This window comes from Corylus avellana, chromosome 9 (genome assembly GCF_965113065.1).
Source record: "Corylus avellana chromosome 9, dhCorAvel1.hap1.2, whole genome shotgun sequence".
Taxonomy (NCBI): Eukaryota; Viridiplantae; Streptophyta; class Magnoliopsida; order Fagales; family Betulaceae; genus Corylus; species Corylus avellana.
This window is the reverse complement of record NC_142498.1, coordinates 20,681,819-20,807,210: the sequence shown is the minus strand read 5'-3', so window position 1 is coordinate 20,807,210 and position 125,392 is coordinate 20,681,819. Positions and strand designations below refer to the sequence as shown.

Below are 125,392 nucleotides of genomic sequence, written 5' to 3'. Positions count from 1 at the left end.
TGGTTAAATTGTAAAAAATTAAAAATTTGAAAAGGTGTATTGTCAAAATTAAAATTTTGAAGGTCGAATTAAAAAAGGTCCAAAACTTTGAGGGATAAAATGTAATTTTTCCTAAAAAAAAATTGCCAAACAAGTCTTTATATTATGAAACCTCAGTAGTTGAATGATTAGGTAATGATTCCGGAACAATGTAAAATCAGAAGCTATTGAGGTGTCTATTAATGTAACATAAACTTTTCATGCTTAACCTAATCGGGCACCCACTAATACTATATACTTGTACCCTTTCGCTTTGTTTGCACCTGTAAATTGTAATCCCTCCCGTGCCATCAATCACTCCCTCTCTCGATTTGTTATTCTCACATATGACAAAACCTTATCATGTGTGACCGTCGGTGTCCCAAGCTTCCCCAATTCCTATGGTCGTATGTCAATGCGTCGGTGCCATGTGACATGTCTTCCACCCCTTTTTTTAACCCCTTCTTCTTGGATGAATGACATTTTGTTTTTTTGTTTTTTTTTTGCAAATATTTATGAATTATAAGTTTACTTGATTTAACACAACTAATCATAAGAGTACTCTAAATTAAGTTAATTGTCAAAAACAATAATGACTGAATCTAGTTTTGATAGTATGCCTTAATATAATAGTGGTGGAGAATTTACGAGCAAAGACAAACGCAACTATCTATTTCATATTTTTCATTTTCGTCAGTAAGGTAGGTTTACTATAAAACTTAACTGTCAGAAAGTCGTCAAGAACGAAAAATCCGACAAAAATACTATTCCATGGAATTTTTTTTTTTTTTTTTTTTTTTTGTTGGTAAATTGAAATGAATTGATCTCAATATCATGCCTCTTCTTTGTATTTGTTGATGCCACAAATCTGCGATAGTGTTTAATATGAGTTTGCTCTTATCATAAATAGTTTTGAAGTTTTTAATGATGTTTGCTTCTATATATATTTTTAAATCCGTAAAATTTAATTTAGACCATAAAATGAAGATAAGCAGGTTGGTTTTTTCTTTTTATTATTTGTTTCAGTTCCATCTTAGTGTATAATTGAAGTTCCATCAATCAATAATATTATGACTTATGAGTATCTGTTAACAAATCAAATCACGTCCCCAAGAAGTAGCTCAATCGGCTGGGACCACGCTTAATGAAGCGGAGATCACTAGTTCGAATCCCCCTCCTCTTCCTTGTGTGAACATGTAAAAAAACAAAAACAAAACAAAAACAACATCAAATCACATGCCGACAAATATCCACAAATTGTAAAAGAGGCAAAAATGAAACATTTTTCTAAATTAATTTATCCTCAGCATTATCGTTTACAATTGTTCAAAATGCACTCAAGCTGGCCGACAGCAAGCCATTGCTCGATTACTGTGGGGACTTCGACCGCAGTCCACTACTTGTAGAGCAAACTTCGGGTCTTTTGTGTACTTAAATCCTGTGTCCTAATTGCCAAAAAGAGTCTCTTACTACATCTTTTTCTATTGCTTCCTTAATTCTCACTCTTTTGCTTTCATTCAACATGGTACCTATGTCAGTCCACCTTGCTCCTAAATTATCTCAAACATTTGTCAAAAAGTGTTTGTAGAAATTTTTTTTGTACCTAGGACTAGCACCTTTTATTCCAGCTGTCATGACAACTCATACAAAAAAATGGTAAATCTAAAAATAACTTCACGAGTAAATATCACCCTTTGAGCTTTTAAATTTGAATTTTAGCTTCTTAAATTTGTCGAGGATTTGAAATTAATCATTTTGTCAAATAAAACAACATTTGTTAGTGTCACCTAAGCATTTTTGTTGTATTTAAGAAAATAATTAAAAATATACATATAATTTTAAAAAAAATGCTATAGTGCAGTAGTGAGTAGAGCCACCACAACTACAAATAGAACATATAATCTCTTGCTACTTAAAACTTTTATGGACTAAAAATAAATTTTTTATTGCACTATAACATATCTCTATATTTTAATTTGAAGCGACGTGATAATAACGAAACTCGCTTTTACTGGACGTGAAACACAAAAAGGACTAATTTGTTGGGAGGGAAGTAAGGTACCAAAAACTCCATTTTCACTAACCAATAGAATTCAAGTCGGTGGCACTGAACTTCTTTATTTTTTTTTTCTCCTGGTGTGTAGAAAAAGCAAGAAAGTGGCTTAGAGGCTTCTGCGAATCTTCGTTTTGGTGGTCCTATTGTGCTATTTTATTTTACCTACTCTTGTTTTGACGCATTATAATTAAAGGTGTAAATTAAAAATAGCCCGAGATATCGCCATATCGGGCCAAAACGGCTCGTCAAAAAATAAATAATTGTCGTTGAGTAACCGAAATAATTGTTACCGACCAAAATTGGAGGCATTCAATAGTGGAATTAATTTGCTCCTCAACAATATCATGTGACTTTGTGTAGATTTTTATAAATCTATAATATATAAAAATTATAAAATAAAATACTTTTTGTGAAATAATATTTAACAAAAAGAGATATAATTAAAGTATACAACCTTAAAAATCTATATCTAACGTTTACAGTATATATTTTGATTATATTGACTTTTTAATTATAACATACATAATAATGAGTTCGTATAAAAATATATTATATTATACTACTACAACTGAAGTAAAATTCTAATTGATAAAGGGCTATAATTTGGGCAATACTAAGAGGGAATGGCTATGTATCCATAATTCATTTGTTTTAGGTAACTAGACCTTATACTTTAAGTTGTTTCGAACAGATAAACTTCGCAATTCTCTCTTTATAAGCTGCCTTGAACCGCTAATTATAGAAGATTTTTATTCAATTTTAATACTTTTAACAGTGATTTAATTTAATTTTTTTTTTAAAAAAAAAAAAAAAAAAAAAAAATAGAAAAGGAAAAGCTTTCCTCTTACTCTTATCATTTTTTTCACAAATGCTATGACCCATTTGAATATTTGATAGAAAAGCAATAAGACATCCTTTTTTATGGGACCCATAAGGTAGGTGGAACCTCTGTGGCAATGGTGTTGCCAGTATTAATCAAGGCAAGTGTCAAGCTATCCTAAACTCAATTATTTTATGATTTAAATTTTATTTTGTTTATTTAATAATGTATATTTTATCTTGTTATTTAAACATTTAGATGAAGTAATAATATATTTATCTTGTGATAATAAGTATATTATTAAAGTTTAAACACGTTAATAAAAAATTTTGAAATTCAATTAATGACAATTATATGGGATCCTTACCTCCAAATGGCTTTTACATATTTGTTTATGTATAATTTTTTTTTTTATATATATATTTTTTTCTCTTTTCTTAATCATTAGTTTGTATAAATTTAACATTGAGTAAGTTGTCGGCAAGGGGACACCGTTCATGCGCCGTTCGTTTCTCCCTATTTTCAAAGTACACTAGTACATCACCCGTTATTAATTAGGTCCGCTAGATCTCCGTTCCGTTTACGTCGGTGCCAGCCGTGCAGTTGTCCCGAGATGGAGCAGTCAACCGCATCACTTCTCACGTGTAGCTATCATCACCATTGGAACGCCAATTGGACCACGTGGAACGGTCCAGCTCTGTTTTTGGACTAGGATACCCTACTAATTATTATTATTATTATTATTTTTTATTGCTTTCAACAGGATCAAGATCCACGGCATTGCTTAAAAAATTGATGGTGAGCCTACTGGATATGATAATGACTGTATAGGATATGATATCATAAGCAAAGAATATAACAATCTCCAATGGGCATGTGTCCCCCTCCATTTCTTTTCTATTTTCTCTTCTTCTTTTTCCTTTATTTTCTCACGCTTTTTTTTTTTCTTCTTGTTTAAACAAAAATGATTCAATACAGTAAAAGTGTATATCCATGTGCAATGATTCACAAAAAAATAATAGTCACATTTACACCATCAGTCAAGTTATAATTAAAGTTTCATATTATTATTTATAAAGTTCAGTCTCACTTAATAAAAAAGTAAGAAAAATGCTATACATCACAAATTTTCTTTTCAAAAATTGGTTCCCAAATAATATATCATCATCTTATGAAATTTATTATTTTAAAAAATGTATTACTAACTCATGAGATGAGATGGTGAAACATAATTTGAGAATCAACTTTTGAAGCTACTCCTTGGGATGGTCCCCAATGAGTAGCTCAATCGGCTGTGAACCACCTTTCATAAAGCGGAAATCACTAGTTCGAATCTCTCATCCCCCTTCTCTTGTGTAGACATGTCAAAAAAATTAAAAAAATTAAAATGTTTAGCATTTCTCAAAAAGTAATGTAAGATTTAGCATCTATAAATTATATTTATAATTTAATCATGGGTAATTTATTTTTTTAATGCGAAACTAACTTTTTAAGATATAAGTAATAGAGAAGTGTGTGGATATTTGCTTGAAAAAAAAAAAAAAATCTCATTTTATAGGTTGAGCTATATTTTGAATAGCTTGTATAATTTATGAGCAGTCACCTTTGAAAGTGATAAATTTTAATGTAATTATTTGTTTTAAGATTTGGCTTATGTACTGTGAATAAAATAATTACAACACATTATGATAGTTTTTTCAACAATTCATATTTAATTCTAAGTTTTTCTTGAAAAAGATAGACTGAAATTAGATATGGATCATTAAAAATTGTGTTGTAGTGTTTTTTTTTTTTTTTTTTGACCACACCTAAATAGCCAAAGCTTAAAACAAATAATTACATTAAAATTTAGCTTGAAATAATTGGTTAATTGAACTGGACATTTTACATTCTATTCTTGATGTAGGGTCAGTGAGAGAACCCTTCGTCTCTCAATTACTTGCATTTCACTTTTCACATAATTCACTATCTTACAATAATTGCAGCACCCCAAGTGGCAATAATTTGTCTTTGGGGATTAACCAAATATATATATATATTCCAATAAATATTGAATGGTGGAGTAGATATATATTTAGTACATGAAAGATGAAAATAAATAAATAAAAATAATAATAATAATAATAAAAAATAAAAATAAAAATAAAAAAAAAAAAAAAAAGAAGAAGAAGAAGATAATTATTGATCGGACAATCTTTTCTTTCTTTGCCTTTTATTACTTTGAAAAAGAAAGAAGGCAAAAAAAGGCAGAAAGAGTATCAGATGATGTATTAGTGTTGGATTATGTCCCACTCCACTAAAAAACACAAATTATAATATGGAATTTACCCCATTAACCTTCCAAAATGTTCAATCTCCCATCCATAGGCCATTGTTAATTCTTTAAGCTTTGGAAAATATGCTACCTCTTTCCGTATATTCTTTCCTACTTTGGACACACAGGATCTAGTTCTGGCCAAAATAAAATTAGAAAAAAAAATAAAATAAAAGACAGACCAGGATCTAAGTTAAAAATATTATAAGCTTAGCAAAGTTTTATTTCATATTGAGTTGAGAGAATTTTATTTGCAAAAGTATATTTTGGGCAGCCGGGCTGGTTGACGCATAACGACTACGAGCCATCTACAAGATAAGAAAATGACTATCAAAATAGTGTCGGCCAGGGTTTAATGATTTATAGAAGGAATATATAATCGAGAGAGTTTTTAAGGAGAAAGAGACTCTTATTTCATTTGGGGACGATGATCCTCTTTTATATTAAACTCATTGTTTAACTATTACCCCGTGGATTTGTGATTATGGAGGCTCTTAGGCTTTTTAACATTTCTAATGAGTATGCCTTTATATTAATTGGGTCCGGAGCTTATTTATGATATTTTCACTTAAAACTAATTGTCCAAAATGTATGTCATTGTCACATACATTTTTAACCAAATTTTGCATATATTTTTAAAACTATATATGAAAACCATATTTATTTTAGACAAGTGTTAATTTAATAAACTGAATTAATTATTATTTTTTTTTTTACAAAAATGAATATTCTTCCCACACACCAGGATTGAGGCCCAAGAAAAAAATGGACTCGTGAAATGTACATGGGCGGACAGGTAAGAACTTCAGCACTTCAAAGTCGGGCATTCCTGGCCCATTTAGCTACGCACTCGGGAGTTTTCGTATGTTCAAATTCGGGTTTGCAATACTTAGTATTAACGAAAAAAAAAGGGGACATGAATGAAAATTACTCAGAAAAAAAATAGAAGAAAAAGATTGAACATACTCTTGAGCAATCAATTTCCTTTTCTTTTTTATGGAATATTCTTTTTTGCCCGTTATTTCGTTAAGGGGAGAGAGTTCATGGATTAACGGATTTGATTCAGTAACCCTCACTCTGTTAGACACACATTCTTATACTTCTGAGAATAAAATAATATTAGTAATTCAGGTGACAGTGGTTAAAATACAGTAGACACAACCTATTTTTATTGCTTGTGTGCTCGTCCTTCTTCGTTAGGCTGGGTTCGGCCAACTTATAAGACTTTTATCGAGAATAGACCTACTTGGGTTGGCTAAAATGTTGGAAAGGCCTACTTCTTAGGGGCTTATTATTTGGTACACCAAGAAAAACGAGTTCTTTTGAATTCGACTAAAGTTCCTCAAAGTGACAAATCTTGCTTAGACTTTGAATAAACATATTAAAATTTTCCAAATTTGATTGCACATGGCAAGCTGAAGGGTTTTCTAAAACCCTGTAAATGCTTTAAGAAGTAACAAGTTACTATGGTGGTACATAGGATTTCTAAACAAATGAGTCCAGTTTACCCATTGGACTAATAATTAGTCAATAATATAAAGTCATATGTGGAGATAATTTAGGCCAAATAAGAATGTGAAAGTTTACTTATTGGCAAGATGAAAAATCTTTTGGTTATGAGGCACTAGAGATTGTGATATCAATTTTGTTTTAGACCCTCTATATCTTTTGGTGTCGCCTTTGTGTTTTTTTGGATATGTTAAGGTTATCGGAAATAATAGTGGCTATAGTTAATTAGTTGTCTTATAATTTTGCGCAAGTAATCATGGAAATGCTATAGTTATACATGTTATGGTGCTTGTTTAAGGTCGACCGACATGACACATCAAGTGTCACTTAAGTTCGGTAATCTAAGTGTTTAAGGTAAACTAGTAAGCTATTTTTTATATTAAGTTCAAAATTAATAAAATAAGTTGATGATTATATATATTTCTTGAAAATTTCTAAAAGGTTCACCTAAAATTAATTTATGGGATACGATAAAGTGACAAAAAAAAAAAAGAAAAAGGAAAATTTTAAATTATTATTCGAGTAAAGGTAATAGAAATGATTTTTTTTTTAAAAAAAATTTCTGTGGAATTTATGGCTAAAAATAATTAGATTAACGATCATTAAATAATTAACCACAAAGATAAAGATGTAACAATTTCAAGTCGTTCAGCCCACTAAACGACAAGCAAAAGTTGTAAGCTGTAACTGGATTTCGGATAACGCCCAAAGCACCAGTGGCGGGACCCTGAAAACTGCTGAGTGCTGAGCATGGCACTCAATTTCCAGCCCCATTTTCTTCGTCTTCGATCTCTCTCTGTACGTTACCCTCCAAAAAGAAATTTCGAACAGAAAAGAAAGAGAGAAATTGTTCAATAATTTCAACAATTCGTTGGGTTGAGCAATGGAGAACCTAATCATACCCTGCAACTCTAGCCGTCCCATGCCAATCCCATCCAAGCTAAGAAACCAATCCAAGTTCTCACCCAGACCCACTATCTCCTTCACCGAAACAACACACTCAAAGCTCACGGACGCTTACGTGAATTACCTCCGCAAAAGTGGGCGCCTCAGCGAGGCAGTAGCCGCTCTTGAGTCCATTGCTCAACGCGGGTCCAAGATAGAGCCCAAGACCTATCTTAATCTGTTAGAGTCTTGCATTGATGCGAATTCTGTTCAACTGGGTCGGAAGCTTCATGGATGTATTGATTTGGTTAAGGAGGAAAACCCGTTTGTGGAGACTAAGATTGTGAGCATGTACGCGAAATGCGGGTGTTTGGAAGATGCACGTAAGGTGTTTGGTGAAATGCGTGAGAGAAACTTGTACACTTGGTCCGCGATGATTGGTGCATGCTCGAGAGAGCAGAGGTGGAGGGAGGTTGTGGACCTTTTTTATTTTATGATGGAAGATGGGGTTTTGCCTGATAATTTTTTGTTCCCAAAGATCTTGCAGGCGTGTGCAAATTGTGGGAATTTTGAGGCCGGGAAGTTGATACATTCATTGGTGGTTCGACTTGGGATGAGCTGTTCTAGTCGTGTTAACAATTCAATTTTGGCTGTGTATGCAAAGAGTGGGAAAATGAGTTTGGCAAGGAGCTTTTTCGAGAACATGGATGAGAGGGATAGGGTGACTTGGAATGCAATGATATCTGGGTATTGCCAGAAGGGTGAGAACGAGGAAGCTCATAGATTGTTTGATGCAATGCGTGAAGAAGGGGTTGAAGCGGGTTTGGTGACTTGGAACATATTGATTGCAAGCTATAACCAGTTAGGCCAATGTGATGTTGCGATGGAATTGATGAAGAAGATGGAGAGTTTTGGAATAACTCCTGATGTCTTTACTTGGACTTCTATGATTTCAGGGTTTGCTCAAAACAACAGGAGAAGTCAGGCATTGGATTTCCTTAAGGATATGCTTAGGGAAGGGGTTGAACCAAATGGGGTCACAATTGCAAGTGCAGTTTCAGCATGTGCTTCTTTGAAATCACTAGAGAAGGGGATGGAAATCCATTCTTTTGCTGTTAAGATGGGTTTCATCAATGATGTATTAGTTGGGAATTCACTCGTTGACATGTATTCCAAGTGTGGAAAATTAGAAGCAGCTTGGCAAGTCTTTGATATGATCTTAGAGAAAGATGTATACACTTGGAACTCAATGATCGGAGGCTATTGCCAAGATGGCTACTATGGTAAAGCCCATCTTCTCTTTATGCAAATGCAGGAATCTGGTGTGCAACCTAATGTAATCACGTGGAATGTAATGATCTCGGGATATATACAGAATGGAGATGAGGATCAAGCTATGGATCTTTTCCAGAGAATGGAAAACGATGGTAACATTAAGCGGAATACGGCTTCATGGAACTCTCTTATTGCTGGTTACCTGCAAATTGGGCAAAAAAACAAGGCATTAGGAATATTTAGACAAATGCAGTCTTCCCGTGTTTTTCCTAATTCAGTTACAATGTTGAGTGTCTTACCTGCTTGTGCAAATTTAGTTTCAGCGAAGAAGGTAAAAGAGATCCATGGTTGTGTAGTCCGTAGAAGCTTAGAGACTGAACTTTCTATTGCAAATTCTCTTATTGACACTTATGCCAAGTCGGGGAATATAGTATATTCAAGAACCATATTTGATGGAATTTCGTCCAAAGATGTTATCACTTGGAACTCATTGATTGGTGCTTATGTTTTACATGGTTATGTAGATGCTGCACTTGATCTCTTTGATCAGATGAAGCAGTTTGGATTCAGACCAAATAGAGGTACGTTTGCAAACATTATATTTGCTTACAGTCTTGCTGGAATGGTGGACGAGGGGGAGAAAGCTTTTTCTAGCATCACTGAAGAGTATCGAATAATACGAACTTTAGAACATTATTCAGCTATGGTAGATCTATATGGCCGTGCAGGTAGGCTTGCAGATGCAATAGAGTTTATTGAAGATATGCCCATTGACCCTGACTCCTCTACTTGGTCTGCTCTACTAACTGCCTGTAGGATTCATGGTAATATTGGCTTGGCAGTCCGTGCGGGGGAAAGTTTGCTCAACTTAGAACCAGGGAATTTTTTGATTCACCAGTTAATTTTTCAGGCATATGCTTTATGTGGAAAGTTAGAGGATGCTTCAAAAATGAGAAAGCTTGAAAAGGAGAATGCATCAAGAAAATCTGTAGGGCAATGCTGGATTGAAGTTAAAAACACAGTCCATACATTTCTTACAGGTGATCAGTCCTCGGATGTGGAATATTCTTGGATACAAAGAATAAAGAGAAAGGTCAAGGGACCTGATACTCAATATGGGCTTTGCATCGAGGAGGAAGAGAGAGAAGAGATAAGTGGAGTTCATAGTGAAAAACTCGCATTGGCTTTTGCCCTTATAGGCTCTCCTGCGCCTAAAGTTATAAGGATGGTAAAAAACCTGAGAATGTGTGATGATTGCCATAGGACAGCCAAATATATCTCTATGATGCATGGATGTGAAATATATTTGAACGACTCCAAGTGCCTCCACTATTTTAAGAATGGGCATTGTTCTTGTAAGGATTATTGGTAGGGTAGGAATAAAAAAAATGTGGAATTTGGTCATACTTTTCAAAAATCACAAAGGCTTGCTGGAGGGTTCAAGATGGCTTCAAGCTGCCAAGGATCTTGTTATGGCATGTAAGTGAAAAAATGTACTTAAATTTGAATTCCCTGGCTACTTACATTTCTTTTGACTTGTATCAAACAACTTTACTTGAATCTTCAGATGTTATTTCCGTCTGCATTTCATGAAACTATAGCTGATTAGTAGGCTGGTATGCTGGGCAGCATAGAGATTCCAATGTGTTCACAATTCTGGCAGTTTCTCACAAGGAGATTTGTGCCTATGTCGGTCAAGTCCATTTGTTGACACAGCATCTGTTACTGATTGTAATGGATTTCACAATGATAGAGAGATTATGTAATATCCTTTCAAGAAGTTCTTGTTTCATGAATGGCCAGTTCTCTCTCTCTAAGTCATTATCTACATGGTATGGATTCTTTTTACTAGTCACACGACAGGAATTGTTTGATGCCCTTTAGGAACAAAGTATATCGTGTGGACATGAGTCTTCTTTCATCTTCAGTCACTGTGCATTATGCCAGTTAAGTTCTCCTTTCTCAATTAATTGTTACTTGATTCTACTTCTATCTTAATACTCATTTATTCTGTAGCTTGAAATCATAAAGCATTTGGTCAACCAACCACTTTAACTATATTTTCTTGTCCTTTCTCACAAAACTTTCTGCCATTTTGCAGGTCCATATCATTTGATAAGGAAGCTTTTTTGAAAAAAAATTGTGTTCTCTTACATTTGATATTCTTTAAGTGGGAAGTCTGATAAGGACAGCTTGGTGGTTGAACTGAGTAATTAGCCACATATTGTCCCGCATAGCAGAGCTTCTTATGGAACAGGTATATAATTTGAGAAGTAATTCTTCTTACCCTGTTCTGCAGTAATTTGTGATGATACTCACTTTGTTATCGTCTGAAGGTCAAATTAATTAATTAATTTTTATTATCCCCAGTGTATCTTGACTCACTTCACTGGCTATATAGATCAAGAAATTGCCTAGGGCCTATGGGGTCAAAAAGTGCATCATTTCACACCACAAAGAAGGGCTGGTGGGATATGAACAGGGGAAAAATCCTTCTCATCAGGCAAATACTGTGGCGTGGTTGTCTGATTTGCTTGAAGATAAGGTTTTATAGAGCCGTGGCCCCTTGTTGTAGAAGTAAGTTTTGTGAATTCCTTGGCTTGGTAATATCTAGAGGTTCTTAATACATAATTGGGCGAGCATGCAACAATCAATTCAACATTATGATGAACTCGAGCCAAATCTAAATTTGTTCAAACATGTAGACAAGTCTTCTTTTAGTTATTTTATTGTGAGGTTTAGAGGTGTGATATATTCTGGAAACTATTGTTTCAAGTACCCAAATTTTGGCTGGGACTGAATTTGTATTAATTACCCATTATGCAATTGCTGAAGTTTTTGTAACAATTCGTGCTCATTCAAGTTTTCTAGTTGTCTTTTTCTTAATGATGTCAGATATGAATGAACAAGTTTATCAATCCCTTTTTTGGGCATCCATTGGGTCTCCGCTATGGATTTGGCTTACCTCTGGTGATTAAATAACTAGAGATTTTTTGTACTTCAAATAAACAGTTAAGGTTGCAAGATTGGGGCAGAACTCAAACAATGGTAAATACTAAAATTCGTGTTGCAAAAAAATAAAAGTAAAAACAAAACTTGCATCAACGATCAACATAATGTGTGATTTTTTTTTTTTTTTTAAAAAAGTAATAATAAAATCATGTTGTTCACAAAAAAGAAATTAATATTATAAATGAGACTTGACATTTGCTTTCACCTAATTATCTATCTACACCCATTATGAAGGAACCAACGGAAAAAATACTTTAAGAGGTCTTAGAGGTATGATTAGCTATGTTTGCCAAGAGCCGGGCTGGCATTGTAGCTGGAACGGCACTGTTCCAACTACAGTGCCAACTGACAAGTGGCAGCAAAAATTGAGTTTTTCATATTAATTTTTTTTTTAAAGCAAAATATTAAAAAAAAAAAAAAAAAAAAAAAGAGGAGAAAGATGGGGTGGTTCCAGCCACCCCTGGCCTATTTGGGGGTGGTCGAACCACCCCCATGGCCAAGGGGGTAGTTCGGCCACCCCCTTGGCCAAAAAAAAAAAAAAAAGAGGACCGGGTGCATTTCGGGGTGGCCGAACCACCCCCAAGGGGCTGGGGTGGTTTCGGCCACCCCACACCAGCCGTATGGGGTGGCCGAAACTACCCAGCCCCTTGGGGGTGGTCCGGCCACCCCCAAATGCACCCGATCCCTTTTTTTTTTTTTGGCCAAGGGGGTGGCGGCCACCCCCTTGGCCATGGGGGTGGTTGAACCACCCCCATTTTGGCCAAGGGGTGGCTGGAACCACCCCATCTTTCTCCTCCTTTTTTCTTCTTCTTTTTTTTTTTTTTTTTTTTTTTTTTTAATATTTTGCTTTAAAAAAAAAAAAAAAAATTTTAATATTACAAAGTCAATTTTTGGCACCGTACATGTCAGATGACACTGTAGCTGGAACAGTGCCGGCTCTGGCTAGGGGCAAACATAGCTATTGTTTTATCAAATCACTTCCTATAAAAGGTTTAAATTTTGTTAATTCACTTCCCGAGGGTTCAAGTGTTATCAAATAGATCTTTTTGTTTATTTTTTGTTAAATTTTTAATAGAGTTGTCACATCATACTTGATCAGAACATACGTGTCCTCTCTAATAATAATAATAAAAAAAAAAATGAAGAAATCAAATTATAAATATAAATATATATACAAAAAAAGGAGGGAAAAAGAAAAGAAAGATTGAAATAGATTTTTTGTTTTTTGGCTCAGAAATAGAATTAACATTAATAAAGTTGAAAAGCTCTATTTAATGGGCGGGAATCCTATCTGGAATATGAACGGACAAGTTCTTGGAACGATGGTCGTTGCTTGAACTTGGCGCATCCTAGGAAGGCTGGAAGCAGCGAGATTCAGCTTTCAAGTGCGCAAAACCATGTGTAAATCAATGGGGCATGATTTGACGTCTGATTTGCCCACCATTTTCACACACGCGTTCCAATTATTGGAAGTCGGAGAATAAAGGGGTTTCCTGCTTGCTAGCTGGCCCCTTTCTTGAATTCCTGTGTCCTATAATATAATTGACTAATTCTACGATGAAAACACAAACAAGAATGAGAATATGCACAATGCTCTTCCACCAAAAGACGATGCTCCTTTTTCTTCTGGGGGGATTAAATGGGGGCATCTGGTTCTCTGCTATTCAATGTTTTCCCTCCGTAGTGGAGCCAATATTTTATACACCTCCACAGTCCACACGCAAACGCCATCCTTTTGGCTCTCATAAATTCCTCCCCCCATTTTGCTTACATCTCAGAGTGCGCAACGCTCTCACATCGCTTGCTCTCTCAATCTGAAAAATGGTATGTAATGATGGTTTTACATATGATATATATATATTACTCTGTTTTGAGTTGAGGAAAGTTGGGTAATCGGTTGGAATTTGATGTTGTTGCCGCAGAATTCGGAGGTGTCCGCGAAGAAACCCATATCAGTTGGGCCGTGGGGATCTCAGCAAGGGTTGAATTGGGACGATGGAGTTTACTCAACAGTGAGGCAATTGGTAATAACTCACGGAGCCGGCATCGACTCCATCCAGATTGAGTACGATAAGAAAGGGACCTCCATTTGGTCAGACAGGCATGGTGGAAATGGAGGCCACAAAACAGACAAGGTTAATCATACTATTACTGCCCTTGTTTTAATCACTTTTAGTAATTAACCAAAATATTAATTTGACATTACAGGAATTACTACTGTATAAACAATGAGACATTAAAAATATCTGAAACTATTAGGTTCATTTGGAAAAACCTTTAGATGGTATTTTTTACTTGTTTGTTGTGATGTGAAATAAAGGTGAAAGTAGTTTTAAGTGTTTTGTGTTTTGAATTGTTTGTTAATGCTTTTGCTTATTAACTAAAAAGCCAAAAACTACCCTAAAAAATATTGTCAAACAAGGTTTTCATAAGTATTTACGCCTTGCAGGTCAAGCTTGATTACCCGGATGAGTTCCTGACTTCAATACATGGACACTATGGTACCTTAAACGAATGGGGGCCTGTCTTTGTTCGATCACTGACTTTTGAGAGCAACATGAGAACATATGGACCATTTGGTATCGAAAAAGGAACATATTTCTCATTCCCAATGACTGGGGGCAAGATTGTTGGGTTCCATGGTAAGTGCGGCTGGTATCTTGATGCAATTGGTGCTTATTTGAAGCCGATTGAGAAAGAGTATCCATCCAAAGCTTTGTCTCAACAGTCGCAAAAGTATGTTGCTAATGGGACTGAGAAGGTTGGCTTCTCTGTAATACAAGGGACTATAGGTGAAAGCTTCGATATAGTTCTTGCTGTAAGACAAAAGGATGATTTCGGCAACCCCCTACAGAATAAAGTTTCTAGGGAAATTTCTAGTCTGGAAACCAGTGATTTGGGAACTAAAGGAAAGGTGGACCATCTTAATTAGTTTTCTTTTTTGTTGAAGTTTTTAAGTGACTCACATGGATTAAGCACAATCTTAGCCATGTGTATATAAGCTATTGAGAACTCTCCCCTTTTAAGCCGGTTTTTAAGGCGAGGTCTACAACGGACTTGTAAAGGGAGGGTGCCCAAAAGCTTGTATACACATAGTTAAGATTACGTTTAAACTATGTGGGACACTTATATGTTGCACACAAGAAGAGGTTTAGACTACTAATTAAGGTTCATTTCAGATGCCAAGTATTGAGAAGGTTCCCTCAAAAGTTGATGGCGTGGTAACATTTGGGCCATGGGGTGGAAATGGTGGGACTGTGTTTGATGATGGCATGTATACAGGCATTAGACAGATTAATTTGTCTCGCAATATTGTTGGAATTGTATGGATAAGAGTTTTGTATGATTGCGATGGGGATGACATATGGGGAAGCAAACATGGGGGCACTGGAGGATATAAGAATGAAAAGGTGAATCAAGCTCTTTAATTTCATATAGAATTTAAATTATATCTTTGGTACCTATTATCAAAATTTCTTATGTGCATTTTCTGCAGATAGTGTTTGATTATCCATCTGAAATCTTGACTCATATAGTAGGCTCCTATGGCCCTATAATGTACATGGGGCCTAGTGTTATCAAGTCACTCACTTTCTACACCAATAAAGGGAAGTATGGGCCATATGGAGAAGAACAAGGATCCAGCTTCACCACCAAATTGAAGGCAGGAAGGATTGCTGGAATCCATGGGAGGAAGGGTTTATTCATAGATGCTCTAGGGGTACATGTTATAGAAGGGACAGTAATGCCTCTGCCTCTGGCTGTGGATTATTCTCCTTCCAATGCAAGCATGCCTTACGAACCCCCGATTTCTGAGGTAGATAATTCGCAGTGGTCAAACAAACTTGTATTAACAAAGAAAGGACCAATTGAAGAGGTAATCTATGACCATTTCCTGCATGCCAATATGCCTCTAACAAGGAAAAACATTATATGGAGGGTTTTATTTACCAAAGGATTGCTTACTTTTTTCCAGGTTGCTTTTGGTGTGATAAAAGAACCAGCCCCATGTGGACCAGGTCCATGGGGAGGGGATGGAGGGAGACCATGGGATGATGGAGTTTTTTCTGGGATCAAACAGATTTATGTGACAAGAGTTGCAGAAGCCATTTGCTCCATTCAGCTTGAGTATGACCGAAATGGACAAGCTGTTTGGTCCATCAAGCATGGGGGTAATGGAGGAACTGCCACACATCGGGTACTCTTAATAAGCCATTTCCTTGTTTCAGAGTGTCCGTTGATTATGGACAAAATTTTCCTTCAAATTTTATCTAATCTAATCTTTTAAACTGACATGTGATCAAAATAACGTGCATTCTGCAGGTAAAACTGGAGTACCCGCATGAAGTACTGATCTGCATATCTGGGTATTATGGTCCAATCACCAGTGATCAGCGGCCTAAAGTTATACGGTCACTGACATTTTATACCAGTCGAGGCAAGTATGGTCCGTTTGGTGAGGAAATAGGAACATTTTTCACATCAACCACGACAGAAGGCAAGGTGGTCGGCTTCCATGGGAGGAGTAGCTGCTACTTGGATGCCATTGGTGTCCATATGCAACACTGGCTTGGAAGTCAACGGCCTTCAAAGCCATCTATCTTTAAAAGGTTCACTTGATCAAAAGCTTTCCATCAAACAAATATGACAATGATTTTATTGACATTCATGCGCTATAAATCCATGTTCAAGTTGGTCGATGTTTTAAACCAAAATAAAATGATTTACCATCATTCATAAACCATAGAATAATTATATGTACCCCAAGGTCAATAAATTATGTATCGACCCTAATGATGTCTGCTTGATTGAGACCGTTTCAGTTTTTCATAATTTTTTATTTAAGGTGGTCAGTTTATATATAAAACTTAGGACAAGGTTTTCTTCCAAACTAGATATGAGAATAATTTACACCCGACTCTAAGACATGAGATAATCCTCTTCTCTCTCAAACCCTAATCTAGATATGAGCATATATAATTTGATCTTATATATCTATGATACAAAAAATGGTTTTAGCAATCAAGTCTACTGAGTATTATGGCTTCTCTTGGGCTCCTAGAATGATCCAGCAAGATTTCGACCCGCCATCCATGAAACAACTGCAATTACTGGGCTCCAAGGGTTTTCTTAGTATGGGTCTTCCATGTGGACCTATTGGTTAGCTAAACAAGTAGAGAGAGAGAGAGAGATTGTTTCTTATTGGACCATGATCGGGCTTGGCACCCTATGTGTAACATTCCAATCCTCAATCCTATACTGAGAAGATGATTAGCCACGTAAAGTGAGTAAATTATAAAGGAGCTTATAGGTGTTAAGTTTCACATTAGTTCCTTATTAAATAAGACTAGGCTTTATAAGTAATTTTAGCAAGCTCTAATTGCAATTTAACTAGTCATTTTTTAGTGATAATAACACATGTATTTTTTTTTTATTTGCACAAGGAGAGGGAAAGGAAAATGGAGATTCAAACTAGTAATCTTCGTTTCATGGGGCGTAGTTCGTAGCCGATTGAGCTACTTCTTGGGGATAACACAGATGTAACTTGCACTTTATTCTTTTACAAATTTATGTGACATTTATTATGCTAGCCACTAAATAATTTAATTTAATTTTGATTGATGCGACAGTGCACATGATCACTTATATCATTTTACAAGAGAATTATAATGAAAGTTGTACTCGAAGCATTTTCCAATCATTTAGGCTATGTTTGGCAAAGGAGTGGACTTAGGAAGTGGAGTGAAACTGTAGCAGGTTTGATTGATGTGAGAGAAAAAAGTAAGAATGTTTTGTATAAAAAAGTGAAAAATTTTGTTTTGTAGTGATTTTTTTTATTATTATTTGAATAGTAATAAAAAATGATTGATATGATGTAAAAAGTAAGAATGTTAGGGTTGATTTTGAGAAATTTTTTTTGAAATTTTTGGTCCAGTCCCGCCCACTCCTTTGCCAAAAGAAGAAGTAAAGTCAAAAAAAATTGTCTCTTTCCCTTTTTTGTTTCGAATTATTTCATTTTTTTTCCCTTGGAAAATAGATAAAAAAGAGTGGGGGTGGTTGACCCCATAGCCAATCGAAACAAGATAGGGTGATCTGCTTTAGCTTGTAGCCTTTTACTTTTTTCTACTTAGATGAACCAAAACAAAGACAATTAGAGGTATAATAAGAGACTTAGGGATTCATTTTTAGGCCCCTATTGGTGTAGGCTAGATATTTAAAAACACAGAGCCCAACACAACACTCCATAATCTTGTAGTTCTTGCTTAATTTCTTGCATCACACATCAATCGACGTAATCTTGTTTAGATTATCATAAACAAATCAAAAGGTAATTAATTTGTTTATTATTATTTTTTTATAAAAAAAAAAAAAAAAAAAAAAACACACACACACACACACACATTTTTTGTTATTTGTCCTTTCCCCCATTTTCCCTAAATGGAGTTTTTTTTTTTTTTTCCTAGTAGGGTACAGTAATTAGTGTAAGTGAGAGTACAGTAAAAAAAAATGAAGCTTTTTATCGAAAACAAATATCATTTGGTAATGTTTCTGATAAATATTTTAACAAAAAAAGAAGAAGGTATAATTCTGATAAAAGATGCTTCTATTAGTATCAATTTTTTGGAGCTTTCGTTCCATAAGTAGTAGTTGATAGCAAAGGTCGGTACCGCGGGCTCTATGAAATCGATTGGATTATGTAGAGATTCCTTCGACACAATATAGGGCATCCAAAGGATCTTAGAGACCCACCATAACACGAAAATCATAATCTTTTAGAAAATGAATTTCTATTCGAAGATTGAAAAATCGAATGGATAGGTTAGGACCGGCTCAATACATTTTGGGGCGAGAAATGTTAGGTGTTCTTCTAGTGTTCTCCTGGTGTTTTCCCAATTGTGATGTCACTTTTAAAATTACTAATAGATTAAAAGTCAATAATGATAATCTCAAATTTAAGGATAATTTTAAAATACACATCACAATTGGGAGGACATTAAGAGAACATTAGAAGAATACCTAACATTTCCCTTTTGGGACTGAAGGCGAAATATTTAAGTGAGACATTTTTCTTAAATTTAAATATTAATTAAATAATATTTAATTGAATATTATATTTTTATTTAAAAATTATTATTCTCGTCTTTTGGAATGCAAAATTACTTATTAAGGTTTTATATTCAAGTTTTTCTAATACTTAAAAAAAAAAAAAAAAAAAAAATCACTGATGAGATATGAAATGATTTTAAGGACTTAAACAATTAGTTGTTGGAAAATAATAAAATTTTAAGAAAAAAAAATTCAAATTTGAATAAGACTTGAATCCAAAAATAGAGAGAGAAAATATGAACTTGTAAATATGAGTTTGTAATTGAATAAAATATTTAAAGACTTTTCATCTTCGTAACATTTAATTTTTTTTTTTTTAAGGGTCATTTAATTTTTTTAAGTTGAAATCCTATCATAAATTCATATTTTATGGACAGAAGCAACCTATGTCTCACATCAGAAAGAGAAGAGGAAGAAAAACTAGTATCTCAAATAATGACTATCCAATTGCCAGTTGAGACTTGGGATCATAATTTATTATTAATTTAAATTGTGATGGGACTCTTTGGCTGCTCATCACAAGGCCCAAAATATCTTTAGTTCCTCATGATAATTTTATTTAAGAATGACTTTGATGTTAATATATTATTTGATTTCCTCATTTAATGTTATCAATTATTATAATATGATAGAATGGGGAATGCTAGGTATTTTCCTAGTGTCCTCCTACTCTTGTGTGGATATTATTTTCTAAAAAAGTAAAAAATAAACTTCCCTTATTTCACTTACTTTGTTTTTAGAAAATTATATGCACCTAAGACAAGAATAATACTAAAAGAGTATCTAACATTTCCCTGTTGAAAATTTTAAAAGAATTTCCAACATTCCATTCTTGAGCCTAGGGCCGGCTGGAGCCCTAGGTGGCCACCTAATCCCGCCTAAGGCTTCAGCCGGCCCTAGGTTCACGTTACCCTGTCAATTTGAGATCCAATTCGAGATTTTCCTTGAGAGATGTCAGGAAAGAATTAAAATGTGATAATATCTATTCATACAAACACAGAAGAAAATACAGAAGAAAACTCTCTATTGATTCAAACGTTGTACCTGTGGGATAGGGATAGAACAAGAGGAAAAAGCCAAAAATTTCACATAGTGCTTGTGACCTAAAAATGAAGCTGATTTATTTTGTACCATTTGCTCAGTGTGTCAGATTATCTATCCAAGATCAAACCTATGGGAGTATGGGACTTGAGGAAAAAAAAAAGAAAAAAAAAGAAGAGGAAATTGAAAATAATAAGTAAATAAATCGGCTATAGATTCAGATGCCTATTATTATTATTATTATTATTCATTTTCTTTTCAGGTCAAGTACTGTAAAGCCTAATGGTATATATATAAAAAATTAAAAAATTAAAAATTAGAATTTAAGTTTATAAAAAATAATAAATTTAAATAATTTAAGTAATACTTTATTAATCATTATTTCAGAAAGTGAACTTTTATTTTATTTTATTTTATTTGAAGAGGGTTTGGAAATTGCGAAATCATATATAACGACATATAATTTGGTAGACCCAAAAGAAATAAATGGAGTAGGTGTAAGATTGTGTTGTCATAAATTGTATGCCGGAGAGATGATGGCATGGAGACATGACATGGCACATCATTTGCATGTGATAGATTATCTCATGTCATAGATTCTGTACGTGGCCCTACTACCCCATTTGCACATTTACACCACGAATCACATTTTATTTGGACTTTCCATTTACTCTTTCCATGGCCACGTTATAAACATGTACGTCAACAAGTGGCCTTATAATTTGTTTAAGGGAATCGTTCAAGGTTCAAACCCAATGCCAATAATTATTTGATCAGTAAACAAAATGAAATAACTATAATGGATATTTTTTTTATAATTTAGTCTATTAGATTTATATTTGGGCTTTGATAGGTTGAAAATCACATAGGATTTCAATTTAATAGATTCGATTTAAAGAATTTTCTCTAATCCAATTATTATTATTATTTAGGAAAAAATTTATTTTACCCACTGAAGTTTCAGGAATTTTTCAATTCGAACCCCAATGTTAAAAAATTGGCAATGTCCCCCCTCCTAATGTTTCAAAAATTTTCAATTCAGACCATCCGTTACTAATTTTCGTCTAATTGGACGGAAATCATCCCATGTGCGTCTCACGTGGGATTTTGATGCCTTCTATTTCAATTTTGCCCTCATTAAAACCTATAAAATTACGTAATTACCCGCATTAAAATTTATGAAATTAAAGGTAATTACGTAATTTCAAAAGTTTTAATGATGGCAAAATTGGAATAGAGGGCATCAAAATCCCACGTGAGACGCACGTGGGATGATTTCCGTCCAATTAGACGGAAATTAGTAACGGAGGGTCTGAATTAAAATTTTTTGAAACATTAGGTGGTACATTGCCAATTTTTAAACATTAGAGTTTGAATTGAAAAATTCTTGAAACTTCGGTGGTAAAGTGAATTTAACCCTATTATTAATTTTTTTTTAAAAAAATATAAATAAATTGTTGAACAACAAATAAATGGTAAAGGATTCAATTTCAGATTCCATATAATGAGATAATCTTGTCTTTCAAGTTCCTTAATTAACATTAACAAACCACTCAATAGATTAAGATCCAAATTTAGAATTGCTCGCTTGGAAAACCATGCACGCACGCATCATCTTGTTGATATGATCATCTCATAAATAAATTAAAGGCATCTTAATTTAATTACATGGCTGGAAGTCTTTGATTCCCATCTCCAGATCATCGTCGCCTTCTGGCGCCAACATAGAAATTTAGGTTGGAATGGAACACACACTAATTAAGGTGGGGTTTGGTCTTGTCAGGCGAGAAGATATATCACGTCAGACAAAACTAATCGAAAGGAACAATCAGCTTATATATTTGTTTCCATCCCAGAATTTCTTCATTTTGTGTCCTCTACGGCTCTTCATCTTACCAAAAATAGTAAGTAGGTTACAGTTGGCCGGATACGACTTTGGCAGTTGGCACCCATTGGAGATGAAGTTAGGCAGCTCTTTTTCTCTCTATTCTCACCAATATTTTAGAGTAGCTCTATATCTTGTGTCAATTTGATTCTCAGACTCTGAAGGAGTACTGGCTACTCATCATTTGGCATTTGGGTACCACTATCTAAGGGATTATATCATGGGTTTTTTTTCTTTCCTTCTTTCTTTGTCTTGTCAAAAATTGATGATGCAGACTTTCGATGGATACTTATTTATAAATAAGAAAAGACCACTAAAATGTCGCCAGCCTGGGAGCGAAGGGTGCCTTAGATGGTTAAGTCCGATAGTATTTTTAGAGAGAAGTTCAATAAAGAATATTGTGATCAGTTATGAATGACTTATTTGTTTTTGGGAATTTGACCTTTTTTATGCAATGGCTACATTGTTAATTAGATGTCTATGTCAACCAAAAAAAAAAAAAAAAAAGCAATGGAGACAAAAGAATTTGGAGTATTTCGTCGTTAGACGTCTTTGTCCACTATTAAAATTTGCTTTAAGGACTACATTGTACTCTTACGTGGTAATTGGAGATAATACAAATTTATACAAGTATGAAAGGATTTGATTGGAATCAAATTAATTAACCTAAATAGTAAATATTCTAATAAAGAAAATAAATCAAAAACTAATATTGTATAAAATCCTATCTTCTTACAACCAATAATGATAATTATAATGCTTATGACAACAATTGGGATATGAGCTGTTAAAATTATGAAAAGCAAAGGAAGCACCTTTTATTTTTAATCACATTCTATGGGCTATCTCCTTTTTCTAAAGCCTATCGATCCCTTAAGCCATGTATTAATTATGAGGGTCTCTAGTAGATTTATGATTTAGCATTACCATAGAACTAGAGAAAAGAGGAATCAAATCTGTGGAATAATTTGTGTCTATGTAAAAAGAGGATGATTCTCCCTCATATTCTAACAAGAAAGTGTTTGTGTTTGCCTTTGAACCAGCTTTGTGTAACAAAGTAACACTTGTTTAGGTAATTAATGTATAATAAGAGATTAAGAAAATGATAGCCAAATTTCTCCCACCACGGCCCCTTTCCCTTTTCTTCTCTTTTCCATATATCCCTTGACTATAGTAAATTTTTTATTTTTTTAATGAAAAATCTATATTTTAAAAAAAATCATAAATTTTTGAAAAATTACTATCCTAAACCCGAAGAATGGTTCCGCCCCGATCGTTTACATCAGAGGTCATTCATTAAACCCCCACTCCACACCACAAAAAGTTAAGAGAAAAAATGTGGTGCTAATCCGGCCTTAGCACATCACATGCTGCTGCTCCAATCACTCATATGGGTTTCTATTAATTGCTATCAAATAATTGAATTATGCTGTCACTTATGTTGTTATATCTGCATCAAAGGAAACAAGTGGAATGAAATTAATGTAGATATATATATATATATATAACATATCATATTATTAACGATTTTTGTTAGAATTGCATGCAATTCAAGCCGTTGATGGTTTGTTCCCTGCTTCATCTAGCCGTTTCAAGAGCCTGTTCCGCACCCTTCTTGAAATTTTTAGATCTGTTTTTTTCAAAATTAGATCTATCAATTTCAAGAAGCCTGTTGCCTTCAAGCACCCCCCTACAACGCTCCTGGGCTCCTCTGATGTCTGCTGCCGCCATACTCATCTCCTTCCGGCCACCCCTCGTCGGAATTGTATGTCTCTTTCAAGAGACATGCACTTGTCCTCTGTTTAGGTGTTATTGCTGCTTTATGCGGTCGATTTATTGGCTTAATGCCCAAGTTATAGATGCCCGGATACCTTATGGTTCTTTGGGACCATTTATGTGTCAATTACCTGTTCGGTTGTTCTAGTTTCATATTTAACACTGTCTTCTTTGTTTGGGTTTGTTGTTGAGGTGCCCAAATCTTTTTTCTTTGTTCTTTTTGTAATATTTTTTGTCTTGGAATGAAGTGAAGTATTTAGCAAAAAAAAAAAAAAAAAAAAGCAAATCATAGATTATATTGCATAGATTTTTATTTATTTAAAAAAATTATGTGTGTCCTTAGAACTTATTACCTGGGTGGATGGATTGCGGAATTGGTCAGTCATACATGATAAAAAGCTTGATAAATTATTGGTCACTTGTTGGAATTTGGAAACCCATAATATTACAAGTATAAAGTACTATATTCTCGGACCAACCCCCAAGTTTAATCTTATTGAATTGGATACGGATTAAAAATTAAAAATTAAAAAATAAATGTAGATTTGGATTTTCAAAGCCTATGTTGTGTAGACAATAGATACATATTAAAGCAGTTAAGATTTGGATACGTCATACTCCTACCTAAAAGCATGTTGGGGACACTAATTGGACTCTTGTCATTCTAATCAGCTACTAATTATTACTCATATACAATAATATTCATTAAATATTATTAGTTGGATGGTAATAAGTATATATATTCATTAAATAATGGGTGTGATAGCCCTTGGATCAGCTCTTGTTGAAAAAAATAATAATAATTCAATGGCTATTAAACCTAGCTACGCTAGCATAATGAATAATTAAAAAAAAAAGGAATAAAAGTGTGGTGCATAGCATTATTCATACTAATTGATAAAATAAGTCAATCTCTTAAAGAGTGTCGTCGGGGTATTAAAATTTTTTTACAGCAAATTTTCTTATAAATTAACGTAACAATCCATAATTTGTGAAATGATTAAGCAAAAACTTTGGCTTGTTAATTTAATTAGTTGGTGGTTACACACTTATTCATTTCACTAATCGTGAACTGTCATATCAGTTTATAAAAAATTGTAATAAAAGCAGCAGTACCCTAGTACTTTCCTGGCTAAGACACCAACTTCTTGACGAAATGATCACATATAGATAAATGCAAGTTAAAGTAAGCATCACAATTTAAAATAGGAAAAAAGACCATAAGTCCTTGAAGTATCCTTTTTTTTTTTCTTTTTTTCTTTTTGGTGAAATCACTCTCTCTAAGGTTTCAATATATATCAAATCGATTGCTCTTTTTGTTAATTTTTTAATGTCTATACCACATAATACCCAATTAAATCTCACCTCGTGGCACATGACACTTATTCATTTCACTAATCGTGAACTATCATATCAGTTTATAAAAAATTGTAATAAAAGCAGCAGCATCTAAGTACTTTCCTGGCTAAGACACCAACTTCTTGACGAATTGATCACATACAGAAAAATGCAAGTTAAAGTAAGCATCACAATTTAAAATAGGAAAAAAGACCATAAGTCCTCAAAGTATCCTTTTTTTTCTTTTTGGTGAAATCACTCCCTCTAAGGTTTCAATATATATCAAATAGATTGCTCTCTCTGATAGAGTTTTGTTAATTTTTTAACGTCTATACCACATAATACCCAATTAAATCTCACCTCGTGGCATAAGAGTACAATCAACATGTCAACTCAGCATCTGAACACGCTATCTTGCCATGTAAGTAAGTCCACATGGCATGATCGGTCATCATCAATGTTCAACTAAGTTTAAGCTATAAATTGACATTGTGATTAATGACATTACTATACAAAGTAAATTAAGTTTCCATTTTGGATATAAACTAATTAGAATAACGTCATTGAGAGTGTTTTTACTTGAATTTAACAAAGATGATCATCTCACATAGCTTTCTGCTTGAAATAATAGAGTAAATTATTATGTATTGTCTAATCTTCTAGATACCAAAAATTTCAAAATGACCAAAATTGAAATGGCTCTTATTCTTAATAGTGTTATGATGTGGGATAAATGTGAAAAACAAAAATTTTAACAAACGAACCGTGACTAAGGTGAGATGGGTTGAGGTGGGTATTTGAGCCCTATTTATTCCGATAGGGATTTTTGAACAAGTGGGGTCTAAATACCCTTTCACATGAACTGACCATAGTATATGGTACACGCAATGGGGATCCAAAGAGAATTGAGGCCGAGAGTGCAACCTAATTGGTGAAAAAAGACACGACCAAAAATCTTTTTGATGGTAAACACTTTTTAGGGTAAATTTTATTTTATTTTTTCAAAACAATAAAAGTATTAACAAATAAATCAAAATATATAATATTCACAAAATTTTCAAAATTACTTTTACTTTTATCTTATATTAAAATAAAAAGGAAAGCAAAAAAAATACTGTCTAAAATTATTTTTTAAGCGTTCTCTTATAATTCCTTCCACGTGGATTGTGTGCAAAAATCCTTGGGGGTTTGATATCAATTTATTTTTTGGTCCTTCATTCACATATATATTTCGTGGGGGTGAGAGTATTTAGTTAATTAATCCTATGTAAAACACCCTTCGTTTTTCAAAATATAAAATCCCAATAAAATGCCTTCGATCAGGCTCTAACTCGCATTCAGGTCGCACCTAGCTGAATCCACATGTATAATTTGAAGTTGTTATCGATGTGGACAAACCATCGTCATCACTAACCATCCATTTGAATTATTTGTCCCAAAGTTTATTAAGAGACTCAAAGGACTCAACGTGAAACATGCACCCTTTATATATATACAAATGCTAAAAGTGAGATTTTTATTTCAAAATTATCTTATAATGTTGATGTGACAGTTTCGGTGCTACTCCCTTTTTTTTTAAAAAAAAAAAAAAAAAATTAAGGATAATTGAAGTGCGCGCACATCTTATGTAGACTCGTTTATATTTATAATTTCAAGCTATTTTTTATTTAAATTATTTGCATTAAAAAGGTAGCACAAACATGTGAAGCATATAATAACTTTGTTTGATAATAGTTTTTCTTCTCCATTTTGTTTTCTTTTTTTCAAAACAAAAAGAAATTAACAATCAAATTAACCAAAACACTCAAAAACCACTTTTATCATTATGTCACATAATTAAAATATTTTTCAAACAAAAAGTCAAAAATACTATTTAAAAATCATTAACAAATGAATCCGTATTTGAAGAAAATTACTAAATTAGGCATTGTTACAAGTAATTAAATATTATTTATAAAACAAAGTTAATTATGAGTGTTTTGTGTTTTGTTCTTACTTTTATTATTATTATTATTTTTTTTTTGACTAAAAAGTAAAGAGCTATCTTAAAAAATATTTTGTAAGGTAACCTTTGCTTTTTAACCCATTTAATATAAGGCTCAAATCAATGGCGCCATTGATGATTATATATATATAATGCAACAGAGAAAGACTTGTCACAGTAAGTCGATCTTTATATAATGCAACAGAGAAAGACTTATCACAGTAAGTCGATCTTTATATAATGCAACAGAAAAAGACTTGTCATAGTAAGTCGATCTTTATATAATGCAACAGAGAAAGACTTGTCACAGTAAGTCGATCTTTCTCGTCACCTTCGTCAAGGTATAAAAAGCTGATATTTATATATAACCAACCGAATCTCATTGAAAACATTGGTCTGAAATCTGAATGAAGAACCGTACAAGGATAATTGGTCGCGGTTTCATACCTTATAACTGTGACAAAACATACGATCTAGAAATAAATAGTAATAAAACTGTTCACACAAGCCTTTTGTTTCCTCCAAATTAAATAACCCCCTATTCACACGGCCAGTTATGAAAATAGAATCATTTCACATTTAAAAATATCTTATACATATCATTAAATTTAATATGAACCATACAGAAAAATCCGGCAATCATGATCCAACTTCTTTCACCTATTAATTGCAGAGTAAACTGCACGCAATTCTTCTCCCCATGTTGACCCCACGTGTTTCTTTGCTACAATATTTTGGCATTCAAAACGAGCGCGGCATAATGAAGGGAGAGGGAATAGAAGGGAAATGTCTAATCCATTAAGTGTTTGGTCTCTAAGAAAATATAGATTGAAGAGGGAGGAAAAGTTGTAGTGGATCCCACGATAATTATTAAGTATTTGACACACTTCTCTCTTCTCCTCCAATTATTTCTGTTTAATTTCGCAAAAAACAAAATGCTAAGACCCCATGATAAAGAAAGATCCTTTTTATTTAGGGATTGAGATTCTTTAGAATTTTTTTCTAAATTTGAGATTCTCAAAGTCACAAATTTCAATTGTTTATCTCATTTAAACGTCTAAAATAAGTTATATTTAAGAATTTAATAAGAAAATATGACTTATTAAATTTGTTGAAGATAGCTTTCTCAGCCAATTAATTGTTACCGCCCACTCCTAAGCGGGTAGTCGGCCACTCATGAGGGAGACAACGAATAAAAATGGATTTTTAAGACCTTTTTTTTAAGTGAGCTTAAAAAAATTAGTTGAAATTTGCTTTAATTAAAGTTTAGGAGTTTTAGTCATTATTGTGTTGTTCCCAATGGAATGAATAAGAATTGTTATTCCATTATAATTTATAGTATTCCAAGTAATACATATTCCTGTTCCAACAATATTCCTTTTGCACCAAAGATAACCTAAGTAACGAACTTTAACATTTGTTTAGCAGTCTCGGCTAAGGGGGTGTTTGTTAAACCTCCAAACACTGTTCATTTTCTATGGCACTGTTCATGGATAAAAAGAATTAAAAAAATAAATAATGATTGGTATGGAAAAATCAAAAAGTGGTATTGGAAAGTAAAAAATTTTGTTTTGTAGTGATGTTTTTATTTGAATAGTAATAAAAAGTAAATGATGTGATATAAAAAGTAAATGATTTGATATAAAAGTAAAAATGTTTTTTTTGAAAAAAATGAAATGAATAGTGTGGTGGAGAATAAACAGTGCCAAGGGGTTTAACAAACAAGGCCAAGACTTCTTATTTTTCTTCTTGGGTAATTAATTCTCAACTTAGAATTTTAGTCACTCCATGGAAATGAGAAAACAAATTGTAATTAGGATAAAAATTAGATTATGGAAGCTGTATTATTTCGGGGATTTGGCTCTGGTGCAATTTAGTAAAGTTTTAATTGGATTTGATATATATATATATATATATATATATATATTGCAATCTAAACGGTCGACTTCTTCCTGAAACTGATAACCCTTTGTAAGCAGCTTCACTCCTTTTAAAAGAAGGTTCTCTGCTTTTGAGGTCAGATCACATCTTGCCCAATTACAATAAAGATCACGTATCCTCCTCTTACCTCATATAGGGTAAAAAGTTAAAATAATATTCCAAAAACTTTCATAAAGCTTCTTTCCCTGTCTTTTTTGTTTTTGTTTTTTTTACATGGTGCTGAGGTAAAAATCTACAACAGCACAAAAGTTGGCGCCGAGCACCACTTGCCAACTGGCATCAGTTAGCCAAAACAAAAAAAAAAACTAATTATAAAATGAGTCTACTCTCAAACAAAGCCACTTACTTTGTTCTTTTAATCATTGTTTTGGCACTTAACTACCCCTGCTGCAATCTAAGCCTTAGATATTGTGAATTTCTTGGACTTCAAAATTGATGGGCTCTAGCATTATTCAGTGATTATGACCGTATCATTTATTTATTAATTATATATATATAAATATAAAATTTAGAAAATTGTCATACAACTTTAATCATAATGACATGGCATTATCGGATTCTAGTTGTTGTTTTTTTAATATCATTAAATTAGATAAATAACATTAATTATATAAATAGGTATAAAAAGCTGAATTCGCATTTGGTTGTGTTGAATGTTGATGATGTGGATCTGGTAACTGGTAATGGGAAGAAAGAGATGAGAGAGAGAGAGAATCTTTATTGGTTGCATAAGCTCAACATCGTCCAGAGTCCGCACCCACGTGAACGTTCCCTCGCTCATGTCCCCACAGAGATCCTCCGTATCCATCGTGGGCCCCCACACAGCCCCTCCCGCCCCAGTATCACCCCTTGCCCTTCCGGTATCTGGGTCCCCCATCTCTCATCCCCTGCACGTGTCTCCTCATGCTTCGCACGTGAATGCCACGTGTCCCTCCCTCTGTCCTATAAATTGAGAACCTGTATCTTATATCCTAGACACAAAAGCAAAGAGAGGGAGACACTCTCTCACACGCACACAGAGTCAGTCGGACTCTTAGCTCTGTTTTCTAAAAGAAAAGGAAAAAACTTTTTACATATATACTGAGGGAAGAGCTAGAAAGAAGGAACAAAGAGTCCTCGTTGCCTTCATCTTTTGTTTTGCTCATGCAATCTTCTGACTGCTAAAACGAATAAGGGAGCAGAGAATCTTGTGCAACGTAGAAAATCTTTTAAAGTGCAAGCGGGCTTACGTTAGCCCTTCCTCCCACCCAATAACTCTGCCACAAGATTTTCTTCCCTCCTTCCCAGGCGACTGTACCGCCTCCTTCTTCCCTCCGCCGGTGTGCGCACTTTCCTTATCCTACACCACTTTCATTTCCTATATATATATATATATATATCGCTTTCGCTGGCTGGGGGTGCGGGGTGTGTGAAAGAGAAAAAGATACGAAAAGAACAAACAAAAGCAACATAGAAATGGCTACGAAGCTACTTTTAACGTTTGCTATATATCGATTAATTGTCACCGTTGGATTGACCGTGGAGCCAACGGAGCTTATCCGGCTCGGGGTCGACGGTCAGCTCAGCGTTGACCCATCTGATAGGGAGAAGGCGTCGCTTGACTTTGGCATGATGAGCCGAGTCGAGCCGCTGGCAGTTTTCCACCCGGCCTCGGCGGAGGACATATCGAGGCTCGTCAAGGCGGCTTACGGGTCGGCTCGCGGGTTCACAGTCTCGGCGAGAGGGCACGGGCATTCCATAAACGGGCAGGCTCAGACGAACAAAGGGGTGGTGGTTGAGATGAGCGGCTCGAGGGGGAGGCGGCTCGGCTTCGGGAAGCCGGCTCTGCCTCGTGTTTTCGAGGAAGAAGGATATGTGGACGTGTGGGGTGGGGAGCTGTGGATAGATGTGCTGAGGTCTACGCTGGAGCATGGGCTTGCACCAAAATCATGGACGGATTACTTGTATTTGTCAGTTGGTGGAACCCTATCAAATGCTGGAATTAGCGGCCAAGCTTTCAATCATGGACCTCAGATTAGCAATGTCTATCAGCTTGACGTTGTTACAGGTCTTGTTACTTTTCTTGCATGTCATTTCTGGATTTCTATTTTTATTTTTTTTTATTAAAAATCCTTTTTATTTTGGCTCATAAATGGGTTTTCTTGAACGTTCAACCATCTTAATATATTCTTTAATTATCAAAGTTGGTTTGTTAATAATAATAAGGTCGTATTCAGCATCATCGACAGTACTGTATAATTACTTTTCTCTTTTAAAATCTACCCCCGGGTATATATATATATTTGCATTATTACTCTTTCTGCTCCAAATTAATGAACATTTTCATTTTTTAAATGGTATAATATCTTTTATATATAAATATATATGCCTGATCTTTTATGGATAAGAGTATTCTGACATTATTATTTATTTTGTGATGATGGATATATAGGGAAGGGTGAGGCATTAACATGTTCAGAAGAACAAAACTCAGAGCTGTTCCATGCCGTTCTTGGGGGTCTTGGGCAATTTGGAATCATCACTAGGGCTAGAATTCCTCTTGAGCCAGCTCCCCAGAGAGTATGTCTCTTTCTCTCTCTCTCTCTCTCTCGACGCACACGTACAGCACACACATGTCAACAATACATATGCATGATGGCTTTTTTAGTTGGTTCCAGGGTGGGGGCAACAATTTTCCTAGAATTTAGTTCATGACAAAACCTAAAAAGTAAAGCATCATGACCTAAGAATTTTGAGGTTGGGTCCATCAGAGCTTTTTAACCCATTCAAACGGCTGTTCCAAAGCTGGCAATGTTGTTGACGTGTCTTTTTGGTTCTCTAACGTGGACTCTCTCTCTCTCTCTCTCTTTTTGGTCTCTTTTTGTTTTTTGTTTTTATTAATTAATTACTGTTTTTAATTTTTATTTACACAGGTGAGGTGGATCAGAGCACTCTACTCCAACTTTTCTGTTTTCACCAAAGACCAAGAATTCCTGATCTCTCTGCATGGGCACCCAGCAAGCCAGAAATTCGACTATGTCGAGGGTTTTGTTATTGTGGATGACGGGCTCATTAACAACTGGAGGTCCTCCTTCTTCTCCCCTCGTAATCCTGTTAAAATCACCTCTTTCAATGCAAACGGTGGCGTTTTATATTGCCTGGAAGTCACCAAGAATTATGATGAATCAAGCGCCAATAGCATCGATCAGGTAGAGACATATATATATATATAACAACAACAATAATAATAATAATAAATTGATGACTGCTGCACAATAACAGTAACTGCCAAAAAAAAAAAAAAAAAAAAAAAAAAAAATGTATTTTGTTTTGTGTTTTGGTTGCTTGTTAATATTTTTATTTCCACAAGACATCATAAATTTGAACACATGAAGCCAATGTCCTTTGTCGTTTAATATATAGTTGTTTGCCTTGTTCAAACTTCAAAGTAAGTGGCTCTAGGGTCGTTGGTGGGTGGTTTTATTAGGCGGCCTTTGTTCCAGTCTACCCAAAGCTATGACTGTCTTATATATTAACATGACATTTCCAAAAAGTTTTAGTGATTGACGTAACTCTAAGTTGAAATAAATGAGTATGATTTCTTAGGGTTTGAAAGTAATTATTTAATTAATCCTTTTTCGATCAGAAAGGAAAAGAAAAAGAGAGTTTAGGTAAACATTAACATATATATGGTCTTGCTATATATTTATCCAACAAACCTAGAAAAACTGTTCAATTAGGATGACTGTTGTGATGTCATGTTAAAGCATCAGATTCAAAATAGCATGAATTATTATAGAGGTTGAGGGAGCACCAAACATGTCATTAGAGATAATTGGGTGTTAAAATCCAATCTTCCTTGGAGTTGCTCTCAAGCACACTAAATTAAATCATCTAATTATTAATTTAACATTTTATTCTCAGAATAAGTTGGAACATTCCACCATTATCAGTGTCCTTGTTGTATTATTATATATATAGTACTATCAGCTAGCTAGCAGAGAACAATTTTGGCTGCATATTTATTGAAAGACTAATCAGTACTCTTCAGTGGTGCCCCACTAATCCTCTTAGATTATATTATTAGGATTTGAAAGTGAATACTTTATATTAATATAATGCTCTTATAGAATGTAAATAAAACATAAAACATCCACAAGAAAACATGGAAGATCTTCTGTAATCTATCATCCCATCTGATCCTAAGATTGAACACAACTTTTTATCATATATTGACTTTTAAAATTACTAAGTTTATGCCGCCCACTCACCAAATTATTCCCTTCTAATTAATCTATCTTCCTATTTTTTAATTAACAACTGATAATTGGAATCGAACTTATCCTGACAAAAGCAACTCCATCTTTGTTTTTAGCTTTTTATAGTTAAAAAAAATAATGAGTAAATTTTTAGTTAATTAATTAAAATATATTTGCGCAGGAAATAGAGGCTCTGTTGGAAAAATTAGACTTCATGCCCACATCAGTCTTCACAACTGATCTGCCCTACGTGGATTTCTTGGACCGGGTCCACAAGAACGAGGTGAAGCTCCGGTCCAAGGGTTTGTGGGACGTGCCGCACCCATGGCTGAACCTTTTCGTGCCCCGGTCAAGGATTGCTGACTTCGATAAGGGCGTGTTCAAGGGCATTTTGGGAAACAAGACAAGCGGGCCCATTCTCATCTACCCTATGAACAAAGACAAGTAAGTTCCCAGATGCACATGATCATATTCATAGCTTCTGTCCTTTTCCTTATAAAAAGAACTGCATGCATGCAACATCGTTAAAACCCACCCATGACCTCCTCTAATTGCAGCTCACCCTCTTAATTACCGTTTGTTATAGCTTATAAGCGTTTGACACCGATAGGGATTTTGCGATTCGTAGCACCAACTCAACTCGCCCTATTATGCAAGCTGTGAACCTTCAATAATTGAGGGAAGGCATAATAGGTGGAGACTATATATTCAAGTGAAAATGCAATAAATGATTTTTAACAAGAATGAATTCGTCTCTTATACAAGATGTGAACATCCAATAATATTCCTTCTTGAAACATGCATTAATTCCTTACCAACAAAGTAATGAAGCATTTATTATAGTGGGGCTTTCTTTGTTTGGTCTTATACTGATCAGTGCTTTAATTTGGGAGCTTGCTTTATAGAGACATGGTTTCAACTGGGATATTTTAATAATCAGTTATTTTAAAAATTAAAGTTAATTAAAAGGAATAAATTAAATTATTTACGGTGAACAGCAGTAACATGCTTTTGGCTGAAATGGCATTTAACGTGATATTTCACGTCGACTGATGTTTTGGTGTAAACTATTATTTGACAACTGAAAAGAAAAAAAGTGAAAAAGCGAAATCATATGGACCCCTGGATATAATGCTCCTATGATTAGATCACGACATGTGGCATATTTAGCAAATGCTAAAAATGGACCACATGCACGTAGCTAACACAACTGGATGAGTATTATATGTTCGCCAGCTAGGATTGACAAACGAACCCAACAAAAATGAACGGTAATGATCATCAAGTGGGAAGATTCTCGTGTCAGGGAGATCTTCTCCATGGGACCCACTGATAGGATGGTATTCGTGTCCTGTTACAAACTAGTTCCAGAAACATTGCCGTTAGTACAGGTAACGACCCATCACCACCGCCACCCCCCCCCCCCCCCCCCTCTCAGTGGGGGCTGGGTCCCATTCATTTTCGCCCCAAAACCATAAAATCCCAAACTACTACCATTTTGCACACATGTTTTTCTTTTCTTTTCTTTTTTCTGTTTTTTCTTTTTTTTTTTTGGAAAAAAAAATTTATTTCGCTCATTGTTCTGTGTCTTTGGGTGGTGTGATTCTGTGCAGGTGGGACCATAGGACCTCGGTGGTGACGCCGGATGAGGACGTGTTTTACCTTGTGGCGTTTCTTAGGTCGGCCTTGGATACTGCAGATGACACCCAGACGTTGGAGTACCTGACGCATCAGAACCGCCAGATCCTGCGCTTCTGTGATGATGCAGGGATCCGGCTGAAACAGTACCTGCCCCACCACACCACGCAGGAGGAGTGGGCGGACCACTTTGGAGATAAGTGGGCCCAGTTTTATCACAGGAAGATGGAGTATGATCCCCGGAGCATTTTGGCTACAGGCCAGCGTATCTTTAAGCCCTCCTTCACTACTACACTCGCTTCCTGCTGATCATTCATCAACAACTACACTAAATTCTAGTTATTTTAATCACCTAGGAATATTTTTGTACATATTTTATAATAGCCAAAAGGCCCAGAAATGTAAAAACAAGAAATTTTGTTTAAACAACTAGTAGATCGAATTATGGGCAGAATTTTTCCTCCAAACCTGATGAGAGCGAGGATTCCTTCAACTCAAGCCTGTGTACAATTCTTATAAAAAACAATTCTCGCCTTGAATAATTAGGGTGATTTAGGATGGGGTTTTTTGTCGACGTGGTGCAGGTCAAGTTGTTTGGGGGCGATTGGTATTGGACGGTGGAGATACGAGTGGGAAGGTGGGGTCCATGATTATCTTGTGCCCATGCCATGTTGTTGTTTGCAGTGCCCATGGATCCCAACCGCCCGTCTGGACTGCCTCTGGATGTTGTCGGCAGCTTCTTCACGCACAGCTTGTTCCGGTTCCATCAATGTGGATCGACGATGTCGTTGTTGTACTTTTACCTCTGTAGCCTTAAAATATTATTATATTGTGTTAAAATTCTGTAGTTCATAAGAAAAAATTTTGTTGCTTTCTTGTATGTATGTACTTCTCCGACTTTTGCAGTTTAACGAAGTTTGTTGTAGTAACGTCTATCACAAAACCCAGCTACTCGGAGCTCGATTGAGAATAATTTTTAGTAGCAGCAGCTCATTCAAAATTTTTAACTAAGTCATACAGGATCAATATAATTAGTACGACGACATTACCCAATCCCAGAGCAAACCCTCTCAGATTTGCTAGGCAAATACTACAAAGTTAAATTAGGTTAAAAGCAACATATTAAATTAAAACGTCACATTCATTTTTTAAATTACATGTTTTATTAAAAATGCACGTACAAATCTACATGCTCTACTAAAAATAAGTAATGATATTCTTCACCTATCGATAACCATTAAAAATACATGTAAAAATCACGTACATTTTACACATCAATTTTAATAGATCGAACTTTTTGAAAACTTTGTCCCAACGGTAAACTTGACCGACGGCATCTTTGGAACTCAACTTTTTTACTTTTTCTATGAAAAGCTTTGTGCCATTCTGTCTAACCTAACCTTTGTCCCTTACAAGCTTTATCACATTGCTCTCTTACCTCTTTAGCTATCTCCGCCACAAATAGATATATAGAAAAAAAAAAATGAAAAAAAGATTTAAAACAAAGAGCTTTGGCATTGGATCTTACTCGGTTTCATTTGGCAAGGCAATTAGTCAATTCTTCCTGTGTATCGCTACATTGAATCCGACCTGCTTTCGGGCCCTAGGATAGATACATCGTTGGCACAATAAGTAGATAATAAGCCAATTCTGTGAGTAAACATCCGTTACAATCACAGTACAACAATCATTCACAAGTCGTGGACCAAGTTTTTGTTTTTCTCTCTTTTGGCTTAAAGTAAAGGAACAAGATGTTGCAGATAGGAGTATCTTCTTAGGATGTCTCAGCTTTGCTGGTAACTAAGATTACCTGTGTCCAGGTTTCTAGCCATGACAACTAACACGACAAAAGATTTTATTCACTTTAAGCGTCATGTCACTGCAAGAAGATAAAAGGTTGCACATCCATTTGCTCCACCATTGGTCCAGTGGCACCCATTGCAGCATAAAATAGACTAACAACAGAGAAAGGGGACATCATTGTCATCCAAAATGCAAGCCAACGAAAATTATCTACTCACAGATTTCAAAATTGACCAAGCACAGATTTCCCTGCTCAAGTAAACATTGATGTAAGTCAAGGTGGGCAATAGCAATATGTACTAAGATGTGGACAGCAAACTTTGGATGAAAAAATCAATAGATACAATGAGAACTTTGCTCGTTAGTCTAGCAGTAAATATGTAGTGTCACTCACAGTGTTGTTTGCATTAATTTGAATCATCCTCTGCTCCAAGTTGCTTCCCAAATTTCTTCAATGCAAGTGAATATATCACTTTCCTACTGACTGATGTTCCGCCGGCCACCAACTTGACAGCCTAAATGCACATTAAAATTGTCATAACCAATAATTCATCTCACATCAAGGTTCATCATAGAGGAAAAGCAGATTCATCTCACATCAAGGTTCATCACAGAGGAAAAGCAGAAAAGATTATTTCTAAACAAAAGGCAGTAAAAAAAGGAAGTCATGATGAGACTTCACATGATGCAGTTCATTCCATTCCATGCTGAAACTTTGCTTCCAGTATTTCAGTTTGAAACATATTTCCATTAATTGGAGTTGTTCATTAATTTGGTGGAGATGTTTTGTTCTATGCATATGTGTGCGTCTGTTGTAGAAATTTCTAATTATTTTACAGGAAATGGAAAGTGCATGCTAAGTTAATAACCAGATAGCAACATACCCAGCATTGACTGTGGAAATGTATTATATACTGCAAAAGTATGTCCACGCGCATGTTTGTGCTGAAAAAATTGATGCCAAACATCTTTATAGGTTATGTAAAGAGCATAGTAACCAAATTTATGGTTTTTATTTCTGAAAAAACGTGTTGCTATTACCTCACCATGGTTGAATTGCACAAGCATCAAATTTTAAGTTGTCTTAGCTATCATGAATTCCTTCATTTCCACTTCCAAAAAATTTCTATGAAGCCTCAGAAACAAATAACATGTATTAAAAAAACTTAAACTTTGTAAACTCTGTGAGAGGAAGTCATTACTGTAGAAAGACTATGCCCACTGGAGATCAAATTTCTCAATTCATCCTCAAGCTGACACTCTGATGGAGTTTCAACCGTAGATTTTGTCTTCCCTTCAATTAGTAGTGTAATTTCTCCCTTTGGTTGGTGAGTCAAGTACACTTCTTTTGCTTCCCCCAATGTACCCCGCCAAAACTGATGAGGCATCACTATCTTTGTTAGTAAATCAAGAATAATGACAGCCCACAAAGTATTTATGTCAAATAAATTAATACTGAATCTAAAATAAGCACAAATCATATTTTCCAAAATACATCAGCATTGACATCTAAAATTTGCAGAAGACACCTCTGTAATATTGTAGTTACACAAGAAAACAAAAAAAATAATGTTCATGCAGATGGAAATGAGTACATTGTGTTCATTGTTACCAAACTAATCTAGCTGACTCCCCTCAAATTGCAGAAAACAATGCCTACCGGAGTTCCACACCCCCCACCCCGCGTGCTTTTTTTAAGTTCATCTAGTTGAAATCCAATTTAAGTACCCAGTTACAAATCCAGCAAGTGAAGGTACAGGTCTTGAAGATACAAAGGCTGCATGAACCAAAAGCAGTGAAACCACAAAATCTGCATCTAAATACAAATTCCCAATCACTCCATACCTTTCACATACCGATCAAGATACTGACTTTTTTTTTTGGAACAAAAACATGTCATTCAATCAACTTACAAGTTATGTATAATGGTAGACCAACAAGCACATAGAAGCATTCCAAGCTATAATTTCATTTAAAAAGAAAAATTAACAAAGTAGTCTCAAATGGGAAATAAACATTTTTCACTGATTGTAAATCAGCATTGAAGATGGTATGTCCTTCCAGTGCTAAAGAAAGCTTAATGATGATGCAGGAGTCCTCCAATAAGCCTACCAAGGCCAGGCAGGCCCACAGTTCATAGGCCGCTCAATAATTATCAAGGATCTAACCAAAGTTGTCAATTTATGTCTGCACTGCTGTCGTTTGTTTCCAAGTCAGCTTATAAACTATAGTGAATTCCCTACAGTCAATATGGAAGCTTATGGGACTAGCATGTGACTTTTGATGAATTTCGATACAGCTACCAATAATAGGATGGGCCTTGCATAATTAGTTTTTAGGAAAATATTAGGGGTTTTAACTCTTTTACTAATAGAGGTTTACTGAACTAATGTGTAGCTCATTCATTGGTACTCGTTACATTTCTCTTAATTAATTGTTTTGTTTTTCTCCAATGAATAAGTTACACATCAGTTTAGTAAGCCACTGTTAATAAAAGAGTTAGTACTCCTACCATTTCTCTTGTTTTTAAAGAGCTTTGTAAGCAGTCTTTTTGCCAAGAATTTTAGATCTGGATTATTTCTTAGATCTCACGAAACTAGAAACATGAGTTTCAACTTCAATATTTTTGCTACCTCTTGTTGCGTTTGTTGTTAGATCTTTCTCTTAACCCCTATCATTTTGTCTGATGGCTATCAAGGTACTTTTTTTTTTGGTTGCTGTATACATTAGACAATGATAGTACTGAAACATCTTTTTTTTTTTTTTGATAAGTAAAAATGATAGTACTGAAACAATGATAGTACTGAAACATCTTTAACTTCCTTAGTTGAAGTACCAAGAATGTGGTTCTCACCAAGTATTTTTTAGGTGCTACTTTTCATCATTTTAATAAAGATCAGACAAATGGGGCTTGAAGAGTAACCCCCCAAAAATAGAAGTGCCTTGAAGGCCACAGAAATCTGTCCATACTGCCCCATATACCCAATGAAACCAACTGAGACTTCATTCATAGTAAAGAAGGAATTTTTTTTTTTTGGGTAAGTTACACACACACTTGGTGGGACTTGAACCCACGACCTCACCCTACACCTTGTTACAAAGGGAGGAAGTACTTGATTCATAGTACCCAATGAAACCGATTGAGACTTCATTCATAGTACTTTATAAAGAAAGATTTTTTTTATTGGTAAGTTACACACGCACTCGGTGGGACTCAAACCCACGATCTCATCCTCCAACTTGTTACAAAGGGAGGAAGTACCATTTGAGCTAAAGCTCATTGGTAAAGAAAAATATAACAAATCAACAAATATGTTGCTGTCACAAACACTGTTAGGGAGAGAAACACCAAGGGAATTAAACAAGTGTAAATTAATATACATATTAAGACACCGCTTCTAGCCCAAAAGCCTAAGCTAATGGGCTTGAGTCCATTTAGGTATATTAAATACTATTTCTCTTTATATTTTCTCAATGTGGGATACAAACCTCACAAGTGTATACACGACAAAACTCCTTCTCACTTGTGAGTCTCTTCCACATTGACCCAACTCCACCTCGCACAAGAGTGTCACACATACTCCAAGATAAATGACACTCTTTTTATCAGAGTCAAACCAAACGCGTCAAACTAAGACACTCTTATCAACAGCAGTGAAAGCTAACCATGAGCTCTAATATTAATTGTTAGGGAGAAAAGCACCGCAGGAATCAAGCAAGGGTAAGTTAATATACATGTTTGGACACCACTCTAACCTAAAAGCCTAAGCAAATGGGCTTGAATCCACTTAGGTATATTAACTACTATTTTTCTTTATACTTTCTCAATGTGGGACACAAACCTCAAAAATGTATACACAACAAACACTGTTGTGTCGCTTTGGCCTAATATAATTATTTTCATCACATATTTAGCAAGAAAATATTATAGCTCAATTAAGAAAGTTGGTCTCCAGACAGCATTACAATCCAAATTCTCATACACCCGATGAAGAAATAAAAACAAGATGTAAATTGTGACCAACATATAGAACCTACCTCTTCATGCATTTTTGTCATCTCCCGAGCTATGACACATCGTCTGCAATACAATTGTGTATGAACTGTCAAAGCCAATTCTCACTAATCACTTTTCTACTAATGCAAGTTCATTTTTTGTGATTTATCATTATTGCATGAACTGAATCATAATTAGAACTTCAATGGACTGAAAGCTTGTATAACCAGGTTTGTGATCTATCATTAAGAGGTGGGGGGTGGGGGGGAAGAAAAATGAGCACATATTGCCAAATAAGAAAGATAAGCAAGCAGTTCATATATTCCCTGCATGGCGACCACTATAATAGATGGAGCATTTTCAATTCTATGTAAATAGGAGATGCATAAGACATAGGTAGATGAAGGATTTACCTCGAGTCACCGAAATGTAAAAAAGTTTCTTCAAGAAATTGGTTAAGCTTGTGTGGAGGAACATAGAATATTTGAGTTGTCATCTCATTTGCAGAAACCATCAGCCTTTCTCTTCTCGATCCGGCATGTTTAGGAAGAAATCCAACTGCAGCAGTATATATGGTATAAGGTTTAAAAAATCCCACTACTGCTTTGGACACCACATCCTCCAACAAGCATGTCAGCCCCCAGTATTGGTAAGAAAATTACCAAATGTAAATTCATCAGTAGCCAAACCGGAGGCCGAAAGAGCAGTTACCAGAGCTGAAGGCCCAGGGATGGGAATAACAGGAATATTTTCGTCCACACATAACTTTGCCTGCAACAAGATTTCACGTGTGCATTTCAATCTTCAAAATAAATGAAAAATGAAAACTCAAGTGCAAACTTCCAACAATAACGTGAGTATATTTTGAAACCTTACAGTATCTAGAATATAAATGAATTCACCAGGTAATTCCAAGTAACATTGAAAATGTTGAAGCGAAACAACCATATTTATAATTATTATATACTTTTTTTTTTCCAAGAAAATAACATCAAGTTCAAATACAAAGTTGAGCCCAAACAAATAAACACACATGCAGAAATACCAAAAAAAAAAACTCATAACTAAAACAATTAAGCAGATTCACTCAAACCAAAATTGTGATTCGCATTCTAGCACTGACAACTTGAGAATCTAGGGCACTGTTTCAGAATCTAAAAGATGCCCACGAAAGGTAAAACCGCCAATCTGATATTATGCTTCGCTTTCTCTGCAAGCCATCTGATGTCTAGCAGCTCAATCATATAGCAAAAATAGGACAAACTCATCCACAACCTCAACCAAGTAAGATCCCGTTCAGCCCTGTTTGAAAAGCCAGCCCAATTCTTACCTAGCTGGCCTACTTAGCAAGTGAAAGAAGAAATCAATAACAAAAATAAGATATCCATTTTTATGAAATAATGGCATAGTATATAAGATATGACAATTAACCTTCAGAATCAGAGTCCTCAGCCCTATCCATATCTATATCCATGTACCATATTCAGAATAGCACTGAAGTACTTCCGCATCGTTCTACTGCATTTTAATTTGACTCGACTTAAGCTGAGAAATGAGCATCTACTTTCAATAGAAACCATATGAATATACATTTTACCACAATAAGCGCTAGCACGCACGTAACTGAATAAGATTGGCATTATAACTTATCATTCAGAGTAGAGTACATGAACAAATAGCAAAAGAAAAACACACATAATTGATAGGAAATGTTAAATTTAATCATTTAATCAATGTTCTAACACTCTCCCAGTGTTGGACCAAACAAAACGTGAAATATTTTAATTAATACTGGGTATAAACTGAAGAGTCAAGCCTTGAGCTCAAGATCACGACTCTGATATGATATTAAATAATCAGTTATACCAAAAGCTTAAAGTGAAAAGAAAATAATGAATTTGATCATTTAACTACTATATTATCACTCACCAATTCCATGCCAGGATCACTTATGCCCGGTGTACCGGCATCGGTTATCAACGCCACGATCTCACCCTGCTTTAGCCTCTTTAACACAGCCTGTTCTCTTTGAGATTCATTGAATTTGTGATAGCTCAGCTGAAATTAGATTTCAATTCTAAGGAGTACAATCAGATTCACAAGAAGATAAGGCGACGTTACAAAGAAACGTACAAAGCTTGTAAGAGACTCACAAGCGGAGTTTCGATATTGTAATGGTGAAGCAACTTCCCCGAATGCCTCGTGTCTTCTGAGAGTATCACAGCCGCTGATCTCAGCACGCGGAGAGCGCTGCATTGGCGAATCAGACACATAAAGATTTTGAAATTGATAGTTGAAACGGTTTTAGTGATTTTCTCGAGTGAAGCAAGTACCGTAAGGTGATATCTTCGAGATTTCCAATTGGAGTTCCTACAATATATAAACCAGGCTTAAGCAGGCCCTGCAACGAGATTAAGAAAATCGCTTACAAGCGGAAATGTCTAAAACGAAAAGAAAATGGTTAGGGCTTACGCGTTTTGATGATTCTTCGGGGACTGATGAGGAATCGCTGGAACAGAATGCAACGACGCCAATATTGTTATAGAAAAGAGAGAGGGGCCGTTGGAGAGATGTGAACGCCGGTCGAATGCGGAGGAGACTAGGGCCTGGTCGAGAGCGCCATGAATATAAAGCTGTAGTGAAAGAAAGCGCCATCGAAGGAAGCCGTAGAGTTAACATCTGGTTCTTTGCACTGCCGTCTTACCAATCTACCCGAATCCCCTTATACATAAGGCGCTAATTTGAATCAACGTTTATCATTGGGTTTGCGCTCCGCTTTCGTTACAGAAAATATTTATAGTGATGCTATAAAACATTTTTTTTATTCCCAATCAATCTTTTAATTATTATTTTTTTAACAAAAGCTGGTCTAATAATTATTTATTTATTTATTATTATTATTTTTAACATAGCTGGTCTAATAATTAGTTGTACAAGATAATTGTAAAATTAAAATTTAATTTATAACATTTCATTGTAATTACCTCGAGGAAAGAGAAAAGGTGTTGAAAATTTTTCTTCTTTTTTAATTTTTGTTCACAAATACAAGGGAGAAACAACCTAACACAACAAAGATGAGAAGAAACAAAAAGAAAACAATGGAGAGGGTTTAAGGTCACTGATATATATAATTACAAGAGAATGAAGAAAATGAAAATATTGTTGCCACTAAGTACTTCTCACAGGATCGGAATCCCTAGGAATTGGAAATTCGGGTTCGGACAAGGAATAAGAAAGGGGCCTTAAGGTCCGAAGGTGCTCAGACAGATTGAGCAGTGGGATACAAGGCCCACCTGCCCGCCCATCTTAGGACCCAGAGCCCCCTCTCATTTACCCATCCAAATTCCTCGAGCTCGAGCAAGATTCCAAGAAATCCCAATCTTTTCTCACAAGGCGAAGACATTATTTGCCCATATACTATTTTACTATTGTATTTAAGCACTTTGTTACCAAAGGCCACCCACTTAAATACCATTAAGCTGTATGCAATACATCATACACAACTGTGAAAAATGTTAAGGGTTGTCGGTGCTTTCAGGGGAACACGACTTTCCACCATCCCTGATCAATTCCCCAAACCCTCGTTTTTATACGTAGGTATTAGATTATCCAATACCATTACACTTTATCATCATGGAACCACCATCTTGTCTCCTTGGGAGATCTACCATTCCTACAGTTCTTCACATAACGATCATTGTCCGCTGGTCGTTGCTGCACAATAACAAAATGTATGATGGTGAGAAAGAGGTAAAAGAGGAGGGAGGGGGTTTCCACAATGTGAACCAAACCTTAACAGTTGAACTTGATAACATGGATAGAATGCTGATACAGATGGAACTGACGGTCATGGCTGGAGACCATGAATCATACAAGATATCTGCAAATACAGAACATGATTCTGAACGTCAGCTTGTAGTGCAATTGGCTGCATATACTTGGTTGAAGAAAACAAATGAAAAACAAAAACAAAGTAGTTTTTACCAACTTTCTTTTACATCAACCAAGGACTAAGGTAACCCTTTTTTGTGTTTTTTATTTTCACAACCTTCACGTTAATAACCAATATTTTTGAGCAGTAAATATAATGCAGTTATCAATCAAGAAGAAATCTATAAAACCCGGTGCAGTCACCTGGGCAGCTTCCTACCAAGACTACTATGTACCAAACTTTGGAAGTATTCCATTGGGTTGGCAAGAACACCATATTCTAGAGGGAAAAGTAAACCAATCAACTCACTTAGCCACGTGATAACAACAAAAAGGTGCGCACGCGCACAAGCACACGTAATTAACTCGTTATTTTCTTCTCTCTTTTTTTCTCCTTAATTTTTCCACAACCAAATTGAAGGTGAAGTCCATAGACACAGCAAAAACAATTATGGACTAAGCAAGCTCAGTTTCTTCATTTTGTCAATGATGAGGTATGAGAAATCACATCATTTGAAGAATAGAGACAAGATTGAAAGACACGAATGGACAAGCAGGATTCATTTCATGGATTTGTTTTAAATGTATGTGCCCCTATATGCGTGTGTAACTAAATTGTCATATATCAACATTTTTTTTTTTTTTTGATAAGTATCATATATCAACATTTATATATATGAATACATGTTTAGCCGTGTAAGATATATGTAATATGTGCAATCTAGTTTTGGTGGCTAGCCTAGCATAATTGGTCCGCCAAATCTCACACGTACTTCGTTTAGCAATAAGGAAGAACTCAAGTCAATAAATTTTCACAGCTTAGCATGACATGTCAGATGATAAAGCATGAAAGGTCTAAAATGCTGTTGGATATCAAAGTCTTGAAGTAAAACTCCAAAAGCCCACAGCCACAATTCCAAGTTTAATATGCCTATGTGGTCCAGAGTCTCCAGGCCTGATAGAGAACATCTTGAGAATTCCCCACTACTGCCTACCAGCCAACTCCTCAGATTTTTAGGTGTACACGTGTTCTGCATTTCCCACCTCATGCCTTCAGACAAAGTAGGGTCCATAATATTTGCCTCATAAACTTGACAAAAAAATAAGAATTTTTTGTTGTTGAAATTCACACACATTATCTGTGGTCCTAAGTATCTATTTTTAATTATTTCTCAACCAACATTGTGTTATGTGTGACTAACCGTTGGAGAGAGAAAGAGAGAAGAAAAGTTGGTGTTTGACCATTATGACTTGGTACACCGACACTAGAGCAACTCCGGGTGCAGGCCAGTAACATCATCTTGCATCACTTCTCCAATACTTTTCTAGGATAAAAATATCAAGTGGACAATTTCTTCGATATCTTATTCTTTCGTCGGGTGGAAAGATTGGCTGATATTTCTGTCAAAATTATATACCTACTAAATGTATAAAATACATAAATATGCCTAGCATTAAGTAGTACTAAGATTTTTGTTAGCAAATTCTGTGTCAAAATTTGTTGTGTTGCAAGTTTAAGTCTAGTGGTTGAGTTTGTTCAAAGTTGAGGTTTCAAAACTGGGTTTAACTTGAAGATCACAAGCTGTCGGTCGGAACTCTGATTGCTAGCCGTTTGAACGAGATCTTGGACACCTCAGAATTCCAGATTCGAGAGCTCCAGTAGCAGTCCTGATTGCAGTACATTCAAAAAAAGGTTCTTCAGACGCAAAAATTCAAGCTACCCGAGAAGCTTAATTGAAATGGTGATCGCACAGCGTTCGGACAGGAATTGACAACAAATAGCTACGAGAGTCTCGATAGCAAGGACGATCGTGGAACGTTCAAACGCAATCTTTTCTCAAGGTTTCACAGAGACTTTCGTTAGCAAGACTGATCGCAGATGGTTCAAAAGCCAGTGGTTTCAAGCTTTGTTCGAGAAACTCGGTGGCAATGCCGGCCGCACCATGTTCAAACGCCACTAGCTAAGAAAACATGAAACCCTACCTCACATCCGAACATGTCACTAACCCATTCAAATGTCACTGCCTCATATTGAATTTTTGCTAAACCGACTTGTAATTAAAGTATGTGTTTTCTCTCATTCTATATAAGCCTCATATACCATAACTTCCATACAACCTGAGAGGCATCGTATCATTGTTATGAGAGAAGTTTATCATTGTTCTTAAGCCTAAACAGATCCAAAACTTATCTTCGTTTCATCCTTGCCATTAACCCACAGAAAAGCCTAGAGTCACCAGATTCTGGGTTCACGGACGAGGTTTATTCGAGTAGAAGAAAGCTAGAGGTCCTAGAGCTATTGCAGTGAGAGGTGAATGTGTCGATTATTGGTGTTGCAAGATTGGATCTTCATAGTTACAAAGGTTTTGTAAGTAATAACAATTTGTAGCACAAGTCTTCTATGGTAGATGCCTTTGGGGTTGGTTGGCCCCAAGAATGATTTTTACTTTTGAAGAATTATTCATAAGGTTTCCACTTCTTCATCAAAATCTGTATGTTAATTGTTTTATTCACTATGGAAATTGATTTGACAGTTGGCTTGGTAATTGAGTGTTTAACAACTTGGGGTCTAAATCTGGAATTTCAATTTTTATCTTCAAATCAGTTGTCACAGCTACTAGATTGCAATAATCAGAGGAGGTTGCAGTTTTTCATTAAATATTGAACCTATGCTAAGCTAGAACATTAAAAAAATAGTGACGAAGAAGCAGAAATCAATGCCAAAAAGTGGAAAGCAATAGTTGAACCAACTTCAAATTACTAAAAAACAAGACATAGTGAACAATTTCATGGAAAAAAAAAAAGAAAAAAGAATATTCCATTGAGAATAACCAAGTCAAATTCCTCTAACGTCAAATTCCTCTAACATTATATTCCTATCCAAATATATATTGCAAGCACCATGTGCAAAGTACACAAAGAAGGCCACTGCCCAATGTATTTATTTCTATTACCAGCATAAATCCACATTCTACAGAGATAAGTATCCCCAATTTTCCAAAGACAGGCAGCCTCACACAAATTTTCTAGAATAAAAGACAAAAACCCAAATAATGTGGATCAGAGCATGAGGAAATACATCAAATATAATGACACGGCAAATAACATCACGTCATATAGTACAGTGATTACAAAGAATTGAACGTCAAACTCAAATAGCACGTAAGAATCACAAGGTCTATGAATATATGTTAATTTAATAGACTGGATAGAAGGGATTTCCTCCATCACAGGTTGGAGGAGAACTTTGTCCCTACTTTATAGGGAAATACCCAACAATAGCTCACAGCTAAGCTTAAGATTATTATTGGTTCTGTTCAGCTAGTCATAACTCAACAGAGGGGAAAAACAAAAAAAAATGAAGAAAGAAAAACACACAATGGTGTACCTAAACAGATATGGCCGTTGCTATAAATGTGCGGGTGCAGAGGAGCTGGGGGCAGAAAAATCACCTGGCAAACCAACACAAGGACATCAGAATCAAGACCAATATGAGAACAATTCAAACAGAAAAAATTTCATCGAGTTTTCATTTACAAAGACCCACTCCACTGAGCCTAATACAGTTAAAAGTATAAATTGTAAATTTCCTATATTTTTCCGCGACCAAACAAAGGGAAAGAGAAGGAAAGAAACAAATTGGGGTCCATTATTTACCTGTGGTGCCTCCATAGGGTAATGCTCAGGAAAATCAACCTGAAGCTGGTAGGTTTCATTTGCGTACAGAGTCCCTGGAGCTCCGTTGACTTCGATCACCCATCTTTTATAGAAAAGCACAAAACAAATCAGTAATTGTAACTTTTTAAAAAAAATATAAACTAAACTAAAATCATATTGTCAAAAAGTGAAAAGAGTGAATCAGAGCGAGGATTGAGTGTAGAACCTCTGAAGATTATCAGTAACTTTGTGTTTAAATCCTGCAGGAGGATTAACCTGCCACTCCACTAGCTCTTTCTGGAGCCGATTGCAGGCGATCTTGCTTAGAGCCTAAGCGAGTGCGGTAGGTAATTTTACGAGTAAATGGAAAATTACGCAAAGATTGACCAAATTAGGGTATATATAAACACAAACCGCTACACCTACATATATTACATATACATATATATAAAAATAAAAAATAAAAATTCTAAGCACATATATAATTACTTATATAAACACAGACACAGAGAGAGAGAGAGAGAGAGAGAGACCTTGCGTGAAGGGGAAGAAGAGCTGGTCATGGCTTCCAAGACAGACAGAGAGAAACAGAGAAAAGAGAGTGGAAGTGAGAATTGGGGTAAATGAAATGTCTACTGCGTGAGAACATTTTAGTCAAAGGAAGAAATAAAATTGAAAAAGAAAGGCCATGGAAATCGGACGATCTAGACTCGTTTACTTTTCTTTCAATTTCTCGTATCGCTTGTGGGCCCCACTAACGAACAATTCAGAACCTTGCTGAATTTTGCAACGCGGTAGTCACGCAATAGATAAATGCTACAGTGCAATAATATTCTCATATTTTGCCATCAGAAGCTGATGTGGCAAGCATCTTCCAATATTTTATTATTAAAAAAATTTTAATTTTTAAATCCAAATTAAAACAACAAAAAACTTTAAAAAAAAAGTTGCAAAGGGTAGCCACTCATCTTAGTTCCGATTAGGGGTGGCTTCGCCCTTGGGGAACCACCCCCAAGGGCCATGGGGATGGCTTTGACCGCCCATTGGGGGTGGCTTCGAGGGCCACGCGGGTGGTTCGGCCACCCCCAAGGGCTAAATTTAAAAAAAAAAAAAAAAATGGCCATTGGGGGTGGGCCGCCTAGACCGCCAACCAGAACTGGTGTGGCCGGCCACCCCCTATGGGTGGCTGGCCACCCATTGCAACTTTTTTTTAAAGTTTTTTTTGGTATTTTATTGTTTTAATTTTGATTTAAAAACTAATAATAAAATATTAGAAGATGCTTGTCACATTGGCTTCTAATGGGCTAATTATGGGAATGTTATTGTTGTAGAATTTTCCCACACAATATATTTGGATTCAGATCCCCTCCAATGGGAGGGAAAATTGGAGAAACTCTAATTATTAATCTTGGCCGTCCAACTTTCATCAAACAGCCCACACCATGTCACGTGTCCCACTCAATTTTAAATAATAAAATATTAATTATCTTTTAAAAATAAAATAGGAATTAAAACAATAAAAAATTAAAATAATTTTTTTAAAACTATGTGGTAGTCAGCCATCCTATTTTTGCCACCTTGGGCCTTGTAGCCACCCCAAGGGCCGGTTGTGGGTGGCTTCATGGCCCTAGGGTGTGGCCGAACCACCTCCTAGGCCACCCCCAAAGACCAAATAGGAGTGGCTTCCTCGGACCCCAGGGGGTACTTGGCGCCATAAGGGTGGCCGACTAGGGCCCCAGAGGGTGACCGGCCACCCCAAGGTGGCAAAAATGAGGTGGCCGGCCATCCCATAGTTTTAACAAAATTATTTTTGTTTTTATTTTTTTTTAAAGATAATTAATATTTTATTATTTAAAATTAAGTGGGGCACTTGACATGATGTGGGCTATTAAATAAAAGTTGGACAACAAGATTAATAATTAAAGTTTCTCAAATTTTCCCTCCCATTGGAGGGGATCCTGATCCCATATTTTTCGCCAACAGCTTTTTCACTTCATTGATGAACACCAAACCAAGGCCCATCCGTGCAGAAGTGTAATTCTTTTGTAGTCATAATTTAATGTTTAAACAAATGTTTAATGTTTGAAGAATAATTGTTATGATGTAAATCTCATTCTTTATGGTTATGAAATTATATATATATATATAGGAACGGTGTTTAAAAATATTTTTAAAGTTTTTAAGGAACGATCTCCCCATTGTAAACTGAAATGTTGAACATTCAAGAAAAGTAGCATGTATGATGTAGCAAGTTCTATGTATAAGTTTCTCATTTATATTTGTAAAATATGTTGTTTTCTGCCTTTTATTTTATGATCATAAATTAAAGACTTTAATAGTCATATTCAAAATATAAAAACTGTTTTTATTTTATATCACATATTTAAAATTAAAAAATAAAAAATACTCCTAAAACACATTAAGTTGTCACTCAAAATCAGATAAAAGATTTCAATCCCTCTCCTCTCTTGATTTGATTTCTTCCTTAAATTAGAACTGTCAACTTATGAATTCAACACAAAATTAAAGAGTTCAAGTTTATGAGTTTAATTTATTTGATTAAATTAATCAAATTATAGTTAATCCAATTTGTTTGGGTCACAGTAAGTGGGCTTTTTACTGATTTCAGATCCAGTGATTACGTCCCCAGGCGTTTTTGGAAATTTGGGTTTGGATTAGAAAACATCTTTCCAGACAAGGCCAGCATCAAACTTTTCGTCGTAATTGGGATTGTGGGTTTGATTTTTTTTTTTTATTATTTCTAGGTAAGATGGCAAATCAGCATCCAATTCTGTTTTAAAAAAATTAATCAATTTTGGAGTGTGTCGGCTCAGATGTAGCTGAAAAGTCACATGAAATATGTCAAATAATTGTTTATATATATATATATATATTTTCCTCTCCGCAATATCAAGAGAAATTGATAAAGAAATAAATGATACTAAGGAACTAAATAGGAATAGGAGATAATGGTTTATAAAGATTGGATCTGGATCCCCTCCAAATCGGAGATTCTCCAATTATTCATCTTGGCCCCAACTTTCATCCAACAATCTACACCATGCTATGTGTTCTACTCAATTTTAAATATGAAAATATTAATCAACTTTTTTTTAAAAAAATAAATAATAAAATAATAAAAAATTAAAATAAACTAATAAAAACTATGGGGTGGCCAGACCACCCCATTTTTGCCATAGGGGGTGGTTGGACCGCCCCCTAGGGCCAAACCCATAAAATGAGGGGGTGGCCGGACCACCCCCAAGAGCCAATTGGGGGTGGCTAGACCACCTTGTGGCCACGGGGGTGGCCCAAGGGCCAGTTGGGGGTGGCCGAAGCCACCCCCATGGCTCAGGTGGGGTGGCCGGCCACTCCCTATGGCAAAAATGGGGTGGTCTTTATTAGTTTGTTTTAATTTTAATTTTCTTTTTAAAAATTAATTAATATTTTATTATTTAAAATTGAGTAGGACATGTGGAGTAATGTGGGCTGTTGGATGAAAGTTTGATAGCCAAGATGAATAATTGGATAATCTCTAATTTCCCTCCAATTGGAGGAGATTCTAATCCTAAGATACCTTATCTAAATAATTATTGATCGAATAATAATTGTTTGTATACTTTTGTTTTTATAAGCAAGAAAGATATGTGGAGAGAGATCACTGTAGCTATTCTGCATGTTAAAAAGCCACACAAGAGAGACATAGACCAAAAAAAAAAAAAAAATTGCAGGAGCTTTATCAAGTCCGAACAAGTTATAGCTTAACCCAATTGTCTCAATACATCAATAAAACTCAATGCATTGAATACTAATAAAATTTGTAATTCTCATTTTGATAATCGAACTTTCACCTTATCTTATCTTGTAACTTCGTCTTGAAAGTGGGCAGGACTTTAATGCACCATTCATGAATTATTTGATGTGAATCTAAAGATTCAGATTACTCTCCTACTTTTGATACATAGTCGCAACTTGCAGTAGAATATGAACCAATAATTCGTTTCTTTTCTTCTTTTTGTGCTTGGACAGAATGAGGAACTTATCCAGCTAAGTTTTTTAAATTTAATTTATTTTGATAATGGAGCAATCCCAATTATCCTATGACACTGTGTCACTAATCATTCACTAATTAGGCTTATCAAATAATAAAAAGAAAAGAAAAAAAAAAAAATCCAACTACTACTACTGAATATTGGACAAGATACTTATAAATGTTTTTTTTTCCTAGGCATTACAAGGCGACAAAGGAAGAGGATTAGAAAAATAAAGGAGAATACAAAAAGAGAGGGGGGGGGGGGCAGGGCATCCCAACAAATATGATAATACAAACATTTTCGTGCAAGAAAAGGCTAAAAACAATGTAGAAAAAAGTAGCTGTTAGAAAAACGATGCTTGTTGAGGCAGAGGAGCACCATCGCAATTGTCCAGCGAGAGAGGCGCTCGGCAAAAAGGCAATATTGAGTCCTTGACTATAGAGATCCAAAACCAAAAGAGACAGTGAAGTGTAGTCAATGATTTAGTACATAACATAAAAATTAGGGCTCGTTTAATTTGCGAAATGCGTATTTTATTAAGAAAGGAAATAATTATTCATATTCTCTAGTTTGGTAGCAACACATATATCATAATTGGAATTAAACAAAAATTACTAAAAAGCCCATTTGATTTATAATTTTTCAAAATCTCGCCAAGGCCCTCTAGGGGTGGCGCGGCTACCCCCCAGTGCATCAATGGGTGGCCATCCACCAAATGTTTAACCAAAATTTTTTTTTTATTAAAAAAAAAAAAAATTGAAAAACCTTATCCTTCTCATAAAGAATAGATATTCTTCTAAAAAAAAAAAAAAGAGAGGAATAACTATTATTGTGTAGAAGAGATTAATCATTCTCATGAGAATAACTATTTTCAAGAATAGACTCTTACCAAATAAAAGAACGACTATTCCATAAGAATAGTTATTTCATTATAGTGGTCTATTTCACAAATCAAACAGGCTCTTAATGTTTGTGTGTATAATGCATGCGCTAGGGTGGCGCATGGGTTGCACACAAGGTTGATGCAGCGGAGGTAGGTGAAGATAATTGAATGGCACCGACTGGAGGAGGGGGCATTTTTGTAATAAATGTAGCTTCCAAAATGTAGACAAAAAATAATAAAAGAAAATAATGACGAAAAAGGAAAATAGAAGAGGCAATTTCTTCCCTCCTTCCCATTGGCCATTTGCACCCAAAAAACATAAGTCCTTAGCTAAAGAGTACAAAATATCCACAAGAAAGAAGAGCCATCAATTTCGGAGATTTTCTTGTTGGCCCGTAAGTACAAGTGGATGCGACCAATCAATTTTTTTTTTTCCTATTGCATTCAATTATTTTCATTGATTTTTACTTATAATATTATTAAAAAAAAAAATTAATCAAATTAGAATAAAGACGGAAAATTTCTTCTAAACTGGTATGGAGGAAATATCCTCTAATCCATACAAAATAGTATCAAGTGTCTATGAACATTTAAAATGCATATTAAATTCAGTCTAAATTAATAAATTGCTATTAATGAGATTAAAAATTTAATGTGTCTTTTAAATGTTTATAGACACTTAATACTATTTTACATGAGTTGAAGAATATTTCTTCTATACTAGTTTGGAGAAAATTTTTATATTTCAAATAATTTAGAAAGTGATTAGAGAGAGAGATGTAATATGGGGATTGGGGTGACATACATTTTATTTTGGCCTCATAAATAGAATGTTTCAGAAAATAAATATTTTTTCTAAATAATGCCAAAATCTTTAATAAGTAAATTAATAAAAATTAATAACAAAAGAGAAGCGAATATTTATTTAGGTATAATTCCCAACAGACCTAACTTTAGAACTTAGAAGCCAAGAAGCTTACACGTCTACCCATTGCTTTGTCACTTTCACCAACTGCGGGTGTACAGCTAACACACTCACATATATTATAAGGCATAAAAGCCTTCGTTCATTGAACACAATAACAACAAAATTTAAAATATATATTTTTTAAAATATAAATTTCAAAACTATAGTATATAAAGAATAAATTTTTTCTCTAAATTAAGTTAAAAAAAAAATTTTCAAAGCAGTCTATTAAATTAATATATATTCTTAAATTATTAGTTTAATAAATCAAGTGAATATATTTTAAGTAACTTTTTATATTAATTACTTAAAAAAATTAACTTAAAATTTGATATAATAATTATTATAAAATAAATGAAATCAATAAGTGTAAATAGTAGCGTAAGTTTTATATAAAAGAGAATGAAACATATTGAGATGCTTGTTAGTCGTTGGAAGGAATAAAATACTAATTATGCGTTAAAAGGAGGGTTAAGGGAGGGTTATAGGTCCACCAACTGGTGGTTAGGGCTTGAACCCTCCGAAGCAAACAACCACCACGAACAGTTGGAACTTTGTAGCGTGTGTTTGCCGTCCCAGAGTTTGTCACACGTGAGAAACGAAACTCAGAAGGGTTGACACAGAAACATGATATGGTAGTTGGTGCAAGAATTATATAGTTGTTTAACATATAATATGCATTTTATTGAGTTGGTGCCGTTGTTCCAATGATAAGGAGGTCGGTCTTTGTTTGGAATATATCTCTTGGGACTGGCATTTGTCTCCGTTTGGGGAAGATTGCCACAACCCACTTGCGCTATAATTTTGTTTTTCAAACACCCCCCAAGTTTTTTGCTTCCCACTAGAGGCTCATCATTCCTATGCCTTTCTGGTACTTTTTTTTTTTTTTTTTGTCAATGCTTCTTTTAGTTACCTTTTCTCTGTTTTTAATGATTATGCACTGTTGTTTGTGGTAAAATTTGATGCATGAGCTACATGAGTACGCTGATGATGATGATGAGTAAGGATTTGTTGGGGAAGAAGTTGTGGGAGTTTTTTTGTCAGAACTGTGCTTCTGGGTAATTTGAATTTGGGGTTCTTTTGACTGGACTTTTGGTTTTGTTTTGTGGGCTTTCACAAGATTTATGTTTTTCTTTTTTGTTCAAGGTTGTCTGCATGTATGGTCTTGGAATTTGGCTGTAGTTACTCTGTGCTTATGCTTGATTCTTAATGATATTTATAATTCTGGGTTCACCAGAAGAAAGATTGAAAAGGTGAATGATTTTGCTTTGGAATCTTTTTTTGTAGATGGGCTATGTTGCTTCTGGGTAATTTTTGTTATCTGGTAGTTCTGGTTTCTGTGTACGTGGGGTGTGGATTATTATTATTAAAGTTGTAATTGTGTTGTGTTTTTGATTGCTTGATTGTTTTTCTTTTTTCAATGGGTCACACAAACAACATGAGGCCCGAGAAGATAATTGAGGGTGGTGGGGGGTTTGATGTTGATGATGATCGCATGTACAAAGAACTACAATTGAAGTTCCTTATGAACTCACAATTTTAAGCGCCTAGATTTATCTTAGATTCTCTCTGACATTGCATGAGGCTATTACGGTGTTTATCCCCTCTTGAAGCCTGCAGCGTTTTTGCAGACTATGTAATTAGTTTCTTTGAATAGGAATCCATCTCAGGATAGGATTTTGTATTTTTTTTTTCCTGAGGGGCCTTTTCTTTTTCCTGTTGGGATCTGTTAGCTACTCAAGTGGGCATCATCATTTTTCTCTGTTATCATTTAATTTTGAAGAGCACTGATGGTGTTTTGTCATTCATCTCTAGATACTCAGCTGAAAGCCAAGACAGAGAGGAAGCAAAATATGGCTACCTATTTCCCAAGTCTAACCAATCAAAGAGATGCCTTACTGACTCCATATATAGGGGACCAGAAATTTACTTCATATTCTGAGGCACCTCTCCATCCTGGCAACGTAATGATGTATCTGAACCAAGCTTCTTCAGGGTCCTACTCAGATATCTTGTCTGGGAGTTCTCTATCTCCTCAGAACTGTTATGGATCTGCTGGAGGCAGAAATGAGATGATGTTCATTCCACCTACAAGTGACAGGGTAAGTATGCAATCCATTGATGGACAGTTTAATGCTGTAACAGGTGAACCCCTTGGAAACTCTGTTAATGGGGATTCCCAGATGATCCCAAGGACACAGCTGGGAGTTCCAGATGGTGAACATAATAATATTCAGTGTCAGGGATTATCTCTTAGCCTTGGCACACAGATACCATCTTCGGTGTCTGTAGCTTCATTTGGAAGCCGGTATCCAAACGCATGTCCATCTTCATTCTTGAATACTAGCCTTCCGCTCTCGAGGAATGGGGCAATATCTTGTAAAGGTGATGAGAGCAACCAAGGTAAGGAGTTGAGAACTGCAGAGTGCTTGCTATCTGGTTTTTCTGGAGGCAACCATGACAACACCAGAACAGAGACATTTTGCAATCCTCATTCCACAGTGAGCCCTAAAGATATGCTTTCTGATCGATATCCATACGAACAATCAAGTTTTACAAACACGATCTTAGACTCAAAGTACCTCAAGGCAGCACAACAATTGCTTGACGAACTGGTTAATGTCTGGAGGGCTTTGAAGCAGCGTGGATCTATCAAACATCAAAACACCCAGGGGATTGGTTTAGATGGCTCTAAAGAGACAGATGGGAGGTCTAATTCTCAATCTGTGCATAAGTCTTCAGACCCTGGTAACTCAACTACTAACTCCTCTTGTGAGCTATCACCCGCAGAACTACAGGATCTGCAGAATAAGAAGACAAGACTTTTGTCCATGTTGGATGAGGTAAATCTACTACCTTCATAGCTTTGCTAGCTACATATTTTTTGTTTCTTTCTTTTTAATTTGTATATATAATTTCGATTGCCAGTCTACTTTTCCCTGTGAAGATCCTTTGGAGTTTGGACCATGACATATTTTTCCCTCTCATCTACTATATACCCACACTACTATTTGAGGGTTTAGCAAATTGCCATACTTCATCAATTTTTTTTTTATTCTAAAAAGTTACAAATGTCTTTTGTGTTGATGCCTTTATACAGATGCTGAAGAGCACAGCCATGTTCAGATACTTTTGCGCACACATTCATTGGGATTTATTTGCAGTGATTAGTAATAAAAGTTTGTTAGCTTTCTCTGGAATAGGTTCAATAAACAAAATGAGGCAGAAGGAAATATTTCTTGCTTAGTTGCATTATAGATGGATGATCTTGAAGAATGCATTGACAAACACCTTTGTCAAAGCGAAAGCATTATAGTATATAGTTGTATAGTTGTATTATTGTTGATATTACCACAATTTTTTACTTTTCAAAAAAATAAGTATTGTTGATAAGGTTAAAAAGAAGATCCAGTGCTGAAAGAAGTGTTGCATTTTGAAGAGAGGCAAGTGAATATAATTTAAAACACATTTGCTATCTCTTCCACATTTTTTTTTTTTTTTTCCATTTTTTGGTGGATACATTAGTTGGTAGTGTGTAGATGTGAGACAAATTCAAATAGAGTTGAAATTGGAAGCAGTTTGTGATCAGGGTTGGATTGGGAGGGAGGATGCACTTATCAGTTGACAGTGTAGAATACATGTTTTCTAGCAGGAAGCTCTGTAAGTTCAAGATAAAGAATGAGAGTTTGTAGCAAAAGGTTCTGAAGCGGATGTATGGTGCTTTAAGCTGTGGCTGGTGCTCAGATTTGTGCTGGGCTGTGGAAGGGATTATGAGGGTTTAGGAGGATTTTAGGTCGCTGTAGTAATTAGTGGGAATGGCTTCTCTTTTGTTTTATGTTTCTACCTCTTTTTGGCTTTTATATACATATACTTTTGTGGATATGGATTTGCTCAATCTCTCGTTACGATGGCATTATTTATTTATTCCTTTACTTTATACTTATCACAGAGTTTTCCCTGGGCTGCACTACACTTATTTTTAACTATCACTAATAGTTGTGCTCTTGTTGTAGGTGGATAGAAGATACAAACAATATTATGATCAGATGCAAATTGTGGTGTCGTCTTTTGACATGGTAGCTGGGTATGGGGCAGCTGAGCCATATACTGCTCTTGCACTCCAAACAATTTCCCGCCACTTCCGATGTTTGCGTGATGCAATCACTGGCCAGATTCAAGCGGCCCAGAAAAGCCTCGGGGAGCAAGATACGTTACCGCTTGGTCAAGGAGGAGTGATACCTCGTCTCCGCTATGTAGACCAGCAACTCAGACAACAAAGGACTCTTCAGCAGTTTGGGGTGATGCGACATGCTTGGAGGCCTCAAAGGGGGCTTCCTGAGAGCTCTGTTTCAATTCTCCGTGCTTGGCTATTTGAACACTTCCTTCATCCGTATGTCCCTCAACACCTATTTTCCCCAATTCACGCCTGTACTTGCCAATCTATCTGAGAGCTTGTGATTTACTAATTTTCCTTGTTTCACCAGTTACCCAAAGGATTCAGAGAAAATTCTGCTTGCAAGGCAAACAGGCTTGACCAGAAACCAGGTAAAATGATAATCTTGTTGTCAATAGTGGGTTATGATTGCATATTCTAAAAATGGCTTCTTAATATGCATTGGTGGATCTGGGATCCAAAACATTCAGCATGTTGAACATCTGAATACTGATCCTCCCCACTGTTCATGTAGTGACCTATTGAATTGTGGATTTCCTCTAGTCTATAAATTCCCCTCATCAATGAATGTCTTGGTTTACCTCAAAGTAATATTCCTGAAGCCCATACAGACCCTTCTTTGGGTCATGTGGCTTGAATGCTTGATCATTGATTTTATGCTCTGATCAGGTTGCAAACTGGTTTATTAATGCACGGGTGCGTCTTTGGAAGCCCATGGTTGAGGAGATGTACAAAGAAGAGTTTTGTGAATCAGAGATCAACCCCAAATCTTCACCAGAAAATGCACCGCGAGCACCAAGAGGTAATTTCCGGGCATTTGAGGATAGGGGGGAAGAGTTGCAAGAGTCAAAGTCTGTTCATATCCCTACTGTAGAGATAAATAGGCAAACAGCAACGATAGGGTTTGAAAGTAGTGCTCACGGAGAACTACAGGGTGATCAAAGGCCTAACATGGATAACCATAGCCTCTATTCAGATGAGATTATCCCACCCCACCAGAGTGGTGGTGGGAGTCTTATGGCTGGGGCTGCCACATATGATATGTCAGAGTTGGGTAGCTTTGTAGACGGTAGCCGGGTGTCGCTTGCACTGAAGTTGCGGCATTGTGAAAGTGATGGATTTCCCATGTCCGGTGACACCAATTCAAGAGGTAATAATGCGGTAACTTCATCTGCAGAGCCTGACTCGCTGGATTTTCAGTGCGTGGATCTGGGGAAGCAACATCACAGGTTCGACAATTCCCACATGTTACATGATTTTGTTGTCTGAAACAAGGCTGTTTCTAGCTTTGTTGCTGAAAATCAATATTGTCAGGATAAGGATATCGAAAATCAGAAACCAAAAACAGAAATAGAAATAGAATGCCCTGTGCTCTTTCTTTGGCTTTGTTCATCCTACTTGCTTATTGTTTGAAGAGACAAAAACCTATAGCAGTAAAAATATACGTGTAGATATGGGTATATGATACCCACCTTGTAATATAACAAAAGATTGTTGGAGCTGTAGGCATGTTTGTATAGATGAGATGCAGAGATATATTCATGCATTTTGTTGAATAAGGAATCTTGTACAAGTATTCCAGAGTGTGACATTGACGTATCATTTCTATGGAATAAATGTTATATAAGAATTGATCAGTTTATTTTCCTGCCGATTGGGATGTACATGATCGAGTTGGAAATCTGTTTCTTTCCTAAATTTGTACTCACATTTCTGTATAGCATCCCTCTATTTTGATAATTTTCAATATTAAACCAATAGATCCCAAGTGGATGTGCTATTTTGCTGATAATGATTTCTAACAATTTTGATGTCCCAGTTGCTAGCAATTTGAGCATTAAATGTGAGAAAGTTCCTATGGAGCCCACTTGATTGAGTAGGTTTTGGGCAGTTCGGACAAGTGGGCTCCAATTGTCGAAATTGCTAACAATCTGTATAGCAAACTGCTTAGGATCCGGATTTTATTTTGTTTGCATCAAATTATGTTTTGTTGGGTAGTATTGGACTTCTCCCAACTCCAAAAGCTAACTCACATTCCCTCACTCCTATAAATTGATTACCAGCTCATTCTACAACCAATGTGGAATAACCTCAACAAGCTCCCCTTCACACATTAGGCCTGGGTCGGAGCAGAAACAACATATTTCTCTCGTGGACTGTTGGGGGCTGAGACTTGTTGGTTGAACATAAGCTCTGATACCAGTGTTGGGTGGTTTTGAACCTCTCTCAACTCTAAAAGTTAACTCAAGAGGAAATGTTTTTTCTTACTCTTATAAACTGACTACCAGCCATTTTCACAACATCTCAATATCAAAGTGTTCTTGGTTATAAATAGGGGTGTAAACGAGCCGAGCTTGAGCGAGCTTCTCTTGTTCAAGCTTGGCTCGTTTAAATTTTACTCGAGCTCAAGGGCGAGCCAAAAAAATCGAGCTCGAGCTAATAATAAGTCGAGCCGAGCCAGCTCGCGAGCTGGCTCTTATATTTAATGTTTTTGTTTTTTAAAAAAATTTTAACTTCAAGTACTCTTAAACGGCTTAAGAAGTTAATTTGCATATGAGTATTTGCTTAGCCTGACTAGTCGAGTATGGAGCCTGAGTCAATACAACAAGGCATTTGGTTTCAAAGAGAGAGGATATGCATCCTTTTATAGATAAGCAAACTTGGAGATTGATGTTTTCTTAACAATGTGGGACAAGTTAACAGGTTGCATTCAGACTGCATTGGGACAACGCCCCTACAAAAAAATATTTTTTTTAATGTCTCTCTCTCAATCCCCCTCACTAGTCACAACGGATCTTCCACCTGAACTCTTATTTCCCACTCTCTCACTCTCACTCACCAGACATGTAGTGATAGTGTTTGGGTCTGTTTGATTCATCAATAGTTTATGCCTTTCGCAATTTCCCTCAATAGTTTTTGCTTGATTCTTCTTCCTTTCGTTTGGATCTGCTCTAATTGAATCGAGGTTTTTTTAATGATTGCTTTAGAATTTTTCGTTTGGATCTGCTCTAATTTTTAATGATTTCTTTCATCACGAATGGTCTAGAATTTTTCATTCTCTAACGCTTAAATATAAATGCAATTTTAAGGTTTTAATAATTATGAGATTTATAATTAATTATCTATTACTTAGTTTATATATATATATATATATATATATATATATACACACACTCGAGCTTATACGAGCTGTTCACGAGCTTAGCTGAGTCGAGCCGAACTTGCTTCGTTTAATATTCGAGCCATGATTTGTGTGCATGAAGTGCTTCATTTAATATTCGAGTCGAGCACGAGCCGAGCTTATGCGAGCTGAGCCCGAGCTTGCTCGCGAAACGCTTCGCTCACTTAACAGCCTTAGTTATAAATAACCATCGGATACTCTGGTATTTTCACATGTGTTAAAAAAAAAAAAAAAAAAAAAAAAGAAGCAATCATTAAGCTGAAGCAGCTGACATACTGACAGCCCTCACCTCCCTAGCGTCACCTTTTAAATTCCGGGGAAATTGGGACTGTTGCCGAAGACATAGTTACAGTATAGAACTTAAATCCCATCTTCAAAAAGTTTGAAGTACTACTAATTGATGAATTTATGGACTTTTTTATATATATATATATTTTTTCTGAGCTTGCCATTTCTTTTTTCTTTCTCTTTTTAAGTTCCTTGTTGAGAAACACAGAGGAAGAGGAGTTTACGTGCATTGTAGAATCTGATATATTTATTTCATTCCGTTCATTTCTCTTATATGCAAATAAATGATGAGCCATTAAAGAAAAAGAAAGAACTATTAGCTAAAGTACAACCAATAAAGTTTAAGTACAGTGTTTTCTTCGAACTTTGTTAAAAAAATTTGGATAAAGTCCACTTAACCTCTTCAAACTTCCATCCTAATGACACCTACTCCCAAACTATCAATTGCGACAATTCACCTCCCAAATTAACCATAAAAAAAATCCCATTACGCCAAGGCCCCTTGTTTCCATTACTATAAGTTCCACTTCATTCCATGAAGTTGTTGCTCCAGTGTATACACAAAAGCCTGACAACCTGGCATTGATCTGAATTTCTAACGATTTACAGCTCGAATGGTTCATTCTATTCGGCCAAATAGGGCCGTAGAGGCTCTCTCATTCTCGTAACATTGGTACATGGTCCAAGCAAGGAAATTGAACAATTCATCAACCTTGCCCTTTTCAGTACTCATCTAGTTGTCAATGACAAGAACAAAACGGCGATGGCTTGACCACCAAGCTTTAAATTCCGATCAATTTAACCAATATTTTGGGGTAGTCAATAATTTAGCACCGGAACTTCTTTCAGGGGGACCATTTTTTAAAATATGCAAAACGAAAGTCAACAAAAAAATGAGCAATTTCTGTTCTTATAAATGCATTTGTGAAACTGAGGACGTATGACAACGGGAAATGAGACGACTTAGGACCATGTACTAATAAGAGGATATCATTTCAAGAACATGAGGATAATGGGCCACAGGCAACACAATAGGGTTAAATCGTTTTGCCAAAAAAATGTAAATACACTGCAAGGGCATTTATGTCACATATTCGTAACATAAATGCCCTTGCTGTGTATTTACATTTTTTTTGGCAAAACGAATTAAACCTATTGTGTTGCCGGTGGCCCATTATCCTCATGTTCCTGAAATGATAACCTTTAATTAGTACATGGTCCTAAGTCGTCTCAATTTCCCGCTGTCATACGTCCTCAGTTTCACAAATGCATTTATAAGAACAGAAATTGCTCATTTTTTTGTTGACTTTCCTTTTGCATATTTTTAAAAATGGTCCCCCCGAAAGAGGCTCCGATGCTAAATTATTGACTGCCCCAAAATACTGGTTAAATTGATCGGAATTTAAAGCTTGGTGGTCAAGCCATCGCTGTTTTGTTCTTGTCATTGACAACTAGATGAGTACTGAAAAGGGCAAGGTTGATGAATTGTTCAATTTCCTTGCTTGGACCATGTACCAATATTACAGAACTGAGAGAGCCTCTACAGCCCCATTTGGCCGAACAGTTCGTTCACCAGCACAGGCAAATGAACCACATAAATACTCTCTTGTAACCATTTGAGCGGTAAATCGTTAGAAATTTAGATCAATCCCAGGTTGTCAGGCTTTTGGATATACGCTGAAGCAACAACTTCATAGAATGAAGTGGAACTTTATAGTAATGGAAACAAGGGGCCTTGGCGTAATGGGATTTTTTTGTATGGTTATTGGTTAATAACTTTTTTAATACTTAGGTTTTCACTTTTTTTTTTTCACTTAAGTTTTAATTCGTATTACAAATGATACCTGACTTCTGGGTAAATATCGGTTTAATACATTTGTCAATCAAATTAACGGACTGGCATGTGTTCTAACAAAAACATGCCACATGTCCTAACAAAAAAAAAAAAAAACTCATAAAACTGATTAAAAAATTCACAACTTAAAATAAATAAATAAAAAGACAAAGGCAAATATGGGGTGGCTAAGACAAAGGCAGCCACCCCATTTTGGCCAATGGGGGTGGCGCCATTGAGGGCTAAAATTAGTTTGGTAGATTGAATGGGACGAATGTATTAAATTGATGAGAAATGGTAAGTGTTCTTTTAGTGTTCTTCTGGTGTCTTTCCAATTGTGATGTGTCTTTTAAAATCACTAATAGATTAAAAGTCAATAATGATAATCTCAAATTCAACGATAATTTTAAAAGTCACATCACAATTGGGAAGACACCGGAAGAACACTAGAAGAACATCTAGCATTTCTCTAAATTGATTTTTACCCATAAGTCAGGTACCATCTGTAATACGATTTGAAACCTAAGTAGAAAAAAAAAAGAAAAAAAAAAAAGTAAAAACCTAAGTAATAAAATGGTTATTAACCCTTTCTTTTAATCAAGAGAAAGCTTCACTTTGCCTTTCTTCAACTGTTGTAACTTTTGCATTGTTGTCTTTAAATTATCAAAAGTTATAATGTGACTGTTCAAGCCCTTTTCGATTCTCCCTACCATTAGGGTTTTTTTGTTAATTCAAACGAAATGAACAAAAATACCAAATACCTCCGTTTTTTTTTTTTTTTTTCTTTAGATTTTTTTATTTTATTTTTTATAATTTTATAATTATTTACAAAATTTAAAGGGGGGAAACTTTGTCCTGAATGGATTGAAATTTTAAAAAATGATTAAAACCCAGATTGGACAAAACTTTGTCGTTTATATCCTCTGGGGAAACTTTTAGTGTGTATAATAATTATGAAAGCATAGGGTACATAGATTATCCATCAAAACTGGATTTGATTAATGGAAGGGGAAGTGATTGTTCCAAGGCAAGATTTGTATTCACGGGGACAAGGGTGGCGGAATACTTGGGTCTGAAATACTGGTGCAAGTTCAGATGAAGCAGACACTTTAATCTATGCATGGGGCTCCGGCCGGGTCCCAATGAACAACAAAGTTACGGAAGCAGAGAGTGACAACTGGAGGAGGCCAAAGGAACAAAGATGGCAATCATTACAAAAGTATCCAAAGGAGCACCGGCCCAAAACACATCCAGAATCAGTCTCATCAGCACACCAGACCAAATCCAACGACACCCATCTCTGTCTATGAAAGCAAGAGAACATTTTTTTTTTTTTCTTTTTTATTTTTGTAATTTTGAGCAATTCTTGAAAGATTGTGATATTCAGTGTCCTTTCAATATCTCTATGCATGACTAGAACACCTAACAGGAAAAAGTTAGATATTCCCATATGGTTTGCAGGATCATAAGCTGACAATCCTAGAACTAGGAGTGTGCAAAAGATAGCCCACTTTTTACCCTCCTTTTACAGAGTGAACAGAACAAGTTAACATATTGAGAAGTCCTCACTCCTCACTCCTCCTGTGAAGAGAGAAGGAGAGAGAGTTTTACACTCTTCTGAGCTGAATTTACTTTCGAGTCTCCCGAAGAAATGCAACTGTTGGCACTAAAGCTGGAGGATTGGCACTTTTGCTTGTTTTATTTTCAGGGAAGTCGGGGACCATCTTTTCCTGTCATTTTCTGCAATTTTATTTACTTAAGCCAATTAACTTTGTTTTCGTTAAAGAACTAGCAGAACTCTATGTCTATAGGTTTTCTGCTGCTCAGATTTAGACCTGCGTGAGAAAGAGAGAGAATCCTCTTTCTTCTCTGAGTTATCATTAACAAAGGTATGTTTACACTTTCGGTGGTTTCCTGCTTGCTTTCAATGCTTTCTTCTAGTGTTAATTGCACCATAATATATTAGATTTTTTTCTTTTCTTCATGTGAATAAAACGTCATTTTCTAAATCATAAGTTGACAAATCAAACTTGTCTCATGCAGTGCAGAGATAATGTAAGTTTCCCCTTAGTAAAACTGGGTTCATTTATTTTATTTTTGCTGCCTCTTTTCACTATCTTGAACTTTGTTGGTTGACATTGACACTCTGTTCCATATTTCTCTGTCTCCTTTTGTTGATTACTTTCCAGTGGGTTCTTTAATTGTTGGGTTATGTTAGCAGTTCTTCTAGTTTGAATCCCCAGATTTACTTGCACTGAACTGGGTTTCTTTCTGTTTTACTGTCCATGGTTTATTTCTCATAAGTGTTCTTCTCAAAGGTGAAAACTTGGGGGTTAATTTAAACTGATACTTGGGGTCCTATAATTCAGGATCTCTCTGGTTCTTGATTTCAGTCTCTCTGCTCAGTCGGCCTCTTCTTAATGATCCAGCTTATCCCCCGTGTACTAGTAATTTTGTGCAACACATGAGGACCACAAGTTTAAGATTGTTTACATCGCTCTATTTATTGCTTTCAGAGCCATTAATGTGGAATTGTGAGTCATCTTTGCTTTTGGCGCTTCATTAGTTTTCCTGTTTGTTTTTGTTTTGTTTTGTTTGTTTGTTTGTTTGTTTTTTTTTTTTTTTTTTTCTCTCTCTAAAGCTTGACAGGGCTTACTTATTGCAGTCCATAGCAAATCTTTTTATAGTTTTATAGCTTCTTCCTGTTCTGTTTAATATGGTTTCACAAGACTCGTCTGCAAATCCAGCTTCAAGTAGCATACACCCATTCACCATCTCAAACTCCATTCATGATCAAAACCAACATTTTGATGCTTATGGGTCTGCATTAAGAGGCAGTGACACACTCCCTCAGTCTCTTGGTGTGTTTCCCAGCGTTCAATCTCTTGGGGAAAGAATGTCTAGATCGATAGACCTTGTTCGAGCTTCGGCGGTGGCGGAGGAACCCGAGATCAGCCACACTAGACATTTCATGGATCTGCTTGGAGCAGCAAACGAGAACAATCACCATGCCCAGAGGCTGTCACTCTCTCTGGGGTCTCACATGCTTGTTCCTTCTGTGCAATACAGGCAGAGGTCTTTGAATTCGGATCTTATAAGCCCCAGTTACTTGATTTCTGGAGAAGAAGCACGAGAAGCCTGTAATCCAGGAGTGGAACATGTAAGCAACGACTACTCTTTCACAGGCAATGCATTTGCTGCTGCTTCAAGCTCACTAAATCGCTCTTGTCCAGTTTCATATGGAACAGAATCTTTTGCTGCCGTTATTGCAAATTCAGTATATTTAAAACCAGCTCAGTCCCTTCTGAAAGAAACTGTTAATGTCAGTGGAGATGCAGTTGAAATAAGCAATGAAAAATATATTGAAAAGTTATCTCGTGGAGGTAGAAATCTGGGACTTTCCTCTGAACTAAAAGCAGAATTGTACAGTAATGGACTCTTATCAGCAGAGAAACATGAGCTTCAAGTTAAAATTTCAAAGCTTATTTCCTTGTTGGATGAGGTGGGTCTTTCTTTTCACTCGATTGCTTTCAAATTTTGTTGAAACAAGTTTGTCCCAATATATCACCCAATTTTCAGGTTGATGCAAGATACGAGGAATACTATCATCAAATGGAAGAAGTGGTCTCATCATTTGAGATGATAGCAGGTGTGGGAGCTGCCAAGTCTTACACTGCACTAGCACTCCAGGCCATGTCTAGGCATTTCTGCAGCTTAAGAGATGCAATAATTTCTCAAATAAACGTCACAAAGAGAAAATTCATACAGGCTTTACCCAGAATCAGCACCGGATTATCGCAGCTTAACTTGTTCGATACCGAGAATCGACGAAATCGAATGTCCCTTCAACAGCTTCGGATGATCCAAAGCCAACGGCAAGCGTGGAGACCGATCCGAGGCCTGCCGGAGACTTCTGTGGCAATCCTGCGCTCTTGGCTTTTTGAACACTTCCTCCACCCGTAAGTGCATCAATTTTTGTTGACTACATAATGATTTCATGTTTCATGAGGCTATGATACTTGATGGTTGTCACAGATATCCAAATGATTCTGAAAAGCTAATGCTGGCATCACAGACAGGCCTGACCAAGAACCAAGTAATTCCTCTCCCACATTTTCTCTCTTTTGTGAGTTGCCCTCTTTTTGATGTTAATGTGCTCACTTTCATGGCTGATTCAGGTTTCAAATTGGTTCATAAATGCTCGGGTTCGGCTGTGGAAACCTATGATTGAAGAAATGTACAAAGAAGAGTTTGGGGACTCTTCAGAAGACTCCAACCCATTAGCTAGCAATTCAGGGACAAGGGAAGATGTCACAGATCATGCAGAGGATTGAAGTGGTAGGAAAATCAAATCAAAATTAGGGGTAGAAATTAATGCAAACTTTTTGTCAGGAGCCAATTAAGACTGACTTCTTGTAAGCTCTCATTTTTGCATATATAGATTAACTACTATCACTATCAGGGTGTTGGTTGAACTAACCCTGCTCAGATTACTTCGACCTCAAGAACAATGAGAGGTCTTAGTTTCTAAAGCCTGTTAGAATTGTGCAAGTTGGCTGCTAAGAAAACTGCCCAATTGTTTTGTTAATTTCATGTTAAATTTAAGTTGCACTGAAATAGGCTGTGCCTCTCATTTCAGGAAGAACCCAATTTGGTGGTCTGATGAAATATGTTTAGCAAACTGATCATAAATGCTGCAAATTTCTGTGCCAAACTTGTGTTAGTGCAGTTACTATGGTAAAGAGCCTGCAAAATTGGAAAGGTTCTCAAGTGAAGTATCATTTGAAAACTGCAGAATCCTGAAAGATTAAAAAAGATTTTAATCTAGACTATAAGCCACGTCTTCCGTGACTCGACCACAAAGCTGCAATGCATTCAATCCCATACTCGACGAGTTGTACAAACCTTAAAGTATAACTCAATCTTAAAATCCGGCTAAAAAACTTAATACACATGTTAAAATTGTACTAAAACCATGTGAAACGCTTAGTTCGTAATCAGTTGCATTGCCGTGCTAAGTAAATGACTAAAACTGTTGGTTCGAAAGAAATGTTTTTCTAGATCGATGACAACCTTCAAGTGTTCTTGAATGTGAAACATTTTGCCACGAATTTCTCTGCATAAATGAATCCAAGTACAACGAGGACCTCTGTATTATTCCCTCCATTGAAAGTTTTAACCCCTATGAACTGATGATACTCATGCTCAATTTCATCACACAGCCAATTGTTGCTGACCAGCAGCATCTTACTCTAATCTCTATCACATCTGCGTTGACAAATTGAAGACAGATTCAAATTAGAGGTAAAAAGATTGACGAAATAAATTGATTGAAGAGAGAGAAAAGAAAGTGAGTTTGTTAGTTAATGAGCTGTTTGGGGTTGAAGCTTTTGTTTGGTTTTTCGTCGGCAGCCTGGGAGGCACGTGTGTCGTATATTAACTCTAGCAAAATACTAACGTGGGGCTGATATGACATGACATGACATACAGACATAGTAAGTAAAGCTGATATGGAAAACTTTATCTTTTTAACTGTACACGTGTTACGATTTAATAGGCAAAGACATGGCTATGTCTCAAGTAGCAAGATATCTGTTAATATCCTTTAATAATATTTTGGGTTAAATACCTAATATCCCTAAGGTTTATAAATTTTATTTTTACTCTCCTATGATTTTATTTTTATCACAGGACCTTCATGGAATTTTGATAAATGACTAATTTAGTCCATCTGTTAGTTAACCGTTAAGACTGACACGTGGACCAATCAGATGTTGACACGTGGCACCTATTTAAATTTTTTTTTTAAATTTTTTTAAAAAATGTATATTTAAAAAAAAAAAAAAAGGAAAAAAATTGGGGGTGACTCTTGGCCATTTGGGGGTGGCCGAGCCACCCCCTTTGGCCAGGCCACCCCCATCTGGTCGGATGGGAGCCACCCCCAATGGTGGTTGGGGGTGGTTTCGCCCAGAGCCACCCCCAATTTTTTTCCTTTTTTTTTTTTAATTTAAAGAAAAAAAAATTAAATAGGTGCCACGTATCAACATCTAATTGGTCCACGTGTCAGTCTTAACGGTCAACTAACGGATGGACTAAGTTTGTCCTTTATCAAAACCTCAGGGAGGTCCTGTGATAAAAATAAAACCTCAGGGAGGTAAAAATAAAGTTCCTAAACCCCAGGGGGTATTAGGTATTTAACCCTAATATTTTTCATATATTCTATAATTAGATTAATATTAAAATATTATTTATTTATAGGTCGATCGTAATCAAATTAAGAAGATTTGATTACTATAATTGTATTTAGACATTACCATATAAATAGAGACCTTTGTATTGTAAACAAATCAAGTAAATGAGCAATATGTAATCCTTAAAAGTAGGGCTATTAAGTGAGCGACGCGTCTTGCAGCAAGCTTGGCTTGTGCTCGACTCGAATATTAAATGAAGCGTTTCGTAAACACGAATCCTGGCTCGAATATTAAATGAAGCTAGTTCGGTTCGACTCGGCTAAGCTCGTGAGCAGCTCGTATAAGGTTCGAATTGATAGTTATTCACATAATTCCTCATATTAATATTAAAAATTGATGATTTTTTTTTTTTTAATAGCATCATTTTATTATAAAATGATGCATATCATTTCTCTTCGAAATCAAGTGCCTTGTTGTATTGACTCGAGCTCTATACTTCGCTAGCCAGACTAAGCAAATGCTTATATGTAAGCTGGCTTCTTGAGCCGTTTAAGAGTACTTGAAGTTTAAATTTATAATAAAAAAATAAATTAATAAATTAAATATAAGAGCCAGCTCGTGAACTGGCTCGGCTTGGCTCGATTTATTATGAGCTTGAGCTCAATTTTTTTGGCTCGTCCTTAAGCTCAGCTTGAGTTCGAGTTCGAGTAAAATTTAAACAAGCCGAGCCCAACCAAGGAAAGCTCACTTAAGCTTGACTCGTTTACACCCCTACTTAAAAGTATTCCGAATGATGGATGTAGGTGTCTAACACCGAACTACCCGTAATTCTTTATATTTATTTTTTATATTGCTTTTACATCATCATCATTTCAACATGATATCATAACTATTTCAACAATCCTGTTGAGATATTGTTGACAGTATCATTAACGAAGGTAGTAAAAATAACAAGAAAAATTCCCTTTTTCTTAAAATACATTTTGGGGTTTATTTTGTGAATTATTTGTTTGCATTTTGCCATTCACCTCACGCACATTTTAGTTGGCATACTTTTTATCTACGATTGTGAATAATTAGAAATTAAACATTTATAAAATGAGATATTATAATTAAATTGCTAGTAATTTAAGCACTTTTATGAAAGAACCCGTGTGAGAAGCAAGTATGACCAAATTATTAGCAATTTAAACACCTAATTAAGAAAAAAAAAAAGAAAAAAAAAGGCAGTCCCAAAACGGATTGTCGAGTATCAAAGGATGGCTGTCGTCTGAGAAGCTAATAGGTAGCGCTTCATGAAAGGCATGCCGTCGTCGTTTAAGTCAGAAACTTGGGGTGTCGTTTTGGCAGTGTAGTCACACTGAAACGCATGCCACGCGGAAGTTGATGGACCATCCGATATTGGGCGTTATGACCGTTAACAAAACGTAACGAAAACCCACAAAAACGTCCCAGTGAAATTGATACTTGAAAAACCAGCACCAGAGTGATCGAGAGGAGGAAGAAGAAAGAAAGTGGTGGAAAGCAAAGCAAAAGAGTATGATCATGAGCGGAGGATTTAGCTGTTGCTGCATCTCTCGGCCCTTACCTCCAAACCACGAACGCAATCTTTCATGGACTTCACCACCACCAAAACCTAATCGCCCAATTTCCGCTCTCACTCTCAGAAACCACTCGAACCACAACGATATTTCCTTTAGACTCATCGCCAGAGTCGTTTCCTCTGACGACGTGTCTCTTGTAAACCCAGTGGTTAGTACTAAAGAGGGAGAGGGGGAGGAGGAGGAACGAGAAGAGGTCTATGGAGCCTTCAATGGAGTCGCGGACACCAAACCTCCAAGTCCTTCCACTAAAGTCAAAAAGAAGAAAGAGGACTACGAAGACGACGATAATAGGTTTAAGCTGCGAAACGGCAGGGAGGTCAGTTTCTTTTAACCATCTCTTTATACGTTTCAGCGTTGCTTTGGCTTTCAATTTTGTTACTGGAATTATTACTTAATAATTTATTTAGTTTAAATAATGCTTGGTTGGTTGGACTTTATTTCTTGGCTCGATTTGATGAAAAAGATAGAAGCTCTTTTGTGTTAGAATAAAATTGACGTAATTAAATCCACCATTTTCCCTTAGTGATAATTTATAATGGTATGGTTTTGAGTTCAAACCCTAACTCCACTTTATTTTCCATTTATATTTAAGAAATTCTATGTGTTGAGTTTCACTTATCGAGGAGTACCCATATTCCCTTAAGCTTTTGGATAAGCGGTGATAATTTATTCTTTGGGCTGGCGAACAATAATATCTTAGAACAATGTTGAAGTTACTACGGTGGAATATGCTAATGATGTAAATTCGGGAAATAACAGTTACAAGGGAAGGGTGTGATCTGTAGAAATTTCAGAAGGCTGAATTGAGGTTGACAATTGTTATAGATATCAAGTATTACGAGTGTGATTATTGGTGAGCGTAAACATTCTTATTCTGCTTCGTCATTTTTTTTCTTCGTAAAGCTCTATCTGAAGATGAAAAGGGGGAGAAAAAAAGAGAGGTAATTGGACTATTCATCTTTTCAGGTATTTGAAGAAAAAGCCTACCTTGTTGGTGTTGAGCGTAAAGGTGATACAGAGGATTCTTTTGGTATAGACGAATCACTCAAGGAACTGGCTCAGCTGGCTGACACTGCTGGACTTCTGGTTGTGGGTTCCACATATCAAAAGTGAGTATCTATGGAGTACTTCTCTGGTTCTTCTCATCTAAGATACTGCTGTTCAACCTCAGCTAAAATTAAATATAATAGATTTAAGCAATTGTGCATTTCTCCAACATAGTCTATACGTCGCATACTTATTGGCTCTAGGCTTCTAACTAAGGTGTCATTTTGTGCCTTTGTACAAACATAAACCATATATGCTCTAGCTTGCACATATATGACACACTCAATGTTAAGGATTTTGTTTCAATGTTCTTTCATCATGTAGCTAGACAAGCAATGTACATGAAACCGTTTGTTATTATTTTTAAGGAATCCTTAAACCATTGGCATTCTTACCTCAATTTTTTTACTTTATTACATGCCTGCAGACTAGCTTCTCCGAACCCAAGGACGTATATTGGTTCTGGCAAAGCTGCAGAGATTAAGACTGCAATTCATGCACTTGATGTTGAGACTGTAATATTTGATGATGAGCTTTCAGCTGGGTAAGATTCCTCTGACTTTATGGTTATTAGTCTATAAATATGCTTCCTGTTCAAATTGATTTTCGTAATGATACTATTTTATCTTGCCAATACTGCATCTTCCTAGTTTCCTTGCACTTCTTTTTTGCTATTTATTTATTTGTTGTTGTTGTTGTTATACTACTATCACCCTGTAATGCCATAGGGACTCCTGCCAATGAAACTTATAATTTTTTACTATAATTGAGTTTTCTGTATTTAGGCTTTGATTTGGGTCATATTAAGATTTCTGCTGTTTTCACCTTATTCGTCCGACAAAGTAAAATTTTACATACTAGTATATTTTGTTTTCTTTCAGTTTTAAATGGGAGAAAGTTGATGCTTAGATTATGTCTAAGAGCTTGGTACGCTGTGAATTCTAACTGTTGCATTGCTGGAATTTATGAGGATTTGCAAACTGGAGAAAGAAGGTTATAAGATCACTTATAGTGTTGTTTGCCATGGAGTCAATGTGATCATAACATGTGTACCATGTATGTTTGATATCTATTTTTTTCTTTTTCATTGAGATGGCATCATAATAGGCATCCCCCTTCTTATGAGAAGTAATTATTTGATACAGTGATTATGTCTGCACATGTTGTTGACACTACCTATTCTGACATTCTTAGGCGGCTACACAAATTCTTTATTATGCACATTTTGAATTTTTAAATATGTTTTTCATTTAAATGCTAAAATCTTAGGCAATTGCGCAATTTGGAAAAGGCTTTTGGAGGAGATGTTAGAGTTTGTGACCGCACTGCCCTCATCCTCGATATCTTTAACCAGAGGGCAGCAACACATGAAGCAGCTTTACAGGCAAATTTATTATAGTGCTTTTACTTAATTTTTTAAGTATCTCTGAGAATATGCCAACAGCTTAATTCAAATAGTTGATTTATCATAGTTTTCTGAAGTATATCTCTCCATAAGGTGAGACGCCAAATTCTTTTAGTCCTTTTCTTATAGTTTGAGGTATTACCACCTACATGGTGCTGTGCAGTTCTTCAACTCTTCATCTGAGCTGGAACACCTCATCACCTACTAATAAATAGAAATAGGAAGAAACACTGAATGGTTCACACTGACAATTATGAGCTCTCTCTCTAGGTTGCATTAGCACAAATGGAGTATCAGTTACCTCGACTAACAAAAATGTGGACTCACCTTGAGCGTCAAGCAGGAGGCCAGGTGAAGGGGATGGGTGAGAAACAAATTGAAGTGGATAAGCGTATCTTACGTACTCAAGTAAGTCAACTTTCTTGACAAGCTTTAAAAGAATAGTATCCATATAACCGGAAAATTGATCTAGACATATAAGCTTTATTGCTTTTATATTTCTCATATTTTGGACTTTGTGGTTACCATCTATAATGGTTGTTTCTGTCAAAAGTTTATGTTATTATTTTCTTATCTTTAGCAATTGAATTTGTTTGTGCACGCATTCGCAATGCTAGATTGGTGTTCTTAAAAAGGAGCTTGAATCAGTTAGAAAACATCGAAAGCAGTATCGGAACAGGCGTACGTCTGTACCAGTACCAGTAGTATCTTTGGTAAGTAAATGCGTGAATTTCTTGGTTTTCAAACCCATGAGGTCACTTGTTCATTTCAGTTGCTAATATAAGTAGACATTGATGACATTTTAGGTTGGGTATACAAATGCTGGAAAGAGTACACTTTTAAATCGATTGACTGGAGCTAATGTTCTTGCCGAGGATCGGTTATTTGCAACCCTTGATCCAACTACAAGAAGGGTGCAGGTTAGTCAATATATTCAGGGAAGACTCTTGTCACAACATTCTTATGAGTTAAAACTATTGTCTATGCAATTATGTAATTAGAGAAGCAAGCATTCTAGACAGTGGTGCTTTCTTTGAATAGGTCTCACTGTGTAGGCTTATTTGAAATGCTAATGTTTCCTGAATTAAATTGTGCTTTAACTTACAGTTGCTGGTGGTAACATGAGATTTTTCTCACTGCCTTTCTGTCCAGATGAAGAATGGTAAGGAGTTTCTTCTCACAGACACGGTTGGTTTCATCCAAAAGTTACCAACTACACTGGTGAGACCCTCAATCTATTGATGATTCTGTTGGAATCATTTTCTTCCTCGTGTCTTATGTTATAGTGCCTGCTGGTACTGCTTATGTTTGTTCTCAATCATCTTTACATTATTACTAAAGAAGAGAATTCGAAGAATATTAGTCTAACTTTGGGTGAAGTCGAACAAATCTTTTCTTTTATGTCTAACAACTACTTCTTTCAGGTTGCTGCCTTCAGAGCTACATTGGAGGAGATATCAGAGTCATCGCTTATGGTGCATGTGGTGGACATCAGGTAGAATACGGTAAACCTGTTGATGAGATATTGCTGGGCAAAATTAGCATTATAATATATTGCTATGAACTCCAGCCATCCTCTAGCAGAGCAACAGATAGAAGCTGTGGAGAAGGTTCTGTCAGAACTAGATGTGTCATCAATTTCAAAGTTGATGGTATGGAACAAGGTAAGGGGAGATATTTTCTTGGTGATGGAGTTACAAAATTAGTATTGTGAAACAATTAATTGCCTTTGTGTTTTCCTTATAATTGTGAATCTTCATAGATAGTGGGTTTTACCTTTCTTTTGTTCTGTTCTCTGTCAAAATTTGTATGAATGGCATGTTTTCTTTTCCATAGACCTTTCTCATATCCTGTTTCTTGATAAAATCGGTAATGATACCTATTGTATTTAATTATGTATTCTCTTTTTTACCTTTATTCTATTGTGTCTTACTATTATTCCCTTAAGGATATACAAGTGAGTAGATAACCAGCTTTCTAAGCATTGAGTATGAAACAAGTAAATTGGTTGATCATGACCGTCCTTATTTTTTTTTTTTGCACACACTATAAGGCTTCTTCTATGAAATTTCAAATTTAAAAGCACTGGTTATGTAATTTTTTTGAGTATGCACGTGTGAATACAAAAAGTTGTCCCACATTGAAGAGATCTTACAAGTATGAGTGGTTAATATAACATAATTGAGCTCAGACCCATCGGTTTAAAATTTTGAGTAAAGTGGTGTCTCAATATGTTATATTATAGTCCTTCTGAACTACTCTTTAATGTGTTGATGTCCTTAACATGATCCATCAAATTTATCACTTGTATGCATACTCTATGTCCTGCTTATAAACCATGAATAGGCTAGATGGTTGTATTTATAGTTTATGATTAACGTGAAGCTTCTAGGTGAGATTGTCAGTTTACTATTTGGTTGGGAGGGCTTAGGTTTCATTCCTTCCTTCGTGAGGTCAAAGATGACATTGATAGTGGCCTGACTTTCACAATTGCTTATGGCAGGTTGATAAGGCTAGAGATCCTCAAAAAATCAAGTTGGAAGCGGAGAAGAGAGAAGATGTTGTATGCATATCTGCTTTGAATGGTGAAGGCTTACACGAATTCTGCGATGCGGTTCAAGAAAAATTGAAGGTAGTAAGTTGACATCAGTATTTTCTGTGTCCTTTAAATTAGTTAGTTTTCCTTGTTTCTGATAGCTGATAGTCAAGGAGGGTCTGTGTTGTGATTAAATAGTTATGCTAATAAAATTAAGTAAATCTCATGCATGACAGGATTCTATGGTTGGGTGGAAGCTTTAATCCCGTTTGAAAAAGGAGAGCTCCTGAGTACCATACATCAGGTTGGAATGGTTGAGAGAGCTGTAAGTATTTGCAGGATTTTGAATTGATTCTTTTTCTTTTAGTTTACCCTTTTCTGTCTTTGTTCCGATTCTTGTAAGTTTATTGCTAATTATTCTATTGAGTCTTAGTACCCTCCTGTTTTATTTAGCATTCTTCCCCTCTTACTCTCTCCATTAAGCATTCTAGACTCCTTGTATTTGATTATCAGTGAGTGGTAGTCTGCAGCCTGGTTGCATTCCTCAAGTCTAGTGGTTTATGTAGTCGTTACATCCTGCATCTCAAGGGTCCTTTAGATAGCATCTTTAAAGTGCTCTTCTAGCTTTTCGAAGTGAAAGACAAGTTAAAACAAATGTGTTTGGCGACGAATTTAGTTGTAATACTCTAAAAGGAAAAACACCAATAAGTAGCTTTGTGAAAAAGCAGAAAATTCTTGCTTGAAAAGGCAATAATTCCTTTATCCTTGTACCACCACCACTTCCATTACCAAGTTGTTCTCACTGCCTCACCATATATTGCAACTTGCAAATCACACGACTGTCATTTTGTGGGGCCAGGGTTAGGGGATGTTGCAGCTTGTCAGGGTGGTGTTAAATGCTCCAGAGAGAAAGAGAGAGAGAGAGAGCTCAATTTAGATGGTTTAAAGTACTATGGAACATATGGTTGGTCTTACATTGATCTGTAATCAGATTCAAATAGGGGACAAGAGAGACAATTGGGCCTTTGGTGGAATTAGTAAAGAAAGTTTAGCCATATGCTCACTTGACCGAGCTATATAGTTAAGGCAAAATGAGCAATATATGAGTAATCGGCATCTGAAATGATGGTTTTGCTTTCTGAGAATGGATTAGGCAGCCCTCATTTTTATTAACCCAATGCCTCTTTAGTTTTCTTTGTGTTAGTTTCTCATCTTTTTTTGCCTTCAAAATTTGCAGGAGTATACAGAAAATGGGACGTTGGTCAAGGCGCATGTTCCCCTCCGCTTTGCAAGGCTGCTCACACCAATGAGGCAACTGTGTATATCATAGCCTTCTTGAATAACCATCCAGTATTTACTTCTTTGATGTCTCCTAATCATTGATGTCTTGTATACTTCCATCTGACAAGCAATTGTTCCGGGAGAGAGAGAGAGAGAGAGAAAGAGAGAGATTGGTTATAGTCTGTACAGCCCTTCTTGTAACATACTATCATAAATCTGCCTAAGGTTTGTATAAAGAGTGGCCTGCTTTTATTTTCATTTGGAAGTGTAAGAAACCATAAAACTAGCAGGCCTGAAATATTTAGTTCATTTTTTTTCTTTTCACGTTAAGTCTTCTGATAACGTTCTCAAAGATAATCAAGCCACTTTGCCATGTTTATTTATAGAAGCTGGCATACAAAATCGGTTGTTTCATTTGCGGGTTCTTTTGGAGACTACAAAATGTAGCAGACTTCTTAAGGAACAAATCCCAGAAGTCCTCCTATAAGAATTAAGCCAGCATTATGTTGAATTATTTTTCTCCCCCCAAGGAAGCAAGTGTGTAAAATACATAAAACCAAACAATTGCGTTGAGCTGCTCCTTTAAATGATAAAAGGAGAATTCCATCTATCAAAAAGGTTAAAGACTTTATTGAATGGAAGAATTCCAATTAGATTTAAGTCGGCATTCTTTTGAATTAGAATTCTGGTGTATGTACTGCTGTCTAGAGTGTTCATTTGAAGTCTAAAGGTTGATAAAAAGAAAGATTCCCACTGGACACAAGAATACAGAAAGCAGATGGATCCAAATTTGTCCTTGGAGCAGGTAATACCAGAAACAATGTCAATACCAAATCCCTCTTCTGTCTCAGACACACAACTCTTGTGCCAAAAAGAGGGGTGCATAAAGTTGGACTTGGTCACTCCTCTGTCCATATTAGGTGAGAGGATTTGGTAGGGAGAGTGGTTGATTTGATCTTCTGAGCTCTATATATATGCGAGCAGAATCTCTGAAGCTTGCAGTTATAGTTTGAGTCATCAATGGAGTGCTTCAAATTTACTCTTGCTCTCACAGCAATAGCTTTTCTCTCAGCCACACTCTCCTCAGCTCACCCTGGCTTCAATTTTGGCTGGGGTGGCCCTGGTGGAAATGGTGGATTTTCTTTTGGCCTTTACCCTGAATTCTATCAGTTCTCATGCCCCCAAGCTGATGAGATTGTCATATCAGTGTTGGAGAGGGCCATTGCCAATGAGCCCAGAATGGCTGCCTCTTTGCTTAGGCTTCACTTCCATGATTGCTTTGCCCAGGTTCTCGACTTTGTTTAATAGTTTCCTTCAATAAGACTTTTGTGTTTTGTCTTTTGTTTTCTCATATCAAAACAAAAACATTAACAAACAACTCAAACACAAGACACTTTTTAAAACACAAAAACTATTTTCATCTTTACGTCACATCATAACCCTTTTCCTAAAATGCACGAACAAAAAGAGTCATTATTAAATTGAACTTTTGCTTGTTATCACTTGCATAAATGATCCAACTTTCTCATTTTTACAGGGCTGTGACGCATCTGTATTGTTGGATGATAGTTCCACAATAGTCAGTGAAAAGAAGTCTTTGCCAAACAGGAATTCTCTCAGAGGCTTTCAAGTGATTGATGAGATCAAGGCCAAGTTAGAAGAAGCATGTCCTAATACTGTCTCTTGTGCAGACATTCTGGCCCTTGCTGCTCGTGGCTCCACTGTATTAGTAAGCCAAAGCCCTCAAACTAATCTTTCCGCGATTTGGTTTAAAAACACGCTTACAAAAACATAATTTGCTTTAAGACATGTCCTTAGAAGGAAGTTGATAAAAGAAAGCTTCTAATGGCCTTCTAACTTCTAAGGACCTGTTTGGGTATGCATTTGAGAAGCCTATAAATACGTTTAAGACTCAAAAAAATCCGTTTACAAAAAAAACATTCGTTTGGTAAAAAAATTGAAAGTATTTTTAAAGGTCCAAAAACTTAAAAATTGTTTAAAATATTTTTGACAAAAACTTAAAAATAAAGCTTTTGCTAATATATATATATATATATATATATTTTTTTTTTTACTTAAAAACTCTATTCTTCGAACACAATTATAAAGATTTCTAAGTTTGTTGGGTGTGTTAAAACAGAGCGGTGGACCGAACTGGGAGCTCCCATTGGGAAGGAGGGACTCAAAGACAGCAAGCATCAGTGCCTCAAACAACAACATTCCACCGCCAAACTCTACTGTCCAAAACCTCATAACATTTTTCAAGCGTCAAGGGCTCAACGAAGTTGACCTTGTTGCACTCTCAGGTAAATTTGGTTATCTTCAAGATGTCAAAAATCTCTCTGTTTTTTCAATCTCTCTGAGTATTATTATCACATTGCAGGTGGGCATACAATTGGAGTTGCAAGGTGTACGACATTCAAGCAGAGGCTCTACAACCAAAATGGAAACAACCAACCCGACCAGACTCTGGAGAAAGCCTACTACTATGGCTTGAAATCTGTTTGTCCCAGGAACGGTGGAGACAACAACATCTCTCCCTTGGACTTCGCCTCCCCAGCAAGATTTGACAACACCTATTTCAAGCTCCTCCTGTGGGGAAAAGGGCTTCTTACCTCGGATGAAGTGCTTTTTACAGGAAGTGTTGGGACGACCATGGAATTGGTCAAGAAATATGCTGAGGATGAGGGCTTGTTCTTCGACCAGTTTGCTAAGTCGATGGTCAAGATGGGCAGCATCAGCCCTCTCACGGGCTTCAAGGGTGAAGTTAGGAAGAACTGTCGCCGACTTAACTGAGCCATATCAATCAACTGTTCGATCGGCTTGTTTATTATATGCTTTTTTTCTGTTGTGTTTGGCCTCTTATTCTATGGGGTTTGTATTTTGTAATGTGTTTGGTAAAGCTAATGGTCAGTGTGAGATTAAATTAAGACGTACCCAACTGCCTTTTATTCTCAACCCTTCTACTAAAAATCAACTATATTTGAAATTTGGTATACCATATGTCAAATGAAGGTCACGTGACATTAATTGATTGGTTTGATGTAATTTACCGTTGATCGTCATAATGACCCATTTGAAATAGGAGAAAAACCTAAAAACTTAATTGTCTAAATAAATAAAGAAAGAATTAAATTAAAATTGCGTAACGACTAAACTTAATTTTTTCCCACATCACTACTTGGCGTTGTCTTTTTTATATTTATGTTATATTTTTTATAATTTTTATTATAAGTTACATGCATCACAATGTAATTGGTGCTAACATGACACTCTAATGATTTTCATCAAAGCTTTAGATGGTAATTAAGTGCAAGAACCTATTTGTATTTTTGCTTGCTACAAAGAGTCTCTAGCCAATTTTTATACTCCCAAGAGCTAATTTCATTGTTTCAAATGGTTGAAGCCAATTTTATATTTTTCCTAGTCTTTAACCTCAAGTAAGTTATCCTAAAAATTACGGCCCAAACAGGATTAAGGCACAAATAAAGCCCAACAACCGACAGAGCGTTGAGTAATTTTTCAGGCCCACGACCAAAAGTCCTTTGTATTCTTCTAAGCCCACTCTGGTAAATTTCAAGCCCAAGAAACTCATCGAGCTCATCTTCTTCTTTCAAAATGCCGAAGCAGTGTATTCACTTCCTCTATGGACTACGTTGTTTCCCAGTGATTACTGTCACTGATCGCCCACATCTTCCGTAGCTACCAAAGATTCTCAAGATCCATGCACGTTCGAGTTGCCGCACCAGATCGGAACCGAAAACCCTAGAATGCGAAATTCTTTGTAGCAAAAACAATAGGTTCGAACGAAATTCGAGAATGGGGAAACAGAGCGCGTGGGCGGTGGCGATTCAGAAGAAGCGGTGGCTGCTGATGATTCTGGCATTGTTCTCGCTCTCCACTGCAATGGTGTTCTTCATGAGAACGGCATTCGATTCCTGCCCCACCAATACTAGCAGTACTAGTAGTATTAATAAGCATTTTGGAGAGGAAAAAGATACAAACTCTCAGATTTACGCTTCGAATCCTCTCGATTTCATGAAGTCGAAGCTCGTCCTCATGGTTTCCCACGAGCTCTCTCTTTCCGGTACTCTTTATGTTTATTTTGCGTTTGGTTCTCACTTCTCAGGAAAGAATGATATATTTAAGGAATAAAAGAAAAGAAAAATGTTTATTTTCTTTTTCTTTTTTAATTTGTGTACAGGTGGGCCTTTGTTGTTAATGGAGCTAGCATTTCTATTGAGGGGTGTGGGCTCGGAGGTTGTTTGGATTACGAACCAGAAACCAGCGGAACCAGACGATGTCGTTTACAGTTTGGAGCATAAGATGTTGGACCGAGGGGTGCAGGTTATTAATTCAAGTTCTCAGTTTGCTTAATAAAATGCGGAGCTTCTGCTTACTTAAGAAATGTTTTCTCAATGTCTTTCCTTGTACTTAGTAGTTAATTTCATGGTTCTGATATCCCATTTTGAAGCAAAGAGGGTCTGTGGGTAATCTAGCATTTGTTAGTTTGCTAGAAGCTGTCAGGACTGAAGGCTTAGATTTGTTAATAATTGGTGGTGTTGAAGATGGTATAGAAGCTGTGTGGTTAATCTAGCATTATTAGCTCTTTTGTTTCGAAAAGAAAATAGATTTATCAATACAGAAAAGTTGTTAATAAGGGCCATCATTTGGTGCAATGGGTAATAGTCTCAGGTAGTTATGCATAAGTGCATGGGTTTGAATGTGGAGAGTGGGCGCATCTTGTAAGAATGCTGAAGAGAACTGGGTCCAACATTGGGTAATGGCCTTTAGAGAAAAGCTTTTAATATTAAGTGATAGAGTCAAGTTACAGTTCGAGCTAAAACAAGGGTCAAACATCGTCCTGAATCAAAAATATCATTTTCTGCGATGATGTTAGAGATTGAAGTTTAGAGAAGCTTGTTTGTCAGATAAAATGAATGGTGCTGCACAGAGTTATGCTATATGGGCTTACGGCTTGTTATATCAATTCATTAATTTTTGACATTGACCTGCCTTCAATTTTATTTCAGAGGATAAAACTTCAGGTTAAGAATCTTTTTATATGGGACTTAGGCTTCAGTGCATTGTTTTATGGTCGTGCTTTTGATCTATTTGGGTACCTGATAAAGCTTTTGTTCATTAATCATAAACGTGACATAATTGTCCTATGAACCAACCCTTTGTAATGATAATGCTTGAGTGATGAGCTTTCAGATTATTTTCAAGAAAAGGCTTAACTCATGCCCTAGACTGCATTCTGGCTTATTTGTCCTTAATTGGGCTTGCATATCTGTTGGCTTGTTTCATTTCTTCTAACTTGAGACAGAGAAAGTGGCATTTGTTGTGCCCGCTAAAATGTTGGCCTTCTAATTTTGAATTCTCTAATACTGTTAGGTGTTATCTGCAAAGGGTCAAAAAGCTATAGATACAGCTCTTAAAGCCGATTTGGTCATTTTAAATACTGCTGTTGCTGGGAAATGGCTGGATGTTGTTCTCAAGGAAAAAGTTCCTCATGTTCTTCCAAAGGTTTTGTGGTGGATTCATGAGATGAGAGGGCATTATTTCAAAGTGGAGTATGTTAAGCACCTCCCTTTTGTTGCAGGTGCCATGATTGATTCACATACAACTGCAGAATACTGGAAGAACAGGACTCGAGAGCGTTTAGGGTATGTTACTAACATCAATCTGCATGCGGTTCTGTTTTTCATTTTCATTTAATTCTTGATGTTTTTCTATATCACAACAGAATAATAATCTTCTGTGCATTGAATGTTTTGTCTGCCTTCAGTTTCTTGATTTAAGATGTCTTGAACTGATTACTTTTTGATGCACCCTCTTGCATCAATTTTTTCTCTAGCATCTGGATGGTCATCCTTGATCGAACTATAACGATATGTTTCAATTTTTCACATGTTTTGGTGGGCTTTTTTTTTCTTTTTTCTTTTTTTGGGGGGGGGGGGGGGTGTGTTAAGTTATTAGACATGCAAAGTGCCAACATTTCAGGAATTTGGCAGCTGGCATGGCGCTTTATGTAATGCATCTGTGACGTTTCACAGAGCAAGAAGCGCTAAATTCCCTTTTGCATGGGCCTCTGTGAGGTATAGGGTGCATTTCTGGAGAATCAGACCATTGCTGGTCAGCATTGTGTTCTATTAATTTTCCTTGCTAGATCCTCTCTTTCCATGCAAGAAGTTAAAAAGAAATGGGACTAGAAAAGACACAATGGGGTGAGCAAGGAGAAACATGGCTTAATGGTTGGGATTGCATTAAAAATCTTAAAGAGACAACAAGGTGTGTGTTGTGTGCCAAAGAACTGTAGAAGTACTTTTTTGTTGACGTAGTATGTCACATAGAATTGATATATGCTTTTTGTTACCTAATAGTCTTGATTCTGTAGATATAATTGAGAACACTTTAATATGTGTTCTGCTATTTACCTTTTCTCATATATGTACCCCCTTCTATGCTTCACAGGATTAAAATGCCTGAAACCTATGTCGTACACCTTGGGAATAGCAAGGAACTAATGGAGGTTGCTGAAGATAGTGTAGCCAAGAGAATTCTCCGTGAGCATGTCCGAGAGTCTCTTGGAGTGCGGAATGAAGATTTAATTTTTGCCATCATAAACAGTATGCTCTCCTTGTTGATGAGATAAAACATTCTCCTGGGTCAGTCTGATTGGTGAATAGTTGTCTTGTATATTAACTTGTTTGCAACTACAAAAGATTCCACTTTTTCTTCGAAGAAATATGACTATATGGCATGAATGTGTGGGTTCTAACCAACTAAACTGACACTGTTTTGAGACTTTGTGTGAATTTTTATATTTACTGCATCTTTAGCTGCATTGTTTACCATGCTTAGTCTTGCATATCCTCGTGCATTTTATCACTTCATGCATGCCTGCAATCTGCTAGAGTCTGTCCATCAATGCTTTCACATCTTTTCTTTTGGAAGGTCCTATTTTTCTTTTCCTTTTGTGTGTGAGTGTGTGTTTTGTGGGGATGGGGTGTTGGGTTGAGGCAAACTAGTAAGCTCTAAACAGGATGTGTGTCTCCCAAGAACTAAGATTTTCTTGAGAACATTCTCGATTCTCAATAGCAGTACATGAACCTCAATGTGCATGGTTTTACATTTTCTAAGTAAAGTGGTAATTTGTGTTCTCTTCCACGTTTTCTTAACATTATGGTGTTGTAAAGAAGTCAACCCTACTTTCCAAATTGTTATCATATTTCCCGTCTTTCCATTCTAGGATGGCACCTTTTGCAGCTTGGTATTATCTTTCTAGGATATATAACATTCAATTTGTTGCATTATGTTGCCAAAGTAGTTCTTTGTCTCTGTACTATCCTAGAGATCCATATGTGATAGTACTTGAAATAAAATATCTTCTGAGCAACATCATGATATAACAGGTGTTTCACGTGGGAAGGGTCAGGATCTATTTCTTCGTTCCTTTTATGAAAGTATGCAACTTATCAAAGAGAAGAAACTGCAGGTGCCACCAATTCATGCAGTAATAGTGGGAAGTGACATGAATACTCAGACAAAGTATGAGATGGAACTGCGGAACTTTGTACTAGAGAACAAGATTCAGGATCATGTTCACTTTGTCAACAAAACCCTGACAGTAGCTCCTTATCTGGCTTCCATTGATGTTCTTGTTCAGAACTCACAGGTGGTTTCTGCTAATATATCATGTGAATTTGTGTAGAAACAGTTCTTATATTATATAATTTACTCTTTCTGCTATTAATGTGTGTGAATGATATGACAACCTTGGCCTTTGTTTTCATCCGTAATCATTATAACTGCTTCCTCTATTCATGGTCCCCCCGCCCTGCCCTCTTGATAAGGGCAATTTGCTAATGCAATAATGGTCCTTGAACTAACTGCCATCCCCTACCCCATAAGTAAGGGGTGGAGAGTAGTAAAGTTAGGGCTTCCATCCGAGGCAGATTAGGTGAGTTGTATATATCCCTATCAAAAACCAAGAATTAAAAAATAAAATAATAAAAGAAGAATTTGCTGGGGGGGGGGGGGGGGGGGGGGTTGCCTACCGTTGTGTTTTTTGTGCATGGTCACCTCTTGTCATTGCTAAGGAAATTAATTCAAAGAAGATGGTGATGATGAAAACAAACAAAAAACTATGTACTGTATAGTCTCTATCACAGTTCTCTTTTGGATCGTTTCTTGAGATTTGCTCTGAAAGGGACATATGATGCACAATTATGGCTGTTTAAGACTCCAGAGTGAGAGCATGACCTTTATGAAAATGACAAACCTCTTTGCAGCTTTTTCTTATTGTATACTTTTGTATTTCTAGTTGCAGTGCCTGTAATTCTTCATATCATTGCTGTTTGCTGTTTGAAAAGTAGAACTATCGGGCAGTATTCTCCTTGTTGGGATTGCTTGATCAACTCACAAAATCACGCCAAAAGCTGCTCCACAAACAAAGAAGGCGAGGCAGCTGCTGCCTTCATGTAGAAAAGCTACAACTGAAAATATGCAAGACTTTGTTGGGTCCAACATCTAATTACTGACTATTTGCATATAGTCAATTTTGTATATGAAGAAAAATTCTTGTTCATTTGAAACACGATAATATGATTAAAAAAAATGCTAATTGAGGTGATTCCCATGCTATATGATGTCTCTGTTATCTTGGCTGGCAAGTTCCTAACCAAAAGAGAATAAAAAAATTGGTGTTATATTAATTAAGCTGCACTATGAATATCACCACACGTGCCTTCCATTGTTTCATTGCTTCTGTTCTTTGGTTTAATTTTCATTTCATGGAATCTATGTCGTTTTTATTCGTTTTGTGCTCCATTCCAAGTGTTTGAACTTGCTCAATTCATGTGTAGGCCCGGGGAGAGTGCTTTGGGAGGATAACCATCGAAGCAATGGCCTTTCAGCTGCCTGTATTGGTAAGTCCTTCATTACATATCACTACAAAAAAATTAAAAAAAAAAAGAGGATTTTTTGATGTGTTTACAGTAACACAATTAAATTTTGTTACCTAATTTTTTTTTTTTTTTTTTTTTTAAACAAATAATTAATATTATTAATTAATTAATTAATTATTGACGTGGCAAATTCAACACGTCAATAAGGTTTTTCTTGACGTGGCAGTAATTACCACGTCAGTAATTAGTGACGTGGCAAAAAGTGTGTTACTGTAGACACGTTAAAAAATTGTTGTTCTTTCTTCTTCTTTTTTGTAGTGTTCAGTAGTTCATTTCTTGGGCTCAATTATTTTTGTTACTGACGTTATATTATTTACAGGGCACAGCAGCTGGAGGAACCTTGGAAATAGTGGTGAATGGGACAACTGGTTTTTTGCATCCTGTTGGGAAAGAAGGTGTGACACCTCTTGCAAATAACATTGTCAAATTGGCCACACATGTAGAAAGGAGGCTAACAATGGGAAAGAAAGGATATGAGAGAGTGAAGGAGAGGTTTCTGGAGCACCACATGTCACAGAGAATAGCTCTGGTTTTGAAGGAAGTTCTTCAGAAGGCAAAGACCCACTCTAGTTCTTGACTTCGACTGGCACTCACTTCAATCGAATGAAAAATTACCCAAATCCAAATGTAATGGCGAATCTCATATGCCTCTAAGGTCATTATACTTTATAGATAGCAAAAGTGGGTTGTGATATTGTAGACTTGTAGTTAGTTTCCTCTGTTGTTTATAGGATGTTTGAAGACTCTGAAAAGGAGAGGAGTTATGGCAGTTTTTAATTGAAAATTCCCTTGCTCATGTATGTCCAACAATTCAAGGATAGGCCTGGTAATTTTCCGTTGATCATGCTGGGTTAAGTATGCTGTGAGGTGGTCCAAACGACCACGTTTGATCTTCCCATGCCATAAGAGAAAAATTATCTTTTACCGGTGTCCTGTTGGCATTACCTTAGAGCATCAGCAACAATCTTCTTAAATCTCATTTCCTTTTCGAAAATGTATGGGAATCAAAGTTAAGTTCAAATCTTCTCACTCACATTTATTAGTATATCATTATACGATAACGTTTTGAAACGGTGGGTTATGAATCATGATGGGAGGTGGAGGACAAGGAAGCCAATTGATAGTTAAGGAGATGTTAACATAATTGATAGTTCAGAACTTCGAGGATTATGTGTTCTTTTATAATATTTTACTATAAGTTCCTTATAAATTGACAAGACAGTATATGTGATACTTACCAAATCAGTAATTAAAATGTAAAATATTGAATAACAATGTAATTAACACCTATCACATTTACAAATTAATGTGATAGTCTATGAATTACTTATCACGTCATTAATAAAATATATACTATCACATAGCAGATTATGTGAGACTTATTTTCATAAAATTTGAACTTCGTGAGTTTGTAAAAATCCCAGTTATTTTCATTTATGAAATAATGGAAGAAAAGGGTAAATTAGTAATACGCGAAAACGACGTAGCAGCAGCAATATCTATCCCTGGTATGGACGTAGCTTGAATAAGAGGAACATCGAAGGCTGCTTCTTTCTCAAGTTAAAAAGCTTAACAATACTGTTCGATTTCGAAGACTGGCATTGCAAGCACGACGATGAGCGACGCAGAAGAGGCTGTGCGACGTCGTACTGCGGTGGCGGAGTACCGCAAGAAACTCCTCCAGCACAAAGAACTCGAATCTCGAGTGCGATCTGGTCAGTCTCATAGCCCCAATTTTCCAAACCCTAGTACATAGTCCTTTAGTCCTCGAATCTTTTTCAAGAAATCCTTTTATTTTTTGAAGCATTAGCTTGATTTCATCTTTCTATTAGCTTGGAATGATTTGGGGAAGTAATTGCTCTTAGGGTTTGTGCTATTTCGTATTTTTCATTGTCGAGTTTTGTAAATTCTGTTCGTAGTTTTGGTTTGGATTAGAATGAATCGTTTGGAGTATGGATGTTGTAGTAGGAAAGACGGTTTTAAGATTAAATAGGTACTTTTGATATGCTTATTCTGTAATTTCAAGCTTGTGCTTGGGACAAACCTTATTGCTTTGATGTAGAATATGTTCGAATGAATTCAAGGATCTATGATTTCAAGCAGTTGTGTTTGGAAGATGGAAAATAAAGTTTGTATATTCGGCTAGGTTCACAAGGACTGCATTGGAAGTTGAAAGTTAGAGATCTAATTTGAACTTATCATTATTGAAGTCCTTATAAGTCGTACTTAATTTGAATATTCTCCCTAACACGCTCAAAAATAGAACGTAAGCAAATTTGAACCTTTTGTTGACCATGACCCGTTTGACGCGGCTTACATTTTTGTTCACATTTTGAAATTGTATTTTCTGTTTACCCTATTTGTAATTATATTACACAACTGTTATGTACTTTTAAGGCTTGCCTTTTCTGCTAATAGTTTCACAGCGGTAAGTAACACTGGTGAATCCTGAATTTTCAGTGAGGGAGAATTTGCGGGCTTCGAAGAAAGAGTTCAACAAAACAGAAGATGACTTGAAGTCACTTCAAAGTGTTGGGCAAATCATTGGGGAAGTTCTCAGGCCTCTCGACAATGAACGCTGTGAGTGCTCTTTCTGACTTTTATGTTCCATCTGCGCTGAAGTTTGTATGTGATATTAGTTTCTGGCCTTATTCATACGTGCAGTTTCATCCTTCACCCTGCTGCCATTTGGGTTCTCTTTTCAGCAATTGAGATTTGACACATGTAGCTGCATTGTATATGATTAGTTGTTGAGTTTAAGCTGTTCTATGAGATTCTTTTTAATGATTCTGACTAGACTACTGCACTGGTAAGCACCAGTTAGGATCCTTTTTTCTCCATGTTCAAGTATAAAATATTTTTGCTTGTACTGTTCCTTTTCACTTAGAAAAGCAGAATTTACTTGAGATGAAGAATGGATTATTGGTTGTTTTGGGAATTGGTTTATTTTTTCACATCTTTCTTATTACATTACCTTTTGGGTTCAGGTGTACTATGGAGTTGTTTAATAATTGTATAATGTGATTGCTTGTGTGATTTCAGTGATTGTTAAAGCAAGCAGTGGCCCCAGGTATGTGGTTGGCTGCCGTAGTAAAGTGGATAAGGAAAAACTGACCGCAGGAACAAGAGTGGTTCTTGATATGACAACGCTCACTATCATGCGGGCTCTTCCACGTGAAGTAAGTTATCATGGCAGGTTGAATCATTGGATTATGATGCTTACTGAAAATGTTTGTGGTTGATGACATTAATTTTTGTTGGTTTGATTATCAGCTGATTTTTTTTTTTTATATAAATAATCCAATCTTACCGATAAAAAAAAAAAAAAAAAAAAAAAAAAAAAAAAAAAAATTCAATCTCATTAAGAAGCATAGACGGGCAAGCCAAATACACAGGGAGTATACAAGAGAAACACCCAGATAAGGAAAATAAGAACACAACAAGAAAATCGAAGGAAGTAGCAACAGTTGTGGGTGCCATACAAACATAAAAAGATTTGGACATAATGGCTTTTTAACTCTGTCGCTGTCCTCTCACAATCTTCAATGTTTCATGCATTGCTGTCTCTTCAAATACACCACATTAAACACAAAGGAATTATCATCCAAACTTCTCTACTACAGTGTCCTAACTGACCTTTCCAACAAGAATATAGGAGAGCCATAGGGTCGATTAGTGCACTATAATAAGACCCGACCTTAAAAACCCACCTTTTAGATGGAATCCAACAAATCTTATCCTCGCCACCTTGTCTCAACTTGAGAGAAATCAAAAGATTAAAGAACAAGGTAAATCAAATCCACCACTCAATAATGTTCTGATCAGAAAAAGGTGATTAACCTTTTCCACAAATCCCTCTGATTTTAACCGCATGTTCTTGAACTTGAAATACCATTTACTTTGATAACCTTTTCCACAATCAAGCAATATAGGAAAACTGTTATAATTTTTAAAAATGAATAGTTATCTTGAAATGCTCCTTATTCAGAACTATTGTTTTGAGTTGACAGGTTGATCCAGTTGTTTATAACATGTTGCATGAAGATCCTGGTAATATTAGCTACTCTGCTGTAGGCGGTTTATCTGATCAGATTAGAGAATTAAGAGAATCTATTGAACTACCTCTCATGAATCCTGAGCTCTTTGTTAGAGTTGGCATCAAACCTCCCAAGGTTAGTAAATTTTTTTCGTTCTTTTTTCCTTTTTCCTTTTCTATTTTCTTTCTTTGTTGATGGGCAGCATTTTCAAGCCCATCACATTACTGCAGAATAATCTTCTCTAGAGGCCTAGACGAATGAACTTTAATAATTAGGCTTTTGTTCCTTTATTTTTTCCAGGGTGTTCTTCTTTATGGCCCTCCTGGTACCGGCAAGACCTTGTTAGCTAGAGCTATTGCAAGTAACATAGACGCAAACTTCTTAAAGGTGAGAGTTTGTCACATGTGCCACGGTTTTGAGTAAATTAAGTTTAGAGATTTTTCCAATGATATATATCAAAATTTTTTTGCCTTCACTTTTCATGTGAATATAGGTTGTTTCAAGTGCCATAATTGATAAATACATTGGGGAAAGTGCACGATTGATACGAGAAATGTTTGGGTATGCACGTGATCACCAGGTAAGATCATTCATATTAAGAAGTTTTCTTCCTCTAAGCTATGTATCCATTGGGTAGTAACTTCTCTATGTTGCTTTCTTTGTGAAGCCCTGCATCATTTTCATGGACGAGATTGATGCCATTGGTGGACGCCGTTTCAGTGAGGGAACAAGTGCTGACCGTGAAATTCAAAGAACACTGATGGAGTTGCTTAATCAGCTTGATGGATTTGATCAGCTTGGGAAGGTATGTCTTGTTTTAAGGATGTTCTTTTGGTAAGCTGAAATAATACATGATAACTATTTTTACATGTTTGTTATAGGTTAAAATGATAATGGCAACAAACCGTCCTGATGTTCTTGATCCCGCACTTCTTCGCCCAGGACGTCTGGACAGAAAAATAGAGATTCCATTGCCGAATGAGCAATCAAGAATGGAAATTCTTAAGATTCATGCTGCAGGAATTGCCAAACACGGTGAAATTGATTATGAAGCTGTTGTAAAGCTTGCCGAGGTAAGTCATTCTGGCTTGCATTTTTTTTTCCATCTAATTATTGCAGCTTCCTAATCTAGTTATTTGTCGCAAATTGTACCAGGGATTTAATGGGGCTGATCTTCGAAATGTTTGCACGGAAGCTGGAATGTCAGCAATCCGTGCAGAACGTGATTATGTCATTCATGAAGATTTCATGAAGGTAATTCTTTTCTTTTGTTGAGGACGTTTTATTCTGCTTCTGTTGAGCAACTTCTTGTGGTGTGTTGACCTGGATGAGGAGTCCTTTTCTCCTCTTCACCTTTTTTGGCAGATTACTTTATATTGTCTTTCATTTTCTGGTTGCCTTTTAAACAATTTAGAAGCCTTGATATACTCTTTCTCATCTTTTTATATTGTCACAGGCTGTGCGGAAACTGAACGAAGCAAAGAAACTTGAATCTAGTTCCCACTACAACACTGATTTTGGGAAAGACTAGCATTTCTGTCATTTCATTTTCAGAGCCACGGATGTTTGGGCAGTGCATCTTTTCAGAGCCACGGATGTATGGGCAGTGCATCTTTTCACAGCCACGGATGACTTGGGGCAGTGCATTTTGTTCCTTCCGCCTGGAAATGTGCGACCTAATATGCATACATTGGATGGACATCCCAGGAAATGTTCCTTTTTGGAGTCTGGTATATGGGCCTTGTATTGCATCATCTAAACATGGAAAACGATGAACCTACTTTGAATGAAGGATTTTCATGGCAGTGTTTGCTCTATTTATTTTATTATTGATTTTGGGCTTGAGAGGATGAACTTGTGCTCTATTTTATATAAGGTTGCCATGTTCACGTGAAATATATACAACTTTTGATATAGTCCTACATGTGGTACACAACCTTATCAAACTTCTCATTCCCAACCAAACTTCTCATTCCGAATGTCAACTAGATTGTGAGAATGGATTATCTATGATTGCTTTATTTTACGGCCGGCTCCCTCCCTATGTGTGGCTGCCAATGGCCAAACCCCAGATTACGAAATGAGTGGAGTTTAAGATGCACAAATTCATCACTTGAAAAGGGAAGCAAATTTTGCTGTATATAGATTAGCCAATACAGCAGTATGGATAGAAGCGATCCCGAATCACAAATGTAATATTGTATTACGATAGCAATAGGCACTCTCTTTATGTTTTATTAATGAATATCGAATGTTTTGTTTCAAAAAAAAAAAAAAAAAAAAAAAAAAAAAGGCTATGCTTGTAGTTGTTGGTTTTTATCTACATTTGTATCTCATTGTCACTGAAAGCAAATGCGAGTAATTTTTGTTATTTTCGTTTCTTTAATGGATAGACAAGGTTGGCTGTTGAGCATGCCAATCGAGAGGCACGACTTTGACTTTCCTCCCCACTGCAATTCTTTGGTGCAACAGTTTAAGATGTCCTCTTGCTCAATTTGTACTTCACCATCCTCAGGATTTTGTAGAACCAGAAGACATTAACCAGAAGCATGCTCAATCCCATTGCCTGAAAAACAACGTGGAGAAGACACATTAATAAAAGGAAATTGCAGCTCAACATAGAAACAGAGTTGATAAAATATAGAGTAGATTACCTTTATCACAAACGGATTGTTAGCAGACAAAGTCACGTAAGCGAGATAAGGTCCACCAACCATCCTACCCAATGTAAATATCACTGCAAACAAAATCTGTAAAAATAGATGTTTTTAGGCTGCATTTGGAGTTCAATATTCAAAGGGTTGTATTTAGATACTAAATTAAGGTATTTTGCACGCCAAACACATGCACGTTTTTAAACAAAATCCAAATTCAAACTTAAGAAAATTTGAACTCACATCGGCTGCCAAATTAAGGTCAGTGTCCCTGTATCCAAGCTCTTTCAGGAGCTCCCTCAGGTGGAGGAAAGGGGTAGAGATTTCTGTTATCCATAATGCAGCTACAACCTCCGATCCACACTACATAGACACACAATATGGTGCCACATTACTTTGAGTTCTTTTTTTTGTCTTAAAATAAATAAATTAATAAACAACTCAAAACACAAAACAGACAAGAATATTTAAGGATTAAAAATACCCTCCCATAGGCCAGGACTGCTCCAAATCCGACGATGCTGACCAGATGGTGGATCGAATTGTCGAGACCGACTTCCTTGTCAAAGGAGCTACATACTAAATCATACATCATATAAGACAGGCTCACTGCCAGAGTTTCCATCTGCTCATCATCAGTGTTCAACATCCACCATCAAACAAGAATTATACTAATTAACTAATATAATTATTATCATATATATATATATATATATATATATATATATATATATATATATACCTGCTTTGGGGAAGCCATTGAAGCCAGAGGACAAGCAGGGCAGCTCCAATCTTGAACAGAGAGAGAGGATAAGATTACGGCTAAAGTTGCATGAATCGTAGAAACAATTCGGCTGCAGAATCCAAAAGACCGCTTTGGGAAGATCCACTTCCTTGTCAACAGAAAAGCTGTCGTCCATGAAATCACTCCAACCACAACTATATCCATAATATTGTCTTCCATTTTTATTTTTCTTCCCAAAACGAAACAAACAAGTCAAAATGGTTTTGTTTCGATTGACTCTTGTATTATAATTCTTCTTCAAAAGCAGAAGCAGGGCCTGTTCATTTCCAATCTCTCCAGCAGAAGTATATATATATATAAAAGTAGAGAACAATAAAACATATATAGATATACATATACCAAGGTTTCCCAGACCTTGATGTCTTTAGCATGCAGCAACAAAAGGTGTAGAAATCCGTTTCTAGTTGTACTTCATTTATTAGCTGTTACATTTAGGTGGAAGTAGGTTGTTGATCCGTGACAGTTCTAGCCCAAAGTTGTGCGTGTGCAGCGGTGTGCTGATAGGGCGATTATAGTTTCATATCGAGAATTACTTCAGCCTACCATGTGGCATGCATCCCGAGGCCATATTTAAGAGCTTTTCATGTTAAAAGGGTCACTCTATCGGACAATTTTTTTCTATTTTACAAATGGCCCATCACCATTCCGATAGTCAGAAATTGACTCAACGTAGGTATGCATGTCGATGGGAAATGCTAAGTGTTCTTCTAATGTTCTTCTAGTGTCCTCTCAATTATAATGTGACTTTTAAAATCACCAATAGATTAAAAATTAATAATGATAATCTTAAATTTAACGATAATTTTAAAAGTGACATCACAATCGGGAGGACACTAGAAAAACATTAGAAGAACACCTAACATTTTCCCATGTCGATTGTCACATGGTTGAGATGCCTATGCAATAAGGCATAATATTATTCCACAATCTAACTATGGCCCTCTCCTTTCTTTCTTTTTTTTTTTTTCAAAATCACCCACATTTTGAATAGTGTTCGAGCACAAAGCATTACCTTTATTTCTTCTTGGGTTCTCTTATTCTTCCGTATATGCCCCTTGTGATCAACAATCTTGAAGACAGGTGCTTAACAGATAATTTAAGGTAAATAGAATATTTAAACATGCATTTTAATAATATTTAATGGTCTAGATTTAATTTCACCTTCTCTATTTTTCATAAAAATCTTAAAATTAAATTTGGACCGTTGAAAAATTACAAAAAATTCTCATGTAGTTTTTTTTATGACAACTAAGCCAAATCCTTTCGCTCAAATGTATGTTCATTTCATGCTTTCTAAAAATATAATTTAACAAGAAAAATAATAACAAAAAGAAGAAATAAAGGTATATATACCATGTATTTAATTCTTTATTAATCCTCCATTAATGATCTAATATTCTTTTAAAAAAAAAACAGGTAATTAACAAAACGATTATTTTAACTGTTCTGAATCTATTTTACTTGTTGTATTGATTTTAGATTCGAATTTTATTTTTATTTTATTCCATTTTAATGAACACCCACATGTTCATTAAATCACGTATCATATTCAGGTCCCACGTAGATTGCATCTTAATCTAAGTTAGCCTAATAAATTAATGATCAACTGCCTTTGAGGTCGATAGGCAGGCTACTTGCTAGTAATTTACTTGGACTAATCTCCAACAACCTATAACGGTTTTGAAAGCTATAACTTTATTGTTTTCTTTCAAAGCGATTGTGAGAGATCCCTTCCGGAACAGGACCTGTTCACTAACAAAATAATAATAATAATAATAATAAAATATTATTTCATATTAAAAAAAATGTATAAAATAAATAAATAAATAAATAAGAAGTGGTTGGCCACCCCATTGGTGGTGGCCAGACCACCCCAGTTGAGGGCCAAACAAAACCAAATTTTTCTTTTTTGATTTGGCCCCCAATTGGGGTGGTCCGGCCACCCCCAATGGGGTGGCCAACCACCCCTTATTATTTTATTGTTTTATTATATATATATTTTTTAATATGAAATAATATTTTATTATTATTTTTTGTTAGTGAAACAAATGTTCTATTTGTAGTTCTAAGATTTCTAAGAAAAAATCTTAGCCATAAACTGTATATTTTTTAATCTAAAATGAACTGAAGTGGATCCTATTTCATGGCTTGTTGCCCACTTACTCGACCAAGATGTTCGGACAGAAAAATCATGCTCAGCTTGGGCAACAAAATCACTCTAAGAAGTCTTGTCTCATCGAGTGGCCAAATGCCCGATGAAGAAAGATTGATCATCAAGAACAAATTACTTAGAACGGGAAGCAAGCACGAATTATAGAGCAATGAATATCCAGGAAAATTATTCGTCTGGGGCACACGTACAGCTAGCACATGTAAATAACCAATTAATAAGAGGGGCCCACCTAATATAGATATATATTAATAAGAGGGGACAGGGGTGTTATTGTTGAGAGCTCGGATCCTCTCCCGTCCGAGCTGGAAGCCTGGAAATGACTCAGTTAATGATTTTTTTTTTTTTTTTAGTTTTTTCAACTATTTATATTTAATTTAAAAAATTTTATGAGAAAAAAGAGAGAGTGAAATTAATTTTGAACCATTGAAAAACTACATAAAAAAATTTGGAATTTTTTTTTACGGTACTTGTTAATTAAGTAATTATTAAGTGATTAAATTTACCTCTTCCTATCAGCTAAATATGGTATCAAAGCCTACTACAGGATGAATAGAGCTCACACTACTTACTCTGTGACAAGGACCAAGAAAAATAGTAGCCTGCACTTGAGGGAGTATGTTGAAGAATAATCCTCCCACATTGCATGTGGACAAAATCTTTAGCATGTTTATAAGGAATATTAATGTGCAACTCTTTTTTATTTAACTGGTTTTTTGAGATAAGTTAGATCTATAAATTTTTTCATGGTATTAGAGCCAAAGGTCATGGGTTCGAACCTTAACTCTGTCAAATCAACCTCCATTTAAATTAAATATTTCATGTGTTGGGTCTCACCTATTAAAAATGAGTTTGAGCCTACACGTGAAAATATTAAAGTAATGATCAAGGCCTCGTTTGGTTCGCGAATTGTCTAGTCCATTGAAAAATGATCAGCTACCACTTGGAATAGAAAAGAGTGGAATAGATTAGTTATTCCTATTCCTTTGTTTGGTTGTAACGCTGTAATAGACTAGATAATCATATTCTTTCGTTTGATACAATGCAATTTGTTGGTGAATGGAATCGTATTGTGATCTTATTTCCTAAAATACCCTTATAATACAAATACAATTTATATTATTAAGGACTTGTGTTTTTTTTTTTGAAACATAAACAAAAAAAATATATAGTTGGAGAAAACATAATCAAATTCAATCTTGAATTCTAATGTCAATCAAACTCAATAAAAAAAAGGGTACAAAAATTAAAAAGAAAAAAAACAGAGAAACGAAGAAACATAATCAAAGAGAAACATTACAGATAATCAAAAAAAAAAAAAAAAAAAAAAAAAAAAAAACTAAGAGAGAAGAAAATTAAAAAATCCAAGAAACAAAAAGAGAACGAAATAACCAAGAAAAGAGAGATGACAAGAGACTGGGAGAGAGATACCTTGCGCAGAGAAGAGAGATTATTGCAATTTGCACTGAGAGTGTCGCTTTGAGAGATGGAGATTGTGAGAGCCTCATGGGTGTGAGAAGGGTAGGGTTTTTTTTTTTTTGGCAATTTTACACATTAATTTTAATCTCACAGTAATGGATTAGCTAAGCCACTCATTTTTTAGTGGCTTAGCTAACCTTGTGTATATGAGATTAGTAGTCCCATGAGAATAGATTATTCCCAAGAATCGAATGTTATCAAACAAAGGACTAGCTATACTTAGTGTTAGCTAGTCCAATCCAAGGGTTTAATCCGCGAACCAAATGCGGCCTAAGTGATTAAATTTACCTCTTCTTAGCTTAAGCTTATGAAAAAACTGATAATATAAGAGTACTTAAGCCAAGTCCTAATTGAAAAATAGGTGTGCTTTATGAAAAATGCTAGATTGTAGGTTTTTTAGTGCATTGTTTACGATATTATGTTTTAGGTTATGTGACGGCTCAAACTCAACTCTTTTAGGAGTGTGGGTCATTCTCCCATTAATCATTTTTTAGTTAGATCCCGGAGTTGTTCTGATGTAATCTTATAGTTTTATATACCCATATTGCTTCCTTATATGTGCAAAATTTGTTTGTGTAGGCTCTCTGTTTTAGGTAGTCTTGTTTTTGAATGCTTCTTGTGTAACTTTCTTCTTCTTCTTTTTTCTTTTTTTTTTTTTTTCATTGAACTTTTTCTTCAACAAATTATTACTTACTGAAAAAAATCACTAACTTGAACGGCATGTCGTGAGTCCCATACTAGCAAATCGGATGCGAGATCAACCATAATGGCATAATTTGCTTATGTATGTGCTTTTTTAGCTTTTTTAAATGGATTAATTGCCAAATTGGTTTATCTGCTTTTGGTGTATATAAAATCAGTCATTAGGTTTTAAAAAGTGAAAAAAAATTAGTCTTTGTATTTTATGACAATGTAAAATCAATTATTCTGTCTATTTCGGTTAACAAACTATTTTTTGGGGCAACTGAAAAATGGTGATGCAAGAACAATAATGGTGAGTTATGCGTGGAAGAAAACTCTCAATTTGATGATAGGTTAAGTGCAATTTTGCTTATGCTGATGTGATGGGACTAATGTAGAGCAAACTGATTAGATGAAAAACTGATTTGACAGTATTTAATGATTGCAAGATAGTGATTATATGTAGATGATGCAACACATGATTGTACCGATTGACTTCTTTTTCTTTATAAGTGACAAACGGCCTGCTAATAAAAATAGATAGAACGATTAATTTTAAAATGTCAGAAAATATAAAGACTCATTTTAACCTTTTGCAAATTAGTGCCATGGCAAGCGGATGAATCTTAGCCTTAAGGTTTTATGGGCCTAAAAATCTCTTCCTATGACCCATAACAATTTACAGATAATTGGGCCATACACTTTACAGGTCCAAGCTTTCATTTTTGCAACTTTACTTGAAGAGGCCTTTTGTTAAATTGTAATTGGGCCGTTAGGCTTAGCAGCTCTCCGCAGGCTTAGTTTCAAGTTCCAACGGTGCAATTTTGCATTGCGAATCAAATATCTCTCTAGTGGACAATGTTGGAAATCTAGATGTGGGAATTACAGGAAAAAATAAACGTAGATTACAAACAGAATAAGAAGTAAATGAAATCTGGACAGTAAGGCGATTGTGACTCTATCTTTTAGATAAACATTGCCTCCCACTTTTATTAGAAGTCTTGCAAAAGGGAATCAAAGCAATCTTATCATTAGGATACAATACTGCCTGATGTAGTGTGCAGATTGCAAACTCTGAACACTATCCAGAACATAAATTTTTTGTAACAACGGTTAATAATCGTGTGAGGAAGAGAGAGAAAATAAAATTATCTGTAAAATAATAAAACTGTTGGGAATTAATATATATCTATATAATTCCATATTATCTCAGAAGCAGTTTTTTTTAATTGAAATAACGGTTACATATATTTTAAAATCTAACGTTGAAAAAACAGTTGAAACTTGAAAACACATTATCTCATCGGTTGAAACTTGAAAACACATAATCTTATATAACATAATAATAGGAGATATTGATGAAGTGGTGGTAACTGATCAAAACAAGATAATAGGATAAAAAGTTATTTATTTAAAATAAATGACTATTAAAACATGATAATAGGAGATCAATTATTTATTTGAAATTCAAAATAATCATGAAATAATAATAAATTCGAAATTTTAGTTTCATGAAATAATATCAACAGACAATGAGTTCGATAGATTTACATTGAATAAGAACAATAATGGTTTGCCGTACTAACATAAATAACGTATCAATTTCCTTGGTCGGTTGGTCAACGACACAATGGGGATGTTTCCTGGCTCCCCAAGCAATAAATCAAGGGGGCTTGTCCTCATAGGCGGGCATGTTTAGATCGCGGCCACTAAGCACTAATTATTTGCAGTTACGAAGCTGCTCACTATGGGTTTGTCACATTGCATGGGCTATAGATGTCGCCGCTCCAAGCTATGGTGGCGACAACGCTGCAAAAGGCAGTGTGGTGTTGTATTGTTGAGTAACTCGCAACTCCCGTGGACATACAATACATATTATATACAACCCTTTGGGGGTACATTGCACAACATGGAGGAGCTTGCACTACTGAGTAGTGTTCCCCGATGGTGACCGTAGTGGTACAAGTAGAGAACCGCTCCTGTATCGGAGGAGCAGTCACTAATTATTTCAAAAAACTCAAAAACATTGTCACTATTTCTTGAAAAAAACAATTTTCACAAAGCACATCTGAATTAGAAATATTAGTATCTCACTTGTACTGTAGATCTCCCGACAGTGGAATACACTACCAGAATTACAAGAATTCTTGGTCACTAAATGTTTACATAAACATCACCGCAATAAGGTTATTCGATCGTGGAGCATGCCAATCGAGAGGCACGATCGACTTTGACTTTCCTGCCCACGCAGTTCAATTTTTTGGTGCAATTTGATGTGTCCTCTTGCTCAATTTGTACTTCACCATCCTCAGGATTTTGTAGAACCAGAAGACACTGACCAGCTGCAAGCTCAATGCCATTGCCTTAAAAACAACGTGGGGAAGATACATTAATAGAAGGAAATTACAGCCCAAGAATATATTACCAATTAAGTTGATAAAATATTTACCTTTATGATAAACGGATTGCTAGCAGACACAGTCACGTAAGTGACATAAGGTCCACCAACCATCCTACCCAATGTAAATATCACTGCAAACGAAATCTGTAAAAGGAGATGTTAATTAGGCAGCATTTGGAGTCCAAATGTCCAATATTCAGAGGGTTAGATTTAGATACTAAAAGAGTGCATTTGGCCTCGCTATTTTGCAGGCTAGACACATGCATGTTTTAAATAGAATTCTAGAAAGTGTTCCGTTTGGGAGTATTTTTTTTAAATGACGATTCAGAAATATGGAAAAATTAATGTTTATGCATAGCATGCAAGAGGGTGCTTCTAAAAAACACATAATTTTAAAGGCCAAACCATTTTTTTAATTTTACTCTTTTATAGATTTTACTAAACGCTTAATTGCGTTTTTAAAAATTATATTTTCATTAACTGCATTTTGAAATCACTATATATATATATATATATATATATATATATATATTTTCAAATTACACGTTTTGAAACCGTTAAATCAAACAAACACTAAAATCCTCACGATCCGAATTCATTGTTTTAGAGACACATTGTTACAGTGGCACTTGGGTATGAGTAATGTTAGAAACCACATTTTTATTCTATAATGTTGATGTGACAATTCTAATCACTTTTTGGATTCATTCTTGTTAAGAAAAAAAAAATTATAGATTAGTTGAGACTGTTACGTCAGCATGAAGTTGATAACTGTAGGATAAAAATGTTGTTTCTAACATTCAAACTTAAGAAAATTTTAGACTAATTGTGCAAAAAAGCAGAATTTAAATCTTAGAACTTTGAACTCACATCGGCTGCCAAATTAAGGTCAGTGTCCTTGTATCCAAGCTCTTTGAGGAACTCTCTCAAGTGGAGGAAGGGGCTAGAGATTTCGGATACCCATAATGCAGCGACCACCTCCGATCCACACTACATACACATAGAAAATGGTGCGACATTACTTGGAGTTGAAGAAGCACGCAAAAGCCCAAGAAAAGTTTTGCAATGAATTGGTAGAAATTAAATGCTAATAAATCTATACATCTTTCTTCCTAGAAATCATCATCAAGAAAATCGAAAACATAAAGAAACCACGTTTAAGGATTAAAAATACCCTCCCATAGGCCAGGACTGCTCCAAATCCGACGATGCTGACCAGATGGTGGATCGAATTGTCGAGACCGACTCCCTTGTCAAAGGAGCTACATACTAAATCATACACCATATAAGACAGGCTCACTGCCAGAGTTTCCATCTGCTCATCAATGTTCAACATCCACCATCAAATTAAGCAACCCATAAATAATAAAATTACTCACCCTTTTATATATATATATATATATATATATATATATATATATATATATACCTGCTTTGGGGAAGCCTTTGAAGCCAGAGGACAAGCAGGGCAGCTCCAGTCTTGAACGGAGAGAGAGGATAAGATTACAGCTAAAGTTGCATGAATGGTAGAAACAACTCGGTTGCAGAACTCAAACGACCGCTTTGGGAAGATCCACTTCCTTGTTAACAGAAAAGCTGTTGCCCATGAAATCACTCCAAACACAACTATGTTCATAATATTGTCTTCCATTTTTTTATTTTTTTTTTTCTCAACAGGAGATTTTTCTTCCTAAAACGAAACAAACAAGTGATCAATCTGGTTTTGATCGGCTCTTGTATTATAATTCTTCTTCAAAAGCAGAATTGAAGCAGGGCCTGTTCACTTCCAATCTCTCGAGCAGAGAGTATATATATATATATATATAAAAAAGTACAGAACAGAAAAACATATCTACATATTGATAGGTTCCAAGCAGATAATAGAAACACAACTAGTATTTAATATATTATAAAGATAATATACGTTACAAATCTCCACTTATGGCTGGAGTTCTACCACAATATAAACACATAAATAAGATAATACGTTCTGATACCCCTAGTGGGTCCCAGTCAGAACAAGATAAACAATATAATACTCCACTTAGGGTGGGAGTTGAACCACAACAGAATTAGGACTCTACACAAATCATCTTTTTCATAACATAATACAAAGACCCTTAAATACTCTATTACTAGCAGTTACCTAAACCACTACCACTTCTCTCACACTATCTCACACCACAACATATAACTGCCCATACTAAATAACCTTCTAGTAAATAAACCTCCCACTAACTCCTCTTATAAGATAAACTCCATTACCCAAGCCATGTTGCACATCATGGCCCATGGCAAACACCACTACTGCCCATGATCTTCATGTTGGTTCTCCTTAGCCATCTCCATGACCAAATAATGTTGGTTCTGCTGATGTGTATGATGAGTCCTACGTGGAATCCTATCATTCGCCCCCCCTTAAGAGAACCTTGTCCTCAAGGTGGAATGTGTGAAATTGACGTTGACGATATGTAATTGCCCTCCATTGAGATGTTGATAACATGGGGAATCCATCTTAAGGTGCTTCAATGGGGTGTTGCTTGCTGCGACTTGTCTCCGGTGGGGGAGCCTTGAGATATTGTTGATCTTTTTTCCTTTATGTTGTTGGTGCTCTTCTTGGAGAATTGGTTAACTCCAGCCAGTAAATTCTTGATCTCGTTCAAGGAATCTTCATACCCTTGCGCTCTGATACCAATTGATAGGTTCCAAGCAGATAATAGAAACACAACTAGTATTTAATATATTATAAAGATAATATACGTTACAAATCTCCACTTATGGCTGGAGTTCTACCACAATATAAACACATAAATAAGATAATACGTTCTGATACCCCTAGTGGGTCCCAGTCAGAACAAGATAAACAATATAATACTCCACTTAGGGTGGGAGTTGAACCACAACAGAATTAGGACTCTACACAAATCATCTTTTTCATAACATAATACAAAGACCCTTAAATACTCTATTACTAGCAGTTACCTAAACCACTACCACTTCTCTCACACTATCTCACACCACAACATATAACTGCCCATACTAAATAACCTTCTAGTAAATAAACCTCCCACTAACTCCTCTTATAAGATAAACTCCATTACCCAAGCCATGTTGCACATCATGGCCCATGGCAAACACCACTACTGCCCATGATCTTCATGTTGGTTCTCCTTAGCCATCTCCATGACCAAATAATGTTGGTTCTGCTGATGTGTATGATGAGTCCTACGTGGAATCCTATCACATATACATATACCAAGTTTTTCCAGAGTAAAAAATGAGTAGCAATCCTTTATAATTTCTAGTTGTACTTCATTTATTGGCAGTAAGATTTTAGGTGGAAGTAGGTAGTCCAATTTATCCATCCAAATAAAATTGAAAGGATATGCAAATATAAAAAAGAATAGCAGAATAAAAAAAAAATTAATCACAAAGGATAAAGAGAGATCGATATATAAAAATTACTTGATCCGGTCTATAATTTATAAAAGTTAAAGCTTTGAAAATGCTAGATTTTGCTCTTATTTCTTGATAATATTTACAATACCAATATTTTTTTAAAAAAAAATGTTCACACAAGAAGGTGAGGATTCAAATTAGTGACCTCCGCTTCATAAGGCATGGTCCCTAGTCGATTGAGCTACTCCTTGAGGACTATAATATCAATATTGATTTATATATATATATATATTTTAAAAAAAAAGATGGCAGTCTACATAGCACTTACCACGTTTATAAATTGACGTAGCACTAAACGCAATATTTATTATCATAAAGCGTGGACGGTTACTTCAACTTGTAAGAAAGTTGACTCTAAACATTTTTCACCAATTTAACTTCATATTTTTCAGCGTCACAATAGCTTACTACTATTGGTAAGACATTGGCCGTACACATTTACATCTAGTGGTCTCTGAAAAGTGTTTGAAGAGGGAATTAGATTCCTCACAATTTCTTTTAAATTTGAGATTTTTAAATTTATAAATTTTAGCCGTTTATCTCATCTAAGAATCTAAAAATAAATTATGTTTCAGAAAAAACATGGCTTATTAAATTCCTTGAGGGTAGCTTACTCGGAACATGATCCTCTTCAATTCATTTATAATATCCAGTTAGTTATAGTGGAGGGGTAACTTTGCCTTTTTTATTTTTTGAGGGGACAAAAATACTCTTCCACTATAACTAATTGAATATTCTCTGTTCAAATGAAATGGAGAAATCCTAATTCAGCTTCCTCTTTAAATTTTTTTTAAAGGCTAAAATATGACTTATTTTAGACACTTAGATAAAATGAACGGTTAAAATTTATGAATTTGAGAATCTCAAATTTTAAAAAAATTCAAAAAAATTTAAATCCTTAAGAGGAGGGCATGCATTAGCCGACAAATTTCCAGCTATCCGAGTCCGACCTCTCCTATTAATTGGTCATTTACATTTTCGTGTGGCCTCGGACGAATCTTTTTCCACCATATTCATTGCTCCACAATTCGTACAGCCGCGCCTTAATTACCTGTCGCTCCGGAGCGGTAAGAGTAAGACGAGCTTCCAACAGTGGCTTTCTTGTCCGAGCTTAGTCAGCTTTCTCTTTCTCACGACTCCTGTCCAATAACAGGGCAAGAATAACGGAGATATCTAATTACAAATTATTATAGTTTGTTGGATATTAAGCCAAGTTAATATATCATAACACTAGCATGTAGCCTACGGAACTGAATATGACACCTGATTTTTAGAGTACATTTAGTACTGTGATTTCATACAGCAAAAGTGAAATTTTAAATTAGATAACAAAAAATGTATCATTTGAGAATACTCATTAAAAAAATTGCAATTTAAAAATTTAGAAAAAATCGCGTTTTCAAATCGCAAGTAAGAGAGTGCGTTTTTAAAAAGTATTATTTTAAAGGTTCAATTGTAATTTTATCAAACGCTTAATTGTAAGGGTATAAACCCGGTTTCGGTTAGTGGTCATTGGCTAAAATTGCTAACCTGAACCAGGGTAGCCAATTATCTGAACCGGTTATTGGGTCTTTAAAATAATTGGGTATTTTGGGTATTTGGCCTACTTTTGGGGCTTAATTAAACAATTTTTAAAAAACAATTATAACTTGTTTGGCCCAATAAGCTAGGTGTTGTTGTGATTGTCCAAAAAAAAAAAAATCTAAAGTAAACAACGTCGTTGTTTTACATTTTTTTTAAATATATATATTAATATAAATGCAAAAACCAGTAACTAGACCAGTAGGGCTGGTTACCAGTTATTTTCAACCGTTTTTTAAAAACAGTTGGCCATTTAGCCTATTATAACCAGTCAGATTCACACATATACTTAATTGCATTTATTAAAAATTGCTTTTGTTATTTTTAAATCGCATGTTTTGAAATTACAAATTAAAATGAACCCTTAATGAACATATTGGTTTTCATTAAAAAAAAAACATATAAAAGTTCTTTTATGTGGTTTTAGTAAAAATTCATGTTTCAAAAACAAATATAAATTTAATAGACTCGATTGAAAGAAATTATTCCTTGAAGAAAAACTGTCTTGCTCAACAAGGGCAGAACTGCTCAAAGTCTTGGAAGGCAATAGCCCCAAAATTTTAAAATTGTCCCTAAATTTATGTTTTTTTTTTTTTTTTTTAATGATACAAACCCACTAAAATTAATTTTTTACCTTTCTAAAATGTCTATTTTTCCAAAGGTAAAATTATAATTCTGCCCCTGCCTCTCGTCAAAGACTTTATTTTCTTCCCCGTTTATAGGTGCGAAAATTTCTCCCATTAGATAGATTTGGGCACTTGTCCGCCATTAGCTAACAAAAAACTTGTTGCTCTTCATACAAATTAGTGACTGTTATTGCTTTGCTTTTGTCGGTTATAGCCTTGTAATGAAAGCGGTAATTATATCTCCAACGAACAACCATTTCCAACGAAACAAGTAAATAGCCACATAAATCTTATAGGACCCGATAGGGCATGTGAAAATTTTGATGTGGGCATCCATTTAAACCTGACCTTGCATGGCCCCAGAGCCCAAAGTAACTGAGTTTTTTTTTTTTTTTTTTTACCACTTTATCCTTTATTGGACCGCCAATTAGGCCTATCTACTCTTTCCAACCATTTCCTCATTTGATTGGATCCGATCTTTATGAAGGCCCTTTATGGTTTTATTTACTGTTCCGTTGATCCGAACGTAACATTTGGTAAAAGTATTCTTCCAAAAAAAAAAAAAAAACATTTGGTAAAAGTTTTTTTTTTACAAATAATTAAATTTTTTTGCTTAATTTCCCATGTGACCATGTGGGTATCGGTTAGAGTTGCCACATTAGCATTGTAAGATAATTGGTACCTTAAACACTTTTCGTACTAAAAGTAATTTTTTACAACATGTTGACCCGTTCCACATGTGATTTAAAGGTGATAAAAATTTTTAATCATATCTTTAAACGTGTTAATAAGTTATAAAAAAAATTGTAAGTGTAACATTAAGATGTACATGATACAAAAGATTAACCAAAAAATCACTCGAGTCTTACAATGACAACAAGATGTATACTTTTTTTTTCCTCAATGGGTGAGTTTAATTTGAATAGAAGAAGAAAATAAGATTTGAACCAATAACTTTTATTTTATGACATGTATATATGATCCCAACTGATTATGTTATACCCACATCTCATATATCGTACTTTTTATATACGAGCCAAACACCAAAATTTTCAAATTAATGAGTTTTGAGCTGATTACATGGACAAGGTTTTATTTTAATTGGGTGGTAGGAAATTCCTCCGATCTGATTTATTAAACTAAACATGTGACTTTTATATGCATTTTTCAAAATGCATTTGACGCATGGAATAAGATTTGCTTTTATTTTGTTTATCATATAAAATGCAATGTAAAAGTTACATATTATAAGAACAAATTAAATGACAATTTAACAGGGAAAACTCTTTCCCAACCATATAATAATACATTTTCACCATTCCTCTAATGCAGAAATCGATACTCACACATGAACTCCAACAAAATAAAATTTGAAAAAGTTAAACTAAATGGATTTGTATCTCGATCTTGACCCCCGCAAAAAAAAAAAAAAAATTAGCGAAAATGCTAGATAACGTGTCCTAATCATCGAGAATAATGCTACATTTACTTAGCTTCCACTTCCTTACAATATCCATTTTGAAAAACACATTTCTCCACATTTATATTTAACTTTTAAAATCACCATTGAATATAAGATGAATTTTTATTGAATTTTAATCTAATGATGATTTTAAAAGTAACATTTGAGTATGAAAAAAATATAGGTGTAAAGAAGTGATAATAAATATACCATTACTCGATCATCGATTGGCAACCTCTATAAAACACAATGAGAATTCAATTACTTAATTATTTTACTCGGGTATGTGGTGGTTGATATTTGGACGGACCACAAGCTCTGCAGAATAGTCCCAGTTTCTCCTTTAACCCTCCATCTTCAACTCCTCCCACTGCACTTCTTCAAGATAACAAGAATATCTTCATTAATTGGAAAGGGTATATCTCATGCATGCCTTCTCAATATATCTTACAAATTTGCCTCATTCCATTTGCTTCTACTTGCTTTATTGGATGGTTTGGTTGATCAGATTATGTGTGAATTATTTGCATGCAATTACTTTGCTGGCATTGGATCTCATTCTTCCACTTGTTTGTTCTTAATCTGCAGGTTATTATACCAGATGGCAATCCAGAACATCATCCGGCGTTTACTGATAATCCGGAAAAGCTTTAGAGCTACTGCAGTGTTGGCCTGGGTGTTCGAGTTGATCGATCACGTTGACCATGGAGCTTATTGGTGACAATACTCGTTTCGACAAGCTTGCTGCCATCTTTCTAACAATGGACAGTTGTTTCTTCACATTTTGGGATGTCCGTATCAAATTTAAAGACAGAAGCTTGGCATTTGGGCGCGTTGGACGATGCTATTTCTGGCCAAAACATGAAAATGGGCACCCAAGTTGGTCGCCTGATGTTGTATGCGACGTTTGCTCCTCTGTTTTTATCGTATGCCACTTCGTTGTTGCTGTCGTGGATTTTGTTTACAGGGGACATGGACCCACGTACGTATTTACACTTGTTGCTTTTGTGTTGGCCTCCTTGGCCTTGATCCCCACCCAAGCATATCATCGATGGCTCTCGGCAAGTGATCATCATCAGCCTGATGATCGGCAAGTTGGATCAACGGCCGATGTCGATCCTGATCATCAGCAGCATGAAAACGAAGAAGCGCGAGTTGGCATCGAGGTTCATCATGATGATCCATCAGTCTCAGCCTCTGTTGGAGATCAAAGCATGGACATTAATCTTCAGAGCGAAATTCAATGTCTTCATAGCATGCACAATTAATGCTAAATTAGAGGCAGAATTAGCTGTGGAGGGTGTTGCTGGACGACAATGAATTGCGCACGTGCACTATGTTTCTTTTTTAATTTGTCCCTTACCTTAATTATATCGTAGAATGCTAATTTACCCTTGTCAGTGTAACTAATGAACTAAGATAAATCTTATACATTATCTGCAATGCTAGCTTTTTGGTTGAAGATCTAATGGGTTAATTGATTATTCGCTTAAATACAAAAAAAAAGTTATTTGATTTGCTTAAATACTAATGAACACGTGATGTGAGAAGCGCATGATTTTTAATCAAATTTGTTAATGGAATTAAAAAATACGTGTTTTTTACATGCTATTAAGAAATATGTGCTTCGTACACACTCAAGGGCACATAATAATTTCATACACTGAATTGAAAAAAAAGCCTTTATAAAATAATATCCAAACAGTTATTTTCTATATATATATATATATATATATATATATATAGAAATGTTAGGGATTAATAAGTTCTTCATATTTGACCTATATTCCCTTACAATCAACCATTGAATTTGTAGACTTATGTAAATCTCATATAAGTCAATGGTGGACCTCATAAATCTAATAGTTAATTGTAAGAGAATATGGGCTAAATATGAGGAACTTATTGACCCATAACATTTTTCATATATATATATAATCTTAATTAATACTGTGAGCTTAACCTAGGCATATGGACTAAAATTGAATTTTGGAACGGTTATACCTGCCAAGAATGGGCTGATCCTGGGCCGACAATACTCTAAGACAACCCGAGCCCATTCTAGTTAACGGTGGCACAGGCAGAGGAAGCGGTTTGATACACTCCCGCTTCAAAAGCTCAACAATCTCGAACCGATACTTGTATGTAAGCTACAATATCTTGCGATGGATATATGCCACATACCGGGCCGAATATCGGCAACTCCGCTTAGATTCGGCCATGTTCCGAGAAATCTCAGTCTTCCGATGTCCCAAACGTCAACGTTTTTGTCCCGAATAGCGGCAGTCGCTGGCGATTTACGTTCCGAAAGCGATCCATCGGAGCCAAAATCTCGGAACCGGATGTTCTGTCTCGGAATGGGTTTCGTCGCACAGTTCTTCGCTCGAGAGCTTAAGAACCAAGGATGGTAAGTTCCTTTCCACTGATTATCTTTCTTTGCTATAGTTAATATCTCTCTTCGGCTTGACTTGAATTTACAAAGCATTCCTTTGTGAAATGGTTTTGAATAGAGTAAAGACATTGGGTTTTTGAATTGAATATTAGGGTTGTCTCTGGGACTTGCACGAGCATGGTGAAGAAGAAGAAGCTTGAAGAGATGGGATTTGATGCTTACCTTTTCGATGCAAATGAGCCAGAGTGAGCGTGTGTGAATTTTAAGTATTCATTTTTCGTTCTTTTTATTTTTATTTTTATTTTTTATTTTTTGATTCTGCGTTTTTCTTATTTTGGCACTTAATTGTTTCTCTTTTGATTAAATCCCAGACAGAGCATTCTAGATACTATGAAATATCATACCCACCTTATTGTTTCGATCCCTCCTGTTGTGGGTATTGGTGATCCGGTATGTTAAAAGTACTATTTGTCATTTTTACGTTTAAGGTTGTGCTGAATTGATTATCTCTCTTGGGGTGATCTGCTTTCAATGAGATAATTTTTTCCATTGTGTTCTTATCAATTATGTAGATGCTTCGGCATGAAGAACTTCTAACGAGCACATTAATGGATGGAAATCTCCGATGGCTTTGTTATTTGTCATCAACTGGTATGTGTATATTCGAATTCCTAATGAACCAACAGTTGCATCACAGTGACTTGAATGTAACATTTTTTAATTATGATTGTCTATTGTTGCTGTCTTTATTTCTTTGGCTTTGGGATTGGAGGTCTATGTTATTGTCTGAAGTACTTTATTGTCGGCTTGTCGCGTGTATTCATCTTAATAGAGTAATGCTACTCTTCACACACATTTCACACCGGCTGATGTGATGTGTTTTAAGTGACTTCTCATGTTTGCCACTTGAAAAAAATAAAAGAAAAAATACTTAAAACACGCTACGTCAACTAGTGTGAAATGGGTGTAAAGAGTAGCATTACTCATCTCAATGTGAATTCAAGAGCTATGAGCAACTAGACATTCTACTGTTGCAAATTTTCTTCAAATACAGTTTGCAAACATATGCACTATGAGGAGTAACAATGCTGAACAGTAATTCACTTCAGAACTCGTAATTTTATTCTTTACAGCTCCTACTCTCATCCTTGGATCCAACTGTTCTTTGCATAATTTTTCTCTGAAGCTCCTGAATTGGTCTTTGACCCTGGAGAAATTCCTTTGCTGGCAGGTGTATATGGAGATTGTGGTGGTGCATGGGTAGATGAGGAGTAAGCAAGTGCATCTTTACTAACCTCTTAAGCATGCAAAATCCTGTGCCTATGGTGATGTCAATTGCCCTAAATATGTGCATTATCCTATGGCAGTTATCCTACTAGCCCTACAAGAGAGTTGGCAAACTTAAGGTTGGTTGCTGAGAAGAAATGGTTAAATCTGGGTGATGATCTTGGGCTCTCGGCACAAGTATTTCGGCTAGGAGGTATCTACGGCCCTGGTAGAAGGTTGTAATGAGCTTTTAAGTATGACCAAATAGCTGCCTTTTGTTTTGGATCTGCAGTTTACTAGACAGTTCACGTAGTCACTTTTCAATGGGATTTAACCAATAGTAGTATGAGTTTTAGCTTGATGTTTCATGCTATAAGCTTTATTGTAATTAAAATCTGCCATGAAAAGTTGCCAATATCATTTTGCATGACCATTATGAAAGGTTGACCCATGATTTATAGTGACTATTATTTGATATATTTCTTGTTAGCTTATCGATCATCTGAAAAATCAGTTTGGCCTAGAGCCTATGCTCTGATGGAGTTAAGGTTTGGTTCAAATTTTCCATGCTTAAGGTTGGTTTTTATGGTAAACTGTTTTCCGCTACAGTGCTGTTGATACAATAATTAAGCAAGGAGCATTGTCAGAAGGTCAGAAGATGAGAGTATACAGGCAATATACATCAAGAATTCATGTTGAGGACATTTGTCAGGCACTTAAGGCCAGTATTAACACACCTTCCCCCGGGTAGGTTCCAATCATCACCCTTCCTAAAGTCTGTTATATTTTCTCACACTTTATTTATTCCAGTTCTGATAGATTGCTAGAAAAACAAATGTAAGATTCTTGATATTTAAGATATTGGTAAACAATCTCCATCAGGATTATTTTCCTTCTTAACAGGAAAAGAAAATGTAGTACTAAATAAGAAACTGGAATCCCAAGGCCTCATAATATGAAGGCATATTCATAAAAACTTTGAATGCCACTCTCTTCTTAAAGACCACCATGTATGAGGCACACGTGTTACATATTTTCTTATGCGTAATTATACACATACAACTATTTTAAAACTTCTAATACGTGTTAGCATGTGGTCAGAGACACATCAGTCACTAAAAAAATAATTTTAACATCCTCTAATCATATGCTGACACATGTCACAAATGGTAAAATAGTTCAAAGTCTAGCATTTTCCTGTTTTTATACGCATATGTCACACACACACACATATATAGACACATGTTTCTTAGCATGCGAGAGAAGTTCCAAGTTAGTTTGTAGTTGTCTATGTTTAGAGCTTGTTATCTAATTTGGAGCTCAACAGAAATGCATGGGACAGGCCCAGAGATTTTGAGAAATCATGAGGGTTTGAATTTTCGGTTGGCATGGACTATTTCTTTTATTAGTAACTACTCTGGCTTTTGTTTCCTTTTTTGTTTCTTCAATCCCGTTTATCACATAAAACGTTTCATTCTGTTCTAAATTTAATCTTTTGCAACCTTGTTAATATGCTTGCAGTGGGAAACATTTTCCTTATTTACTGCCTTTGATTTTTGTTTCAGGAAAGTTTACAATATCGTTGATGATGACCCGGCCCCTCGGGAAGAAGTCTTTGCATATGCAGGAGACTTGGTTGCGAAGAAGTGGCCCGGCCGGATCAAGCAATCTGCAGGGAAATCAGAACCCGTTGTTGAGCAGGGTACTCCAAGGGGTGAGAAGCGAGTTTCGAATGCTCTTATGAAGAAGGAATTAGGAGTGAGGCTTCTCCATCCAAGTTATAGATCAGGTTTGCAGAGCATTATCAGCCATTATAGAAATGCACTATGACACCAATGCATCTTCTTTCGTCGTTTTTCCAATGTAAATTAATTGGAAGCTCTGCTGAAAATGTTGCATGATTATGCCAGCTAAAGTGGCTGGTAGGATGAATCATCAATCGCACATTACAGTGAGGGTGATCTATGAGAACAAGCATTGGTTCAATTTGTTTTTTGTTTAATAAAGTATTGTGATGAGAGATAAAGATGAAAATTATTGGTATGAGTGTTTTGTGTTTTAAATTGTTTGTTAATATTTTTCTTTTGAACATAGAAAATAAAAGACAATAAACAAAAATTTTAACAAACAGAAGCACGGTTTGCAAGTTATTTGAAAAAAACATAAAGACAGATTACATTTGACTATATCTTTGGATTCAAATTGAAAAATATAATTGAAGCGAAGGTCACTAGTTCAAATCCCCTCTCCCCCTCTTGTGTGGACATGTAAAAAAAAAAAATTGAAAAATATAGTTGAAATATAGATATAAATTTTGCTTACCCAAAATTAAAAAGAAAAAAACTATACATTAGAACAAGCATTGTCACTTAGAGCTGAATCAGATATATAGTTGTGATATATATGATTTTGTTTCTTAATAAAAGCTACCATACTAGCTCTTACCCATTAAAAGAGATCTTAAAGCTATAGATTTTATGAATATTGCTAATATAACTGGTCTCACAATCACTTAACCATTAAAAGAGATCTTAAAGCTATAGATTTTATGAATATTGCTAATATAACTGGTCTCACAATGATTGAAGGACGTAGTTTTCTTTTAAATTATTTAAAAAAAAAAACTAATTTATTAAATTATTTTTTTTAAAAAAACTAATTTATTAAATTGACATTTATTATTAGAGTAATTTTTATAAATTTCACATGCTCTAAAGATCGTGTTTATGAGTGATCTACCATTACATGTACACCCAACGGTCCAACACTCCATGCACATTGGATTCTGTGTGAAGGTGGTGCTTGAAAGTCGTGAAGAGTGAACAAAGTTTAGTAAATGTGAATTATATTCAACCGACATCTGACATCAACAGTCAGGATGGCCGAGTGGTCTAAGGCGCCAGACTCAAGTTCTGGTCCTCGTGAGAGGGCGTGGGTTCAAATCCCACTTCTGACATTTTGTTTTCTTTTCTCATCTCTCAATTTCTCTGATTTTTTATTAAACACAATTTGGGCTTCGATCAAGTATCAATTCAATGTGGGTTGGGCCTGAAAAACTTGCTGATGAGCTTTTTTTATAATTATTTTGTAAGTTTTTGACGTTGTTCCTGTACTATTGGCCAGCCCAAGAATGGAACGCGTAGAATATGCATAAATAACTTTAGAGCTCAAAAAGTCAATCCATGGCTCTACTGGTAAGTCAACAAAAGGCTGGAAGCTGGATGGTGATAGGACCGATGACAATGGAGGTGGGCAAGATATCAAAGGACGGGTGTCTAATTCCAACAATATTTAGTAAAAAGAAGTGAAACTTACCCAAAAACAAGTGTTACCAACGCAATGATCTTTGTGTTTCGTTTATTGTATAAACAGATATGTGTGCTCTGTTTATTGTATAAGCAAGAATTACAGATTTAATGGGAATTGATGGGAGCCATGGTCCAAAATTATTAAAAATATATTTTTGTAATTTGTTAGAAAAAAAAAAAAAAAACAATTCCGCCCTTAGAATTCTTTCTTATTTTGGCCCTTAGAAATTTTTTTTTTTTGTTCACAATCAAATTCTAGTTCTGTCCCTATGTATAAACCTTCGAGAAGGATGCCTCAGCTTATATAGAGGTGTAGGATTTGTTGGGGACGTGAAAATTCATTGTTTTGGCAACAAATAATTGTACTTTTTTGTTGGTAAATATAATGACATGTTTGTGTTTTTGGTTTTGTTCTCGAATTGTAAATAACATAATAATAATAATAATAATAATAGGAAATCTTTAATACAGCCTCTTAGTGAAATTGATTACTTGTAGTATATTGCTATTTAAACAAAAAAATTCTCTAAACTGAGTTAGAAAGAAATTCATTTAATTCAGTTTATTAAATTAACTTATGTCCTTAAAAATATGTGATTCTTACCTGCATTTTTAATAAAATTAACTGAATATATGATTCTTACATATATTTTAAAACATATCAGGTTAATAGACACACAGAAATTCTTTCCACCCCATTTATTTTAAGAAAAAAAAAAATCCTTATTATTTTGTCCTAGATTCTTCCTTTGCCAATCAGATTATGCCGTGGTGAATGGTGATCTACAATTCTCTTTAGGAGATAGACGGTCAAAGAAGACGGACAAAGTGACAAAATACGCTGTCTTTGAGGAACGCCCACGTTGTGCGACAAGACCCTCTGGGCCCTGTTTGGCAAAGGCCTTCAAAAACCTTGAATTTTTTTTAAAAAAAATTGATTTTACAACATATTTATTTTTTATACCGCCTTAATAACTTATTATTATTTTTCATTTTTTTATTCAGAAAATTCAAAACTTCTATCTACTTTTTATATCACATCAATCACCTCCAAATCAAAAACCCTAAACATGCCCATTAATAAACAAGGCCAGACTACTTCCATGTTCTTGCACATTTATACGAGTCTCATAGCTCGTCCAGCATTTAGTCGATCTATACACTCTGGGTGCAAATCTGCAGGCAAGCACAGCAGCTCCCAAAAGGTTAAAAGGGTACAACAAAAAGGTCAGGCTTGACAGCAACTGCAAGGCTCAAACTCATTAAAATCCTAGGAATACTTTTTCCCACATACCTCGTTTCATGCGGGCTGGGTGGTAGCACTGAAATAGCACTACAATATTCCTTGCAAAAGGCACAGGGTTTAATGGGGTGAGTCATCTTTTAGTGATTGATTCGAGCTTGAGTTTTCTCACAAGCCTTTTTGGTAAGCAAGGCTAAATCCACATTATTAAGGACCAGATTTGCTGGACGATATCTGTTTAAGGTTAACCACGTTTTTTTAACACCTGTGTCGTATCTCCTACAAAATTATCGTTTCATGCGGGCTGGGTGGTGGCACTGAAATAGCTGGAAAAATCCTCAAAAGAAACAAAATATTTAAACTAAATTTATTAGGGAGGCTAGGCTACAATTTAAGTAAGAAACATCCTAAATGGTGAGCGTAACGTCTTATAATGAGAGAGGTTCTCACTCACCACTTTCCAGTTTGAGAGGTCAGGTCAATCTTTGCGATATCTTGCCCAAAAACCCTTCTTCCTGGCAGAATCGTTCTCTGAAAGGGATCTACTCCACTTGGAACCAATAGAGAAGTGCCGCCTCAAGAAAGGCCTCGCAAACGAACTCCTCGTGCTAGAACTGGGTTCCATCTTGGCAACTTTTCCCTTATTTTCAGCATCTTTATCCTGATCAAAAACATCAAAATCACAATCGAGGTAACTATCCACAACCCGGTTTTTCGATATCTTATAGCTCTTTGCCTTCAACTCTGCTTCTATTCTTAGAGCTTTTCTTGACATTTTTGAGACTTCCTTCTCTCCAACCGTACAAACCGGGCAAGGCGGGTCATACCGGTCAGCCTCCACTGTCATAGTCTCCAGGCATTCAGCATGGTAAGCATGCCCACAGACCAGCACGGAAGCCACTGGGACCTCATTGCTGATGAGCAATTTCTGGCTACTCCATGAAGATCTCTCTGTTAGGAGCTTTGAGCAGGCTCCACAACAATGCAATTCTACTGAGGGAGAATATGAGAACCTGCTGCTGGATCCACTTATCTTGCCATGGCCAGAGCCGAAGTGCTCACTATCAAAAGACCACCTTTCTCTTTGTGAAGACGCCACAAGCTCAGAAAAGGTGCGGATTGACCAGCCATCAGAAGATCCACATTGGGATCCAGTTGCTAAGTCGTTGCTTCCAGTGGAGAGTACAAAAGACGGTCTTCCTTCAGATATTGAGTTGTTATTTGGCGATTTCAGTCGCAAGATTCGACTATCAGAGACTTGTCGCAATAGCTGGTGTCCAGGTGAACGACGGGCCCGTCTTGATGGTGTTGAGTTAGGAAGAACCGGATAAGCATGGGTAGGCAGAGTATCGATGGATGGTGTTGAGAGAACTGAAGGTATGGCGAACGAAAGATTTGGTGCAGATGACTCCACAATTTCTGGTGATTCTGCTAAGTTCTTCACCTAAAAGATAACAAAAGAGGCTTAGGCATTAATCTAAGGATGAGGGAAGAAAATGTTTGAGCAATAAAGAGCAAACTACAAAACTTCTACTAAACATAATTACATTTCCTTCAAACTTACCTCTGTAGAAAAATTGCTTGCCATCGACAGATCTGCAGCAAGCACAAGAACATCAGTGGACAGAAGATGCAAGCAACAAAATACATCAATCCACAAACCAAATCACTATATTGCACTACAATATGAAATGGAAATGGGAAAGCCTTAATCCAGTGTCATATGAAATGGAAGTGGGAAGGCAAACCAAGGGACTTTGCACCACTAAATCCAGAGATATGTGAGTTGTAAATTGTACATGATCATCCCTTTGTTATTTTTCCTATAGCACGATAACAGAGGTGTGGCCAAGTGCATGAGCACATTAAGATCCATTAAAAAGCATCTTATATTGGTTTTAAGCTTAGAAAATCCAAAAGGAGCATTGCGTAAGCCAAGTACTCCAAAGAAAAAGACAAAAGAATCACAATGCAAAAGGGAAAGGGGAGGCAGGTAGGAGGAAGGCAGGTACATTACTATGTCACATCCTGACACAGTAATTTACAACATAACAAAATTGTGACATGTGTTCAGGGACGAATGTCACATCCTGACACAGACAGATGAAATTTCTGTATTGTAATTTCTACAGTAACTACACTTTATGGACATGTTCTTCTGCCTAAACGGAAGCACCATAGACAACAATTACTTGAAGAAAGTATCAACATTAATATCCATTTTGAAACAATTACAGCAAAACCAGGATTTCCTCTTGAGGCCAAGCAAGAAAGCATTGTTGTGTCTTTCATCATCAAGGGGGTAGGCAAAACAATATTTTCAACTGAAAAGCATTTCTTGTTTGTCAGAGGACAAAAGTTCAACACATTGTACCTAGTCTGAAAAATTAGTTTTCGAAGACAAAATGGCTTAAATAACGTAGACAAAGGGTGAAATGGGGGAAAAGGTTTGAAGTTTGATTTAAAATAAATAAATAATAATTGAAGTTTAAATGTCTAAATCGCTTTGATGCATCCAAACAATACCTTGCAGGCAAACTATACATTACAAGGATTTACCTGAATGTGGAGTCATCAGATTCACATCAACTCCTTCATGAACTGGAGACTTCAGAGAGGTGGGTGTTCCAAAATTGTCCATGAGGCTTCCCACATCAGACAAATTACCTCTTTCAGAATCTAAGGACCCTTTTAACTCCATGCTATAATTCCTGCTGATTGCATGGGACACATGATCGGACGGATTCTCAATTTCGCCAGCCACACGCCCTCTACTATCCCACCGGCAGCTCCATGATGGTGAATGGATGACATTCCTATGCAAAGTTTCACCTACAGCTCCTTGGGCGAGGGTTTTATCCCTTGCAGCAACACAACAAGCTGACCCCATGATCACTAGAAAGTCTACCGCAAGAGGAAGCACAAAGTACAAAATGGATGACTAGTTTATCCTGACTTGCCAAAAAATGTCAACATCAGGCTATTATTAATGTAAACATTCACTAATGAAAAAGCAATGGAATACAATAAAAAATTAAGAACAATAAAATTTAATACATACTTCAGACCATTTTTCTCACTAAATAGCTGGAATGCTACTTCATCCTGAAAAATGCACAAAAACAGCAATAATTTTAATTGCCAAGTAAGAAATTAGATATATAAAATATCAAAACTGCCTCAAAGTCAAAGCTCTAAGCAGATGATTGCAGTAATAGTTCTTCCACAGAAAAGGCAAGAGATAATTATAACTCATAGTGTGAGTGATTATCAATAACTGACTAGCAATCCTATTCACAAAAAACCAATTGGGTAAATATACAATCTAAAATCCCTCTCAGGCAAGGTGAAAAACAGTTAAACATGCCACCCTAGAGCTTGAAAAATAATTAATTGCATCTTTGATATGTTAAGCAAATTGAGAAAACGGAATAAGGGGGAACAACAATCACAGAGTACTTCCATAGTGATTACATCTTTATGATTTCAAAATAGCATATTAAGACGACAACAATTTGGCAGAACGGCAATGGAAATCCGAGTAGAAACTGAAATCTAATGTGAAGAACTAAGCCAAAATAAACTCCACAGGGTTCAATAAAGAACAGACGTTTACTGAATAGCATAGTGAAAGCCAAATTCAAGGGCATCTCTCTCTCACACACACACATATGCACACGCACTGGAGTCACCTGATGACATGTGAAAATGCCTATTACTCGCACTTTTGCAAATCAGAAATGAAAAAACTTCTCAAATAGAAACTCATAGAGTTTTTTCATTTGCAAAAAGAGCAACACAGTCTAGCATATCTTTCAAGCATATTGAGAAACATTCAAGCCGTACAGCGGAGAAACTATCATTACATATACCAAATTCACACCAATAAGTTGCTTTAAGTCATAGTAGAGCATTTCCTGTCTTTGTTGAGTGTAAAATTAACTTCGGCATCAAAAAGGAAACCATCAATTGGTTATAGAATCTAAAAGCTCGAAGTCCATAAACCTCGTCTCCAGTTTCCAATTCAAAAATCACAACAAAATTTAACCTAAACTGAAATCACAACCACAAGAATTTTGAAATAATCACAACCTAACTTAACCTTACAGAAATATCTCCAGATTCAACAATCGCAAAAAATATAAAATGAACAATAACATAGGAAAAATTAACAAAATAAATAAATCCATACACACAGATATATTTTTACCTAAGTTTGTAATTAACTGAAACAAAAAGAACGAACAAATGAAAAACAAAATAAAAAAACCACAAAATAGCAGTAAGTTTCGATCGAAATCAAACAATAGCTTACACTGAAAGAAAAAAAAAAAAAAAAGAACCTAGTGCTTTCATACTGTCTAAGAACCGTTTTCTGTGAGCAACAAAAATAGCATAAATATGGAAAGAATGCTTGAAGCGGAACGCACCGTTTGGGCCTAGGGTTGCAGAGGAAGTTGGAGAAGAGAAAGCTCTTCGGTAGAGAGAGACTTAAACGGTGTGAATATGACGTCGTGGGGTAGGGGTTCGGTTGATTTTCGCGGCAGTGAGGGGCGCCGATCGTTATGACGGTCTCGAGTGTGTCTGTCTGTGTCTGTGTGTGAAATGTGGGTGAGACTTATGGGGAATTGAGCCACGTTTCTCTATTTCCCTTTTCTTTCGCTCTCTCTCATCTCTTTCTTCGCAGTGAAACCAGGAAATGGGCAATCCTCCCCTGCTTTCTTCTCGACCACGTGGAGTGCGCACAACGCGTTCTACTTTGTACCGCTTTTTCTGCAAAAGCCGACACAAATGTCATATGGGCCTCACGGGCCCAGGTTTATCCATCTGGGCCGGATATGAATGGATCTGCCCACTAAGGATATGATGTAGATAACGTATTTCAGACTAATCCAACGGACAGAGGCAGCAGTGACAGAGACGATGAGGCCGAGAAAAAATTAGCGGAGAACCCTAGAAGTGGTAACTTCAGAGTAGTATTGCAAGGGGCTCTGGTTCAAGGTAATTTCTCTATTTCTGTACGGTTGTGGTTTATCTGTATGTTCTTTTGGTGGTTTTAGTTTACTTTCGTGATATAATGCTTGGTAAACAATGGCGGCATTTGCGTATTTATAGAGTTTGGAAATGTTGGCACTTTCACCATAGTGTATATGTATGTTTATATACTGGGACTTCTTTTTTTTTTTGGAGTTGGATATGAGTTTTATGCGATGGTAACTAGAAGAACTTGAAAGGAAAGATTTGAACGCTAATTCATGGTATTTCCCTTGGAAAGTATTGTTGTACAATTTGCGAAGAGGTTGAAATGGTAGAATAGCGCAAATGAATGAAGAGGTCTTCGCAAGGATCCTATTTCTAGTGTCCCATTTGTGATTATTTGATGTTAACTGATGGCTTGCCTAATAGTGTGGCTATGTGTTACCAGAAGGTATATCATTTCCCTATCTACTAAGGGGAAGATAGATAGATAGATAGATAGATAGATAGAGAGAGAGAGAGAGAGAGAGAGAGAGAGAGAGAGAGAGAACTTGTGATACATTTATTCGGGTTTGGGAAAATATTAGTAGCTCGATAAGTTGACGATTGAGCTTAAGAGTTGCCAATATCATGTAAAAAGAAAACAGAAATGAGAGAAGAGAAGGGAGAAGAGAGACGGAAAAATAGGTTGCTTGATAAGTCATTATACTAGTGTGGCCTATTCCCTTCATCATATCTATTATGCATTTCCTGCTCCTTCCCGTTGAAGACTGGTATTCTAGATTGGCAATACAGCATCTCTCAAATCAGTATTTGGGTGTTATTGGTGGTGAACATAATTTGAAAGCATTTTGTTAATGATGTATTGGCCATCAGTCCAAAATTGGTACAGGTGGAACAATTTTAGTATTAAAAAGCTTAGAGATTGATAACGTAGGTCATTGGTGCGAAAGTTGGTTTTAATAAGCGCGTGGCTTCTTCTGTTTATCATGGTCAATATGTCGATTCCTATATTTAGGAATGCATACACGCACGTCTGTTGACATTGCTGTATAATATCATCAGACCGGTTGCCTTTCTTATTGTTGGAGTGCTTGTAAATGTTTATGTGCTATTCTTCTTAAGGGGTAATACTTCCACTCATTTAACATTTCTGGTTGTATTCAGCACAGGAGTGTGTGTTTATCAATGGAAACATACTTACCAGAGAATGGGAGGGTTACTTCTTGCATTTGATCACTTCTATTTGCTCCTCCTATGCTGATCTATTTCAAACTTTCTTGTTAATATATTGGTTTTTAAACAGGTACTTCACTATGATACTAAATGGATGCACAATGCCCTCTGGGCGTGGCCTTTTGAATTCGAGGGCGGGTAAGCCCACCATAGCCCGTGGCTCATTCTTCACATGCATTTCTTGTTTGCCTGCTAAGGCCACATTTTCAAGCATGAGCTCAAGGGGATCTCATCAGGAGGGTAAGTCTTGGTTGGCTATAGGCACATGAACGGCCTTGTCTTATATTCTTTGTAGCCTGTATCATTTCGCATCCAGATGATGATCCAATGCTATGGAGCTTCTCAAATGTCGTAATTTCTATATTTGTTTATTCTCAATTGTAGGTAAGCCACTCTTGCACCTTTCAGCTGCTTCAACCCCACTTTTAAGTGGGGATCAAGGTAGCCTTTTACGCACAATCCCCTTGCTACCAAGGCGACACAGATCTCATATGACCCCTCGAGCATCAAAGGATGTTCCATACAGTTTCCGCTTCCCTCCAATGACCAAGAAGCCAAGATGGTGGTGGAGGGCATTGGCCTGCCTCCCCTATTTAATGCCTCTCCACGAGACATGGATGTATGCTGAGACAGCATATAACCTGCACCCCTTCTTGGAGAACTTTGAATTCTTAACATACCCATTTCTTATTGCCATTGGGCAGTTGCCGAGCTGGTTCTTGATGGCATATTTTTTTGTAGCATATCTTGGAGTGGTGAGAAGGAAGGAATGGCCTCACTATTTCAGATTTCATGTGGTAATGGGCATGTTGTTGGAGATTGCCTTGCAGGTGATAGGGACTGTGAGCCGTTGGATGCCACTTGCTGTCTACTGGGGTAAAGTGGGGTTGCACTTCTGGACAGCTGTGGCATTTGCTTACCTTTTCACAGTCTTGGAGTGTATACGTTGTGCTCTTGCTGGCATGTATGCTGACATCCCTTTTGTCTGTGATGCTGCATATATTCAAATTCCATACGATTAAGGATGGAAAGCAGAAAACAGAATTCGGTTGTCGGTCCATTGCTGCATATGTTCGCTCTTATTGTATGACAGACTTTGTGAGAAGAAACTTGTTTTGTTGTTAAAACCTGCCGTGTGTAAATTTTTTCATTGGATGAGTTATGTTTGTGCTGTTGCAGGATCCTCTCTTCAATTGTTAGTTATCCATGACTGTTGTGATAGTATTTTGCATGTTAATTTCATGCTATGTTGCCTACTAGTCCCAGACTCCCAGTCCTGTGGAACTTTCTGCACTTTCTGTTCTAATGTTCATAGTATTCTAATTTTTTTCAAGCCTAATGGGGCTTACAGGTTGACCCAGTGTCTTTATATAAATTCATGCATGTGGGTGGATGTGTAGCTTGGTTTTGGAGGCCCACCCTGACCCAAACAAAGCAGTGTTGACAGGCTACTTTCAAGCCTTATATGGGTTAAATATGGCCTACTCCAAAGACCGAAATGACCGAAATGACCGTGGCAGGTCATTGTTATTAAAAAAAACATGTGTTTCTTACGTACAAAAGATACATTGCGAAAGTAACAATGTTAAAGCCTCCAACATATAAAGTTTGCCATCCCTTCTCACACTCGAAGAAAAAGCCTCCAATAGAATTAGAGATGATATTTCCAAACTTGAGCAATGTTTGTGGACAAGGGACCTCAACTTACCATGATGCAACCCATATTAAATATTGGGTGAGTTGCTTCGGTGTTTCATAGCACTCAGACTCTTTGGATTGTTTCTATGTTTAGGTGGGCATGCCATTTTTGTCTCGCATTATACTCATGCCTTGTGTGCTGCGGGCCATTTTCAAAAGCATATAACTTTAATTAATGACATCAAAGTGCTAGGTTTTTTCATATGTTGCTTAAGGGGGTCCCTTGCCTTTTGCCAAGTCCATGATTTAAAACCACTATAAGTAAGGAGAATTTGAGGGAATTACGTCTAAGTTCAAACTCTATATAAAATAGAGTATATTTATTCAATTACATGAGTTATCTCAGTATTATGAGAACTACAAGAGAGAAATATAAAAGAAACTCCATGCTTAAATTTGTTCCCAAAAGAGAACATGACAAACTTGTTAGTTAAATATTCACACTGTAACACTGAATGAATGGAGAATCTAAGACAAAATTAGGAATTTAACTTTAGAAGGGTTCAACTGCATTAAATTTTATTTTAATGGCACCATCATAATAAGGTTTTAAAAAAGCACCTGAATATGCTAAAAAAAATTCTAACAATTTTTTTTTTTTAGTGAAGTATGTGTAGCAATTCGTGTTCATGTGTAGGGTTCGGATAACGTTAAGGCATAGATATAAGACTATATAAGTCAACCTTGACCCAACCTGTTTAGTTAAATGGGTTTAACCCATCAACTATAACCCACTCATTTCATATCAGGTTTGTGGATCGTACCAAAAATTGTCAGTTCCAAATGTTGCATATCAAGTTCAGATCATGTTAAGAAATGGATAAAAAACTATATAGAGTAATCATAACTCGATTCGTTGAATTAAATTGGTCAAACCCTCAACCATAACCTGTTAATTTCGTTTTTTACACATATTACATATCGTATTAAAAATTGCCACACGTAGAGAGCACCCCTCTCAGTTGGCCCCAAAATGGGAGTGGAAGTTAACACACATTACTCATCTACTTCTAATTTTTGGGGTTGATATTATTATGCCTTGTGGAGCATAGTGAAACGTTAATGCTACTTTGATGTTGTGCCTTAGAAAATAATAATGTTTGGTCTATAACCTTTTTTTTATTATTATTATTATAATTCTTTTACAAATTTAAGTGATAATCTACATTTCATAAAAATAAGTGTCACGTGCCGCTTTCTATTTTAGTAATTCACATGATAAATGTCACATAAATTCCTATAGCAATTCGGAAAATACTTGACAAAAATTATATTACCCTATCAACGCTTACAATT

General features: G+C 35.8%; 16 protein-coding genes and 1 non-coding gene across 24 annotated transcripts; 12 read left to right on the top strand and 5 right to left on the bottom strand.

Moving 5' to 3' along the window:
• Positions 1-7,471: 7,471 nt before the first annotated feature.
• Positions 7,472-11,722, top strand: LOC148583914 (Pentatricopeptide repeat (PPR-like) superfamily protein). 2 transcript variants are annotated; one of them, XM_088510437.1, is made up of 3 exons: positions 7,472-10,823; positions 10,979-11,134; positions 11,279-11,722. In XM_088510437.1, the coding sequence occupies exon 1, from the start codon at positions 7,601-7,603 to the stop codon at positions 10,247-10,249; it is 2,649 nt and encodes an 882-aa protein (XP_088366563.1). In that variant the 5' UTR covers positions 7,472-7,600; the 3' UTR covers positions 10,250-10,823; positions 10,979-11,134; positions 11,279-11,722. The 2 variants fall into 2 exon arrangements, with proteins under 2 accessions (XP_088366563.1, XP_088366562.1); XM_088510436.1 differs by having other exon boundaries at positions 11,248-11,722.
• A 1,838-nt stretch (positions 11,723-13,560) lies between these two features.
• Positions 13,561-16,705, top strand: LOC132189376 (Mannose-binding lectin superfamily protein). Its single transcript, XM_088510438.1, has 7 exons — positions 13,561-13,713; positions 13,812-14,024; positions 14,339-14,803; positions 15,069-15,299; positions 15,386-15,766; positions 15,866-16,087; positions 16,213-16,705. Exons 1-7 carry the CDS (start codon positions 13,711-13,713, stop codon positions 16,507-16,509), a joined length of 1,812 nt encoding a protein of 603 aa, XP_088366564.1. The 5' UTR covers positions 13,561-13,710; the 3' UTR covers positions 16,510-16,705.
• Positions 16,706-30,222: 13,517 nt separating this feature from the next.
• CKX5 (cytokinin oxidase 5) lies at positions 30,223-35,742 on the top strand. Of its 2 annotated transcripts, XM_059605530.2 has the most exons (5): positions 30,223-31,008; positions 31,393-31,520; positions 31,874-32,149; positions 33,381-33,643; positions 34,813-35,742. In XM_059605530.2, exons 1-5 carry the CDS (start codon positions 30,417-30,419, stop codon positions 35,144-35,146), a joined length of 1,593 nt encoding a protein of 530 aa, XP_059461513.2. In that variant the 5' UTR covers positions 30,223-30,416; the 3' UTR covers positions 35,147-35,742. The 2 variants fall into 2 exon arrangements, with proteins under 2 accessions (XP_059461513.2, XP_088366685.1); XM_088510559.1 differs by lacking the exon at positions 34,813-35,742 and having other exon boundaries at positions 30,330-31,008; positions 33,381-33,647.
• Positions 35,743-36,053: 311 nt separating this feature from the next.
• On the bottom strand, positions 36,054-43,399 carry LOC132189792 (Tetrapyrrole (Corrin/Porphyrin) Methylase). The gene is made up of 10 exons (XM_059604584.2): positions 43,110-43,399; positions 42,971-43,038; positions 42,791-42,887; positions 42,567-42,695; positions 41,300-41,408; positions 41,051-41,195; positions 40,679-40,721; positions 37,843-38,016; positions 37,035-37,155; positions 36,054-36,889 (listed from the first exon to the last, which is right to left on the bottom strand). Exons 1-9 carry the CDS (start codon positions 43,314-43,316, stop codon positions 37,048-37,050), a joined length of 1,080 nt encoding a protein of 359 aa, XP_059460567.2. The 5' UTR covers positions 43,317-43,399; the 3' UTR covers positions 36,054-36,889; positions 37,035-37,047.
• Positions 43,400-43,729: 330 nt separating this feature from the next.
• On the bottom strand, positions 43,730-48,899 carry LOC132190438 (putative ubiquitin-conjugating enzyme E2 18). Its single transcript, XM_059605429.2, has 6 exons — positions 48,758-48,899; positions 48,451-48,554; positions 48,225-48,327; positions 47,956-48,019; positions 44,429-44,517; positions 43,730-44,351 (listed from the first exon to the last, which is right to left on the bottom strand). Exons 1-6 carry the CDS (start codon positions 48,785-48,787, stop codon positions 44,256-44,258), a joined length of 486 nt encoding a protein of 161 aa, XP_059461412.1. The 5' UTR covers positions 48,788-48,899; the 3' UTR covers positions 43,730-44,255.
• Positions 48,900-54,565: 5,666 nt separating this feature from the next.
• LOC132189817 (BEL1-like homeodomain protein 7) lies at positions 54,566-59,922 on the top strand. 2 transcript variants are annotated; one of them, XM_059604617.2, is made up of 5 exons: positions 54,566-54,743; positions 55,924-56,951; positions 58,122-58,498; positions 58,593-58,653; positions 58,952-59,922. In XM_059604617.2, the coding sequence occupies exons 2-5, from the start codon at positions 55,962-55,964 to the stop codon at positions 59,549-59,551; spliced, it is 2,028 nt and encodes a 675-aa protein (XP_059460600.2). In that variant the 5' UTR covers positions 54,566-54,743; positions 55,924-55,961; the 3' UTR covers positions 59,552-59,922. The 2 variants fall into 2 exon arrangements, with proteins under 2 accessions (XP_059460600.2, XP_059460599.2); XM_059604616.2 differs by lacking the exon at positions 54,566-54,743 and adding an exon at positions 54,754-54,979.
• A 5,039-nt stretch (positions 59,923-64,961) lies between these two features.
• LOC132189379 (BEL1-like homeodomain protein 11) lies at positions 64,962-68,196 on the top strand. 4 transcript variants are annotated; one of them, XM_059604102.2, is made up of 6 exons: positions 64,962-65,474; positions 65,955-66,119; positions 66,315-67,087; positions 67,165-67,544; positions 67,621-67,681; positions 67,764-68,196. In XM_059604102.2, exons 2-6 carry the CDS (start codon positions 66,050-66,052, stop codon positions 67,917-67,919), a joined length of 1,440 nt encoding a protein of 479 aa, XP_059460085.2. In that variant the 5' UTR covers positions 64,962-65,474; positions 65,955-66,049; the 3' UTR covers positions 67,920-68,196. The 4 variants fall into 4 exon arrangements, with proteins under 4 accessions (XP_059460085.2, XP_059460090.1, XP_059460091.1 ...); XM_059604107.2 differs by having other exon boundaries at positions 64,964-65,474; positions 66,460-67,087; XM_059604108.2 differs by lacking the exon at positions 65,955-66,119 and having other exon boundaries at positions 64,964-65,474; positions 66,460-67,087.
• Positions 68,197-71,223: 3,027 nt separating this feature from the next.
• Positions 71,224-77,971, top strand: LOC132189331 (GTP-binding protein, HflX). Its single transcript, XM_059604031.2, is given in 14 exon segments — positions 71,224-71,696; positions 72,347-72,489; positions 72,855-72,971; positions 73,697-73,811; positions 74,103-74,240; positions 74,450-74,545; positions 74,639-74,752; positions 74,985-75,053; positions 75,257-75,327; positions 75,403-75,496; positions 76,336-76,464; positions 76,605-76,611; positions 76,614-76,693; positions 77,606-77,971. Coding segments are annotated over 14 exon segments (1,647 nt in total). The 5' UTR covers positions 71,224-71,315; the 3' UTR covers positions 77,699-77,971.
• A 698-nt stretch (positions 77,972-78,669) lies between these two features.
• Positions 78,670-80,563, top strand: LOC132189332 (Peroxidase superfamily protein). Its single transcript, XM_059604032.2, has 4 exons — positions 78,670-78,936; positions 79,187-79,378; positions 79,790-79,955; positions 80,033-80,563. Exons 1-4 carry the CDS (start codon positions 78,670-78,672, stop codon positions 80,443-80,445), a joined length of 1,038 nt encoding a protein of 345 aa, XP_059460015.1. The 3' UTR covers positions 80,446-80,563.
• Positions 80,564-81,283: 720 nt separating this feature from the next.
• Positions 81,284-87,417, top strand: LOC132190606 (uncharacterized). Its single transcript, XM_059605641.2, has 7 exons — positions 81,284-81,736; positions 81,854-81,996; positions 83,047-83,318; positions 84,127-84,281; positions 85,068-85,330; positions 86,520-86,582; positions 86,941-87,417. Exons 1-7 carry the CDS (start codon positions 81,469-81,471, stop codon positions 87,196-87,198), a joined length of 1,422 nt encoding a protein of 473 aa, XP_059461624.2. The 5' UTR covers positions 81,284-81,468; the 3' UTR covers positions 87,199-87,417.
• Positions 87,418-88,158: 741 nt separating this feature from the next.
• On the top strand, positions 88,159-92,574 carry LOC132189388 (26S proteasome regulatory subunit 10B homolog A). The gene is made up of 10 exons (XM_059604120.2): positions 88,159-88,336; positions 89,082-89,201; positions 89,664-89,800; positions 90,632-90,793; positions 90,959-91,045; positions 91,152-91,238; positions 91,326-91,463; positions 91,540-91,731; positions 91,814-91,912; positions 92,115-92,574. The coding sequence occupies exons 1-10, from the start codon at positions 88,237-88,239 to the stop codon at positions 92,187-92,189; spliced, it is 1,197 nt and encodes a 398-aa protein (XP_059460103.1). The 5' UTR covers positions 88,159-88,236; the 3' UTR covers positions 92,190-92,574.
• A 383-nt stretch (positions 92,575-92,957) lies between these two features.
• Positions 92,958-94,373, bottom strand: LOC132189389 (uncharacterized). Its single transcript, XM_059604121.2, has 5 exons — positions 94,055-94,373; positions 93,797-93,937; positions 93,556-93,675; positions 93,313-93,408; positions 92,958-93,224 (listed from the first exon to the last, which is right to left on the bottom strand). The coding sequence occupies exons 1-5, from the start codon at positions 94,274-94,276 to the stop codon at positions 93,132-93,134; spliced, it is 672 nt and encodes a 223-aa protein (XP_059460104.1). The 5' UTR covers positions 94,277-94,373; the 3' UTR covers positions 92,958-93,131.
• A 6,143-nt stretch (positions 94,374-100,516) lies between these two features.
• Positions 100,517-102,699, bottom strand: LOC132189849 (uncharacterized). The gene is made up of 5 exons (XM_059604663.2): positions 102,278-102,699; positions 102,023-102,163; positions 101,719-101,838; positions 100,897-100,992; positions 100,517-100,810 (listed from the first exon to the last, which is right to left on the bottom strand). The coding sequence occupies exons 1-5, from the start codon at positions 102,497-102,499 to the stop codon at positions 100,700-100,702; spliced, it is 690 nt and encodes a 229-aa protein (XP_059460646.1). The 5' UTR covers positions 102,500-102,699; the 3' UTR covers positions 100,517-100,699.
• A 7,402-nt stretch (positions 102,700-110,101) lies between these two features.
• On the top strand, positions 110,102-113,662 carry LOC132189928 (NAD(P)-binding Rossmann-fold superfamily protein). Its single transcript, XM_059604773.2, has 8 exons — positions 110,102-110,383; positions 110,521-110,613; positions 110,740-110,818; positions 110,941-111,019; positions 111,600-111,639; positions 111,736-111,870; positions 112,244-112,381; positions 113,200-113,662. The coding sequence occupies exons 1-8, from the start codon at positions 110,142-110,144 to the stop codon at positions 113,462-113,464; spliced, it is 1,071 nt and encodes a 356-aa protein (XP_059460756.2). The 5' UTR covers positions 110,102-110,141; the 3' UTR covers positions 113,465-113,662.
• An 844-nt stretch (positions 113,663-114,506) lies between these two features.
• Positions 114,507-114,590, top strand: TRNAL-CAA (transfer RNA leucine (anticodon CAA)). The gene has a single exon. It is a non-coding gene; the product is annotated as a tRNA-Leu (tRNA).
• Positions 114,591-116,538: 1,948 nt separating this feature from the next.
• LOC132190254 (uncharacterized) lies at positions 116,539-120,904 on the bottom strand. 2 transcript variants are annotated; one of them, XM_059605189.2, is made up of 5 exons: positions 120,616-120,904; positions 119,247-119,290; positions 118,745-119,140; positions 117,750-117,781; positions 116,539-117,629 (listed from the first exon to the last, which is right to left on the bottom strand). In XM_059605189.2, the coding sequence occupies exons 3-5, from the start codon at positions 119,073-119,075 to the stop codon at positions 116,664-116,666; spliced, it is 1,329 nt and encodes a 442-aa protein (XP_059461172.2). In that variant the 5' UTR covers positions 119,076-119,140; positions 119,247-119,290; positions 120,616-120,904; the 3' UTR covers positions 116,539-116,663. The 2 variants fall into 2 exon arrangements, with proteins under 2 accessions (XP_059461172.2, XP_059461171.2); XM_059605188.2 differs by having other exon boundaries at positions 118,745-119,136.
• A 180-nt stretch (positions 120,905-121,084) lies between these two features.
• Positions 121,085-123,584, top strand: TIC20-I (translocon at the inner envelope membrane of chloroplasts 20). Its single transcript, XM_059604311.2, has 3 exons — positions 121,085-121,186; positions 122,469-122,638; positions 122,783-123,584. Exons 2-3 carry the CDS (start codon positions 122,479-122,481, stop codon positions 123,418-123,420), a joined length of 798 nt encoding a protein of 265 aa, XP_059460294.2. The 5' UTR covers positions 121,085-121,186; positions 122,469-122,478; the 3' UTR covers positions 123,421-123,584.
• The last annotated feature ends 1,808 nt before the right edge of the window (positions 123,585-125,392 follow it).

What these genes read in the sequence shown, in the direction of transcription:
- LOC148583914 (XM_088510437.1), top strand. Translation starts at nt 7,601, where the DNA reads ATGGAGAACCTAATCATACCCTGCAACTCTAGCCGTCCCATGCCAATC.
- LOC132189376 (XM_088510438.1), top strand. An exon ending in GAGGATATAAGAATGAAAAG is followed by an intron (nt 15,300 to 15,385) that starts GTGAATCAAGCT and finishes CATTTTCTGCAG; the next exon opens with ATAGTGTTTGATTATCCATC. An exon ending in GAGGAACTGCCACACATCGG is followed by an intron (nt 16,088 to 16,212) that starts GTACTCTTAATA and finishes TGCATTCTGCAG; the next exon opens with GTAAAACTGGAGTACCCGCA.
- CKX5 (XM_059605530.2), top strand. Translation starts at nt 30,417, where the DNA reads ATGGCTACGAAGCTACTTTTAACGTTTGCTATATATCGATTAATTGTC. An exon ending in TCAGCTTGACGTTGTTACAG is followed by an intron (nt 31,009 to 31,392) that starts GTCTTGTTACTT and finishes ATGGATATATAG; the next exon opens with GGAAGGGTGAGGCATTAACA. An exon ending in TACCCTATGAACAAAGACAA is followed by an intron (nt 33,644 to 34,812) that starts GTAAGTTCCCAG and finishes GATTCTGTGCAG; the next exon opens with GTGGGACCATAGGACCTCGG.
- LOC132189792 (XM_059604584.2), bottom strand. Translation starts at nt 43,316, where the DNA reads ATGTTAACTCTACGGCTTCCTTCGATGGCGCTTTCTTTCACTACAGCT. An exon ending in TACTGATGAATTTACATTTG is followed by an intron (nt 41,196 to 41,299) that starts GTAATTTTCTTA and finishes ATACTGCTGCAG; the next exon opens with TTGGATTTCTTCCTAAACAT. An exon ending in TGACAAAAATGCATGAAGAG is followed by an intron (nt 38,017 to 40,678) that starts GTAGGTTCTATA and finishes ATGCCTCATCAG; the next exon opens with TTTTGGCGGGGTACATTGGG.
- LOC132190438 (XM_059605429.2), bottom strand. Translation starts at nt 48,787, where the DNA reads ATGACCAGCTCTTCTTCCCCTTCACGCAAG. An exon ending in GTTACTGATAATCTTCAGAG is followed by an intron (nt 48,328 to 48,450) that starts GTTCTACACTCA and finishes TTTCTATAAAAG; the next exon opens with ATGGGTGATCGAAGTCAACG. An exon ending in ACCCTATGGAGGCACCACAG is followed by an intron (nt 48,020 to 48,224) that starts GTAAATAATGGA and finishes TTGGTTTGCCAG; the next exon opens with GTGATTTTTCTGCCCCCAGC.
- LOC132189817 (XM_059604617.2), top strand. Translation starts at nt 55,962, where the DNA reads ATGGCTACCTATTTCCCAAGTCTAACCAATCAAAGAGATGCCTTACTG. An exon ending in TTTGAACACTTCCTTCATCC is followed by an intron (nt 58,499 to 58,592) that starts GTATGTCCCTCA and finishes TTGTTTCACCAG; the next exon opens with TTACCCAAAGGATTCAGAGA. An exon ending in CAGGCTTGACCAGAAACCAG is followed by an intron (nt 58,654 to 58,951) that starts GTAAAATGATAA and finishes TGCTCTGATCAG; the next exon opens with GTTGCAAACTGGTTTATTAA.
- LOC132189379 (XM_059604102.2), top strand. Translation starts at nt 66,050, where the DNA reads ATGAGGACCACAAGTTTAAGATTGTTTACATCGCTCTATTTATTGCTT. An exon ending in TTTGAACACTTCCTCCACCC is followed by an intron (nt 67,545 to 67,620) that starts GTAAGTGCATCA and finishes TGGTTGTCACAG; the next exon opens with ATATCCAAATGATTCTGAAA. An exon ending in CAGGCCTGACCAAGAACCAA is followed by an intron (nt 67,682 to 67,763) that starts GTAATTCCTCTC and finishes TGGCTGATTCAG; the next exon opens with GTTTCAAATTGGTTCATAAA.
- LOC132189332 (XM_059604032.2), top strand. Translation starts at nt 78,670, where the DNA reads ATGGAGTGCTTCAAATTTACTCTTGCTCTCACAGCAATAGCTTTTCTC. An exon ending in TCCATGATTGCTTTGCCCAG is followed by an intron (nt 78,937 to 79,186) that starts GTTCTCGACTTT and finishes TCATTTTTACAG; the next exon opens with GGCTGTGACGCATCTGTATT. An exon ending in CTCGTGGCTCCACTGTATTA is followed by an intron (nt 79,379 to 79,789) that starts GTAAGCCAAAGC and finishes GTGTTAAAACAG; the next exon opens with AGCGGTGGACCGAACTGGGA.
- LOC132190606 (XM_059605641.2), top strand. Translation starts at nt 81,469, where the DNA reads ATGGGGAAACAGAGCGCGTGGGCGGTGGCGATTCAGAAGAAGCGGTGG. An exon ending in CCACGAGCTCTCTCTTTCCG is followed by an intron (nt 81,737 to 81,853) that starts GTACTCTTTATG and finishes ATTTGTGTACAG; the next exon opens with GTGGGCCTTTGTTGTTAATG. An exon ending in TGTTGGACCGAGGGGTGCAG is followed by an intron (nt 81,997 to 83,046) that starts GTTATTAATTCA and finishes TAATACTGTTAG; the next exon opens with GTGTTATCTGCAAAGGGTCA.
- LOC132189388 (XM_059604120.2), top strand. Translation starts at nt 88,237, where the DNA reads ATGAGCGACGCAGAAGAGGCTGTGCGACGTCGTACTGCGGTGGCGGAG. An exon ending in CGAATCTCGAGTGCGATCTG is followed by an intron (nt 88,337 to 89,081) that starts GTCAGTCTCATA and finishes CTGAATTTTCAG; the next exon opens with TGAGGGAGAATTTGCGGGCT. An exon ending in GATTTGATCAGCTTGGGAAG is followed by an intron (nt 91,464 to 91,539) that starts GTATGTCTTGTT and finishes TGTTTGTTATAG; the next exon opens with GTTAAAATGATAATGGCAAC.
- LOC132189389 (XM_059604121.2), bottom strand. Translation starts at nt 94,276, where the DNA reads ATGGAAGACAATATTATGGATATAGTTGTGGTTGGAGTGATTTCATGG. An exon ending in CAATGGCTTCCCCAAAGCAG is followed by an intron (nt 93,938 to 94,054) that starts GTATATATATAT and finishes GATGATGAGCAG; the next exon opens with ATGGAAACTCTGGCAGTGAG. An exon ending in ACCTTAATTTGGCAGCCGAT is followed by an intron (nt 93,409 to 93,555) that starts GTGAGTTCAAAT and finishes CTATTTTTACAG; the next exon opens with ATTTTGTTTGCAGTGATATT.
- LOC132189849 (XM_059604663.2), bottom strand. Translation starts at nt 102,499, where the DNA reads ATGGAAGACAATATTATGAACATAGTTGTGTTTGGAGTGATTTCATGG. An exon ending in CAGTCCTGGCCTATGGGAGG is followed by an intron (nt 101,839 to 102,022) that starts GTATTTTTAATC and finishes ATGTGTATGTAG; the next exon opens with TGTGGATCGGAGGTGGTCGC. An exon ending in GCAATCCGTTTATCATAAAG is followed by an intron (nt 100,811 to 100,896) that starts GTAAATATTTTA and finishes GTTGTTTTTAAG; the next exon opens with GCAATGGCATTGAGCTTGCA.
- LOC132189928 (XM_059604773.2), top strand. Translation starts at nt 110,142, where the DNA reads ATGGATATATGCCACATACCGGGCCGAATATCGGCAACTCCGCTTAGA. An exon ending in GGTGCATGGGTAGATGAGGA is followed by an intron (nt 111,640 to 111,735) that starts GTAAGCAAGTGC and finishes ATCCTATGGCAG; the next exon opens with TTATCCTACTAGCCCTACAA. An exon ending in ATTAACACACCTTCCCCCGG is followed by an intron (nt 112,382 to 113,199) that starts GTAGGTTCCAAT and finishes TTTTTGTTTCAG; the next exon opens with GAAAGTTTACAATATCGTTG.
- LOC132190254 (XM_059605189.2), bottom strand. Translation starts at nt 119,075, where the DNA reads ATGGGGTCAGCTTGTTGTGTTGCTGCAAGGGATAAAACCCTCGCCCAA. An exon ending in TCTGATGACTCCACATTCAG is followed by an intron (nt 117,782 to 118,744) that starts GTAAATCCTTGT and finishes TGCTTGCTGCAG; the next exon opens with ATCTGTCGATGGCAAGCAAT. An exon ending in CAAGCAATTTTTCTACAGAG is followed by an intron (nt 117,630 to 117,749) that starts GTAAGTTTGAAG and finishes GTTATCTTTTAG; the next exon opens with GTGAAGAACTTAGCAGAATC.
- TIC20-I (XM_059604311.2), top strand. Translation starts at nt 122,479, where the DNA reads ATGATACTAAATGGATGCACAATGCCCTCTGGGCGTGGCCTTTTGAAT. An exon ending in AAGGGGATCTCATCAGGAGG is followed by an intron (nt 122,639 to 122,782) that starts GTAAGTCTTGGT and finishes TCTCAATTGTAG; the next exon opens with GTAAGCCACTCTTGCACCTT.